Source organism: Schistocerca serialis, chromosome 11 (genome assembly GCF_023864345.2).
Source record: "Schistocerca serialis cubense isolate TAMUIC-IGC-003099 chromosome 11, iqSchSeri2.2, whole genome shotgun sequence".
Classification (NCBI taxonomy): Eukaryota; Metazoa; Arthropoda; class Insecta; order Orthoptera; family Acrididae; genus Schistocerca; species Schistocerca serialis.
The window spans coordinates 162,243,834-162,388,012 of NC_064648.1; the positions used below are offsets into that span (position 1 = coordinate 162,243,834).

General features: G+C 43.5%; 1 protein-coding gene across 1 annotated transcript; it reads left to right on the forward strand.

Moving 5' to 3' along the window:
* The first annotated feature begins 2,561 nt into the window (after positions 1 to 2,561).
* Positions 2,562 to 81,015, forward strand: LOC126426580 (ankyrin-3-like). The gene is made up of 4 exons (XM_050088477.1): positions 2,562 to 2,703; positions 57,118 to 57,691; positions 61,588 to 61,734; positions 80,628 to 81,015. Exons 2-4 carry the CDS (start codon positions 57,129 to 57,131, stop codon positions 81,013 to 81,015), a joined length of 1,098 nt encoding a protein of 365 aa, XP_049944434.1. The 5' UTR covers positions 2,562 to 2,703; positions 57,118 to 57,128.
* Positions 81,016 to 144,179: the final 63,164 nt, after the last annotated feature.

Sequence of the window (144,179 nt, forward strand, 5' to 3'; positions counted from 1 at the left end):
ACCTAAGAATCAATGTCATTTGTTCCTTGTGGCATGTACCAAGAGTACAATCAAGCATGTCAGAAAAATATTTACTGTCCTTTACAGAATTAACAATGCTGTTTTTTACTTTGTTGGCAAGCAAATTTATGAGTTCATTTTGAATGTTTTTTCCAAGAAAATGGTCATGACTTACTTGAGCCTTTAGCCACCTCTAATGTTCCTGCAAAACATGATCAAATTCTGCTGTCATTTCGATCTTGATAGAGCTTGTCGCTGCCTCCCTTTAAGGCAATATTTCTTTGAAGTAGGTACCTGATGGTGAGTATAATTCATATTAGAACCTGACGCTATTGTTCTTTCTCTCTTTCCAGTAGTTCAAGGTCAGTATGATCAATACCACTTTGTTGTTTCAAATTAGCTCGCATTCTATCCACTTTCTTGTACTGTTTATGTTGTTAAATTATTGTTCACGCTCTTGAATCTGATTTCCTAAATGAACCCAGCCACAGAGTCCATCACCTGATATCTTGTTTGAAGGAGATCTTTACAATAAAAACAAAGAACGTTGTCGGTAGGTTTCGAATAATTAAGCAATTTACGATCATTGTTTCTCTCAATTTGGTAAACTTCTTATGTTAATAATGAGTTGAAAATTTTCTTCCATTCTCGTTTAAAGGATACTCAAAACTTACAATTTTAGTAGGGCCTTTATGTAAAATTTCATTTATCATTGTGGATGTTAACCTATTAGGCCAAGTGCCTGGGTCCAAACTCGTGGCTGCCTCACAACTGCTAGCAGTAGGCCTACCCGAATGTGGGACAGCTGGGGGTCCGTGTTCCAGTGCTTGTGTTCACTTGCACCTGAAGCACCACACGATGAGAGGCTGCTGTTAACGACATGGCCTTTTAAGCACGCTTAACTCTCACTGTCTGACGTTGTTGGTCGGAGAAATTTTCCGGGAGCGCCTTTTTGTGAGTTAAAAAATTGTTCAGTTGTAGCTTTTTCTTGATCTTTTGAATACATGAATCGTATCTTTTAAATCTGTCCCTTTCATGAAAGGTTTCTCTTTTGGCTCTTTGAACTCCACAGGACAGGGAAAAACACTGTATCTTCACACACAGTGCACACACAACACGTGAAGTGGGAAAGTGCGGCAGGCATATGTTTCACCTGACGACGATAAAACAATCATTCTGTGGGAAACAACCTGCTGACGAGTGGGATGTAATGCTTCATTGTTATCCACAGCAATGAGTAGAAATGGCGCGAACAGGGACTGAGAAGCAATGAACCGAATATATGTATGGGCAACAGGCATGTGTTGACAGTAAACAGTACTGTAGCGCGTCGGTATCACAAAAACCCTGGTTCCCTCGACTCCGGTGCGGGCATAATTTTCTGACAAGGGAACCTCCCCATCGCACCCCCCTCAGATTTAGTTATAATTTGGCGCAGTGGATAGGCCTTGAAAAACTGAACACAGATCAATCGTGGAAACAGGAAGAAGTTGTGTGGAATTTAAAAAAAAATAAACAAAATATACAAACTGAGTAGTCCATGTGCAAGATAGGCAACAACAAGGAGCATCTGAGCTTAGGAGCGCCGTGGTCCCGTGGTTAGCGTGAGCAGCTGCGGATCGAGAGGTCCTTGGTTCAAGTCTTCCCTCGAGTGAAAAGTTTACTTTTTTATTTTCGCAAAGTTTTGACCTGTCCGTTCGTTCATTGAAGTTTCTGTTCACTGTAATAAGTTTAGTGTCTGTGTTTTGCGACCGCACCGCAAAACCGTGCCATTGTTATAGAAATCGCGAGCTATATTCGCTGGATTCATATTGCCCACGGAATATATCTCACGTATTTAATGCACTCTCGTCCAAAGTAGCGCACAGTCAACTGCCAGCCAGGGAGCCTCGTTAGCAGGAATAGTCTCTCCTCCGTGTGCTGAAGTCGACTGGCGTCGTGTGTTTCGATGTTTGTTTAGGTGTGGCGTCCCCGTACTACGGCGCAGTTACGTCGCATCGGACGGACAGATAATAATTGCCTGAAAATAAAAAACTAAACTTTTCACTCGAGGGAAGACTTGAACCAAGGACCTCTCAGTCCGCAGCTGGTCACGCTAACCACGGGACCACGGCGCTCCTGGGCTCCCACTCTCCTTGATGTTGCCTATCTTGCGCATGGACTACACAGTTTGTATATTTTGCTTATTTTTTTCATAGTTCCATACAACTTCTGCCTGTTTTCTCGACTGATTTGTGTTCAGTTTTTCAAGGCCTATCCACTGTGCCAACTTATAACTAAGTCTGAGGGGGGTGCGATGGGGAGGTTCCCTTGTGAGAGGTACTCAAGTGGCCACAGCAGTGTCACAGTGAGCGTAGAATTGGATTACATTACGTTAAAAGTACATTCAGAAACATGTTACTTTATTTTTTACAGCTTGTCCGCAATAACAAAATTAGGACGACAGTCTTCGTATTACATTCGCATGTTCTGCGCGGGTCCCTGGAAGCGCTGCCCCCTGTCCGAGGCCCCCGTAGCAGACTGCAATTGGTACCCGCCGGCCTCGCAGCCGTTGGCAGCACTGACTGCGTGCCACAGCCCTGCCGCTTCAGGCGTCTGTCGCATTTGTAGCGAGTCGTGTCCAGTGTGACGTTCTGCGTTGGGGTTTCGTGCTGCTGTTTCTGCGCCGAGAATTTCTTCTGCTACACCCACACCCTTAATAAGGTAAGGACGACTGTTTTCATGCGATCCTGTAGTGTTGAGTTATTTTCTTTTGGTTTGTTTTTGCAAAGTCATGGTAGCTTTTGGTGACAAGGTAGTCTGCTGGGTAGTCAGTAAGACAGATAATGTTATCGTCCATTTCGTCTTTGTTGTGTATGTGAAAGTGCCGAAATGAATGAATTCTTTCGTTGACCTAAAATTGATCCTCTTGCTGGAAATGTTGTCAAAATTCCCGGCGTTACGGGCTTAGTCTTGACTTCTGTTAATAATCGTGCATCTCCAGGCAGCGACTGTGCCGTACACTTACCAGAAAAGTAGTCGGTATTCTGATAAGGGGGTATCTGGATGTGTGAAGCAGTGCCCCACGTAAAGGACCAGTACTCAAACACTTTGGCAGTAAAACCAGCCATCCTCAGAATCTCTTCTGGTAAGTGTTTGTCAGTGCTCAGAACGATATCAAGATACAGAGTATCAGCTACAAATCTCGCTGCAGAACTCAACTATTATATATATTCTTGATGGAACAGTCCATAGCTGTACTTTCGGTTCATAGCGTGCACGCTGGACACTACGAACAGGCAGTTCACCTGTGGACTGTTCCATCAAAAAATAAGCTGGGAGAAACTGAAGATTCACATACATGTTCTTGTCAAACCAAACGGGTGCTGCTGAGTAATACTTTATTAGGACAAATAAAGAATTATTAAACTGTTGTGGCTTTAAGAAGAACGCATTGTTATATCTGTAGTTGCCTACAGTATAAAGTGTGTTGCTGTTGCGTAGAGGAAGGAATACACAGTTTATATCACAACAAGCGGATCTCTTGTCATTAATACGTTGGCAGTAATTTCATCGTCTTTTGTGTAAGTAAATGAAAAATGGCAATGCAGGTGGTTGTAGACAAACTTCCACAAAGAAGGGCTGATACCATAGCCACCTCCCTGAAATATGGGTTGTGTTGACAGATTGGTCTGCATCCATAGATACATACATACATTGATCCTTGTTGTATAGAGCATTAATACATTTCGTAATGATGTGGGATGTGTCACTTGAACATAAGTTTTCTTTACACACAATAGTAAATATTTGTATAGTTAATACTTCATGTCTAAAGATTCATCTGTTCAGTAAGGTCAAGTGATATTGTTTAGTGGTATTTGGGGAGTTTTGTAATGTCCGTTTTTTCGTCTTTTTGTGTGGTTTTGTTTGGGGGTGGGCGTCTAAATTTGTTTATATTTAGTTTGCCCCCCACCCAAAACACCCCATTTCCCGCGCTTGACCCGTTAGTGTCATTACGCTTCTTGTGGTAAGTGTCTGTGATTGTTTTTCGATGTATTTTCGTCCTCACAATGTGTACATAGCGACTTTATATGCGCCATATTGGAATCGTGGTTTATGGTCGTTTCCACCATATTTGTGACGTCATGGGTCAAAGCAGACGGGCGGGATCGGACGCTTCCGTATTCCCATAATTTTCTTTTCTTTTAAATGTTGGTTAGATATCTGCTGGATTTTTAATGCTGTTTGGCAAATGACCAAATATTTTTGTGGCAGCATAATTCACACCTTTTTGTGACAAAGTGAGATTTAATCCAGAGTAGTGAAGATCTTCGTTTCTTCTAGTGTTGTAGCTATGCACTTGGCTGTTATTTTTGAATTGGGGTGGGTCATTAATGACAAATTTCATAAATGAATATATGTATGTCGAAGGTACTGTGAATATCTCAAGTTCATTGAATAAATATCCACACGGTGTTCTTCGGTGGGCTCCAGCTGTTAGCCTGATCACACCCTTCTGTGCTATGAATACTTTTCCTCTTAGTGACGAATTGCCCAAATACGATACCATCTGTAAGCAGTGAATGAATATAGGCATAGTAGGCTAATTTAATGATGTTCATCACCAATATTTTGCAATAACCGCAGTAGGGTAAGTAGCTCAACCTAACTATTTCAGCAGATCATAGATGTTACTTCAAATTCAATTTCTCATCAGTGTACACATCCAGAAATTTTGAATAGCCTGCCTTAGCAGCAGACTTGCGTTCATAGCCTATATTTATGAGTGTTGTTATGCCATTTACTGCACAGAATTATATTCACTGTTTCTTCTCAAAATTTAATAAGTGTCCACTTGCAGAGAACCACTTAGTAATTTAGTGAAAGACATTATTTACAATTTCCTTGGGTGTGATTACTGTACTTGTATCATTAGCAAAAAGAACTAGCTTTGCATCTTCATGAATATAGAGTGGCGAGTCATTAATGTATATTAAGACCAATAAGGAAACAGACTGAACTCTGTGGGACACCGTTCTTGATACCTCCCCAGTTAAAGGACTCTGCTGGTTTTCGCAGACTATTTGTAGTGTTAATTTCAGCCTTCTGCTTTCTTCCAGTTAAATATGAATTAAACCATTTGTGCACTGTCCCACTCATGCCACAATGCTTACGCTTGTCTAGAAGAAATTCATGATTCACACCATCAGAAGCCTTCGAGAGGTCACAAAATATTCCAATGGATGAAGTTCGGTTATTCAGTGCATTTAATATTTGATCAGTGAAAGCACATATATAGCATTTTCTGTTGAAAAGTCTTTCTGAAAACCAAATTGACGTTTAATTAGTACGCCATTTTTACAGATAAGAGATTCTGCTCCTGAATACATGATTTTTTTCAAGAATTTTGGATAAAGATGTCAGAACTCAGACTGGGTGGTGGTTGTTCGCATCAGACCTATCCCCTTTTTTATGCCGTTGTTGAACAACAGCGTATTTCAGTCTATCTGGAAAAATTCATATGTGGCTGAGAATCCTACTAATTTGTTGGGAACAAGCTTTCAGTACTCTGTAGCACAGCAAGAGGTGTAGGTTGGTGTGGAATAAGAAGATACGGTTGAGAGACGGATAAGAGAATAAAAGTGAATGCGAAATAAAGGGTGGGGCTACGGGGTTCGTATGTAGCATGTACTTAAGCATAAGAGCAAACCAGATGTAAACAAACGCAAGCGCGCTGACTGGTCAGCAGCCGTGGCTCTGTTACCACTGGTGGTGCTCCGCTCTTGGAAGTAGGTCCAACTTAAGTGTTCGATACCTTATTACTATGTCAGTGCGGAAGAATCTTTCAGACATTGTGACGTATTAACAGCCATCAACGTCTATCTTAATCGTACTTTACCTACGTAACTTTTACCTTAAAAATTGTGTACAGTCACAGTCCCTGTAACCAGTACTTGTGCTCTGATTGTCTCGCTGTTCATACGTACTTCGAAAATGGACGACACTGCTTCCTGCTTCGTAGTGAAACACGAGCGTGGAACACCGTTAATGGCGAGAAACAAGTAGTTAATGTTCTTCACAAGATTACAGACAAAAATCAGCTTTTGACTTTTTTCGAGTAGGACTATGTATCGGAAATAAGGGAGGTGTTAACTGTATGCGTGGCGTGATAGACACGGTCGTAGACTGACCATCGTGTGTGCCGGCGGGCGGTGGTTCTACACTCCACGTGGTGCGTAATTTTCTTTGTTCGGTTTGAATGCCTAAAGCATATAAATATGAAACTCATCACATCTACTTATACATCTATATGGTTACTCCGCAATTCACACTTAAGTGCCTGGCAGAGGGTTCATCGACCCATTTTCATACTTCTCTACCATTCCACTCTCGAATGGCGCGTGGGAAAAAGGAACATCTATATCTTTCCGTTCGGGCTCTGATTCCTCTTATTTTATTATCATGATCGTTTCTTCCTACGTAGTTGGGTGTCGACAAAATATTTACACATTCGGGAGAGAAAGTTGGAGATTGAAATTTCGTAAATAGATCTCTCCTCAATCAAGACTGCCTTTGATTCAGTGACTCTCAGCCCAACTCGCGTATCACATCAGTTACACTCTCACCCCTGTTTCGCGATAACACGAAATGGGCTGCCCTTCCTTGAACTTTTTCGATGTCCTCCGTCAATCCTACCTGGTAAGGATCCCATACCGCGCAGCAATATTCCAGCAGAGGATGGACAAGTGTGATGTAGGATGTCTTAGTGGGTTTGTCGCATCTCCGAAGTGTTCTGCCAACAAAGCGCAGTCCTTGTTTCGCCTTCCCCACAATATTATCTATGAAGTCATTCCAATTTAAGTTGCTCTTAATTGTAATTCCTAGGTATTTAGTCGAATTGAGTGCCCTTAGATTTGTCCGATTTATCGTATACCCAAAATTACTCGGATTTCTTTTAGTACCCATGTGGATGACTTCGCAATTTTCTTTGTTTAGTGCCAAGTGCCACTTTTCGCACCATACAGAAATTCTCTCTAGATCATTTTGTAGTTGGAATTGATCGTCTAATGACTTTACTAGACTGTAAATTACAGCGTCATCTGCAAACAATCTAAGGGGACTGCTCAGATATCTCCTAGATCACGTAGGTGAATCAGGAACAGCAGAGGGCCTATGACACTACCTTGCGGAACGCCTGATATCACTTCTGTTCTACTCGATGATTTACCGTCTATCGCCACGAACTGTGACCTCTCTCGGAGAGGAAATCACGAACCCGATCACACAAATGAGACGATACTCCATATGCACGCAATTTGATTAATAGTCGCCTGTGAGGAACGGTATCAAGCCTTCTGGAAATCTAGGAATATGGAATCGATCTGACATCCCTTGTCGGCAGCACTCATTACTTCATCGGAATAAAGAGCTAGCTGTGTTGTACAAGAACGATATTTTCTGGATCCGTGTTGGTTATGTATCAATAAGTCATTTTCTTCAAGGTGATTTATAATGTTAAAGTACATTGTGTGCTCCAGAATCCTCCTGCAGATTGAGGTCAGTGATATGGGTCTGTAATTAAATGGATTACTCCTATTTCCTTCCTTGAGTATTGGTGTGACCTGTGCTACTTTCCAGTCTTTAGGAACAGACCTTTCGTCAAGTGAGCAATTGTATGTGATTGCCAAGAAAGGCGGTATTGTATCTGCATACTCTTAAAGGAACCTGATTGGTACACCATCTGGACCGGAAGAATTGCCTTTCTTAAGTGATTTGAGTTGTATCGCAACACCTAAGCTACCTACTTTTATGTCACTCATGCTAACAGCTGCTGTGGTTTTTCAGTGGCACCATCATCGGTAACTTTTCCATCGCTATCGCGGTGTCGACTGTTTTTTCCACTGGTGTACTTTACATACGACCAGAATCTCTTTGGGTTTTCTACCATATTTTGATACCATAATTCATTGTGGAAACTATTAAAAGCATCTCGCATAGACGTCCGCACTAAATTTCGAGCTTCAGTGAAACTTAGCCAGTCTTGGGGATTTTGCGTTCTTCTGAATTTGGCATGCTTTTTTCGTTGCTTCTGCAGCAGTGTTCTGATGTGTTTTGTGTACCATGATGGATCAGTCCCGTCTCTTATTAAGTTAGATGATATGAATATCTTGCTGTCGATACTGTATCTTTGAATTTGAGCCATATCTGGTCTAAACTTACATAATTAGCTTGGGAGGAATGGAGACAATCTTAGGAAGGCATCAAGCGAATTTTTATCTGCTGTTTTAAGTAGGTACATTTTGCGTTTATTTTTAGTGGTTTTGGTTGATACCGTTTTGCGGCATATATGGCAATTAACTTGCGCATCACCAATTTTAAGAAAATGCAGATCTTGTAGTTTACAATTACATATCACACGAAAATTTCTGGTTTTCATTGCAAGTATACATTCTTAATTACAGATATATTATAAAAGATTGCAATATATGGTTGAAGATAAAACATTACGTGATTTAATTTTTTGGTGAAAAATTAAAAAGTAATGTTTGAATATGCCCATTGTTTTGTAGGACAGATGTGGTCTCACATGAGCCAGAGTGATAAATGGCGCAGGAACATGGAAGACAATTTTGACGGCGTCGAGCACGCTGTACAAATAGATTATTTTTAGAGTTGTGGTCGTAACACTGCAGTCTGAACCCGACAGAATTGATATGGAGCCAAGGTAAGGGATTTGTCGCGAGAAATAACAAGACATTACGCTGTCAAACGTACTGCAACTAATGCGCGAAGCTTTGTGATACGTCGCTGCCAAACGATGGCGAACTGCAGAACAGCACGTCACGAAAGAGGAGGAGGAGGAAATGTGGACATTTTTGTGGCTTGGGGTTCTGTCTCTGATAGACTCGTTATCAACCTAGCTGTACTGAAGTGTGTTCAGCGGTGTCCGATGTGGAAGGAGTTCAGAGATTACCAGACAACTGACTCCGATACCTTCAGTGGCTTACGTATTTTACTACATTGCGCAACTACAGTGCGCTTTTACGCCACACTCAGCTCATGTAGAAAAATTACCCTCGTTAGTCACGAATTTTCATCACTCTTGCTTTTAATTAAAATACTATGTTCGCTAATAACGATGGCATGTTATATTTTCCGTCCGGTCACCTGAGGAGAAAATCACCCGAGTTTTACCATATATTATTTCCTTCTGTTTAAAATTCACATCCAAAGCTGTGTTGTCCTCTGCTCGTCTCTTTCTACGTCCGAACTGCCACTGCTCACTTCAGTGCACGTTAGCTGGACCAATTGCCCGGCCAGTGCTGTCAAAGCTAAACGCGCCGGTAAAGCTGTTGCCCCGTATTACAGCACAAGTCGATACGCACAGCATAAAACGAAACCTCATCATCGTACATGATTGCACTTGTGACCGCTTGGCATCTGCTCCACCTGAAACTAAATCCAAAGAGGTTCCAGCAAACGCGGAAGAGTGCGTAGTGTAATGTTTACATGAAGTTTAATGTGATCGACGGAGTATATTCCGATGTCCAGATTTGCAATACATTCAACGCACTTTGCCGTTTATATCATGTTTCCCAAACTAAAATCTTAAACTGCTAGGGCACAACCACGTACCGTAAAACAAGACTCCCCACCGAGTGTCCTAGCGATGCCACACACTGGCTTTGACGTGTGTCGTAGTTTCACGGGGCTCTCTCTCTACTCCCAGCACAGAGGCAGAACACAACAGCGACCTTCGTTTCCCTCCCACGTTGTTGCTTGGAAGGCGGGGTGTGCTGACACGTTTCTGCAGCTGAGACTGAAACGGGAGAGTTTGTGATTTGGTGAAGTGTATGAATGTGCTGTGATGGAAACAAACTAAATAGTCCTTCTTACTACACGTATTTTACGCATACTGCGTTTTGGTGAGTGGTTTATCCGGCGTTTTCGTCGTCGGTCAAAGAAGATGGGCAGCGGTAGCAACAGGTGCGGTATTTTCTTATTCCTAGTCTGGACACATCTTATAGAGTACTGGTCCGTATTTCCTTTCACGAAATTCGTGCAGCAAGAATCGTCATGTGCTGTTAAATGTGCATCCAGTCTGCGTCGGAAAACAATATCTTTACTATTCCCTCTTTAGGTGTTTCTTCTGATCGTGTGATCTTCTGATGCAAACCTGTAAAGTGTTATATGGAACCCAGAATTCAAATGATGGTTCACTCATCAGTATGCAAATGAACAGACAGTAATAAATTTGTCATCGGGATGGAAATTTCATTTTTAGCTACGTAATGCATACGAAGTTGCACGGAGAATTTTCCCGTCATTTACAATTAGTGGGACGTCAGTGACTTTTCCCATGACTTCAGTTGTGTCGTGTTGTGGTTGGTGGGAAACAGCAGCCGCAGTAGACGCCAGGTTATATTCAGTTTCCGCGAAGCTTAAGTGGCGCATTTCGTAGTCCTTACTAAATTGCACGCCACGAAACTCTTAGTGATACATTTTGGGGTACATTGGTATTGGAAAACGGAAACGTCCTTCGCAACTATGCAGTCCAGGCATGCAGTACGAGCATTGGACAGCGTTTCTAGTAAGTGGAGCTGGAACAACGGTTCTGCTCTTCTGATCGCTTGGTCGGCTGTGTTCCTGTGGAGACAAACAAAGGAAATGGCGGAAGACCAGACTTGATGTGGGCCGTCAAGAATGGTTAAAAAAAAGAAACTTATCATACTTTTACCCAGTGAGTTGACGAAATTTGCACGTGACCGTTATAATTGTTTATGCATCAAAAAAAGTAATCATTTGTCATGGCTGCTACTGGATATGAGGTCCTAAATTCCGTATTATGAAACAGCACCGTTTCAAGGCAACGGTACATGGAAGATTTATAAAAACACGTCACATTCTTTCTTATGTGTTATAATCAGACGTCATGTAAGGAAGTATCGGCTGCTAAAGCCTTCATTACATTCAGTTTACGGTGCGGGGGCTGATCTTCCAGCGGTTGTAAGCGTTGAGTTAAAGAGCAGAGGGTAGCTACGGAGGTGACTCGCGTCCTACCATCTCACCTTCACGTTTGTAAAGTTTCTGCGACTTTTTTATTGAGTTAATTGCAGTATGTTCTTAAATATTCGATAATGTGTACATATAGTAGTTCTCTCTCTCTCTCTCTCTCTCTCTCTCTGTGTGTGTGTGTGTGTGTGTGTGTGTGTGTGTGTGTGTGTGTGTTTTTTTTTTTCTGGGTTGTCATTGCAAACTTGCATTGCAAATGCTAATAAATATTCACATGTTGATCATCCGGCAAAGCAAATTGCGCCATTCAAAATAAAAAGCATATAACTGACACTCGTGCAACAGAACAAAAAGGTAACGTAGTCTGAGCCATACATAAAATGTAGCCAGATGTAAAGTGTAAAAAAGACAATTTACGGGCTATTTTTTTAGGCCACTTTTTTCCCGGATAAACGTTTACGATTAAAGTACATCTTCAACCACCAATATTACGCATTTCTTCATTTTATTACAACAAACGTTACCGATAGTGGCGTGTTTTCTATATGCTAGCTGTGTTGAGGGTTCGAAAAGGCTTTACTCATTGGACACAAGGTAAGTCAGCTGATGGTTTACTTGGTCTGTTAGAATGGCTGCCCGGCCTTTCTGATCACAGGCCAACTACTCACACTAGCTTTCAGAGCTTTTAAAAATAAACTTATTGTATCGAGACACTTTAATGAGCGCCTTACTGGATTCTCTGGTGACTAGCTGCAGATACTTCCGGCTTCTGAATCAGTAAGAGGTCTCACTTTTCGTGTTGATGAAGGCATATTACCAAAAAAGTTGGCACAACTTTTTCAATATGTTTCGGAGCCAATTCTTGCCAACAATTTAATCTCTCCCTTATCCACAACTCGATCTACACGAATGCAAAACTTCTGTCGTCAAAATGTCACGTTTGCAGAAACTCCTGTGAACTGTAGGTTGCCATTCACACAGCTGCAATGTCAGAGCACACCGCTAAGACGAAATATTAACAGTAACCTCAGACTTTTTTCAGATGATCCAGTTATCTATGATGTATTGTCTGAAAGAAGCTGCATAAATATTCAGTCAGATCTTGATAAGATTTCATAACGGTGGAAAGACGGCAACTTGATTTAAATGTTCATAAATGTAAAACTGTGCCTCCAGAAAACGAAAAAATAGTATTCTACGACTATATCATCGAGTCACTGTCGGAATCGGCCGACACATAAAAAGTACCTGGTATGAAATGGAATTTATGGGTAAAGCAGGTGACAGACTTCAGTTTACTGGTAAAATACTGGTGGAGAGCAGTCAGCGTGCGAAGAACTTTGCTTACAAACCACTCGTACCACCGGTTCTAGAATACTGCTCAAGTGTGTGGGACCCGCACCAAATAGCACTAACAAGGGACACTGAACGTATACAGAGAAGGGCAGCACCAATGCTCACAGGTTTCTCTCACCCGTGGGAGTGTAACTGAGATACGCAAGGAACTGAACTTGCAGACTCTCAAAGGCAGACCCAAACTGTCCCGGATAGTCTGTTAACAAAGTTTCAGAGAGCTGCTTCAGGTGGTGGTGATAGGAATGTACTACAAACCCCTACGTATCGCTCACGTAGAGATCGTGAGGATAAGATTAGAATAGTTGCTACACCTATAAAGTCATCAGTCATTCTTCCCGCGCTCCATACGTGAATGGAACAGGAAGAAACCCTGACAACTGGTGTTGTGGGACGTACTCTCTGCCACGGTGGTTTGCACAGTATGGAGGTAAATGTAGATGAAGATACTGGTGTAGAAGATGCATTGTATTGTCATAGCGTCTTTCGTAGTTTCGGGCCATTCTCGTTCTCATTTTCTTTTCTTTTTTTTATCCCAGTGCATCTTAATTTTTATTTATCACAGACGCAGGAATTCTGCTGTAGATTTCTTCTGCACTTTCTTGAGCCGCTATTCATCCACATTTGTTCCTACATGTACTTTGGTCGATTCCAAGTTGAACTCCCATTTTCTCTGTCCCAGTTATCTAATTTTGTTTCTCGTTTCAACTCGCGAATACTTTGGATTCCTAAAATTTTTAATGATTCCAGTTTAAGTGGTCTGCCTGTATGTATTTATCATTCGCCTAAGGCTTCTGTGCAGGTTCTGTGTCTAAAATACCGATCGTTTCCTTAACTGTACTTTCCACTTACAAAACTCCTGCCGTTTTTTCTCACCCAAGTGTCTCGGTAATGCCCGTACTTGGGATTACATATGTCGTCAAAGAACATTGGCATTTGTATTCATTGCGTCCACCGGATGATACTGACGTATTTACAGCTACACGTGCAAACTGAGGCAGTCTGTTAGTGGTAGATGAGTGGAACTCAGACATCTGACGATAGTGAAATGACATTCTTTGAAGCCGAGACATTGAAGTTTGGAGTCGGAAAACAGTGGAATCCTCTTTTTCACAAGTATTAGGACATTCTTCAAGTAGTTTGAATAGTTACTGGGAGTTCTTTCAGAAGCAAATGGGTTCGTTTTACCGGCGATGATCTTCTAGAGTTGACAAACTTTTTCAGAATTGCCGTTTTTATACAAAGCATCATCAGGAAGAGAAGGGTGAAGTACGAATAAAGTTTCGTAACTATATTTTCCACGTCCACTGGTAACAGGTCTGCTGAAATTTCGATAGCGTTACATCTGGCGGCTGCCGTGTAGCTCACACAGACTGTTTCTTCTCAAACTCCCTTCGGGTTGAAGAAAACGTTAAATTATCCTTCGTGATGAAGTGCGCTAACTGAAAGGTGAACCTCGCACCGATTCACGCGAAATAGTGGGACGCACTACGAGGGTAATCGTGTGGCTAACTTTCTTCAAAAATAAAAAATTCAAGTGCAGCGTTCAGAGATCTGTTTACTACAGTAGTGCGACACACTTCGAATTACACCCGAAAATATGGCCTTCAAGGGTTCGCACGCCTTTAAGTACAAAACATTGTGAGCATTTCAAATCAAAATGCCTGGATGTGAGAACGTACCGTTGTAATCTTAAACTAGTGTAAACTGTAATGCAGTTCTCGCCAGGAACATTCTGTATTATGTAGCTTATAATTTTATAATCAGTTTGGCGTTTTAATTAACGAAAATAGAAAATTTTTATTTTTGATTTCTAATCGTATGAAAACACGCGTAATCACAAGAAGTTAAAATCCGGTACAAAAAAGTGCGAGTTTTCAAATTTTAAATGAAATACAAGCTGATTGCTCGACATTGAATAGTACTGTTGGTGTACACTACAGTTTCTTCTTGAAGGTATTTTTGTTCTGTCGTTGCAACTACAAAAATGCGTGACTTTTTTTCACCAGACGCGTTTCGCTTTGTTGAGGAGAAACATTCTCAGCTGTACCTCAATAAAGCGAAACGTGTCCGGTGAAAAAACTCACGCATTTTTGTAGTTGCAACGACAGAACAAAAATACACTCGAGAATTATGAAGCAACTACGGACACTATGGCCACACAAATGAAGAATTTATAGTTTCTTCATCTGAATGTCAGTAATTTTTCAGTTTACTACAAACTTTTAATTACGGAGATCCGCATTTTGGCGTTATTAGTAAATAAAAAACCAGTATTGCTTAATGGCGCTCGGGAATCTTCAAATTCTATTTTTGTTGTTTAGAACTGAATCGTACTTGATCAGGAAACTGATTTCCGAAGACTGATTTTGAAACGGTGTGTGTGGAGAGTCAGAGAGGGCAGAGCAGAGCGGCTGGTCAGGCCGCCTGGAGGGACTCTGTGGAGCCCTGGAGAGCCGTCTGTGCCGCGAAGCGCGGCCGGACAGCCCAGCCTGGAAGTAAATGTGACGGAGAAGGCGTGGGTCCAGTTCGAATCTTTGCTCTGGGCTACGACGTCTCGTCGGACAGACGTAACATGTGGCTGTCGTCTTCTTGTAGCAAGAAAGACGACTGACTAAATTTTTCGGAAGGCTAACTGCGGGGCAGATGTGTCGCGACGAGAGAGCGGCAGCAGACAACAACATTCCATTACGAGGTACATAATATTTTAATCAAAAAAATTACGTCAGCGTAACGAATGTAAATACAACAATTTATAATAAACCTGTCACGAGTACTTACGACGGCCACTTTCACCCAGAAGCCATACTTTCCCATTCATCGCATCTTTCAGAGCGATTCTTGGCTAGGTGCCTTACCAGGATAATTTCTTCTCATACTTTTTTATTTAGTCTTATTCCTTCCAGGCCGTCATCGTAAGATTCCGATCTCGCCGTTTCTCCTCTTACAAAGATTGTTCTTCAGATATGACTCAATGGCCTTGTGAAACCTTTACATAGATATCGAAACATACGGTTGATGACAATCTTACCACCGATATACGGGTGTACAGAATATTTGTATACCAGGCGAGTGTGTTCCAGCCTTCTGACTGCCTACGCTCTTATCTTCGCTTCCAACGTTACCGGCACGTAGTGACGTTTCCCGGACCACACTTGACCTTCCCGTACTGGATCTGTGCAATACGCTTTTGCATTACACGTATCTGACGCAGATCTATCTTCCGGTGTTTACGTTAGACTTTTCATCACTCTTCTTTTTAATTATAACACTATGTTAGATAAGAACGAGAGAATCCTACGCATTCTGTTCGGTCAGCCAAGAAGCGTGCGGTATTGCTGGAATAGTGCCGAACATTACTTCATTCTCTTCAAAAGCTAAATGACGTTCTAAGCTACGTATATTGTCTGCTCGTCCCTTCTCACGATTTAACTGTAGGGTTCAAATCACGGCAGCTTAGTTGCACAAGATCCGCCGGTAAAGCTGTGGTCCCGTATTACCGCTCAGCCGACGTACGGGTAACGCACAGCGCAAAACGTATCCTTACTGCACTGCAGTCAGCTTGGCTGCTCGAGTCTCGACGCCTACTTACCAATGTACAATGTGGATTTCGTAGGCGCCGCTCTGCTGTTGACCATCTGGTTACCTTGTCGACCTTCATTATGAATAACTTCTTGCGGAAGCGCCCGACCGCGGCTGTGTTCTTTGATTTGGAGAAGGCTTACGACACCTGTTGGAAGGCGGGCATTCTCCGCACCATGCATGCATGGGGTCTTCGCGGTCGCCTCCCTCTTTTTATTCGTTCCTTTTTAATGGATCGACAGTTCAGGGTACGTGTGGGCTCTGTCCTGTCCGACACCTTTCGCCAGGAGAATGGGGTGCCACAGGGCTCAGTTTTGAGCGTCGCTCTCTTCGCCATCGCGATCAATCCAATAATGGATTGCCTCCCAGCTGATGTATCAGGCTCCCTTTTCGTGGACGATTTTACCATCTATTGCAGCGCGCAGTGTACACGTGTCCTGGAGCGCTGTCTTCAGCGTTCTCTTGACCGTCTTTACTCCTGGAGTGTCGCCAATGGCTTCCGTTTTTCTGCCGAGAAGACGGTCTGTATTAACTTCTGGCGCTACAAAGAGTTTCTCCCACCGTCCTTACGACTCGGTCCCGTTGCTCTCCCAATCGTGGAGACAACCAAATTTTTAGGCCTTACATTTGACAGGAAACTTAGCTGGTCTCCACATGTCATATTTGGCCGCCCGTTGTACCCGTTCTTTAAATGTCCTCCGTGTTCTCAGTGGTCTGTCGTGGGGAGCGGATCGAACCGTCCTACTTCGTCTATATCGGTCGATCGTCCGCTCCAAGCTGGATTATGGGAGCTTCGTATACTCCTCTGCACGGCCATCCATCTTACGCCGCCTCAACTCCATACAACATCGGGGTTTACGACTTGCGATCGGAGCATTTTATACCAGTCCCGTAGAGAGTCTTCATGCTGACGCTGGCGAATTGCCACTCACCTACCGGCGCGATATACTGCTTTGTCGGTATGCCTGTCGGCTACTGTCAATGCCCGACCATCCGTCTTATCGTTCCTTTTTTGACGACTCTCTTGACCGTCAATACGGGTTGTATGTCTCTGCCCTGCTACCCCCTGGAGTTCGCTTTCGTCGCCTCCTTCACCACCTTAATTTTTCCCTCCCTGCAACCTTTCGAGTGGGCGAGAGCCGCACGCCACCTTGGCTCCAGGCTCAGGTCCGCGTTCACCTTGACCTCAGCTCGCTCCCAAAAGAGGTCACCCCCGGTTCGGTCTACCACTCCCGTTTTTTGAAACTTCGTTCGAAGTTCATCGACATGACTTTCATTTATACAGATGGCTCTAAGACCAATGACGGGGTCGGGTGTTCCTTTATTGTCGAGGCACAAAGTTTCAAATACCGGCTCCATGGCCATTGTTCGGTCTTCACAGCTGAGCTCTTTGCCCTCTACCAGGCTGTTCTTTACATCTGCCGCCATCGACATTCTGCATATGCCATCTGCTCCGATTCCCTGAGCGCCATCCTGAGCCTCAGTGATCTGTACCCGGTTCACCCTTTCGTGCACCGGATCCAACGCTCTCTTCAGCAGCTGGTGGACGTCGGTTCTCCAGTTAGCTTTATGTGGGTTCCTGGCCATGTCGGTATCCCTGGGAACGAAGCTGCAGATGCCGCGGCCAAGGCTGCGGTCCTCCAGCCTCGGACAGCTTCTTGTTGCGTCCCCTCGTCCGACTTTAGCAGGGTGATATGTCGGCGCATCTTATCTCTGTGGCATGCCGATTGGGCTGCACTTACCGACAACAAGCTTCGGGCCTTAAAACCTCTTCCCGTGGCTTGGACGTCCTCCTCCCGCCCTTCTCGGCGGGAGGAGGTCGTTTTAGCCCGGTTAAGAATTGGACACTGCCGATTCAGCCATCGCCATCTGCTGACGGCTGCGCCGGCGCCGTTCTGCCCATGTGGGCACTTGCTGACGGTTAGACACATTTTAATGTCCTGTCCAGATCTTAACACACTGCGCCTCGATTTTAACCTGCCAAATACTTTCGATGCCATTTTAGCGGATGACCCACGAGCAGCTGCTCGTGTTCTTCGTTTTATCAATTTGACAAACCTCGCTAAGGACATTTGATGATGCTGTTATTTAGTCCTATGCCTGTCAGTCTGTCTTTTATCGTGTTTTCCCTTTTAGTTGTTGTGGTCAACTTGTGCCTCGCGGTGCATTCTTAGAGTAGTCAGGGCGCTAATGACCATTGAAGTTGTGCGCCCTAAAACCACAAAAAAAAAAAAAAAAAAAAAAAACTGCAGTCAGCTCGGCTGCCGCTCCTCGTGAAACGCAACTCGGTGAGATCCCAGCAAAAGCGGAATAATACACAGTGTAATGTTTACATCCGGTTTATTCTCATGATGGTCGTAGAATAACGGCCAGCTAATGTATTTGATACTGTAAATACCAGAGCTTCTCATGGCAGTCTGTTTCACTTAAAGAGCGAAACCGGGCAACAAAACACACTCAGTGCGACCGGTGGCTATCGTCCAAAACTTGCACAGCCGTCCTGTCCCAGACACACGGCTGGTCGCTGCTGAGCCGACGGACATGGGAGCACCGGCAGTGGGGACCCGGCGGCAGCCAGACGGCGACGCTTTGGTGTTCCCGCCAGCAGACCCAGCTGCAAGCGAGGCCGGCCGGATTTGCCGTCTGCACACACTGAACAGCTCTCGGCCTCTTTTTCGACATGACGAAACGGGGTATTTGCGGAAATTGCGATAAAAAACAGGACACTGGACAAAAAGAAAATATTCTGCATATGTGACTACATTGCTTTACTAACATACATAAAAACTAAACTTCATACACATAGAAAGACATTCTAACAATGCACTTCAAAACATGATTGTAACGTCACTGCTTCATTTCATAATTCATTGTTTTTCCAGAAAATGATTACAACTGAAAATACTGAGAAGCTGATAGAACGATTTCTGACAAATGAACGATAATGCAGACATCAAAAATAAGCAAACAGTTTAGCTACTGTACGCCGTGCACTGCTAGTAACTTGGTACTTATCAGAATACCTAACAGTTTTCGAAAGCTTTGACTAGGTTAGTAGCAGATTGCAGAAATCTTTGCAGGTGAGATCTTCATAACGAGTCTTAACTATTACAATTGCTTCAATAGTTTGTCGTAAAACGGTTTTTCTTAACAATCCAAAAGGAATTCACAGTTGAAAATACCCTTTCCACAACAGCATTTGTGCCTGGTAAAGCACGAGCAAACCTCACATGCGTCTCTATATTTTTACATGAAGTACCTGTACTTTAAAGTGTATGGAATACATCACGCCATCTCTCAAGTGTTTGCAAATTAGCTTTTTGCCATTCCTCAAGTTTCTGGGATACAATTTTGTTCAGGCATCCTGTCTCAACTGAAATGTTGCACATCAGTCTACTGTCTTAAGAATTTCAGACAATTTAAAAGTTAAGCCCAAGAAACGGAAATTTTCAGTGTTAAGCAATGGAACTATTTCAGAGGATGAAACACACAAGTTCTTCCCTTCTCTAAATAAGTCACAAAAGTGTCATAAAATAAATTGATAACTGGCTCGTACCGGACTGAAAATGCCTTCCTTTACCAAGTTAATTAAAATCGAAAAACCAACTGAAGTTTGAAGTTTACCAAATTTCCTGTCACCGATTATTTTCTTTAAGCAGCTCTACCTCTTCAGCTGAATGTGTAACTGAAATCGTGGTTCTTTCAAACTTTTGGATTGAATCTCAAAAGATTTTCATTAGCTTTGTGTGAAATGAAGCCAAAGAGGTGTCTGTGGGTTCTCACAGAATTTGCTCCAATGTGAGACACCTGTCCTGAGACAGAAAATAAGGTTTCAGAGGTTTATGCAGATCAGTAACTCTTGTGACTCCTGGCAACAATGACAACCATCTAGTGTTAATACTACCTAGAACTTGTTAGTATTCAGTACCAACGAAATCACAGAAGTATTTCAGTTTCCCCACACGCTGAGTGTAAATGTGAAAATACTGGAAAAATTTGATTCGCTGTTGTTTCTGTGTGAGTGGGGAGAATTTCTGCACTCTACCTCCGCTCTGTGCCACGTGGACAGCACAACGGATGCCTTCAGTGCTCATCTCGAGAACGCTGTTCAGTTTGCAACAAACATTGTTTGTTCCTGCCATCTTGTGGCTACCAAGGTTGAATTTACAATTATATGCACAAAATGTGACAATCTCGTAAACCATATTTTTCTTTTTAAAATACCCAGACTACGGCTAGCTAATAATGCTACCGCTTCTCCGCCGTTGTTCATAAGAGAGATTATGTTGAGCTGACCAACTTTCTGCACGAATGAATTATCCAGCTAGAATCGGTACCATCTTTCAGGTTTTGTCATTTGATGCGTCAGCCATCACAGGCAGATACTTTGCATCTTCAAATCCTGACTCAACTTAACGCACTGCGTAAGGCCATAAAACGTTCACTTAGATGGACTCGCATTTTGTTCTAGAACATGTTTCTTCTGAAACAGGTCTCTGATGACAAGAGCCATGCAGTCCTTTAACGGAAAATACGTGTAAATACGTGTAAGTACGTGTATGTTTTGCGGTAACGGTGCTTTTATCTTCGCCTGTTTGTAGTTCATTCGTACTAACAAAGCAAGTCAGTTCCCGAAGAAACTGCACACAGGTACTTCATTTTCTTCGTGTGATGCGTTATATCGGCAACCCCTCCATGTTTGTTCAGTGGAAAAAACTGAACGTCGCAGCACACATTTTACCTTCGTATAGTCGTGGTTTCCTTCAAAAAAGCGAACTCGTCTTCCATGGTTTTAGAGCAAGACGAGTTTCGTTTCCCCGTTTTAACGGGCTCAAGCTAGTTTCAGACAACGGACAACAGAGAATGGAGCGCACTGAAGCAAGTTTGCCAAATCCAGTGTTGAAACTGCCGCCTGCTTCTCATTGTTCTCTCAAACAGTCCGAAGACATCGTGTCGGTCGCATCTACTGCAAATGTATGTCATCTACCAGTGAATAGCTAGTTGGTAACTGCAAGTACAATTGCACGTTGATAGCCCTGTAACGTTCTTTAACGAAAACTTGTTACATCCGTCCGTTATTTCTGCAGTAGTAAGTGATCGATACGAATCGCGAAGCTCACGCTTAAGCCACTTTCACCGAGCGTGATGACGGGAAATCTTCTGTTCACACCTCTCCCCATCCTGTGACCAAAATACAGCTTCTGTATTCCATCTTTGAATTCTAGACATAGCAAGACTCACGAAAATGTTAAAAAAAGACATGTCTGTCATGCGAAATTGACGTAGAAATAATTAAAAACACAAAATGAAACAAAATGTCACTTCTGATTACGAAAAAGCGGGGCATTTTGCCTCCCATTGGATAGTCAACGGGACACAGAACGAAAAAATGGCCATTCCCATTAAAGACGGGGCTTCTGGTGACGCTAGCCTAGGTCCTAGTGTGTACATGCCTTAAAATGGCTTCTACATGCGACACCTCATCGGAAAGACGAAAACCGAATTTCGCAAACTGCTTTTCGGTCTCGTAGTTACATGTTAAGGGCTGAAACGTATTTGGTGCCCAGTTAAATATGGCACCAGCATAAGAGCTGTTACGGTATCTCATTTAGTCTGTGCAACTGCTGTTCCTATGCACGTAGACGAGGTGTAAATAGTTGGTCTAATATTTCTACTTGTCCTTTACTGTACAAAAAGCCACTCCGTCCATATTACCTGAAAGTTTTTAAAAATAAGAAGAAACCTCTCAGCCCAAGCATGTTTGAAAACCGGATGCGTTTACATGGAAGCGAAAATCGATTGCGGAATTGGAAAACAGGCAACTAGAAGCGGTTTCCAAAAATAGATTTTTAAGGCTTTACATAACCACCCAGAAGCGGTATCGGGAAGTCGATATAAGAACGTCGGTTTTTGGAACGCCATGCGAATGGGGTGTGTGCTGGAATTTCAGGAAGCTGTGGATGTTGTGCTGCACGCTTTTGTCTGGTTTGTCGCCTAACTCACGGCAGACCTGCTCCTAATCCATTGTCGTACTTTCATTACAAAATAGAATTGTTGCGAACAAACGAATGGCGAATGGTGTTAAATTACCCTGCCCAGTGTTTAATAATTCGCTGCTTGTTATTCGTCGTAATGCTACAGTCATCTGATAGCTGAAAGCTTGCATTAGAATAATGTGGAACGAACGGAAAATAGCGCCACATTCCGCCGGGCATTGTTTCGATGTGCCTGTAGTCCCTCGCAGGTATACGTTCTGGGTGTTGACAAATTTTTAAATTCAGATAAATGTGATAGCTCGAAATTAATGTCTGCTATCTAACAGCTATGCTCACCAACACATTCATGAGCAGCTGTCCATAATAATAGTAATAGTAATAATAATAGGCGTCACTTCTCTGCAGAAAGGAAGAAATGGTTTTGTTGATTTCGTTTTGTCCATAATTGGGTAGTTTATGGTAAGAACGGAATAATGTTTGAGCTTGCACTACCCTCCGTTTCCCGTTTTTTGTGTAACTTTTCGTGGTTTTGTATTTTTTTCGGCGAGGTTCCTAATTCATGTGTTGTTAGTTAACTATTAAACTTCTGGGCCGAAAATCGGGCGTTATTACGTTGCATCCACTTAAAAACTTACGGTTATTGTACACTTCGTTGTTGGCTTGTAGTCACGCTTGATTTAGTCACTTTCTGTGACAACGGATTTCGTCTTGAATGCCGTAAATTCTTTGCGGCCAGCTTTTCCAGGTAATTTTCTTTTCTGGCTGGTTCAAAGGGTCTGAGCACTATGGGACTCAACTGCTGAGGTCATTAGTCCCCTAGAACTAGTTCAACCTAACTAACCCAAGGACATCACAAACATCCATGCCCGAGGCAGGATTTGAACCTGCGACCGTAGCGGTCTTGCGGTTCCAGACTGCAGCGCCTTTAACCGCACGGCCACTTCGGTCGGCTTTCTTTTCTGTTAGCACTTAATACACGTTCAATAGAGTTCATGCTGCTACTCTACTAGAAAGCCTATTTCTTCACAGTAGACAGCCAACTCCAGACATAAACAGCCGTTTGCGTAAATGATTAAATTCAGTTGGTACCATCTGCCGACAAGGTGACTTAACTAGACCACAAGTGAGGCGCTAAGAGCCGTAACGACCAAGAGCACTTAGTCTTCGACCCCCTATATTTAAGTGAATATCAGAGAAACCAGTGACAGCTCTCAGTGAGTGTTCAGATATAAGTACAATGTGGCCCTACAGTACAAATAAACTGACCCAACGGATGTCTGAAGCATGAACAAATGCTACTGTCTAACAATCGACGATTAGTTGCTTCATGGTTCTCAGTCCCACAAATGTATTACTGTACGATAAATTTTAAAACATCTCGTTCAGAATGTCAGAAAATAATTTTTTTTCGCCCTCAGTATAACATACGCTGATGTCGGATCTGATTTTACTATGTATAGTGTGTGTCTGTGGTCTATGCTGCCGCTAGCGGGATTTATGGCGAACGTAGATAAATTTGCTGCCGAGTGCTTCCAAGTGGTGGCATTGACGTAGCAAGTAATTGAGTGGTAAGGGCTAGCAGTGCACGCCGCAAACCGCGCACATTGTTCATCAATCCCTATGTATTTGGCCGGTAGGGAATTATACGCCACGCCAGTTGCGCATCTGCATAAACTTGTGTAAGGCCCGTTCCCACCAAAAAAACCGCGGGGCTGGGCCTCGGTTGCCACGTGCGTCGCTCTTTGCACACGAACCGGTGCCGCGCCGCCAATCACAGAACGCGCTGAGCGTGACGTCAGTCACACAACCCTGGGCCACAAGAACTTCCCCCGAAGCGCTCTGGCGTAGACGCGGCGGCAGGTATGAAACAATTACCATCCGATTTAAAGGAAACGGTTCGGTGAAAAAATTTTATTCTGCGTCTTACGACCTGATGACTTTTGTCGATAAAGAACTGAATTTCTTTTTGTTATTCGTAGTGGTTGCGTGCTCCATCGTATTTACGTAAACCATTACACGAATTTTTAATGAGCTTTCAGAGGTGAAAAGCCATTGCGTGGGCTTTGCCTAAAGTTCATTTCAGGTAATACATTATTGCGTATGAAATATAGTCAACATGCCGAAATTGTTTTTAAAGTTGAGAGCAGAGCGGTAGCTATGACCGTTCTCGAGATATTCAGTGGTTCGTCGGCGGGTCGCCAGCCATGCGGCACACACTCCGCCCTGCTCCTCGTCAACCACGTGCTTGTTATCGGCCCCAGATTTCCTAAACTGTTCAAGATATCGAAACTTTTTTATTTTTGCGAATGATAACTTCTAATGAGTCCAATATTTGGTTGCATGATAAATATCCAAAATTTATTTACCTATCGAGATGTGAAGGTAACTACAGTTTTTCAGCATGGATCGATTTAATTTTTTAAACGGCATTTGATAACAAGCGAAATGAGAATTGCAGTGACATGGAACACTTCAATATTTACAATACTCTAAATTGACCTACAGAAGCTAAACAGAAACTAATTTGATGGTATGTCATAAGATGTAATTTGCTAAGTATCTGCAGCTGTTGATCGTTTCCTTTGGTAAAATGAATCCTTTTTTCTTGCTGCAGTGTACTTTATTTGCTAAAGACGCGTTTTGCCCTTCGCTTTAAGCCATCTTTGGTGGAATGTAGAATGATTCAGTTTGTTTCGATATATGACGCTTGTAGGTTATAAAACTTAATCGTATTTTTGTGTGAAAAGGTAATTACTTACACTTAAATAGTTTTTGGCGCAAATCTGCGTTTCTTCTCACGTGGTCAACACATTTTTGTGTTCACTCTTTTTTTCTCCTGTCAGTAGCTGTTGACATTTTACCAAAAGCTGTAATTTAAGGTCGTAACTACAGTGTGTTCAATTCATGTCTCCTCTTCTTTCGTTTATGTACATGCTGCCAACTCAACGAATTATATGCTGAAAACTGTTTGTTTACTTCTGTTCAGTGAGAGTTACAGAAAGTTGGAAGTGAATGCAATAATTGTCAGAGTGGTTGAAAAGTTTGGTGTGCAGCTGATTTCAGTTTTGGTTTAAGTGTTTTGTGGAGTTCATGTAAGAGTAATTCACTACTTACATTAACAGATACAATAGCAGAATAACATTTCAAAGGATGATGATTATCAGAATACAAACACCCAACCCCTTTGTCCCTACTCTTACATGAACCCTTTCAAAAATATTTAAACAAAAAATCGAAAATCAGCTGAACATGAAAACTATAAATACGCTCTGGCAGATACTAAAAAAATGGTTCAAATGGCTCTGAGCACTATGGGACTTAACAGCTGTGGTCATCAGTCCCCTAGAACTTAGAACTACTTAAACCTAACTAACCTAAGGACATCACACACATCCATGCCCGAGGCAGGATTCGAACCTGCGACCGTAGCGGTCGCGCGGCTCCAGACTGAAGCGCCTAGAACCGCTCGGCCACACCGGCCGGCCTGGCAGATACTACATTCACATTCAACGTCCTACAACGCACCCTAACCACACACACACACACACACACACACACACACAAAGGGAACAGACTGAAGAGTTTCAGCATATACTTCGTTAGGTTGGCAACGTGTAGATAAACAAATCAAATAAGAGACATAAATTGAACACACAGTAGTTACGACTCTGAATTAATTTTTGGTAAAATATCCACCGCTAGTAATAGAAGACTAATTGTGCTCCACACCAAATAGCGCAAAGAATATTAAAATTGTAAAGAAAAAAAATTAATGTGAATATGTGCTAATATCGCAGCTTTCACTCAGTTCATACTCTGTAGAAATCAAACCTGCATTTAGATCGGAGTTCCTTAACTCTTGTGGAGGAAGGTGTGCATTATTCTGCTGCATCCATTTTCAATAAGCTACCGCTAGAATTCAAAAATCTTAGTAGTACATCACGCGCTTTCAAATCGAAATTGAAGTGTTTCCTCATGGGTCCAGTCCTATTCGGTGCAAGATTTCCTTGAAAAATTAAGGTGATTCTTGTTGTATTGTTGATTGGCTTTATGGATTGACTTTTTCGCGTTATTTAACATTTTATTTTTGTCATCACTTTTATGTTGTAATTTCATGTACTGACAGGCTCCATGACCTTGGAGATTTGCTCCTCAATTTGGCCCTACGGAGCTTGACGTGTAAACAAAAAATAAACAATAAGGAAAAATGTCTGTGTACTGCCAGTGCATTCTAAAAGTCATGGATAATACGTAACCATTCATTGTTTGTTTCATGAAGCAATACATGTCTTATGGAAAATGCTACAAATGGCAGTGACCAAAATGGTTTTTAACCAGTGTGTGTGTATACGACCTGGGAGATTGGGAAAAATCCGGAAATTTTTTCATCCGGGAGAAAACCGGGGAAAACCCGGAAATATTTTAGAATTGCGGGAATTTTTCACAGGTTTAGTTTTCAGATAAATTTTTATAACTTCGATTGGTAAGAACCAACGCTCTAACAAAGGCTGTTGCTGTATCTCGCTACTGTAGCATAATACTGCAGCAATAAAACGTGAACGAGAGAATAGAAAACGAAAATAACACTAGTTGCGAAGGAAATGCGCCATGTACAACATAAAAACACAGTGCTCATAGAAGCGTCTGCCAGTAGCAAAATGTGTGAAAGGTTTTAGGAAGACCTCTTGACAACACGTTGCCTCCGATGAGCGTGACGTTACAACTGCTTACATTAGATTCTTTTGAGCAGTTGAGTCGCGTATGAGTAGTGTGGCAGTTAGTTGTATAAGCAATAGCAGCAAGCACCCAGATGCTACCCGGAAAAATTTCACTGACGCGCCTAAGCTGGCACATTCACGGATGCGTAACAGGCCCGGGTCTAGGGGACGAGTGGCAAACCAAGGTATCTGTCCCTGGCAGCAGTTTCAGGCGGGGGGGGGGGGGGGGGGGTAAAATTCGTATTCTTGACGAAAAAGACATCGGTTCTCAAAGCGCCTAGCATCCAGCGCACGTTGGTCTATCGAGTGTCTTCATATGATTTTGAAACGCATAACTGTAGGATTTTGAACAAATTATAAGTCGATTTCTGAATCAATCATAAGTTGAATTTTTGTATGCGTGCGTAGTGTGCGTGATGTGTATACCAGGGGAATCCCCGTCGCATCTAGAAATAAACTTTCCTGCAGACAAAAGGGGACAGGGCTACACAAGCTGAGCAGAACAAAGCCGAACGGGTGAATGCCAATCGCTGTTTATATGGTTGACTAGGATTGCGAATGATCAGCGTTGTTACAATTACTAGCGAAATCCATAGGCTGAGACTGCCAGAGTGGAAATAAACGAGTAACAGGAATAAGAGGTAAGAAAGATTACTTCTTATCTTCGCTGTGTATCCATGAAAAGGAAATTTTGACAGGAAAGTTTTGGTCAGACCGTTACACTAGTAAGGGTCAGTCGCACAGTCCCCGGATAGCAGCCGCTAAAGCTGTATTCTCGTAGTGGCACGGAAAACGCGTTGTACGAACGCGTAATAACGCCTGGCCGGAGAATAAACGTGGGATAACTAAACCGGTGATTGCGGTAGGGTTAGTGGAGTTAAACGGAGAATAAGTTTTTACACTGGCAGGAAAAGTTACAAAAAGTGATAACAAGGTTGTTTGTTCGGACGAGGAAGGAGAAGAAACGGGGACATCACTCATATTACGGAAAAATATGACGATTCCAAATTTATATCAAGTTTCGTACTACTACTTTTCGATCTCCTGCTTGAGAAGCTAGAGAGTGTGATTGAAATGTGTAACTGTTTCCTAACAGTAGAAGATTTTATTTCGCGGCCGCTCGTTTTGTAGAAATCAACTCGTGTTTTTCAGACAGAATTTGATGTGAAGACGTTGTAGGTCCTCTTCAATATTTTTCTTTGGAATGTGGTTTTCGGTATGACCACAGCTCAAGTTTTTTCATATAAGCATTAACAGCCTCTTCAAGCTATATTTCGGTTTCGGAAGTATTGGCAATTTCTTAGAGTTCTTCAGTTTCAATATTTGCTGTGTGTTCGCCAGGCAAAAAAGACGATGTTATGCCACTTCTTGTTTTAACGCCAAACATGGCTTCATAAGGACTTTGGCATATTCCTTCGTGGTATGTAGTGTTCTTGGCAAATTGAACAAAGGATAAACCATCTGACCATTTATTTGTGTCGTTACCGTTCATCTATGCAGTTAGCGTGTTGTGTATATCCTGAATGGCCCTTTCAACTTAGTCTTGTTTGACTGTGACGAGGCTTTCCATGAACTATTTTAACATCTTTCCACATAGCGCATATTTCTGATATGACTTGATTACTGAAGTCTCTACCATTATCTGACTGCAATATTGCTGGTGCACAAAATGTTAAAAATATTCAAAGAACGTGATGCGCTACTTCTTCAGCACTTCTGGTTTGTACAGGTCGTAGCTGGACAAACTTAGTTAAATGATCTTTGACACACCATTATGAACATATATTCGCCATCTCTGACTGCAGATCTATCAGATCTTGACATTTTCAGTTTAATTCAGAACTAACCATTGGCTTCACAACAATACCTTTCTTAGGTGCACTGCGTTTCATTTGACGCTGTTTGCATAAATTTAAATACAACATTACAAGTCCATACGCAATATTTTTGTATTTAACTTGCAACTCTTTAAGCATGCGTGTTCTTCCTCGGTGGCCTATTCTGATGTGAGTTTCGTATATACTAGACTATACTGTAAATTCTTCATTGGTAAGATAATACTGTACGTTCGTTTCCCCTGATTTTAATGGTACAATTAACTTCTCTTCATCATTAATTTTTAAAACATCAAAACGTTTTAATCGTCAGTAATCCAAAGGTGTGTTGCATTTAATTTTAGCGGAAACCACTTCAGAAAGCGTTTTAGAACACTTTTCTTGATGAAAAATAAAAACAGGGTGTCTTCTCCATTACCCGCAATTAATGCTTTTAACTTTACATGAAAAAGATCACGATTTACTGCAGTATCCATTTAGTATAAATTAGGGTACCGGAAAAAATTAAGAAAACGGTGCTGGCGTTATCAAAGCTTGCGTAAGACTGACAAAGCTGATTGACTCCGAGCGGAACAAAGGATTTGGCGGGAGAGAGCCAGTCGCTTGTTTTTTTCTCCTCTGTTTTGGACCTCCACCAGAACATATGTGATTGTCGACACAAACCGGAGAGGGTCCGAATGCACAACAGTATAATGAAATATTCGATCTTTCACCGACGTATTCGGTATCTGTTGACATTCACCGGAGAAAGTCGACATTCTCCAATTTCGGTCATTCACGGTAACAGTGATATTGGAAACACAATGTTTTACAAAAGGCTGAACAAAAATAAGTTAAATATACCCTGTGAATCTTGTGTTACGGGTTACTAACTACCGTATGTTTTGTATGACATGAAGCCTTCGCCATAAGACGTATTTCATGAACACCTGTAGTCGGGAGGTGCTAAATCGTGAGAGGATAGTTTTCAGTTATCGGCTGTCCGGTTGCCGAAAAATTATGGAGAAATAAAGTTGCTTATACTCGGCACCAAGGAGTCTTATCAGTAGTACATCATCCGAAAGTGATGCGAGAATGTAAGGGACGAGAACGTTTTTGCAACAGAATATCAAAATAGATTCACAAAATATTTGTACCTTTATGAACGTCACGGACAAGCGCACTGTGAAAAAAAAAAGTACATGAGACGGCCAGTGGCGAGTGTGTGAGAAACATCCACTTGCCTGGTCACGGCAACACACTCAAAGGAAGGCCTCGGCGCTTGTTGGTGACGTCACGTCAGCTAGGCACGGCGAACGCCAGGTCTGTTGCAGGCAGAAACGTAATGGTGGTGTCTCCTTCCGTGACACAGGAAAATGTGAAACTATTGGCGGTAGCTGACCAACACACATTGTTCTGAGAGATTTCTGCAATCAATTAATTGTGCAATTCATTACACTTCTTAACAAGTAGTGTACTCCTGAACTTAAATTTCCACCTGTTTTAGGGCTTGACATACAAAAACAACTTCATGGACCAGAAGCAACAGAATTCGGGCTTCTTTATCTTAGTTGCAAATCTGAGGAAGTTACGTTTGTACTGGGTTGCTTTTACAAGAAACTGAGAACATATTGGTGCTCTTCTTTAGGTATCTAGGTTGACTATGGGGTGAGGAGCACTGAATGTTAATGAAATATCTTGCGATTGTACACGCTGGAGGAGGGGGTGGGGGACAGAAGAAGAGGCAAGAGAGAGATACTTGTTTTATCAAATAATTTTTTTTATCTTATAAAGTTTCTCCTTTCAGTTGCAAGAGGGAATATTTATCTTTTCTAATGTGCATGTTTAAAAAAGTTTAAGCTCAGCAGTATTTTTGACGTATGAAGCTATTTTATTTCCTGTTTAGAATTAGTTTCGTTGAAAACAACTGTAATGTAATGACTGGCAACAGTTGGACATTTACACATGTAAATTAGTTCACATTTTCAGTGAGGATGTCAAACGAAAATAAATAAAAGAAACGAGTTCATTGTAAGGGGGTTGGGGTAAGTTTCGATAACAAGGTGGATCAACTAAATATAGTTTCTTGAATGTAAAATTTCCGAAGCTTGCAATGGGGCAAATCATCTTCTCATATTGATCTACGTTTGTTTCAACAGGATTCAGTAATTTAGAAGTATGATCTTTATTTGTAGCTGTACGATAGTACGAAAATCTTTCATCTAAATAAAACTGCAGAATCCAAAACGATACCAAACAGTTTGTCCCAAGATAAGAAATTTATAGTGATAAGCACGCCCAGGCGTTTCTGCCTGCAACAAACCTGGCGTTCGCCATGCCTAGCCGACGTGACGTCACCAACAAGCGCCGAGGCCTTGCTCTGAGTCGGTGTTGGTCGCGACTGGTCCAGACGTTTAACTGCTGGTCGTGTTTCGCGTTTCGAAAGGGCGGTTTACACGTCGCCTGGAGAAAGTGCACGACAGGGACTAAGAAACTGAAAACTGCGAGTTCTCGTGAAATGTGCCGAGTGATGCATGTTTCGGAGCAACGTTGCAGCAGTGTTCTTGCGTCCCGCCTCCTGGTGACACGGAAATACTACGTTGGGCCAGTTTCCCAGCAGAGCTCACCAGCGCAATTCGCCCAGAAGAGCTGCGTTCGCCTACGAATGGGGCACTTGTTGAAGCGGGAATGTCGTGTGCCGCGTCGCCCCACTCTGGCTGCGTCACCTCGCCACCCCACTGCGTGACCCGCCCCCGCAGTGGAGCTGACCGCGCCAGCTGCGGCGTGCAGCGGATCTCCCTCCTCCCTGCCACAGCAGGTTTCAGCGCGCGGCATGCTGGGCTGTTTCCCCCGTCGGCGGGGGAGGCCGTGCGACCGTAGCTGTGGCCGCGCAGACCACCTGTCTGCCGTGTGGAGTGGGGCAGGGCGGACGATGGCGTTACTTTGCTGCCGCTGTGTGCAGGAACTGTATGACTGCGTGAGGAAAAGAAGAGACCAAAGTTTAGGGTGAAGAAATGGCTGCAAAGGAGAGACCAGTTCTGTCACTTAAAGCTGCTACCAGTTCTTGAGAGTGACGATTTCAGGGACTATCTAAGGATGGATGAGGAAACATACCAGCCGCTTTAGCCCCATTACACCTCTGGTCGGACAGGGGTGCACGGAAACAGCCGCTGACAGGTACAGATTGTTTCTACAGCTGAAACCGGGGTCATGTCGTATTCCCAGCCCAGACTAAGCGCAGTCGAAGCTGCCGACACAGACTGCAGCATATCGAAGGGCGTATTTGTCGGTACGACATGCAGTCCGTCTTGTTGTCTGGAGTCTGTTACCTTCGTTCACAAAAAAATGATACCTGTTCTCGGTAGTGATATGCAGACATTAGTTCAAAGAGATACAAGCACAAACGAACTTCAAAATGAACTATATTTGCTGCGTTTAATCTCTAAGGAAGAAGTCGTTTTCAGATTGTGTAAGTGGTGCCAGGCAGCAGGACTGAACACGAAACTCTCCTGCTAACGCCATTTGCCAGAGCAGCTTGCTACTGAACTCAGAATAGAAACGAAAGAAAATTACAGCTTCCCTCAGAAAAGTCCTCTTGCGTAAGAAATGTTACTGCGTCTTTGCGAAACAAAACCAGAGCTAAAACTGCCATTGCCCAGCGTGGTTTGGAGTAGAGAAAAACCTTTGTCAAAGTGGGCAAGCCATAGCTCCAGTCGCGTGTTCACGCCGTGACAACAGTATTGTGGGAAATCGTACCCGAATAGTCTCCGTCAATGCACGATAATTCCAATTGCATATTCCAGTGTACCCAACGAGATTCTAAATCGAAATACAGTGGTACGTAGCTATTCTGAAATGCGTTCAACTCGAGGTGACAACGTCCGTGTTAATACCACCTCCGGGTCACACTGCAATGCCCTTCAGAGGTGCAGGCACTCTCCTCTCGCGATTATAGCTGTGGTAAACATTTCGAAATGGATTCGCATTTTACGAATCGGGATTGACCTGAGCTGTGGAGGTTTGTTCGGCATTCGGGTTAGTCCCGCACCGGCATAAATTTCAGTGTTTCGCAAACAGCGGCAGTCAAGCCAGATCCGGAAAATAAGAATACTTTTCGAAATAAATGTAAAACTGTTTCGCATCTAAATGAACTTACGAACGTTTTTACTACAGATATGTTTGTAGCGCCTACCAACTTGCGTATCGCGAGAAAATCAGAATAAATGACGATTTCGGAAGTTTTTCATTAGTGTCTCACATATTATGCTTTTAATCTTCTGTGTAAACGAGGTAACTTAACAATGAATCGTGAACACGGCAGGATTGCTTATACTGTTGTAAAACATAGCTGATATTTTAATTTCGAGAAGCACTATAGATCAAACTCGGATATCTACATTCGTTTAAGGTTGTGTCATAAGGCGTGAGCGGGTGGCTCAACCGGCTTCCACGTCGGAAGCCTCCTTCGGGATATAAACTCAAAAGCCAGAATACTCGGGTGTGGTTGCCGTTTTGCTAAAAGGCGCAGAAGCAAATACTCCGGCTGCGAGGCTGAAACACTGAGGAGACACACAGCCACTGCGAGAGAGAGAGAGAGAGAGAGAGAGAGAGAGAGAGGTCTGCCACCGGGGAGCGGCCGCCCGCCGCGGCCAGCCCAGGCTCCACAGAGGCCGGGACTTCCCCGGGCAAGTGGCGCAGTGCGGCCACACCTGCGGAAAAAAAGTACCTGTTGCTGTGGGGGAGAGGGGTGTGCGGCAGCGAGGCTGACGCGACGACGGAGCGCAGAATGGCCTTCCTGCCCCCAGATTCCAGTGAGGGAAAATGGGAACAGATGTATCGACACCGACACTTTTTAAAATAGTTTCTTTTGCGCATTTTCTTCAGAACACACTCAACACAGTGAAGAGCAGTACTTTTCAGCTGAGCGTGCAAATCTCAACACTTTCCATGAGACAATGCTGCCTTGAAATCACGGCAGCTTTCATCGTGATTGAAATAAGTGTACAATTCGTTTTTAGTAGATCAACTGAAGCTCTGTTTCGCTCATCACTCAGTGTAATGTTCGTCATGGAGAAAACCTTCATCATGAACGCATTTGAAGAAAATTTACTCTAAAGCACTACACAGTTTTGATGCGCCTATCATTTCTATAATGCAGACTCACCTCGGTGGTGTTGACAGCAGCCAACTTTGCTCTCAAGTGCTCGTTCCCTCCCCCCAAAAGAAATGGGAAACCATAGCGATCCCCGAGTACGTATTATCTACACTAAGGATATCAACAATGCCAAGTGATTCGTCTAATTTCAAAATATTTTGAAACAAAGGGTTTTTTCCAAGCGATATGCAATCCATTAAGGACAGAACGTTACTCATAAAAAACGAACTATTTATTATTTCACACAGACTTCATATATATGTCTGCATTTTTCCAGTCGCGTTTCTTTCATCCGGGATCTGGTCCTCCAATTCGTCTAGCAACTGTTGCACCTTACAGCAAAAAAAGATCATTTATCCTATGTTCTACCTCCGGTTTTATTTTCTACGTCACACGGTATATTTCACAAATTGACAGTTTTTTGTTTCTTTTTTTTCATTTCAGTTTAATAAGTCACAGCTGCAAAATACTAACGCGAATTCTTTACAGACGCGTGGAAAGGCTGGTAGAAGACGACCTAGGGGAAGATCAGTTTGCATTGCGTAGAAGTGGTGGAAGACGTGACGCAATAGTGACCTTACGACTTATCTTAGAAGAAAGATTAAGGAAAGGCAAACCTACGTTTCTAGCATTTGTAGACTTAGAGAAAGCTTTTGACACTGTTGACTGGAATACTCTTTCAAATTCTGAAGGTGGCAGGGGTAAAATACAGGGAACGAAAGGCTATTTACAATTTGTACAGAAACCAGATGGCAGTTATGAGTCGAGGGGCATGAAAGGGAAGCAGTGGTTGGGAAGGGAGTGAGACAGGGTTGTAGCCTCTCGCCAATGCTATTCAATCTGTATATTTAGCAAGCAGTAAAGGAAACAAAAGAAAAGTTCCGAGTAGGTATTAAAATTCATGGAGAAGAAATAAAAACTTTGAAGTTAGCCGATGACATTGTGATTCTGTCAGACAGCAAAGGACTTGGAAGAGCAGTTGAACGGAATGGATAGTGTCTTGAAAGCAGTATATAAGATGAACATCAACAAAAGCAAAACGAGAATAATGGAATGTAGTCGATTTAAGTCAGGTGATGCTGAGGGAATTCGATTAGAAAAAGACACTTAAAAAGTAATAAAGGAGTTTTGCTATATGGGGAGCAAAATAACTGATGACGGTCGAAGTAGAGAGGATATAAAATGTAGAGTGGCAATGGCAAGGAAAGAGTTTCTGAAGAAGAGAAATTTGTTACCATCGAGTATAGATGTGTCAGGAGGTCGTTTCCGAAAGTATTTGTGTGGAGTGTAGCCATGTATCGAAGTGAAACATGGACGATAAATATTTTAGACAAGAAGAGAATAGAAGCTTTCGAAATGTGGTGCTACAGAAGAAAGCTGAAGATTAGATGAGTAGATCACATAAATAATGAGGAGGTATTGAATAGAATAGGGGAGAAGAGGTGTTTGTGGCACAACTTGACAAGAAGGGACTGGTTGGTAGGACATGTTCTGAGACATCGAGGGATCAACAGTTCAGTATTGGAGGGCAGCGTGGAGGGTAAAAATCGTAGAGGGAGACCAAGAGATGAATACACTAAGCAGATTCAAAAGGATGAAGGCTGCAGTAGGTACTGGGAGGTGAAGGAGCTTGCACAGGATAGAGTAGCATGGAGAGCTGCATCAAACCAGTCTCACGACTGATGACCACAAGTGCAAGGAAAATTAGTTGTATTCCTGAACTACACACTCCCATCAAGTTGTTTTTGATAAAGCTGGGGCAATCTTCTACACTAGGAAAGTATGACATAATTGCAGGAAGAGTTTTCAACACTTTCTGTGGCAGGCTTTAGGCTTAACCACCTTGTAAGTACATATCTTGACAAAGCATTGTATTCTGTATCAATAAATTGAAAGAACTCTTTTTAACTTGGATAACCTTTTAGATGAATTTGAGAAATAGTTGAAAGTCTTTATTACTAACATTTCAGTATCTGTTGATATAGCGTTCGTACCACATTTAAAACAATTATAGAGTATATGTGCGCAGCAATTTGATTTCAATCTCCCACGATTTTTCTTTTTTAAATGAATGTAGAGTTCTTTTTCCCACAGTATGCGTTTGCATTGTCTACAGTAAAATTTAGAAACCTGGGACATACTCACCTTGTGTTTGGATTCCTTTTCAAGCTCTGCCCAGACATTGCAGATTGACCAGAGTCCTCATGGAAATCGAGAATTCTGTGCTTGCGCATGAAAGCATTTTACATGAATTGGATAACTTTTTTGATTAGGCTACCTTTGTTGGAAGCGTCAATTAATGCCTCACATTTTGTTTTTCCACTCGTGGTTTAACTTGCACTTGTCGAATTCGGGAATAACTTAAAGAAGATACTTTTACATTGCAGTGAGAGCTGGCATACCTATGATGTTGTTTAATTGTGTGAAATGCGAATGTAAGCTCAGACTAGTTATCTGTAAACGAAAAAGAAGCAATATTAATAGCGTTTTTGTAATTGCGTAAGCAGGTCTATTATCGCCTTGAAAATCAGAAATGTTGAAATTAGCATTCAACTACGACATACCTTGCCTGCTGTCACGGTGTCCACCTTGTAGAGACTTTCCATTAGCGGGGTTTGAACCGAAGTTAAGCGCCTTCGTTTGTGGTTGACACTTAAAATAACCGCTGGCGTCGGTTATGCCGCCGTGTGAAATCGAAAATCCCTCTCCACCTTTTGCAATACCAAAGTATCACCTTGCTTTGTATACATTTCCTGGAACTAGCCGAAATTATGGAAATTCGTCTTCCCAAACTTGAACGATACACTTTCCGTCTTCTATTCCGCAGTGTGCGGGTTTGAATATCTACGCTGGTGTTGTTACGCTCTTGGAAGTAGGTCTTACTTACTTATTAGATATCTTATTACTGTCGTTGTTGTTGTTCTTGTGGTCTTCAGTCCTGAGACTGGTCTGATGCAGCTCTCCATGCTACTATATCCTGTGCAAGTTTCTTCATCTCCTAGTACCTACTGCAGCGTACATCCATCTGAATCTGCTTAGTGTATTCATATCTTGGGTCTCCCTCCACCATTTTTACCCTCCATGCTGCCCTCCAATGCTAAATTTGTGATCCCTTGATGCCTCACATGTCCTACTAACCGGTCCCTTCTATTTGTTAAGTTGTGCCACAAACTCCTCTTCTCCCCAATTCTATCAATACTTGTAATTCTCCATGCTTTCCCGGCGATCTGTTGACCTCTTGGATGTTCGGGAATCCAGCCGGATGTTCGCGTCGTTCTCGCACGATATTTCAACAGCGTGCCTCGCTGGCTTCAGGTGCGACCTGAGACTGGTCCTTGGGTCGATCGGGTCCAGTATTTATGCCTGGGAGGAGCTGGGCGTTCCCTAATCGGTCCGCGCCGGGTCGAGTGTTTCATCTGTGGTCCGCGCCCGCCAGACTCGGCTTCAACGGACCCCTCCTGTCGCGAATGTTCTGACTGCCGTCGACGCGGCGCGGACCGATTAGGGAACGCCCAGCTCCTCCCAGGCATAAATACTGGACTCGATCGACCCAAGGACCAGTCTCAGGTCGCACCTAAAGAAGACAGCGAGGCACGCTGTTGAAATATCGTCTGAGAACGACGCGAACATCCGGCAGGATTCCCGAATATCCAAGATGTCTATTCAATACTTCATCATTAGTTATGTGATCTACCCACCTAATCTTAAGCATTCTTCTGTAGCACCACATTTCGAAAGCTTCTATTCTCTTCTTGTCCAAACTATTTATCGTCCGTGTTTCACTTCCATACATGGCTACACTCCATACAAATACTTACAGAAACGACTTCCTGACACATCTATACTCGATGTTAACAAACTTCTTTTCTTCAGAAACGCTTTCCTTGCCATTTCCGGTCTTCATTTTATATCCTCTCTACTTCGACCATCATCAGTTATTTTTCTCCCCAAATAGCAAAACTTGTTTACTACTTTAAGCGTCTCATTTCCTAATTCCCTCAGCATCACCCGACTTAATTCCACAACATTCCATTATCCTCTTTTTGCTTTTGTTGATGTTCATCTTATATCCTCCTTTCAAGACACTGTTAGTTCCGTTCAACTGCTCTTCCAAGTCCTTTGCTGTCTCTGACAGAATTACAATGTCATCAGCGAACCTCAAACTTTTTGTTTCTTCTCCATGGATTTTAATACCTACTCCGAATTTTTCTTTTGTTCCCTTTAGTGCTTGCTCAATATACAGATTGAATAACATCGGGGAGAGGCTACAACCCTGTCTCACTCCCTTCCCAACCACTGCTTCTTTTTCATGCCCTTCGACTCTTATAACTGCTATCTGCTTTCTGTACGAATTGTAAATAGCTTTTCGCTCCCGGTATTTTACCCCTGCCATCTTTAGAATTTGAAAGAGTATTCCATTCAACATTGTCAAAAGCTTTAAGTCTACAAATGCTAGAAACGTAGGTTTCTACAAATGCTAGAAACGTAGGCTTGCCTTTCCTTAATCTATTTTCTAAAATAAGTCGTAGCATCAGTATTGCCTCACGTGCTCCACCACTTCTACACAATGCAAACTGATCTTCCCCGAGATCCGCTTCTACCAGCTTTTCCATTCGTCTCTAAAGAATTCGCGTTAGTATTTTGCAACTGTGACTTATTAAACTGATAGATCGGTAATTTTCACATATGTCGACACCTGCTTTCTTTGCGATTGGAATTATTATATTCTTCTTGAAGTCTGAGGGTATTTCACCTATCTCATACATCTTGCTCACCAGATAGTAGTTTTGACAGGACTGGCTCTCCAAAGGCCGTCAGTAGTTCTAATGGAATGTTGTCTACTCCCAGGGCCTTGTTTCGAATCACGTCTTTCAGTGCTCTGTCAAACTCTTCACGCAGTATCGTATCTCCCATTTCTTCTTCATCTACAACCTCTTCCATTTCCATGATATTGTCCTCAAGTACATTGCCCTTGTATAGGCCCTCTATATGCTCCCTCCACATTTCTGTCCCTTCTTTGCTTAGAACTGGGTTTCCATCTGAGCTCTGGATATTCATAAAAGTGGCTCTTTTCTTCAAAGGTCTCTTTAATTTTCCTGTAGGCAGTATCTATCTTACCCCTAGTGAGATAAGCCTCTACATCATTACATTTGTCCTCTAGGCATCCCTGCGTAGCCATTTTGCACTTCCTGTCGATCTCATTTTCGAGACTTTTGTATTCCTTTCTGCCTGCTTCATTTACTGCATTTTTGTATTTTCTCCTTTCATCAATTAAATTCAATATTTCTTCTGTTACCCAAGGTTTTGTACTAGCCCTTGTCTTTTTACCTATTTGATCCTCTGCTGCCTTTACTACTTCATCCCTCAGAGCTACCCATTCTTCTTCTACTGTACTTATTTCCCCCATTCCTGTCAATTGTTCCCTTATGCTCTCCCTGAAACTTTGTACAACCTCTGGTTTAGTCAGTTTATCCAGGTCCCAATCTCCTTAAATTGCCACCGTTTTGCAGTTTCTTCAGTTTTAATCTACAGTTCATAACCAATAGATTGTGGTCGGAGTCCACATCTGCCCCTGGAAATGTCTAACAATTTAAAACCTAGTTCCCAAATCTCTCTTACCATTGTATAATCTGTCTGATACCTTCTAGTATGTCCAGGACTCTTCCATGTATACAACCTTATTTCATGATTCTTGAACCAAGTGTTAGCTATATGCTCTGTGCGAAACTCTACCAGGCGGCTTCCATATTCACTTATGTTTCCTTCTCTCCCTTTTCCTACTCTCGAATTCCAGTCACCCATGATTATTAAATTTTCGTCTCGCTTCACTACCTGAATAATTTCTTTTATCTCCTCATACATTTCATCAATTTCTTCATCTGCAGAGCTAGTTGGCATATAAACTTGTACTGCTGTAGTAGGTGTGGGCTTCGTGTCTATCTTGGCCACAATAATGCGTTCACTATGCTGTTTGTAGTAGCTTACCCGCACTCCTATTTTTTTTTATTCATTATTAAATCTAGTCCTGTGTTACCCCTATTTGATTTTGTATTTATAACCCTGTATTCACCTGACCAAAAGCCTTGTTCCTCCTGCCACCGAGCTTCACTATTTCCCAGTATATCTAACTTTAACCTATCCATTTCCCTTATTCAGTTTTCTAACCTACCTGCCCGATAAAGGGATCTGACATTCCACGCTGCGATCCGTAGAACGCCAGTTTTCTTTCCCCTGATAATGACGTTCACTTTATTAGTCCCCGCCCGGAGATCCGAATGGGGGACTATTTTACCTCCGGAATATTTTACCCAAGAGGACGCCATCATCATTTAACCATACAGTAAAGCTGCATGCCCCCGGGAAAAATTACGGCTGTAGTTTCCCCTTGCTTTCAGCCGTTTGCAGTACCAGCACAGCAAGGCCGTTTTGGTTAGTGTTACAAGGCCAGATCAGTCAATCATCCAGACTGTTGCCCTTGCAACTACTGCAAAGGCTGCTGCCCCTCTTCAGGAACCACACGTTTGTCTGGCCTCTCAACAGATAACCCTCCGTTGTGGTTGTACCTACGGTACGGCCATCTGTATCACTGAGGCACTCAAGCCTCCCCACCAACGGCAAGGTCCATGGTTCATGGATACGTTAAACGGAAGTTTTTAAGATATTCAAACGCATTAACAGCCACCAACGTTTCTCTTAACCACGCTTTAGCTACGTAGTTTCTATTTCAGATATCGTGTGCAGTCACGGCCCCTGCATCGTTGTCCTCCCACTGTCGCGCAGTACGGAAACGGCCGAGGCCGCTTCCTGTTGCGTGGTGAGGCGCGCGCGTGGAACACGGGTAAGAAGTGCCGATAAATTGGCTGTTCTTGCTGTTTGTCATAAATTCACAGAGATAATCGGCTTTGAAGTTTTCCGAGGGACTGTCACATATAGCTACAACGTAACTAAAAGTGAATGTATAGCGGAGTCGGTAGCGTAATGGCTTGGTGAATTATTGCAATACATGGTTCACTGGTTAAAGTACTGCCTCGGGCAGGTTTTTCTCGTTCAATTTGAATTACCTGCATCTCGTATTTGTAAAAGTCATCAATTTTTATGAATAATGCACAACTTCTTGTTTTTAATTGCATATCGCACGCAAAATTTCATTTCAATTATAAATTCTCAACTATCGATATTTTATGAAAGACAGTTAACGAATTAAGAAAACATAACAATTATTCAGTGCAAAAATGAAAAGCTAAATACTCCTTATTTGCACGGTGTCCGTTGTTCTATGCCACAGATGTGTGTCGTGGAAACATGAATAACAATCATTTTCACAGCATCGCGTACAGCATACCAATGCTGCATTTCTTACTGTGCCATTACAGTACGAACCCAACAGAACTGACCTGGAGCCGAGTGAAGTTATTTGGCCCCAGAAATGAAAAGACTGTTACGCTCCCAGACGTACTGGAACTAACGCACGCAGCTCTTTCACCGGATCGGCCCGCGCAGAGCCACCGTGAAATTGTGCCGACTTTGGTCTGTAATATCTCGGGCAATCGTTTCTGTAAAGAAATAAAATTTGGCCGGCCATCTTGTACAACTTTATGCGTTCTCCTAAGAACCATATTCAGCCAGAAAATTGTAGGTAAATCGGCCAAAAAATTAGGCACTCGAAAAAATTTCAGTTTGGCTTCTTGCATCTCCTGAACTAATGCTATGACGAACGTGAAACTTGCCATGTAGTAACCTAACAACAAAAGGTTCTTAAATACAAAGTTACATTTCCAAAGCACTTTCCAGTACTGAATGAATTAAGCACAGAATTGAGGATTTCGTAAAAACGTCAAAAATGCGGTATTTTCATTCCGATTTTGCTTAAAAAAATTGTGTTCCATAGAACATACCAAGCTGTACAACTGGAATGAAAGTTGGTCGCGAAAATCAGGCCCGAAAACAATGTAAACTTCGGGTTAGCATGTCTAGTAGTGTGAACGCATGATGAAAATGAAATTTAGAGTGCAATGGATTGACTACACAAAGATAAGGAATAAAAATTTTTATTCCCCTACTATTTTCGAATAAGCCACAAATTAGTCGAAAAGATGTTGATTTTCATGAAAAGTTGAAAGCAGGTTGTATTAGACACTCCTTTTTCAAATACCGTTTTCTATTAATGATTCAAAACCATTCTCATTCGAACAACAAATTTTAAGCCCCCCACCCTCCCCAGAACAGAGTTTAATTTTCAGTATTGACCGACAACAGAGGCAAAGTAGCAAGAAAAATCGCACTGAGAAGAGTTTTAACTTTGGCGTGTTGTTTCTTGTTGATCGAAGGCGTTTAAATCAGTTATGGAAAACATGTTTTGTACAATTAGACCGATTGTGATATACATTTGTACTGTTAAGGATGAAAGAATATAAGTGTCCATGTTACGTGTTAATAATTTAAATATACCGTATGCAGATTAATGTAGGGTTTTGTTATACTGCCGTAATGTACTCGGCGTAATTTTTCCCACAGTACAGATATTGCGCCATCTCAATCACCAAGTCCGTTCATTTGCCAGTAAACTGCTACATATGAAGTCAGGCTTCGTTAAAATAATTTTACACCTGTTTCATCTACCGGGCTTTGGCGAAGATAAAAATAGGTTTATATTTTTTACATTTTTGTCTTTTTTTTAGTGATTCATTCAGAAGTGTGAGTAAATTTTCTCAGATTTAGTTCCAAATGATGAGTAATGGTTCTTTGTATGATTAGTCTCAAACCAGCGTGCAACACGTAATGGAACGTCGCAAGTTTTGCATCGGTATCCAGTTTCCGGCGCACTTACTGTTTCGTGCAAACCACGCATCTGCGCATTAGCGTACTTACCTGCGAATGTTCACTCACAACAGCCGGGACATGTCTCCGTGCGAACCGCAGAAGATTCTCGTCATCGCAGTACCTTCCCCTACCAGCTTTCCTCCGTTCTGTAGCATATTTTTCTACAATCTCCCTTACGAGAGAAAGGTGAAACTCTGCGGGTGCCAGTTTTCGCCCTGTTACCACCGGTGGAGAGCATGAACATTTAGAATGCACAAATCCAGAATGTGAAAAAAATACATCTTATACCATTTCACAGTCTCACGCGCTGATTCCACTGAGCTCAGTTACATGTCACAACGGTCAGCTGCACCCATACTCGAATTGTTCTCTACAATACACTGCGGTTTCTCTATCTTTTCGTCAGTATTTGTCAGTCTTCTCTGTTTCAACCATTCGTGTTGTGTGACTTGTGGTCAACATGTACACCTCTCTCGTATCGCACCACTTGATAGCAAGGACCTTGTCAGTGGACCTAAACTCAGTTTCTCCTCGCTTTAATTTCGTCTGCAGTTTTGGCATGTTACGCCTGTTCTCACGAACAGTGCCACACGCGGCTGTTCCATGATGTGAAGCCAGAGGAACAGGCCCGACTGCAGTACCAGCCAGTCATTGACATACAGAATATGACCCTGGTCCAGATATGGCTCCATAAGAGTTGCCACTTCGTCGCCACTTTGTCGCAAATTGTAGAACTCAATTTCTGTTGGTGCGCCTGTATACACAATAAAATTTAAAATATACCCACTGTCACAATTACACAGTCCGAATATCTTTATTCCGAATCTACTTCGCTTCGTTGGAATAACTTGCTTAAAAGATAATCGTCCTTCCAACAGCAAGAGACTTTCATCCATACAAATCTTGTGATGTGGGCGACATGAATTAAGAAATGTCAGACGAAATTTGCCAACACTAGCCCTAATTTTAAATAGACTGTCGCTTCCAGTACTCGCAGAGTTATCACTGAAGTGTAAGCTTCTCAGAAGTAGACAAAAACGGTCTCTGGACATAATGTCGCTGAAAACTGGTGTGTTCAAAAGTGTATCTCTGGACCAATAAGCAGTTAATTTTTACCTCTTAACTTGCGCCTCCAGAAGGCAAACAGCAACAAAACGATACATTTCCATTTTGACAGTCGAGAATTCACAAAAAAATGATTCAAATGGCTCTGAGCACTTAACATCTGAGGTCATCAGTCCTCTAGTACTTGGAACTACTTAAACCTAACCAACCTCAGGACATCACACACATCCGTGCACGAGGCAGGATTCGAACCTGCGACTGTAGCGGTCACGCGGTTCCAGACTGAAGCGCCTAGAACCGCACCGGCCGGCCCAGGAGAATTCTGATTCTGTAGTATTTTCTCTGGTGTAAACGTAAAAACGAATTTGTTTCGTCTGCAATAAATTGAAAGTTCTTGAGACATAAATATCACAAAAAATGAAAGAATGTTTGGGTCAGTATCTGGTATTTGTGTCCTGAACTCGTCATCGAAGTAATGGTTTAATGGCTGGAAATCGGTCTCTTTCCAGTCAAATGTGTCACGTAAGTGCGCATTTTTCTGAACCATTTCACTGTCGCTTTCTGATTCCTCGGATTCAGAGGAACTGCTGACTGTAATTCTCGCTCTCCCCTCTGACGTAAATGGCTGAGGACTACAGCTTCGAGATTCTGTTGAAGACGCAACGTCAGATAATCCACACTCACTTTCGCTCTTAGTGCGCATATCCAGGATTTCTTTATCTGTGCAACCACGGCGACGTGACATTTCTCACCTAGAAAACAAGAAAACTGACGAAATTACAGGAATGTAAGTCGGATTCTGCAGAGAGCGAACACAGCAACATGCACTCTCGAACTCAGTCAGACCACTGAACAGCGACGAGAAGAACAGGGCGGGAAGACAGCTGTGCGTGTACGCACGTCCGTAGCGCCCAGGAAGCTGTGACTGGGCGCGCCTCAACTCTGCCGGCGGCGCGGACCGCGTCAGCACTGCCCGTGGCGCCGCAGGGAAGAGGCGGGGCCGCGCGTGTCCAGGGGAGGCGTGACGAGCTAACGAGGCTGGCGCCGATGCACACCGTCTCCACACTGACCGAAGTTCGTAACGTGGAATGTAAACACTGAACGCAATTAACGTTTACCCCCTCATGTGGAAATTAAAATGGGATTTTTAATGGTTTGTTCACTGTTGCTCTTCCCCATGTCCTCACAAATGTTTCAACGTTGTTTCATTGCCCTACCATGGCTCACTTCTCATGGGAGCTCTCTCGTGCGGTGACTGTAACTACAACCCCCCCCCGCCACACACACACACACACACACACACACACACACACACACGAAAACTTTAGCGGTTCCCAGAACTCCTGAAGATAGACGTTCACTGTGGATATCGTATCACAGACACAGTCCCTTTGACTGTTCAGAGACGTCACCGAACCCATCCAGAAATGTAAACAACGATGCATGGGCAGCGTCTATTAGACGGAGCGGTTCCGACAGCCAGTCTGTTCCAGCCATTCCACCTGGAAGGAGGTACACGACTCGTGTTCTATGTAGTTTCCATTTGTGCTGGGAAGGGCTCTCAACAAGGGAAGTGTCCAGGCGTCTCGGCCTCAACCAAAGCGACGTTGTTCGGACATGAAGGGGGGGGGGGGGGAGAGAGGGGGGGAGAGAGAGAGAGAGAGAGAGAGAGAGAGAGACAGGAACTGTCGATGACGTGCCTCGCTCAGGCCGCAGTGGATGACCGCTGCCTACGGATTATGCGTGGGAATAACTCTGACAGCAACGGCACCATGTTGAATAATGCTTTTCGTGCAGACCCAGGACGTCGTGTTACGACTCAAACTGTGCGCAATAGGCTGCATGATGCGCAACTTCACTCCCGGCGTCCATGCCGAGGTCCATCTTGGCAACCACGAGACCGTGCAGCGTGGAACATATGGGCCCGACAACATGCCGAATGGACCACTCAGGATTGGCATCACGTTCTCTTCACCGATGAGTGTCGCATATGCCTTCAATCAGACTGTCGCCTGAGACGTGTTTGGAGGCAAACCGGTCAGTCTGAACGACGTACGCCGCTGGTGGTCACGGAAGGCGCCGTAACTGCTGAGAGATACGTGAATGCCATCCTCCGACCGATAGTGCAACCATATCGGTAGCATATTGGCGAGGCATTCGTCTTGATGGACAATTCGCGCCCCCATCGTGCAGATATTGTGAATGACTTCCATCAGGATAACGACATCGCTCGACTAGTGGCGAGCACGTTCTCCAGACATGAACCCTACCAAACATGCCTGGGACAGATTGAAAAGGGCTGTTTATGGACGACGTGACCCCCCAAACACTGACGGAGCTACGCCGAATCGCCATAGAGGAGTGGGACAATCTGGGCCAACAGTGCCTTGATGAACTTGTGGATGGTATGCCACGACGAATACAGGCATGCATCAATGCAAGAGGACGTACTACTGGGTATTGGAGGTATTACAATCTGGACCACCACCTCTGAAGGTCTCGCTGTGTGGTGGTACAACACGCAATGTGTGGCTTTCATGAGCAATAAAAAGGGCGGACATGAGGTTCACGTTGCTGTCTGCTCCATTTTTCTGTACAGGTTCCGGAACTCGCGGAACCCAGGTGAGGCAAGACTACTTTTGGTGTGTGTGTGTGTGTGTGTGTGTGTGTGTGTGTGTGTGTGTGTGTGTTCATTTCAAATAACTGACATCGGCAGTTGAAAAAAGATTATTTCGTGAGATTAACGATTCTTCCCTTTGACTTTTATTGAAGTTACAATTTTGCCTCGTGTAGGTTTTTCAGAGGCATTTATTATACAGAGAAACTTAAGACACAAAAAGTCTGTGGCAAAAAAGTCAGTAGAATGGGAAAGCAGTCCAAGTAGCAAATTTTTACATTTTATTTACTAGATGACCAATTACGGACCGAGACCCATTTTCAAATCATAGCATTTACGAACATGTCAAAAATGCTCATAGTACATTTTTGAAACGTTCGGAAATCCCATTTCCGATTATGTTAGGACGATTTCAAAATTGGTCTCAGCTCGAAACTGGTCATCAAATGAATAAAAAGTAAAAATTTGCAACTTGGGCTGTTTTTTTGTGCTACTGATGAACAGTAGTTGTTGCCCTAAGGTACTGCAGCATGCTGCAAGTTCGCAAAAGAAAATGTGTTTGTAAGGTGCAGTAGCTGCTGTTAATTTTTTCCAGAGGAAATGTTTCTCACATGTATAACACTGCAAAATGATTGCAGCTTGCCATAGTTCAGACATTTGGTGGGTGATTTGGTAAATGTAATCTATACCTCTCGACTTTTCACTAGCTTTTTCCACTCAACTGATAAGTCATTCGACGGCTCTTCACTGATGAGGGATCTGACTTTCAGACACGAATAGGTTTTAAGCAGTCCTTTAAGGACTGCATGGTTTTCGGAGGTTTGTGGCTAGAGTGGGGAAGCAGAGCCACTTTGCCGGAGGACGGGAGAATCTCGCGTGCGTCTTTTTCAGCAGGAAGGCCGTCCTGGTTTTGAGCTGGGCGAAGTGTCTCACATGTTACCTACAATGCAATAGTGTTGCACAATCGCAGTTCCCCGACTAAGTGCATAATGAAACTCATCGTATGTGTCAGTATGGGCACTGACTCTGTTGTGAGTAATTCTGCCCATTGATCACTTTCCGATGTCTGCATACAGTGGGGGGGGGAAAAAAATGACGAAAACTGACGTTTGATAGACACACAGCCGTCCATTTATGTAGCCTCACAGTTGCATTTGTGTGCGCTGGTGACGTGATGACGTTCAGAGGGTGCACATGGTCGTAATAAGGACTGAAAAAGCCACACACTATGGGTTTCTTCCAGTATTTAACGACCGTTAAGTTCTAAATGTTCCTTTCAGCTCTGCAGGAAGCTTCAGTACAGTAATGCAAAGTCTATAGTTACCGCGGATGGATGATGTATTGCTCATAATTACGGACTCGTTATGTATTACCCGAGTTGTTTACGTGTGAGAGCAGCAAGGCCCTTGTATTTACTGGATAAACCAATCGGTTACAGTCTTTTAAAAGGTAGTGTGATTCTTCCTCCTCCCAAACTGAGTCTCACTTACCTACACCCTTGAAATGACTGAAGTGCATGGCAGTGGGTACATCCATCGTATCACTTACTAAGAGTTTCTCATGGACCATTCACGTTCAGGGGTGTGTGAAGAATCATTAAAGTGCCTCTGTGTGTGCAGTAATCAGTCTAAACTTGTCTTCGTGATCTGTGCGAGAGCTATATGAATGGAGTTGTGATGTATTCGCAGAGTCAGGATTTGACGTTGGCTCTACAGACCTTCTAAATGTGGTTTTATGGAATATTGTCTCCTCCAGAAATCACCTGCACTCACTGCAGTCCTTAGCTCCTCGAAAAGCATGCAGAATGGCAAAATTCTGGGCTGATTTAACAATTGCGGCATTCCAATAAACCTTGAAAACAAAAGTAAGTAAAATCACTCACCCAGACTCAGTATAGAAACATTCTTATAATGCATATAATGTCTCGTAATCAGCACGAAACACGCCGCGCAGTGTTTCTGTACGAAATAAAATGTTCACATGCGAATATCTCCTAAAATAAATCACTCACAAATCTCAAGCTTTCACAAAATATTCAGTACTGTAGTCGCTCTTTGTCAACGGCAAGAGAAGCAATAAAACGCGCAAATTTCTTTACTTTGGAATAAACATAGGCGTTTACCAGAAGATGGTTCCCGAACGACTTAATCGACTCCTAGATCGGAGGCACAAAGCCGTACTGATACGCACGGGATATGCTTAACTCCTATTGGCTAATAAATTAAACAGCCAATCAGATCATTTGGAGCACTTGTACACTTCAGGTATTTTTAATGTCAGCCAATCAGATTACTGCAGGTAATTTAGACAAGAAATCACGTAATTCCGAAACAAAATAAAATTTAATGAAGACAAAATTAGATTCCATTCCGCAACATAAATTACTTTCAAATTTAATACTCAACGCCCCTTCTGGCTGCCTTTTACAAAACCAAACAGTCGGACATACGTCACGAATTCCGCTATTGTACAAGAAATGTTCACACATAGATTTACTTAATTAACATAAAATTTCAACGTATCTCCTCAAACCCTGCAAAACACTTACATAACCATAACACAAAGAAATAATTATTTTCCAAAGTAGTTTTTATTTAGTCAGAAATATGTAGTAATGAAACGAAACAAAATTCCAGACAATTAGATCTTATGGACCTGTACTTCTGGTTGTAGTTTCAATTGATACTATAAATGAATCCATCACAGTCGTCCCTTAGGGAAAAATTTATATCTCCGAAAGTACTGAAGTTATTCACTTGAAATCAGCTGTGACAGCGTGAGAACCAAAATTCTGCTCTCCTCCCGGCTCCGTGGTAAGCTACGCTTTCGATGTAAGATGACAATTCGTAATAATTAGCTACATTGCAAACCCAAAGAGTGGTTGAAAAAGTGTTCATATAGCCGACATGGCCAGTTTCGTCTGGTTGTTCCATTAAACTGACAGAGTGAGTAAACAGTTGATCAGCCACTCACGTCTTGCTGCATCAGTGACCTGCCCGTCATCCGTGTACTGCTTGCCGTGGAGTGCATCCTTCGTTGGACCAAACAGACGGAAGTCGGAAGGTGCGAGATGCGGGTTGTTCAGCTCTGAGTGATCCACCGGTCACCTTGAATGAGAGCACGTTCCCACATCGCAGGAGTCTCAGCCGTCTGCAGCTGACCGACACGCAGGAGGTCGGCCAGATATGCACAACCTTGCTGCGACGATGACGCTGCTAGGCCAGGCGTTGATCACCAGTGAGCTCTTCTGACGCTGACAGACACCTCGCACTACGACTCAGGGTGCTTCTGTGCACTGCCAAATCTCCTCGAGACATTCTGCAAGCGGATATGAAGATCTCCGATGCTATGGTTCTCATCCGAAAGAAACTGTGACAGCTCTCTGCTTGGGTCGCACCTGCTTTGCGGACGCCATTTTGGAGGCTACATATGGTGCTGTCAGCTGTTGGAAATTCATGAAGCTGTAGGGGAAGTGGGAATATTCCACGATGTCTCACAAATTTCGCATTTTTCCAACGGAAATTGGCCGAGAAAAAAGTGTAGCGTTGCAGATCGAATGCACCTGTAATTTTATAAGTAGCTCAGTTGGACGATGATTGTGCTTACGTATTTTAATCTGGGTCCTTGATCTTGATGTGGCTAGATTCTTCACAATGCCTGTCTTCTTCTCAGCATCTGGTAGCAAGAAATGCGTGTGTTTGAGAATAGCTCTTCCTTAGATTTCTCCCCGAGCTCACTGGAAATTTGTGTAACATCGTTCTCGACCGAAAACACTAACATCTTATTGCTATCTGAGCTGCTATCAATTGCACAGTGAAGTCGTTACCACAGCCAGGACAGACACACAGCCAAACCAGTTAGAGAAGTACTGGCTTGCACGTCAACTACCGAAAATGACGAAGAGATTAAGAAAATGCTTTTTGAGAGAAAAGAAATTGGTCAGATAGTTAAGCGAGATCTAAACTTGATTATGATGGGGCACTCGAAATAGTCGGAATACGAAGAGGAAGAAAAGTTGGAGGAGAAAAGAACTGAAGTAAGGGAATGAAAGGGGAAGCTGCCTGGCAGAATTTTGCACAGAGCACAATTTAACCACTGCTAACAGTTCGTTTGAATCCTGAAAGACAATTGCGTACATGACAAGAGTCAGAATGCACCTCACTATTTGAGACATACTATATAGTCCTAATATTTACTATTACTTAACAAATGAAAATAATGTGCTCGGATCGAACCTTCTTCTCTCATAATGACTTTGGAAGTTGCTAATGTCCATTCCCATCAGCTGGAAAATTATTTCCTGAACCAGAGATTACGAGTTGCAATTTTCATTTTAATCAACAACGTGGAAAGAAGTCCCCTCTTAAGAAAAACTAAGAAAGACATTGTTACCTAACAATCTATCCGGAGTACGATATATTGTCTTAGAAATATTGGACCTTGGTTGGCTGTCTATTCAGAAAATACTGTCTGAAAAACTAGTTTCGTCGATTATTGGACTATTTCTGGACCAGTTGGTTGATAAAGACCAGATGCCATCAGACATGTGGAATTACAGTGGAAGGCCCCATCACATCAAAAACGCCTCTCAGGGGTGGAAGAAATTGATAATATATCAAAAGCTCAGCCAAATGTTTAGTCATTAATAAACCAAGAGGGCGTAGTGCTTTCGCTGACTAATTTCGAATTTGGATGAAAAAAGAATAAACAGGTCTGCAATTCATACTGATGAGGCAACTGTAAAGATTCCAAATTGATGGCACCGTGAAATCGTTTCTGACTTGTGTGACCCACACACGGAAATTACATTGAAGTAGAAAACATGACCACCACTGGAAATTATATAAATATTGAAAAGTAGTTTACTGCACATCGTACTCATTGGAAAGCTTGTAAACAACTTTAATGATGGACGAAATGAGACCACTTCCTCACGGTTTTTCTGGGAAACGACACACCGACAGGTAAATACCTGTTGCAATTTGTGGAACATTCGGTAATGAAGACTGGTAGGGCTACCTTAAAGGTCATGCCTCTTCTAGGGCACCATCACGGCACTCCTATTGAGACTCTGTGAAGAAAAACCTGTGTGGGTGGACAGCAAACTGAAAACCGGTGCAGAAGACACAAATGACAAGCAGCCACATCCACTCATTCGCCCTTCGTCTGCAGACCTGCTGCAGACAGCTGCACGGTGTGTGGTCGAACCACTGTCCTCCCGAATGTGAGTCCAGAGTGTCTCACCGCCGCACCCTGCATATCTACATCTACATCTATACTCCGCAAGCCACCTGACGGTGTGTGGCGGAGGGTACCTTGAGTACCTCTATCGGTTCTCTCTTCTATTCCAGTCTCGTATTGTTCGTGGAATGAAGGATTGTCTGTATGCTCTGTGTGGGCTCTAATCTCTCTGATTTTATCCTCACGGTCTCTTTGCGAGATATACGTAGGAGGGAGCAATATATTGCTTGACTCTTCGGTGAAGATATGTTCTCGAAACTTTAACAAAAGCCTTAACCGAGCTATTGAGCGTCTCTCCTGCAGAGTCTTCCACTGGAGTTTATCTATCATCTCCATAACGCTTTTGCGATTACTAAATGATCCTGTAACGAAGCGCGCCGCTCTCCGTTGGATCTTCTCTATCTCTTCTATCAACCCTATCTGGTACGGATCCCACACTGCTGAGCAATATTCAAGCAGTGGGCGGACAAGTGTACTGTAACCTTTGTTTTCGGATTGCATTTCCTTAGGATTCTTCCAATGAATGGCATCTGCTTTACCGACGATCAACTATATGATCATTCCATTTTAAATCACTCCTAATGTGTACTCCCAGATAATTTATGGAATTATCTGCTTCCAGTTGCTGACCTGCTATATTGTAGCTAAATGATAAGGGATCTATCTTTGTATGTATTCGCAGCACGTTACACTTGTCTACATTGAGATTCAAAATTGCCATTCCCTGCACCATGCGTCAATTCGCTGCAGATCCTCCTGCATTTCAGTACAATTTTCCATTGTTGCAACCTCTCGATACACCACAGCATCATCTGCAAAAAGCCTCAGTGAACTTCCGATGTCATCCACCAGGTCATTTACGTATATTGTGAATAGCAACGGTCCTACGACACTCCCTTGTGGCACACCTGAAAACATTCTTACTTCGGAAGGCTTCTCTCCATTGAGGATGACATGCTGCGTTCTGTTATCTAGGAACTCCTCAATCCAATCACACAATTGGTCTGATAGTCCATATGCTCTTACTTTGTTCATTAAACGACTGTGGGGAACTGTATCGAACGCCTTGCGGAAGTCAAGAAACACGGCATCTACCAGTGAACCCGTGTCTATGGCCCTCTGAGTCTCGTGGACGAATAGCACGGGCTGCGTTTCACACCGTCTTTTTCGAAACCCGTGCCGATTCCTACAGAGTAGATTTCTAGTTTCCAGAAAAGTCATTATACTCGAACAGAATACATGTTTCAAAATTCTACAACTGATCGGCGTTAGAGATAAAGGTCTATAGTTCTGCACATCTGTTAGACGTCCATTCTTGGAAAACGGGGATGACCTGTGCCCTTTTCCAATCCTTTGGAACTCTACGCTCTTCTAGAGACCTACGGTACACCGCTGCAAGAAGGAGGGCAAGTTCCTTCGCGTACTCTGTATAAAATCGAACTGGTATCCCATCATGTCCAGCGGCCTTTCCTCTTTTGAGCGATTTTGTTTCTCTATCCCTCTGTTGTCTATTTCAATATCTACCATTTTGTCACCTGTACGACACTCTAGAGAAGGAACTACAGTGCAGTCTTCCTCTGTGAAACAGCTTTGGAAAAAGTCACTTAGTATTTCGGCCTTTAGTCTGTCATCCTCTGTTTCAGTACCATTTTGGTCACAGAGTGTCTGGACATTTTGTTTTTATCCGCCTACCGCTTTGACATAGGACCAAAATTTCTTAGGATTTTCTGCCAAGCCAGTACATAGAACTTTACTTTGGAATTGATTGAACGCCTCTCGCATAGCCCTCCTCACATTACATTTCGCTTCGCGTAATTTTTGTCTGCAAGGCTTTGTCTATGTTTGTTTGCTGTGAAGTTCCCTTTGCTTCCGCAGTTTTCTAACTCGGTTGTTGTACCACGGTGGCTCTTTCCCATCTCTTACGATCTTGCTTGGCACATACTCATCTAGCGCATATTGTACGATGGTTTTGAACGTTGTCCACTGATCCTCAACACTATCTGTATGTGAGACAAAACTTTTGTGTTGAGCCGTCAGGTACTATGTAATCTGCTTTTTGTCACTTTTGCTAAACAGAAACATCTTCCTACCTTTTTTAATATTTCTATTTACGGCTGAAATCATCGATGCCGTAACCGCTTTATGATGGCCGATTCCCTGTTCTGCGTTAACTGTTTCAAATAGTTCGGGTCTGTTTGTCACCAGGTGGTCTAATATGTTATCGCCACGAGTCAGTTCTCTGTTAACTGCTCAAGGTGGTTTTCAGATAAAGCACTTAAAAAAATTTCGCTGGATTCTTTGTCCCTGCCACCCGTTATCAACGTTTCAGTCTCCCAGTCTATATCCGGCAAATTAAAATCTCCACCCAGAACTATAACATTGTGGGGAAATCTACTCGAAATATTTTCCAAATTATCCTTCAGGTGCTCAGCCACAACAGCTGCTGAGCCAGGGGGCCTATAGAGACATCAGATTACTATGTCTGAGCCTGCTTTAACCGTGACCTACACCCAAATCATTTCACATTCCGGATCTCCGTCAATTTCCTTCGATACTATTGCACTTCTTATCGCTATAAACACGCCTCCCCCCTTGACTGTCCAGCCTGTCTCTGCGGTATACATTCCAATCAAAGTTTAGGATTTAATTACTGTTTACGTCTGGTTTCAGCCAACTTTCTGTCCCTAGTACTATATGGGCGTTATGACCGTTTATTAATGAGAACAGTTCTGGGACCTCTCTATAGACGCTCTTGCAGTTTACTATTAGCACATTAATATTGTTATTCCCTGTTGCATTTTGCCTACTCCTACCTTGCCACGTCTCAGGAGGCATCCTGTCAGGCCTAGGGAGGGAATTCTCTAACCTAAAAAACCCCCATGTGCACTCCACACATACTCCGCTACCCTTGTAGCCGCTTCACGTGTAGTGCACGCCTGACCTATTCAGGGGGACTCTACGTTTCTCCACCCGATAGCGGAGGTCGAGAAATTTGCACCCCAAATCTCCGCAGAATCGTCTGAGCCTCTGGTTTAAGCCTTCCACTCGGCTCCAAACCAGAGGACCACAATCGGTTCTGGGAACGATACTACAAATAGTTAGCTCAGATTCCACCCCGCGAGCGAGGCTTTCCGCCTTCACCAATTCCGCCAACCGCCTGTATGAACTGAGTATGACCTCTGAACCCAGACGGCAGGAGTCATTGGTGCCGACACGAGCAACAATTTGCAATCGGGTGCACCCAATGCTCTCTATCGCCGCCGGCAGGGCCTCCTCCACATCTCGGATGAGACCCCCCGGCAAGCAGACAGAGTGAACACTGGCCTTCTTCCCCGACCTTTCTGCTATCCTAAGGGGCTCCATCACCCGCCTAACGTTGGAGCTCCCAATAACTAATAAACCCCTCCGCCCATGTGCCGGCTCGGACCTTGCTGAAGGAGCAGCCACATGTCCACTCACAGGCAGAGCGGGCGATGCTACACGACCAGCCTCCACATTTACCCTCCGCCTCGTGCGCCGCGAATGCCGCTGAACCCGCCACCCATTGGGGAGAGGGTGGCCCAACCGCGCCCGGTACCCGCGAAGATGTCTCGACAGCAGGGACAGTGGGTGAAGCGTGTAACACCTGGGGTGTACCTTGCGACGCACCAGACCCCCCACTGCCGCTACACTCCGAAGCAGCAGCCTGAAGACGGCTGACTGCGGCCATCAACACGTTCAGCTGTTCGCGAACAGTGGCCGGCTCCCCCTGCAGGCCACTACTTGCATTTCACACACGTTTCTCTGCCGGTTACATGGCGCAGACACGCACGAAGATTGTGTCGCCAAAATATGCTGAAGGTGATCGGGACCATGGCTCTCTGTCTACTAATAATTCAGACACGATCCCGCTCAGTATCTTGGCAAGTTTTTGATTACCTAGAAAACCGTTTGAGTGAAAGAATCTGCGAAAGCTCAGTGTAAACTAGTCGCATTGCGAGTGTCAGAATAAAGTAGAATACTACACCACTGATCTCAGGATACATCAAAGATTTATAAGACAATGATGTCTGTTTGTTAGACGAGGAACATGTCGATGCTCGAAGACTGTATGGAAATGTGAACGTCTTCACAGCTTTTACCACTTAGTTTATTGACATGCAACACCACTTGGGTGTAGGAAAATACGGTAACAACACCTTTAAACAACAGTAAAAACAAAGTTTTTTGAGCCTATAACATTGAGTGCATACTTTGTATGGGGAGGCGAAAAAACCACAAAGCGACATAAAACGGAAACAAGTGTACAATTAACTAACGAGGGATGGGAAAGGAAGACTTGAGTTGGTCGGGTGGCTTCCAGAAGCCTGCAGTGTACGTGTTGGCCTGCGACCCTGCACTGACCTCCGGTGCTACGCTCTGTACAGCACTGCCTCGGCGTCTCCATCCACGTCGAGCTGGCGTGACAGAAGCCTTGGAACGAATTCTTAGGTGCTTTGCTAGCACCGTAACAATCCGGCAGACCTCTTACGCTGGGGTAATGGAGATGCTAAGTCGGCACGTTTCGAAAAAAGTGGACGCCGTTCTCGCGAAACCCACTTGTCTGAATTTACGAAACCAGTTTACACTGTAGGGTGTGGAACTATTTCACTGACTCCGTCGTTTGCCCCCTCATACGACCAGGAGAGTCAAGAGTGATGTCGGAGCTGTGATAGAGCTTACTTTGGTTTACACATGACGTATGTGTCATCTAATAAGTATCCGGACGTTCTGTGGGGCAAAGATTCTATACAAACACGTCAACGCCAAAAGGAGATACAAATAACCATTTGTGTGAAAGTTTCACAACGCACGTTCTGGAAATGGAGCAACGAGTTTCATTTCTAAACTGCTCAACCTGGAAATACCTGGGTACACCATAGCTCGCAACAATCGGATAAAATGGCGACATGATTTATGATTGTATTATGCAGCATTCTTTACCACGGAGGTGGGCGCTGCATCTTTTCCTTAAGAAAGAAGACGCAGATATCAATCTGTTCAAAGGAGAGTTAAAGATACCAATGACAAAAGAGAGTTAAAGATACCAATGAATTTAGACTTAAAGTGGTTCAAAACAGTTCAAATGGCTCTGAGCTCTATGGGACTTAACATCGGAGGTCATCAGTCCAATAGAACTACTTAAACCTAACTAACCTAAGGACATCACACACATCAATGCCCGAGGCAGGATTCTAACCTGCGACCGTAGCAGGCGCGCGGTTCCGGATTGAAACTATTAGAACCGTTCGGCCACGATGGCCGGTCAAGTTTAATCGTGCCTACCCTGAGACATTCACCGACGAAGCTGATTTCTGCATTACATGTACCCCGCTTCTGATCAGGTGTCACGGATCTGAGGAACCTGAGATGAGGAGGAAGAAAATATTCCTCAGAGGTGCCACGAGCTTGGATTTAAATATAAGTCCTGTAACTTTAGTGCTGAAAGAAGTTTGTTGCTTTCCCATTATTTTGCTATGACATAAATAAACCATCTTTTGACTGAGAACGATAACATTTTTAGAAGGTGAAAGCAGTCTATCATAGCCCCGCACTGGTAGTTACAAACGTTAGGTGATCACGAAGCAGTACGGACCCTTGTCATTTTAAGGAAACTGGTGACGTTCCAATTGGTTTAGGGTGGACAACACTTTCACAGCTGTAGTTTCATACAGGTCTGCATGCGCCTCGTACAAGTGTTGAGGGTGCAGTGTGAGGGCTGCTAAGTGGTACTGTGTTTCAGGACCACCCACCATGTCGGCAGTTACGGAGGTTCAGAACACCACAACCGAGGCCCTGGCCGCCCTGCTAGACGGGGGTGAAGGCTCCCTGGTGACGCTGGTGGCGGGCGAGACGAGGGTGGCGGCTCACAGGGCCGTGTTGGCAGCCGCGAGCCCCGTGTTCGCAGCGATGTTCGCGCACGACATGCTGGAGGCCAGCTGCGGCCAGGTGAGCATCGACGACGTGGAGGGCCCGGTGCTGAGGCTCCTGGTCGCCTACACGTATACCCTGCAGGCCCCCCAGCTGCCCGACACGGCCGCCCAGCTGCTCTCGGTGGCCGACAAGTACGGCTTGTCGGCCCTGAAGGCTGCCTGCGAACGGCAGCTGATCTCGCAGTTGGCCGTCGAGACCGCAGCGGCGACGGCCGTCAGGGCAGTGAGGCACTCGTGCCCGGACGCCACGAGGGCTGCCGTCGCCTTCATAAAGGACCACCTGCAGGTGATGGCGACGCGGGGCTGGGCGGACGCTGTGCTCGAGTACCCGCAAGAAGTCAACGAAGTCATCCGTCTACTCCGTGAGCCACCAGCAGAAGCCAGGTAAGCGCGATTCCCTTTTTGGCAGTGCTAGTGTGAATTTGACGTCGCCCTTGCTTTGTTCGCCCTTGCTTTGTTCGTCATGGGTTTCTTTGCTGCCTACGTTGCATAACATTTTAACGTCATCTACTTACTGATCGTCGGTCACAATGCTAAGTCTCTCGCTGTTTTCACTTCTTCTGCTTCTTATCAATTTCGCCTTTCTCTGATTTACTCTGATTCCATATTCTGTACTCATTAGACTGTTCATTCCATTCAGCAAACCCTGTAATTCTTCTTCACTGTCACTGAGGGAATCAGTCATCAGCAAATCTTATATCATTTCACCCTGAATTTTAATTCCACTCTTCAATCTTTCCATTATTTCTGTCATCGCTTCTTCGGTATATAGATTGAGCAGTAGAGGCGAAAGATTACATCTGTCTTGACACCCTTTTTAACCCGAATACTTCGTTCTTGGTCTTCCACTGTTATTTTACCTTCTTGCGTCTCGTACATATTGCAAATTACTCGACTTCTCCTATGGCTTACCCGTTTTTTTCTCAGAATTTCAAACATCTTGCAACATTTGATATTGCCAAATGCTTTCGCCAGGACCACAAATCTTATGAATGTTACGCAACTTCAGTTTTCTTTTCCGTTCTCCTGTGTATTATCCTTCTTAGCAACTGGGATGCTTGAGTTGTTAAGCTGATTGTGCGATAATTCTCACGCTTCTCTGTTCTTGCAGTCTCCCAAATCGTGATGATTATATTTCTCTCAAAGTCAGATTGTATATTGCCAGACTCATACATTCTACACAACAGTGAGAATAGACCTTTTGCCACCTCCCCCAATGATTTTAGATCTTCTGATTGATTGTTGTCTATACCTTATGCCTTCTTTGATCTTAAATTTTCCAAAGCACTTTTAAAATCTGATTCTAATCACCAATATTTTCCATACCGACTCCTGCTTGTTCTTCTGTCACGCCATCGGACAAATTGCTCCAATCAGAGAGGCCTTCAGTGTACTCTATCCAACTATCTGATCTCACCTCTGTATTTAACACTGGAATTCCCATTGTGCTCTTAATGTTACCACGCTTGCTTTTAATTCCGTGGAAGATTGCTTTGACTTTTCTATATGCTGCGTCAGTTTTCCCAAGAATCATTCCTTCTTTGATTTCTTCACATTTTTCGTGCAGCCATTTCACATTAGCTTCTCTGCACTTCCTATTCATTACATCCTTAAGTGACATATTTCTCAATTACTGAATTTTCCTGAATATTTTTGAACTTCTTTCTTTGATTGATCAACTGAAGGATTTCTTATGTTTTCCATGGTTTCTTCGCAGTTAGCTTCTTTGTACCTACGTTTTTCTTTCCAACTTCTCTTACTGTCGTTTTTAAAGATAGCCATTCCTCTTCAACTGAACTACCTATTGAGCTGCTTATTATTGCAGTATCTGTAGCCTCAGAGAACATAAATCTCATCTCTTCTTTCCTTAGTACTATTGTATTCCACTTCTTTGTACATAGATTGCTACTGACGAGTCTCGTAAAATTGAGCCTACTCTTAATCAGTGCTAAATTGTTATGACTCTCTATCTACTCCTGGGTATGCTTTACAGCCCAGTATCTGATTTCAAAATGTTTGCCTGACAATAATATGGTGTGACTTTAAACCTCCCATATTTCGGTCCTTTTCCAAGTATACCTCCTCGTCTAGTGATTTTTGAACAGACTATACCAGCTATTACTACGATAAATTTACTGTAGAACTTAACTAGCCTTTCTTCTCTCCTACTCCTATTACCAAGTACATATTCTCGTGTAACCCTTTCTTCCACTATTTCCCCTACGATCGCGTTTCAGTCCCTCCATTACTATTACATAGTACTGAATTACCTGTTCAATATCCTCACTTTTTCTCTCTCTCCAACTTCTACTTGTGACGTCATCATGTATACCTGAACTATGCATGTTCTTGGTTTGCTTTTGATTCTCACGAGAACATATCTATACTCACTTTCTGCCCTGCCTTTCTATTGATACTGAATCCTACTGCTGTTGCTATTACCGTATTCTCATGTGACCAGAAATCCGTTTCTTATTTTCTGGCTCCCAACCACATTCGAACTCCTCACTTTCCATCTCCCGAATCATAGAATGTTATCCTTTCATTGGTTACTCAACCTTTTTCTCGTGGTCACCTCCCTCTTGGGCCACCTCGCCTGGAGTTTGAATGGGGGACTAGTCTTTTGCCAATGGAGAGACCGTTATAGCTCTTATTGAATCACATGCCACATGTCATGTTGATGCACGTTACGTATCTTTATGCAGTGGTTTACATTGCCTTCTGTATCCTCACGTTGTTGATCATTGCCAATTCTTCCTCATTTAGGAGCAGTTTCAGACCTCAAGGGAAAGAGAGTGCCCTGAACCTCTTTGGAAAGGCTGTTGGCTGAAGAGGGTGACACGCGATGCTGGAAGTCTTCAGACACCGATGCTGGTGATTCTTATTCAAAATTCAAGTGATGGTGAGGTTCAAACCTGGGACTGAGGATTTTCCTGATTACTAGAAAAGACACTACCCCTGGGTGACTGGCCCCAAAGAGCAGGGTATGACTTCCTGAGATATCCAGTAAAGCAGGAGCTATGAGCACTGGGGCTAGTCGTGCACACTGGGGGCAAACAAGAAGAGAACACTCCAGCCAGCACAATAACATTGTCACACTCAAGGCTGTGCCTTACAATCACATTTCCTTCTCGTCTCTGTTTAGCTATCACCTCGAATTTTTTCCGTGCATTCCCTTTTACAAAGCAGACAGGAAATCTCTGCCCCCCCCCCTGTCTTTTTTGAAGTTCCATGTGGCGTTACCAGAGGTCGTCCAGGGAATCCTATCAGGTTTCCTGCTACGGGCATACAGCAGATTATATTCGCAGTCCACCTACAGGTGTACGACATATCTCCCACAACGTCAGTATTGATATGACATTTTCATCCAGCTATCATTTGTTGCCTCTGTCTCTTGGATACATATGCTCCATACAAGTCTATTTTGTTTCTTTTTAAATTAAAAAAAAATCCTTATTCAATAGACTACAGGTTATTTCGCAAGTTGTAAACGTTGTCCATCAGATAAAATTGCATACACTGCGTAATCCGTTTTTTTCTTTTAATGGTGGCCTCTACTGCAAACTGCTCAACACGAAAATTGTTGTTTATGAAACACATCACCACTGCTGTCTTTTCAATTAATCGAATTGGGGAGACATTACATGCATATACACAGTTCTATTTGCTTTACTGAAATGCAAATTTTGAATATACTCTCGATAACTTTTATAGCATAGCTCTTGTAATTCTTGTCCATCTTCTTCATTCCCTCGGGCTTCACATCAGAGCGCCTGCATATCCATGACCATATAGTTTCAACAGTAAGTTGATACCCCAACTTATCAGTCTCTCTGTCTCTCTCTCTCTCTCTCTCTCTCTCTCTCTCTCTCTCTCTCTCTCTCTCTCTCTCTTCCTCCAGTGATATAATTCAGCATCCATATATCAGTTTTCAGATCACCTCACAACCAAACGTAGCAGCCAGTTGACTTTAACTGCTTCTAAATTGTCTGATTGGTGTTCTGTCAGGGCAGCAAAATTGTTGGCCATTATGTTTGGGATTTGCTTTGTGCTTCATTGTGAACAATTTGTTGTTTTGCATCTTAAGCTATGCCATTGGGGTATATAGCAGAAGTAGTGCAGAAAAAGACCAGTTAATTGGTGGTACAGTCACATTAAGTGACAGGCTGGTGTTGTTGGCACTGAGTGTTCTGTTGCCCCGGTGGACAGTCCCTCAGCTGCACCGCCTGCAGTGAGCCCCTGTGTGAACACGCCCACCCACACAGTGTTTCTCTGTGCAGCTCGCCGACCGCCACAGGGGGCAGGTCCACCCCCAACTCTGACAGTCAACCCCACAGCGGCCACAGCCGAACTCCTGCTGCAGCTGCACCTCCCACGTCTGCCCGACACACCCCTCCACCTGATGACGCAGCCGTCTCTCGCTTCCGGTGAGTTGTGTTGCCACACGTGCCCAAGTCTTACCCTCAGAGTACTGCTTATTTTGGCATTAACCAGCCGATACAGTAAATAAAATAAAAAACAGATTCCTTCAGTTTTTGGATAGAGGTTACAGTTGCCATTAAACATTACTTATTTCTCACTTTTTTGGCTATGATATTTTGAAGATTGAGCACATGTGCAGAAGATTTCTCGCTCTCTGTATTTGCCGTGAGAATTAAGTTCATTTCAGAGTCACTCAACTTTAGTTACGTAGGAAGTGTCACATACAAATCATACCCATTTCCAAAGATTCTTTATATATTGATGTGTTGAATCTAGATTTTGTTTTTAGTGATGATTGTGTGTCTTACAAATTGATTCTGAATTAAATGGGTATGCAAACGGGATGTTTCACACAATTCCACTCAACAAAACTTATGTGAATGGTTGTAGATATAAGTTATTGAAGACACTCGGGAAGAAATGACAAAAGAAAGGTAAACAGAAATAAAAGTAATAATTACAAAGTTAATATTTAGTACCGGTATGAGGATACAGCTTGTTTTGGGTATGTCTTAAAATGTAATTCGAATATTCCTTAAATGGTTCCCTAGTGAGTTACATCTGTAGTGACTATTGGAAATCTGTGCCGCACTGGAACAGGATCCCAGATTTTCCGCTTATTGCAGGCAGTCTCCTTGACCAGTAGGCTGCCTGAGTACACCTCCACTTCTGACTCAGTGTCTCATCGACACTTGCACTAGAGTTTATCCCGGGGGACTTGTGGGAAGAGCAGCAAAAGGGAAATCGAATTGGTGGATGTTATCCTACTTCAGCGGATGTACATGAGAACCTCTGGTGGTAGTGTTTGCAAACCATGGGTAATAAACATCATCCACAATGGTAATTCGATCTACGCCAGCAAACGCACTCAGCTGGTCTAATGGTTGAGGTATCTGCTCTCGAGAAGTGAGAAATGCTGTGGGTGTGGCTGAGTGGAGATGCGTACAGCACTGTATGGATCGTCACTTGTAAAAAAACAGATGGATGATGGAGGTCACAAGGTGTCATGAGTAGTGGGTTTGGTTCACCGAGGAGAAGTTTTGCATAATTCCATGGCATAGTTAACTTCTAGTTTCAGAAATGAGCAACTGACGTGGGCAAAGATAGTTGGTCCTACTGAAAAATATATTGACATCTCACAGTGAACTGATACATTTGCAAGATGACTTCATAGACTGTGGATTTCAGTATCAAGTATGGACCATTTTATACTTCAGTTTTATATATATCCAACAGCAGTTTCCTCAATGATGATGGTGCCACTAAACCGGAGTTACTAAATACAGTTTTCCTTAATTCCTTCACGAAAAATTATATATTTTAGGTGTTGTGAAACAACTCAAATCACTTAAGAAAGGCAAGTCTCCTCGTCCAGATGGAATACGAATCAGGTTCCTTTCAGAGTATGCAGACACAATAGTGCCTTTCTTAGCAATCATATATAACCGTTCGCTTGACGAAAGGTCTGTTCCTAAAGACTGGAAAGTAGCACAGGTTACACAAATACTCAAGAAAGGAAATAGGAGTAACCTATTGAATTACAGACACATCACATATTACTGACCTCAATTTGCAGTAGGATTTTGGAGAATATACTGTACTCGAACATTATGACTCGCCTTGAAGAAAATGACTTATTGACAGGTAACCAACACGGATTCAGAAAATATTGTTCGTGTGAAACACAGCTAGCTCTTTATTCCCATGAAGTAATGAGTGCTGTCGACAAGGGATCTAAGATCGATTCCGTATTCCTAGATTTCCAGAAGGGTTTTGATACCATTCCTAACAAGAGACTATTACATGGTGTATACGGCCCGGAAGATCCCGGAAAGACCCAGGAATTTTTTCATCCGCAAGAAAACTGGGAAAAACGGGAATTTTCTAGAATCCCGGGAGATTTTCATTGATGTAGTTTTCAGTTAATTTTTTGTCATTTTGACTGGTAATAACCGATACTCTAACAAAGGACGTTACTGTATCCCGCTACTGCAGAATAATACTGCAGCAACAAAATATGAACGAGGGAATGAAATTTAAATTGCGAAGGAAATGCTTCATATATAAACAAAAAACACACAGTGCTCATACAAGCGTCTGCCAACAGCAAAATGTGTGAAAGGCTGTAGGAAGACAATGCAGTGCTTCGTAACAACAAATTACCTCCGATGTGCGTTAAGTCACAACTGTTTACATTAGATTCATTTAAGCAGTTACGAGCGGAATCACGCGCATGAGCAGTTGAGTCGCTTCTGAGTAGTAGCTTCTCCCGCTTCTGGAAACAGAAATGTCGCTGTTGGTTGTGCACGCAGCAAACGAGAGTATCTGAACCGGGCGCCAATTTCGGAGGTGAGGGGGGGGGGGGGGGGGAGGCAAATTCGTAGTGTTGAGGAAAAATAACCTTGTTTCACAAAGCACGTAGCATCTAGCGCACATTGGTCTATCGATTATTCAAAAGAGTTTGAAGCTCATTGGTGTTGATTTTTGAACATTTTGGATCACATTCTAAGTTGATTTCTGAATGAATCGTAAGGTTATTTTTGAATGCGTGCATAGTGTACGTGATGTACCTGCCAGGGGAATCCTAGTCGCATCTGGAAATAAACTTTCCTGCAGGCAAAAGGGGACGGGGCTACACGAGCGGAGTGGAATAAAGCTGCACGGGTGAATGTAGTATGTGTATGTGACTGACTGGTATGCAGATGATGAGCGAATAGCTGCGTCCATAGATTCAGACTACCAGAGTGGAAATGAACAACTAACAAGAATAACAGATAAGAAATATTAACGTATTATCTTGTCGCTGTATCAAAGAAAATTAAAGTTGGACAGAAAGTTTTTGACCAGGTCGCTAAACTAGAGGGCAAGTTGTACATTTCCTGGTTACCAGCCGCTTAAGTTCCATTCTGGGAGTAGCGCGGAAAACGCGTTGTACGAACACGTAATAACGCCTAACCGGAGAATAATCGCTGGATAATTACTAAACCGGTGATTCTGGCAGAGTTAGTAGAGTTAACTGGAGAATGAGCTTTGACAATGATAGGAATAGTTAGAGAATTAGGGATGAGAAGTTTTTGTTAGAACGAGGAAGGAGAAGAAACGGGGCGGTTCCAAATTTATACAAAAATTTCGTACTACTACTTTTCTACTTTTCGAGCACATGCTTAAGAAACTGGAGTTTATGAATGAAAGATGAAACTTTTTCCTAACATAAAGTCTTTTGCTTGTAGTAGGCCAAACAGGCATTTAATATTGGTACTTGGCGAGTTATATTCTGCCGTATTATGAAAATGACCGTTATTACCAAAACAATCTCGCTTGTTTGGTGTTACAGTTGCTGCAATATTAGAAAGGCCTATTTTCTTTCGTCCTGCAAACAGTGACAATAGACGTAATGAGATCGAGAAACCACACCAGTCTTTGGTACTATTTGTATTAAAAGCTTTTTGAGTATTAGACAACGACATTTCGATTTTTCATGTAGCAAAACATTTGACGAATTTTGATGAGGTAACAGATTCTTTCGCAGAAAGGAAAGCACGGCATGTAAAGGTAGAGCAAGATTAGTGAGAAAAGAACGCAAGGATTGAAGAAATCTGTACTGTCTTGCTTGTCTCTTGTCTTATCTGGTTTTGTGTATCCTATATTTCATTTTGTCACCCAGAACAGAAAGTTATTAGCTATTAGGCAATAAAGAATCCAAATTTTCTGAAGAGTTCTTCGTCTTCCGGTTACAAATAATTCCATCCAGTATTAATTGCAAGGTTATTTTGTTTAAAATCAAAGGAGATTTTAATTTTCGCTGTCCTGAATGTAGTTCGATGGCATCCGTTACAAAATACTGACTTGAGTTCCACAGTGCGAAGTGCAGTGACGTGCAGTGCAGTAAGAGAACGCTGCGTGAAGAGGCGTGGCACTGCACTTCGGCACACTTAAGGCCAAATAACATGTCTTATATTTTCTCGAACACATATGTTTTTGTTTCAAATTTTTCAGAATGATGTGTTTTACAAGATGCACATAGGGTACTTTTGAAAATTCGATTTTTTTTAGTATTGACCCGGTTCGTAAATATCGTAGATCCGAGGCTGACGCGCAGAGAGGTATGAATTATAGTGGGTAGTCTCCACGTGACCCGTGTTAACGTTCAGTGATTTTCCTGTTTCTCCTTCGTTTACTCTCGCGTCACAGTGATTTTGCTGTTTCTCCTTCGTTTACTCTCGCGTCAAATGAAAGCAAAACGGATATCTTTGGCCGGGAGGTATCAAAAATGGCTCTGAGCACTATGGGACTCAACTTCTAAGGTCATTAGTCCCCTAGAACTTAGAACTAGTTAAATCTAACTAACCTAAGGACATCACACATACCAATGCCCGAGGCAGGATTCGAACCTGCGACCGTAGCGGTCTCGCGGTTCCAGACTGCAGTGCCTAGAACCGCACGGCCACTTCGGCCGGCCCGGGAGGTATCAAGTGAATGAAAATAAATTCACATAATTACTGAAGGCTGATATACATTATTAGTTTCAGACTTTATTTTATTTACAAGTTTCTGACAGTCAAGCCTAAATCGCCTTGCAGAACAATGAAGTTATTTTTGTCTGTTTGCTAAAGAAATTTGGCTTTTATTAACCTTTTCTGCAGAGGCATCCAATGTATTTGAAACGAAATTTTTAATTCCACAGTACTGGCTAGTTTCAACTGGTCGCTGCATTTCAAGTGCAAGTTTTCATCTCCTAGCAGGTATGGCATTATGCCATAATAATGAACCAAACATGAGATAATGCAGTACTGGTACTCCAAGAAAATTTACATCTGAATCTGGACATACGAATGTGCACTTTAAGTTGCAGTTTAAATGTGCACATTTTAGTATGGTTCACGAAATTCTGATCTCTTGGAGTACCCTGTGACGTCTTACTGCTTTTACAACGTAATGTAAGATCTTTTAATGTTTTACACGTATGTGCATACGGGCTTCCTACGTCATGTTAGCTGCGCAAGCGCGGGGCGCCTCTTACCTGGCGCTCTCCGGCAGCTGCTGGAACGAACCTGTTTCCAGCAGGTCGTGGAAAAATATTGCGAATGCTGGTTTGAAAAGCGTTACTTTCAAAGTAAATATCCTTTAACGTAAGTTGGACTATGCGCGAGGATGTACCATGAAATTCTTAAATCACAGTGTGTTTCACTCCATTTAAAAATCAAGTCTTTGATGACAAGCCATTTACAAGAATTTCGAACCCTGGAGATCAGACATTTATGTCATTATTAAAAATTTTACTGCCACATTTGTGTGATGTATCTTAAAGTGTAACACGCGCAAAAAATCAACATTATATCGAAAGACTAGCTTCTCTTGCAGCTTATTAACCTTTGTGCGCAATATTATATGTGGAAGCTTTGCTTTTCTTGTAGCAACACTATGTATGTTAATGTAAGCCATTAACTCGTGTGTTACCGCTGCTTAACAGGGGTGTTGCTATTGGCTGACTACGTCACGCGCCCTATGCCCTGAATACTCGCTGTCATGAGCTGGCGAGATCACGTGACATGAGCTGTGACTGCCTTACAAAAGCGCATCGCAATCTCGATTTCAGTGATTCGGAAAGTAACATGCGGTGTTTGGTGGAATTCCAGTGTGTGCTGTCGTTATACGAAAATACGCAACGTACATGTTGCTGCACATCAAAGATATTTCCAAAATGTATCTTTATCCCTGAGTTTCGTTTTCTAAAGTGTCGGGAAATTCTACGCCCATGTCCAAAACCATAACCATTCAAAGGATTGATAAGTTTTGCACTTCCGAGGGAAAATATACTGGCACTTAAGACGGAAAAAGTGTTTTCACGTGGGAGAGTGTATTTTTAAGCGGGAAATCCGGGAAAAATCCGGGAATTTTTTCCTTGTCCACGTATACATCCAGTATTAATCAGATTTGATACGTATGAAGTATCGTCTGTATTGTGTGACTGGATTCTTGATTTCTTCGCAGAGATGTCACAGTTCATAATGATAGACGGCAAATCATAGAGTAGAATAGAAGTCACATACGGCGTTCCGCAAGGTAGTGTCATAGGCCCTCTGCTGTTCCTGATTTACATAAAGGGTCTAGGTGATAATCTGAGCTGCCCCTTAGACTGTTTGCAGAAGATGCTGTAATTTCCAGTAAAATCATCAGACGATCAATTCCAATTACAAAATGTTCTAGAGAGAATTTCTTTATGATGCAAGAAGTGGCAATTGGCACCAAACAAAGAAAAGTGCAAGGTCATCGACGTGGGTACTAAGAGAAATCCGCAAAATTTTTGGTATACGATAGATCGCACTAATCTGAGGGCTGTCAATTCGACTAAATACCTAGGAATTACAATTATGAGCAACTTAAATTGGAATGACCACATAGATAATATTGTGGGAAAGGCGAAACAAAGACTGCGCTTTGTTGGCAGAAACTTAGAAGATGCGACAAACCTACCAAAGAGAGCCTACATTACACTTGTACGTCCTCTGCTGAAATATTGCTGCGCGGTGTGGGATCCTTACCAGGTACGATTGGCGGAGGACAGCGAAAAAGTGCAAAGAAGGGCAGTTCGTTTCGTGTTATCGCGCAATATGGATGAGAGTGTCACTGATATGATACGCGAGTTGGTGTGGCAGTCACTGGAACAAAGGCGGTTTTCTTTGCGACGAGATCTGTTTACGAAATTTCAATTGCCAGCTTTCTCTTCTGATAAAAAATATTTTGTTGACATCCACCTATGTAGGGCGAAATGATAAACATAATAAAATAAGAGAAATCAGAGCTCCAATGGAAAGATTGAGGTGTTCCTTTTTCCTACGCGCCATTTGAGAGTGGAATGGTAGAGAAGTAGTATGAAAATGGTTCATTGAACCCTCTGCCAGGCACTTCAGTGTGATTTGCAGAGTAACCTTGTAGATGTAGATGTTGATTCCCTCCTGTATAGAGATTCAAGTACTCTCTGCTTTGATTGACCAAGATAATCAGCTGCAGATATCGACTTTGGAATCCACTGAACATTTAAAACACTCCTGCAACTCAGGCAGGCAACAGAAGCACACCCATTTCGACTGGCAGTCATGGAAGACACAGAGAATTAGTGTTGAAACTATATCAGGAGCAGGCAACAAACATAAATTTTTCAATTTTCGTGCATACAAATCATGCGGGTAATAACGCGTAATTTGGCACAGGAAGTACATAGCTAAAAGTAAAAAATTTTTAAAAACGCTCAATATAAGATGACACACACCTACATGTGCTACATGCACACTGAAAACATCATTGATAGTGCCGAATTGTATACTTAGTGTCCAGGATAATAGTATTAATCGTGCACCACATGCTGATATCATGTGCTTCACTTGCGACTTCAACTTGCGACGTCATCAAGTATACCTGAACTATGCATGTTGTTGGTTTGCTTTTGATTCTCACGAGAACATATCTATACTCACTTTCTGCTCTGCCTTTCTATTGATACTGAATCCTACTGCTGTTGCTACTACCCTATTCTCATGTGACCAGAAATCCGTTTCTTATTTTCTGGCTCCCAACCACATTTGAACTCCTCACTTTCCAGCTCCCGAATCATTGAATGTTATCCTTTCGTTGGTTACTCAACCTTTTTCTCGTGGTCACCTCCCTCTTGGGCCTCCTCGCCTGGAGTTTGAATGGGGGACTAGTCTTTTGCCAATGGAGAGACCGTTATGGCTCTTATTGAATCACATACCACATGTCATGTTGATGCACGTTATGTATCTTTATGCAGTGGTTTACATTGCCTTCGGTATCCTCACGTTGTTGATCATTGCCAATTCTTCCTCATTTAGGAGCAGTTTCAGACCTCAAGGGAAAGAGAGTGCCCTGAACCTCTGTCGGCCCCTCCGCCCTCTTTGGAAAGGCTGTTGGCTGAAAGAGGGTGACACGCGATGCTGGAAGTCTTCAGACACCGATGCTGATGATTGTTATTCAAAATTCAAGTGATGGTGAGGTTCAAACCTGGGACTGAGGATTTTCCTGATTACTAGAAAAGACACTACCCCTGGGTGACTGGCCCCAAAGAGCAGGGTATGACTTCCTGAGATATCCAGTAAAGCAGGAGCTATGAGCACTGGGGCTAGTCATGCACACTGGGGGCAAACAAGAAAAGAACACTCCAGCCAGCACAATAACATTGTCACACTCAAGGCTGTGCCTTACAATCACATTTCCTTCTCGTCTCTGTTCAGCTATCACCCCGAATTTTTTCCGTGCATTCCCTTTTACAAAGCAGACAGGAAATCTCTGCCCCCCCCCTGTCTTTTTTGAAGTTCCATGTGGCGTTACCAGAGGTCGTCCAGGGAATCCTATCAGGTTTCCTGCTACGGGCATACAGCAGATTATATTCGCAGTCCACCTACAGGTGTACGACATATCTCCCACAACGTCAGTATTGGTATGACATTTTCATCCAGCTATCATTTGTTGCCTCTGTCTCTCGGATACATATGCTCCATACAAGTCTATTTTCTTTTTAAATTAAAAAAAAATCCATATTCAATAGACTACAGGTTACTTCGCAAGTTGTAAACGTTGTCCATCAGATAAAATTGCATACACTGCGTAATCCGTTTTTTTCTTTTAATGGTGGCCTCTACTGCAAACTGCTCAACACGAAAATTGTTGTTTATGAAACACATCACCACTGCTGTCTTTTCAATTAATCGAATTGGGGAGACATTACATGCATATATGTCTCCGAGCTGATAGTCCGTGCTGCTGGAAACGACGTCGAACTGTTCGTGCAGATGGTTGTTGTCTTGGAAACGTCCCCATCCGTTGACACAGGGATCGAGACGTGGCTGCACGATCCATTACAGCCGTGCAGATAAAATGCCTGTGATCTCGACTGCTAGTGATACGAGGCCGTTGGGATCCAGCACGGCGTTCCGTATTACCCTCCTGAACCCACCGATTCCACATTCCGGTAACAGTCATTGGATCTCGATCAACGCGAGCAGCAATGTTGCGATTCGATAAACCGCAATCGCGATAGGCTGCAATCCGACCTTTATCAAAGTCGGAAACGTGATGGTACGCATTGCTCCTCCTTATACGGGTCATCACAACGTTTCACCAGGCAACGCCAGTCAACTGCTGTTCGTGTATGAGAAATTTGTTGGAAACTTTCCTCATGTCAGCGCGTTGTAGGTGTCTCCACCGGCACCAACCTTGTGTGAATGCTCTGAAAAGCTAATCATTTGCATGTCACAGCATCTTCTTCCTGTCCGTTAAATTTGGCGTCTGTAGCACTTCATCTTCGTGGTTTAGCAATTTTAATGGCCAGTAGTGTATTATTCAGACAACATACTGCATCACTAGAAATACGTCTTCTCGCCACGCGAACTAAAGACAGTCTCTCTAATTTAGATTTTTTCACAGTTTTCGGAAAATATTGAAGTTGCTTTTTTGAATTTGTACTGAGGCATAATTTTACTTTCATTGTGTAAACGATTGTTGTCACTTTTTGAACTTTAATCAGGTGCAATGTTTAATTTTGACTGTGAGGCAAGTATATGTGGCACCCATTGCCCCGGGGGGATGGGCGGTTTGAATGGAATAAGACGATTTCAAATGTGAAGAAACAGGACACCTGTTGCGTTACACAATTTTTATCGAAACTAGTGTGCTCTTTCTTCACATCGACATTCTACAAAATCGGACGTTTAAAATGATCAAAAGTGTAAATGACAACACTGGTCGCTGCAATGAACTGAGGGAACTGCTGACGTAATCGGCGCCCCGCGCTACCAACAGAAACAGCAAACTTTTAGATTCGCCTCACAGTTTTGGCACTACAGCTGCAGGGTCGCTGGCGCAGAAACGAAAAAGCAGGGAAGTCGACGTGAAGTGTTGCGGACAAATCTGATACGTGACGATACCGAACGATGGACCCACGACATACCTTTCCGTGTGTCACCTACATGCAGTTACCGTAGCTAGCACGGTGGTTATCGGGAGGTGTGAATGCGCGTCGTTTCCCTTTCAGTTCTTGCTCTGAGGGGGATAGCTTGTTGATGTACAGAGTATTCAATAATAAATCAGTACTCCAACGTACAGCTCTAAAAACCGGCAGTGTACTTACAACGTGCAGCCCATATTTTTATAGGCAGGCACGTTGATGATTTTGTGCTGATATATCAATCCTTTTCTCGATACATCGGATACTGCACATTTTAAAAATATCAAGTCATAGGCAAGCTCTATCATTCCGCAATCGAAGTCTGTTGAAACCCATCGTGCGGCCATCAAGACGTCGGAAGCCCTTTCCCAGGAGTCACCTCAGTAGAGGTGACAGCGGCGCCAACGCGCTGCCCTTTTATACCTTGCCTACGCGACACTGCTGCCATCTGTATGTGTAGATATCGCTATCCCATGACCTTCTGTCACCTCAGCCTGTCTCTGCCTGGAAGCACCCGGGTGGTTCTACAACGCAAAAGACCTGCTGTCAGTTAGAAATTAGAAACTACTCGAAATTGTACGTAGACGGAATAGATTTTAAATAAGCTAAACATTTATTCAAAATAACTGATGCCTTGTCATCCACAAACTAAATAAATTCCTTAGTGAAGTGTGTTTTTGCAGTTTAATTAACAATATAGTCAAATTGCACACCATCGACTGCTAGGCACATTTGGAATGGCTGTTTGAGAGAGAGAGATGAACTGGACAAACTACATTGGATGATATGTCGTCGTGTGGTCTGGCGCATATAATGTGACATACTTGGTGTTCATGACACTCTTATCTTTCAGTGCTCAGGCGAAAACACTTGCTATTGGGTGGAGCGCCATGACGTCACGACGAGGACCCTGGCGCGGCGCAGCCGTATGCTTACACGGCAAATGCGCCGCATCACAGACTCGGTGCCATGTTACTCATTCATTTTACTTTTGCTTTCGTTCGATACGCATCTGTAAAAGTCAAAACCAGGGGCATGACAGGTTTTGTAAACATTAACAGTAAATAAATGATAATTAAGTTGGAAAATAACTCGCTCGTTTGATGAGGAAGCAAATACGAATGCAGTCTGTTTCTACTGCCGTTTACCAGACGGCGATGCAATTCATAACTGCTTCCTCTTTGCGGCACATTTCTTCATTGCTTCCATCTTTGCTTCTTGATTGAGATGCCTAATCGTTATAAATATTCTCGTTTTTACATAAAGAGTAATAACTGCTTCATGAACCTCAGGAAACTTTTGTTTTGTAATAGACCACAGAGACTTTACGACATTTTTTTGTTTACACAGTCCATTTCCGTGAAAAGCAGCAAATTCTTCTTCAAACAGCAACACTGTTGTTCTCCCATGCTGGCGTTGGAGTGTAAAGACCACCACGAGATGTAATTGATATCCAGTCTGCAGCATGATGTCCTTCACTTTTTGCTGCTGGAAAGCCTAGTGATTTATCAATGTTGTGGCACTTAATGCAATATAGCCTGAAATGTATTTTACCGCATCTGGAAGAACATCTGAGGTTACAGAGTCGTGCCCCATTGTTACCACATGTCACTAAATTTTCTTCCACATTCACAGTTTCTGGGATTTCTCGTAGTGGCGCTTCGTCAGCAACATACACACAGAGCTCACTGGTAATGAAACTTAGGGATGCAGGATCCGGGTCGACGTCACACTGGGAAGACTCCGTGTTCAATTCTTTAGTAACTGGTGTGTTCCCAGAGAGAGAGAGAGAGAGAGAGAGATCACTTGCATTATCTGTCAGTATAAGGAGACTTACCCTGTTCCCTACTTCAAAAGGTGTAGGATTGTTATGAAATATACCTAATCTTCGTACCCTAGGAAAAAAGCTTTCCACGCAATCTTGATTCAGCCTACAAGTCAATATATAGCTAACTTTCATACTTTTCAGACTTGCGAAAAGACCAAAGGGAGATTTTATTTAAGCTATAAAACCTTTTTGGAAAGGCAACATTCTTTCTTTGTAACCAACGCACATTGCTGGACAGATATCAAAGAATCTGTTAAGCATTTTCTCGAAGTCAGAGATTCATTCTAAAGCCTTTATGCAGGGGGAGCATTCATATTTTGGAACTCTTTAGAGTTCAAGACATCAAAGACGTTGTTAAGGATTTCAATAAAATTGCTTTCAACGTCTTCATGAAGAACATACTTCAAAGCCTGAGCTGTTTGTCGTGAAAATAGTCGCGCTGCCATCTGTACATTCTGCCTTGCTTGTCGAGTTATGTTTAAGTGCACTTCAGTAATGTGGTGTGTTATCGTTAAGTCACTCTTCTGATGTTTTAAAAGTTCCTGTAGAGCTGCCCGAGATATTTTGGACCCATCAGGTAGCGTAATGCCTGTATCCAAGAAACGATTCAGTAATAACTTTAACCGATGTGGTACATCAAAGAAAACCCATACATTCGTGGTGTCGTCTGCTTGATTTACGAAATAAGTTCTCTCTGTATCGACAGACAGTTCCTTCCAAACTTTTATATTTTTTCCGCCCATATCACACGTCACAGCAACAACACCGATTCCTGATTCCTCAACTACCTTAATGATGCTCTGAAGCAAATTACTGGTCATCAGTGTCAAAATCATAGTAAACTGGTGGTTTCCACTGCTTCCACAACCCACGTATCATGCAAACTTGTACACTGGAATGTGGTCCGACCACTACGTCTTCAGACGAATCGTAACATGTGCGGCCATCGAAATTGATTTCGTCAAATGTCAGAACTGCTTGTCTCTCTCTCGAGTAGTAAAAGTGTGTGACTTGGCTTTCAATAAATGCAGGATATCTTCAAGAATACCCGGTCTGTGTTTAAATTCCTTCGTCCGTTTCTGAAGAGTTGGCCTGCACGGCAAAGGAATTTTTCGCTTTCGCAAATAAGTGTATGCTTTAGGTGACAGAGCTCTTAAAGTTAATGCATGGGATGTGTCCTCTGAATTCCACTTTACCCTTTTATTTTCGTTTAATAGGCATGTTATTTGCGCCAGTGTAAAACAATTTGACAATACACTATTTACACTTTTGTGCAATGTTGCTTTTTCTTTCACGTCAGATGACTTTTCTGCCCGCTTCAGCGAAAGAACACGTCGGAGATCTTTCGTTTTACTTCGTAAGGCTGAATCACATTTTTTAGTGCCGCTTCTTTCTGTGCATTCAATCTCGGCCCTCAGTTCCTTAATTTCCAAATTCTTATTAAATAGTTCAGTGGGTGCATGAACGCAATCTGTACCTGTGGTTCGGTCGATACCCCCCCCCCCTCCCGCCCCCCGGTGACACAGTTTCTAAAGCCGTCAAAGCTCACTTTTGCAAACTTCTTGCTCCACAGCGTTGTGCACGACTTCTGGATCCCTAAGGAATGAATTTGATTTTAATTTTATTATTCTTCAAATTATTTACCGAGTAGGCCTACTATTCCTAAAATTTTGGACCAAGTACTATGCAACTGCATTAATTTCTCACTAAAAATCAGATCAATTGACAAAAGCGATTAAATATCACCAGCATAAGCGGCTACAATAGCCTAGTTTGATAAAATGTAAAAATACAATGTAAGAGGAAATACAGGTATACGAACCCATAACCTCCAACATGGGAGTCAGAAACCACACCACTACGCTGCAAAGTCAACTGGTCAGCATCAGCTATTGTTACACAAGTAAATGTAAACAAATTACACGAAATATGATGATTTTGTCATTTGAACTATATACTAGCTTTAAAATAGTTAACATATCGAGAATACTTAAAAAAACGGCTATTTCTAAGACAAATGTAGCTATTATATCCAGGAGGAAAAGCAAATACACTTGAGCAACATTATTTATTGCCTTTACAATATAGCGAGTCATTCACTCCCGTAAAGCAATATAGCAATGCGTGAAGAAGCATTGCATTTATGTGAATTCGTTTGTATTATGGTAATTTTTCAGTTTCAATTATGGAGTGTTATGTATGTGCAGACGTCTTACCCTTTCGTTTGCATCACCGGTTTCCACAATTTCTTGTCCACGCCAGTTCGGAATGTTTATGCAGGGGATTGCTGCTGGTGATAACTTCTTTCTTGAAGGTAACCCTAGAAACTCATTTTTCAAATCCCATTCAAAATCTTCTGGCCGATAGTGACCTGACCACACACGTGCAGTTTTCACATTCACTTTGTCCTTGCGATTGCACCGAACTATCCATTCATGTCGCAAGTGCTCATCCTTGGGAAAAACGTGATACGTAACGTCCGTCGTCGTCCGAGCACTGTTAAAGCAATGTTGCCACGGCACACTTACAGCGAGCCTTGCTCGTGGCTCTCTCAAAACTGAATGCTCGGCGCTGCAGCCTCCTCTCCTCTCCGTGACGTCAAGGAGCGCGAGGGCGTCCGAGTGTTTTTTTACTCGCTTGGGGCCGGAATGGCCTGCCTGCTTTTCCTATATGCCTCGGTTCCGAAATGCCGTGCCGGCACTTCCGCGGCGCGCGCCTTAAATCGGTGGCGACGCACTGTGCAGACCCATCCGGGCAGCGTTCATTTTTAGGTAAATGAGTTGGCACCACTGCAAGACAGCAGACGATAGCCACCTCCCGAAACACAGGAACAGAAATCAAAAGCCAGGGTTGCTGCATCTATTACAAATATACGTCATAACCGAATGCCTGTTCATCTGAATGCATTTTCATCTACAATTCCCTCCTAAATGGATGGATATATTCCGAAGTGATTATAAACGAAATGGGGTGTAATTATACTGGACAACTGAAGACTTGCTTCTATTGTGTTTCCTCTAAGAGGTAAAAGTTCCCCTTGATTGGGTGGATTGAAGCGTAACCATTCTTGTGATACGAGGAGTGCTCAGAAGTAACGGGAAACTCGCCATTTCACGCGTTTTACTCAGATTCCTACTTCCTTTTTGTCATTGTGTGTACAACGTTCTGCGTATCTATTATTTAGTGTGTTGTCAGGTGTTAGAAAGGTTACTGGTATTTTAAGAGTATCAGTGATTATTTGTTTACTGTAAAAACAGATTACCGCATTTGTATTAAATTTCGCTATGAGAACAGATTAAAATTCATCATGGTTTTAGAAATATTATATACTGCTTTTGGTGAGTATACTACGAGTGAAATAGGTGTTTACGGCCGGTATAAACATTTCGAAGAAGATGAGGATGACGAGAAGGTCATAATAGAAGACGAACTGAGAGTCAAAGCAAACGATGCGTAAACCAACAGTCAATCGTCTCGGTGACGGATGGCCGAGACCAGTGAAATGTGAATGTTACGTTTCTGACAGTAATCTTCGGTTTTAACAGTACAGTGCACCACGACTCCTCGTCCCAAGATGAAACGGCCAGTAGGCAGAACTTCTCACCAGGTCAACCCCGATGGCTTGAAGCAACGCGGAAAGAAGTCCGGCTTTCTGGCGGAACAGTTCACCGTTTCTGCACTACGATAACGCACCTGCTCACACTTCGTTGGGTGCTTGTGCATGTTTGGCTAGAAACAATACTGTAGTGATGTCCTTGGCCCCACGTACGCTCCATGTGACATTTGTTCCCAAAAATAACGACAAACCTTAAAGAGCTGTCTTTTACATAAAAGATGACATTCAAACTGCACATCTGAGAGAACTAAATGCTACCGTAAGGATTGTTCCAGAACAGTTTTAAGCATTGGACGAACCACTGGAATAAATGTATAATATGTAATGGGAAATATTTTTGTGAAGACGATATTGGTGTAGACTAATAAATAAACCAAGTATTGGTTTCACTGTTGCTTGCACTATCATATTGTCCATTTTGGTGCCAACGTCATGACCCTCTCATAGTCTTCTAAGAGAAATGTCGTTGCTTCACCACCCAAGTTTCGTCGATAGAAAAGAGTTCTGTTAATTTCCTGACTTGTATAAAGTATCTGCATCGCCAGTCAGTCATCACTTCTCTCTAGAGGGATGTTTCCTTTACTTAGAGGTCTGTTCGAAGTAAACCGCATTTCATGCAGTGTCTTACACTAAACAGCTTTCTTGCAAGGAAAATAATTTTTTTGTTTTGTTTTTACGGCAACAACTAATTTGTGTAATGTCAGCACTACTTTTTAGCCATACAAAAGTCACTATGGTTGAGCAAATTACCGATTTTGAGAAGCTGCCTGCAATGATGGGTTTATTCCCCAAATTTCTTAGTGGTGTTTCTTGGCAGTTCTGGCAAACCGTGTGGTTTATTTTCAGGTGCCTTTCTGATGCGTCCAGTAGCGGCAAGGCTGACTTTTGTGTGAACTACAATCCTTTTCTTTGAGACGGGGAACATTAGCCCCCAGTTCTTTCTGTGCCGACTCTTTAATACAATCCGTGATTGCGATAGAGGTGACTGAGCCATTTTTACCCCAAAGATCGCAATTATTTGCATTGTTCAGATTTTCCTGTGATGTGGTGCGCTTGTCGATCATCTCTGAATAACATATTCGTACATGGCCACAGAGCATTTCACACGGTGGATTACAGTCGAAAGTTGAAGGAGATAGAAACGTATGGAATCAGTTCCCATGTATGTGAGTGGACCTCAGCTCTTAAGTGACAGAACCCAGTATGTTGTCCTCAGTGGCGAGCGTTCGCCAGAGGCAGGAGTGCTCCAGAAAAGGGTGGTGGGACCGCTGTTACTGTCTGTATACATAAATGATCTGGTGGACAGGTATCTGCAGCTATTGGCTGACTGTCCCCTAGTGTACAGTAAGATGTCGTCGTTGAGTGAGTGTAGGAGGACACAAGGCGAGTTGGACAAAATTTCTAGTTGGTGTGACGAATGGCAGCCATCTGTAAATGTAGAGAAACATTAGTTGATGCAGGTGAGTAGGAAAAACAAAACAGCAGTAGAGGTGTTCCGCTAGACACAGAGGCGTCGCTTAAATGTCTGAGCGAGAGTTCGCAAAGCGATACGAAATGCAACGAGGTTGAGAGGGCTGTGGAAGGGAAGGTGGGAGGTCGACTTTAGTTTGTTGGGATAATTTTAGGAAAGTGTGGTTGGCCTGTAGATGAGGCTGCATGTAGGCTGCTGGTACGACCTATTCTCGAGTACTGCTAGAGTGTTTGGTATTGGCAACAGGTAGAATTAATGGACGACAGCTGTAGGACTGAGAGCTGAGCTCCTAGATTTGCTACCGGCAGTTTCGAGTGGCGCAGAGGTATTGCGCAGAAGCTTCAGGAACTCAAATCTGAATCACTGGAGGGGAGGCGAAATTCTTTTCGAGGAACTCTGTTGAGAAAATTTAGAGAACCGTCTTTCGAGGCTGACTGCAGAACAATTCTAGTTTCGGCAATGTACACTTGATACAAGGCGTGTGAAGATAGGGTGAGAGGCGTTGTCGCTCGTACAGAGGCATACAGGCAGTCGTTTCTCCCTCGCTCTACTTGGGAGCGGAACGGATAAAGCAGATGACTGCAGCCAGTTAGGATAACTTTTTATGTGTACCAGTTACTACTTTTGTTTCGTATGGTTGCTGCTCCACCTACATCGATTATTTTGTACTGGATGCAGCAGTTTTATTACCTCTGTAGCTTCTAGTTAGTATTTCACTTGCCTTTGGAGCTTCTTATTGGCTCTCTCGCTTGGGATTAGCCTTTGACTTGCATCAGCTGTGGGGAGAGGTTCTCGCGACATTGGTTAAAGTTCAGCAATGCCGGATCTATACAAGTATTTTGATTTTTGTAAGTGAACATGCAATAATCAATTAACACTGTCTGCTTCTATTTCTTACAGACACCTGATTTCTTTCTGGCATGATCTAAATTTATGCACAGCATTAGATACAGGAAATACAGTACTTTCTTGAGACTGGTCTAATGTTACGGTTTAAGTGTTTCTACTGCTACTGAAACAGAAATTTTACTCGAGAGCAACATAGTTGGTGTACGTTTACAGTTCCGAAGACCTTTTTAACTATAAATGTAAAGTGTTACACTGCCTGTAGCGGTGTGTAACTTGGTTTGTGTCCAGAATTTTCAAAAATTGCAAAAAGTTACACAAAGTTAACATGACTGAGTATAGTAGTGGTACAGCATACCCTCTGCCACACACCATATGGTGGGTTGCAAAGGGTGTAAGTAGATGGAAATGAATGTTCCAGTGGATGTATCTCTTGTTGCATGCATGATTATATGAGCACATGTGATGATTATTATGCAGCGGGTAGGTAGTGTGTGTGTGTGTGTGTGTGTGTGTGTGTGTGTCTCAGGGAGAGTCGAGCTGGTGCCCTTGTTGTATTTGAAATATGTCGACCAACTTCTTGTGTACGAAGCAGTGACTTTTATATCTTTTGTCGGTATGTCAGAAAATTTCCATGTTACTGGTCTGAATCACTTAGCTATCTGGTGAGGAAATTGTATTTCAGTACTTACAGATGCGTGTAGTTTGTAGTGTTTTCTTCCTAAGTGAGAGAAGGAATTGGTACCCAGAGAAAGTAGTTTTACGGGTGTGTTTGAATGTAGATGAAGGATTGGGTAGCAACTGCATGCCGAGGTGAAAGGAGGCGGATCTGTGGAGTGAATTTTGAGGAAATGTGCGAAATGAATTTGTTTCGAGATGGAGTGCACCTATTTTTAATGGCAGATGGCTGAAGTTTTTGATTATGGGCTAGTGCTGTGGATCTGTCTGTAATACGCTGGTTAACCTGTATCGCAGAAGCGAGATTTCTAGATTTGTGACCTGTCGCTCGGAAGAAGTGTATTCAGAATTGTTGGCAGTTTTGCGGCCGTGACAGTTTCTTTCATTTGGTGTGTGTGTCTCGATAGTAGAGAATAAGTGTGTCGATGTTTTGTGCAGGAGCCTTTCTGAGGAGAAGGGAGGCAGGAGGCTGATAAAGGCGGCTAAGAAAGGGGCGGTGGGGGAGGTGCGGCTGTTGCTCGCGGCTGGGGCGGACGTGGGGGCGAGGGGCTGGGGGCGGTGGACCGCCCTGCACTGGGCTGCACGGAGAGGCCACGCGGCTGTGGTGCGGCTGCTGCTCTCTGCGGCGTCCGACCCCAACGCCAGGGATCAGTGGGGGCAGACGCCGCTGCACTTCGCGGCATCGTGTGGCCACACACAAACGGCGGCAAAATTGCTGCGGGCCGGAGCCGACAGGGGGGCGACGGATGAGTGGGGGAGGACCCCCCTGGACATCACCACGCGGCAGAACGATCAGAAGTTCGTCGAGATTTTAAGACAGCATTGATACGTGCCAGTGGAGGAAATGTCATCATGTACTTCATTGTACAGCGTATTCAAATAAAAAATTGAAAAAAAAAAGATCGCTTTCTCTATTCATTTCTACCTTTCGCAGTCCACGCAATTACCCCAGTAACACCACAACTACTGCAACAACAGGAGATATCTGTAAACCGACGTGACAAACCTTCCTTTTGAGAATTCGCTATGTAAAACACTTCGCAAGCAATTTCTGCAAAAGCTCAGCAACAATTGACAAATACTCCATCATTCATAAAGTCCACTTCTCTCTCCCTCTCTCTCTTGTGTTTCTCGTCCCACATAGAATATTCAAACAGCTTACAAGAATACAGCCGACGTCTCTCACAACCGCCTGTATTTCGAAACGTAAACACCCAATGTATTCAAAGAGACAAATGCGTGAATACCGGTTGCTGTGTGACACGTCGTCCAGCCGCAGTAACGTCACTTCTTCCCACCAGTCCGCTACATTACCTAATTACTGCAAACTATTTGCTAGCAGTGTCTATGTTGCTACATTACATCACTGCAAACTGCACCATACTCATCTTACTGCCATATAAGCTGTTCAGTTAGAATGTATCTTCAGATTTCACACTGAATTCACTTCTGTGCGTGCACTGCACAAGTACTTTTCGTGCTTAATTGCAATGTCACATTGGTAGCAGTGCTCACACCACATCATCCCCCCTGCGGGTCCGGGGATTAGAATAGGCCCGCGGTATTCCTGCCTGTCGTAAGAGGCGACTAAAAGGAGTCTCAAATGTTTTGGCCTTAATGTGATGGTCCCCCTTGGGGTTTGACCTCCATTTTTCAAAATTTTACAGAAGTACGAGCCTTTTGGGGAAGGACACCTTACATGGTGTACCACTGGTCCTAAGTGCACTAAGACCTTGGCACTCAGCATTGCACCGGCGTTGTCACCATACCCATTATTCCTCAAATTGGGCCTAAACGCCTGATGGGTTGTCCACGTTACGCCCATAGTGCCTCTCCATCTGCACCAGCGATCATGATGGACTTTCCATGGCACCAGAAATCCAGCACGGTAGCCAGCCCGTTGTGGTGGGGTCGTCATGTACCCTCTAGGTTGTAGCCCCCTGACAACACAGGGATCGTACTGCCGATACCTGAGCTGCACCCTCCCCACGTTGGCCAAGGAGTAGATGCCCGTCTCCTTGGGGCATCAGGACTCCCGGCAATGGTCATCCTGCCAGGTGGCCCTTGCTGCGGCTGGGTGGCGCCCGTGGGGAGAGCCCCTGGTCGGAGTGGGTGGTATCGGGGCGGACGTTTCGCACATGAAACGTCAGCATGTATCAGGTCGCTCTGCGGCCGAGTCTTCCAAAAGAAAAGGTACGGTTTCTAGTTCTGGTTCTCCTGCCCTTTCCCCCTTGGCCACTCCATGGGAGGAGGGACAGGCCCGCCGGCTTGGGGCGAAGTACTTCCCCCGCTATTTGGTCTGTTCTCGAACAGATGGGGGGACGTTCGCCACCTCCAAGCCCATGTTCTTTGTTCAACACATTGAGGACGTCTTCGGGGAAATCGAGGCTCTCAGCAAGATGAGATCGGGGTCCGTTCTTATCAAGACCACCTCTGCCACACAATCGGCGGCACTCCAGGCGTGCGACCGCCTAGGGGACATCCCAGTCTCCATTGTCCCACATCTGGCACTCAATAGGACGCAGGGGGTCATTTTTCATCGTGACCTCCTGCTACAATCTGATGAGGAGCTCAGGGCCAACCTGGAGCGCCGCGGCGTGCATTTCGTCCGGCGAGTCCAGCGCGGCCCCAAGGACCGTCGCATCGACACTGGGGCCTTTATCCTCGCCTTCGAGGGGGACGTTCTCCCGGAGAAGGTAAAGGTGATGTGCTACCGGTGCGACGTGCGACCTTACGTCCCGCCTCCTATGCGCTGTTTTAGGTGTTTGCGCTTTGGGCACATGTCGTCCCGGTGTGAGGCTGAGCCCCTTTGTGGCGACTGTGGACGTCCTCTTCGTGAGGAACATACTTGCACCCCACCACCTCGGTGCCCTAATTGTCCTGGCGTCCACTCGCCTAGGTCCCCGGACTGCCCCGCCTATCAGAAGGAGAAAAAGATACAGGAACTCAAAACTTTGGATCGGCTCTCTTATTCTGAGGCCAGAAAGAAGTATGACCGCATTCATCCCGTGTCACTGGCCACTTCGTTTGCCTCCGTTGTGTCCACTCCTTCCGCTGTATCCTCACCTCTATCCTGTCCCCCCTCCGCCTCCTCTGCCCGTCAGGGGGCTCTGCCTCCGCCTCCCAAATCCCTCCCTTCCAAATCCTCCTCCCCCGCGGCCCCCACCCCCCCTGCCCCAGGGGCCACCCTTCCTCCTCCTCCTCCCCCCACGCCACCTGAGAAGCGATCCTCTTCTCAGGCGTCCATCGGGGAAACGTTCCGGACCCCGGCTTCCGAGGTCCGGCGTTCCAAAACGGACCCCGCGCGTGAGGACCTTCTTCGGGTCCAGCCCACCATCCCTGTACCTCCTCGGCCTTCCAAGAAGGCCTCCAAGAAGAAATCTCTATCCCCCTCTCCACCCCGGCGCGTTTCATCTGACGCTTCATCCGTGAGTCGCTGCTCCCGGCCGTCCTCAGTTTCGCCGGGACACTCTGCTGCCAGGCGTTCCGCCGGCCTTTTGTCGGCAAATGATGCGGCCCCTCCTACACAATCAGGGACAGCGGCCGCAGCTGGCGACGAGTCGATGGAACCGGATCCGCCTGCCGTCAGTTGTAGCGTTGTTGCCTCGCAACCTGGCCCTCCGCGGCCATCGAGGTGACCAGCTCTTCCCCGTCTCGTTCCCCCAACTTTTTGACTAGCAATGGCGTTGTTTCATTGGAACATAAGGGGTATTCGATCTAATCGGGAGGAATTACAACTGCTCCTCCGCCTGCACTGTCCGCTCGTCCTTGGTCTCCAGGAAACCAAGTTGCGCCCGACTGACCGTATTGCCTTTTCCCACTATACCTCGGAGCGGTATGACCTCGCCCCTGTGGACGGTATCCCAGCTCATGGTGGGGTCATGTTGCTCGTTCGGGACGATGTATATTACCATCCCATCCCATTGACCACCCCACTCCAAGCAATAGCTATCCGCATTACTCTTTCTGCTTTTACTTTTTCCGTTTGTACCGTCTACACTCCACCGTCATCTGCTGTTAGTCGGGCTGACCTGATGCACCTGATCGATCAGCTTCCCCCGCCGTTCTTATTGTTTGGCGACTTCAATGCCCATCATCCCCTTTGGGGCTCTCCTGCATCCTGTCAAAGAGGCTCACTCTTGGCGGATGTCTTCAACCATCTCAATCTTGTCTGCCTCAATACCGGCGCCCCGACTTTCCTCTCGGACTCTACTCATACCTACTCCCACTTGGACCTCTCGATCTGTTCTACCACTCTTGCCCATCGGTTCGAGTGGTATGTCCTTTCTGACACCTATTCGAGCGACCACTTCCCCTGTGTCGTTCGTCTCCTGCACCACACCCCATCCCCACGTCCTTCGCGCTGGAACATACTGAAAGCTGACTGGGGACTTTACTCCTCCCTGGCGACCTTTCCGGACCGCGATTTTTCCAGTTGTGACAGTCAGGTCGAATACCTCACGGCTGTTATCATCAATGCTGCCGAACGTTCCATACCTCGTACTACTTCTTCTTCCCGTCGCGTTTCCGTCCCCTGGTGGAACGAGGCTTGTAGGGACGCTATCCGTGCTCGACGACGTGCTTTACGCACCTTTCGCCGCCATCCTACGTTGGCGAATTGTATTGAATACAAACGACTCCGAGCGCAATGCCGTAGAGTCATCAAAGACAGCAAAAAAGCTTGCTGGGCCTCTTTCACGAGCTCCTTTACCAGTTTTACTCCCTCTTCCGTAGTTTGGGGTAGCCTGCGCCGGCTGTCGGGCATTAAGGCCCACTCCTCGGTACCTGGCCTGACCTCAGGTAATGAGGTCCTTGTTGATCCTGTGGCTGTCTCCAACGCCTTTGGCCGCTTTTTCGCGGAGGTTTCAAGCTCCGCCCATTACCATCCTGCCTTCCTTCCCAGGAAAGAGGCAGACGAGGCTCGGCGACCTTCCTTCCACTCGCTGAATCTGGAGACTTACAATGCCCCCTTTACCATGCGGGAACTCGAACGTGCGCTTGCACTGTCCCGGTCCTCTGCTCCGGGGCCAGATGCCATTCACGTTCAGATGCTGGCCCACCTTTCTCCGGCGGGCAAAAGCTTCCTTCTTCGTACCTACAATCGCGTCTGGACCGAAGGTCAGGTCCCCATGCGTTGGCGTGACGCCGTTGTTGTTCCTATACCCAAACCCGGGAAGGATAGACACCTTCCTTCTAGTTACCGCCCCATTTCTCTTACAAGCTGTGTCTGTAAGGTGATGGAGCGCATGGTTAATGCTCGGTTAGTTTGGATTCTTGAATCTCGACGACTACTTACTAATGTCCAATGCGGCTTTCGTCGCCGCCGCTCCGCTGTTGACCACCTTGTGACCTTGTCGACATTCATCATGAACAACTTTTTGCGAAGGCGCCAAACGGTCGCCGTGTTCTTCGACTTGGAGAAGGCTTATGATACCTGTTGGAGAGGAGGTATCCTCCGCACTATGCACAAGTGGGGCCTACGCGGTCGTCTGCCCCTTTTTATTGATTCCTTTTTAACGGATCGAAAGTTTAGGGTACGTGTGGGTTCCGTATTGTCCGACGTCTTCCTCCAGGAGAACGGAGTGCCTCAGGGCTCCGTCTTGAGCGTAGCCCTTTTTGCCATCGCGATCAATCCAATTATGGATTGCATTCCACCTAATGTCTCAGGCTCTCTCTTTGTCGATGACTTCGCGATCTACTGCAGTGCCCAGAGAACATGCCTCCTGGAGCGCTGCCTCCAGCGTTGTCTAGACAGCCTCTACTCATGGAGCGTGGCAAATGGCTTCCGGTTCTCTGAAGAGAAGACGGTTTGTATCAACTTTTGGCGATATAAAGTGTTCCTTCCGCCATCCTTACATCTTGGTCCCGTTGTTCTCCCATTCGTGGACACAACTAAGTTTCTAGGGCTCACGTTGGACCGGAAACTGTGTTGGTCTCCACATGTCTCTTATTTGGCGGCCCGTTGTACACGTTCCCTTAATGTCCTCAGAGTTCTTAGCGGTTCATCTTGGGGAGCGGATCGCACTGTCCTGCTTCGCTTGTATCGGTCCATAGTCCGATCGAAGCTGGATTATGGGAGCTTCGTCTACTCGTCCGCTCGGCCATCCCTCTTACGCCGGCTCAACTCCATCCACCATCGGGGGATACGTCTTGCGACCGGAGCCTTCTACACTAGTCCTGTCGAGAGTCTTTACGCTGAAGCTGCCGAGTTACCGTTGACCTACCGGCGCGACATACTGCTGTGTCGGTATGCCTGCCGGCTGTTGTCTATGCCCGACCACCCCTCTTACAAGTCCTTCTTCGCTGATTCTCTCGACCGTCAGTACGGGTTATATGTGTCTGCCCTGCTGCCCCCCGGAGTCCGCTTCCGTCGCCTGCTTCGACAATTGGATTTTGCCCTCCCTACCACCTTCAGAGAGGGTGAGAGCCCGACACCACCTTGGCTCCAGGCTCCGGTTCGTATTTATCTCGACCTCAGCTCACTCCCGAAGGAGGGTACTCCGGCTGCTGTGTATTGCTCACGGTTTGTCGAACTTCGTGCTCGACTTGCTGGTCACACCTTTATTTACACCGATGGCTCCAAAACTGACGATGGTGTCGGCTGTGCCTTTGTCGTCGGGACCGCCACCTTTAAATACCGGCTCCTTGACCAATGTTCCAGCTTTACGGCCGAGCTTTTTGCTCTCCATCAGGCCATTCAGTATGCCCGCCGCCACCGCCATTCATCGTATGTCCTCTGCACTGACTCACTCAGTGCTCTTCAGAGCCTTGGGGCTCCCTATCCGGTCCATCCCTTGATTCACCGAATACAGCAGTCCCTCCATAGTTTCGCTGATAATGGCGGTTCTGTCAGCCTTCTGTGGGTCCCCGGACATGTGGGAGTGCCTGGGAATGAGGCTGCGGATGCTGCAGCCAAGGCTGCAGTCCTCCAGCCTCGCCCAGCCTCCCATTGTGTCCCGTCATCTGACGTTTGTGGGGATGTCTGTAAGAGGCTTGTGTCCTTGTGGTGGGATGCTTGGTCATCCCTCCAAGGAAACAAGCTCCGGGCAGTAAAACCGCTCCCAACTGCTTGGACAACTTCCTCCCGACCATCTCGGCGCGAGGAGGTCCTTCTGACCAGGTTGCGGATTGGGCATTGCCGGTTTAGCCACCGCTACCTGCTCTCTGGTGACCCAGCCCCACAGTGCCCTTGTGGTCAGGCATTAACGGTGCGCCATGTTTTATTGTCGTGTCCCCGTTTTAGTCAATTTCGTGTTGTCCTGTCCCTGCCATCTACCTTACCGGATGTTTTAGCTGATGACGCTCGAGCAGCTGCTCGTCTTCTGCGTTTTATAACTTTAACTGGCTTGACCAAAGACATTTAACCTTTTACTTATTTCATCTGCATCTTTGTCCGGTCCTTTTGATGTCCCCCCATCCCCTTGAGTTTTAGCAGGTTCCTTGTGCTCTGACACCAGTGACTGGGCGCTAATGACCTCAGCAGTTGAGCGCCCTTAAACCCTACCAAAAAAAAAAAAAAAAAAAAACACCACATCATGCTCACACCATCTGCAGCCTTCTTGCCAGCTCACCTTCAAATAAAGAGAATTGAACAACCACCTAAAATCATTAGACTCCTAAACACCTCCCTTGCTGTTCTTACAGAACAAACTACCATCTCTCAGGGAATTATACTCAATCATGTGAGACATATAGCGATCACTGGAATTATACGGCAGTTTCCCAAAGTACACTTTTGCATCTCTATAGCTGTTTTGGAAGCAGACCACGTTTGGAACATTCATTCCCCTGTCTGCTGTGATACAATTAGACTTGGCGTCCCCATGCGTGCATGTGTGACCAAAGCGGCAGACTGCATTCTGAACAAGAGCCTCTGTGGCCCTCATGTGGCGGCGTTACACACGGGAGCTCCTCAACATTCTCTGTGAGGAAGCAGCGGCGCCAGGAGACAGTACTGACTTGGTGAGTGACCTCCACGGCATTGATGAATACTTCAGGCTCTGCCAGTTGATCCTCAACATAAATAAATGTAATATACTGTGCATACACAGGAAAAGAAATCCACTACTCTACAATTACACTGCTGATCACAAATTGCTGGAAACAGTAAGTTACCTACCGTGAAATATCTAGCAGTAACTATCCAGAGCCACCCTGCGTGCAATGACCAAAAAATACCAATTGGTAAGAAACTGCGGTAGATCTTTTCTCAGCGATTCCACAATCACATGTTTTGGGCTCCTAAATCCAAATTTCGTGCTTCCTGCCCTGTAGTATGTCGGCTTCACAACGAAAGCCTCAAAATTTTCCGACTTTTCTGAGATTTTCCTTTGTTTGACAAAGACTACGTGTTTGTCAAAGATGAAAACCCAACACAAAATTAAATTGGACAAACTCCTCTACAACATGCAGCAATCAGGCGTGATTTTCTCACGACGAGCGGTGACGGCGCTACATCCTGCTGAAAAACGGCGACTTCCCAAAATTCGGAACGCGCCTAACGCCATTCATCTGTTGCACTCTATTACGACACTTTGGAATGGTATGGCAGTCTTCAGCACAGGGAAAACAGTCCAGAACTCCATCTGCATTCTTCGCATTATCAAACACAGCGGCATATATTTGAAACGTGTTCGTATTTATTTAAACTCGTTGTTTTAACTGTGTGGTTGGTATCTGAGAAATTTCTAAAATTTATTTTGATATCGAAATACGTAAATCTGAGTCCAGTGTGACAACTGTGTAAAAATTAAATTTTGAACGGAAGTATGCGAAGTACACGCTACACGATGCGAAATCCAGGCTAGCCAGTACATCAAACAATTCGCCTGCGAGAGAGCAGGCCGTTTTCAATGTAATTTATACATACCATTTGCGTGCAAAACAGATACAATTTAAAATATTGGTGCTGAATACTGTAAATCCTTATGTTCAAACTTGTAAACAATAACTGCACCAGATCTGCTGTCGTGTCTATTGTGCAAATGAAGATAAAATGTAACGCATCCCGCATTGTGTCAAAACTGCTTGAAAATTCACAAGATAACGCCTTTCTGAAATAACTTACCGATTTGGAAAGTCTGAAAAGATAATTTCTCAGATACATTCTGGTGTGTGGCGGAGGATAGTTTGAGTACCACAGCTGTTTTGGCCTTTTCCTGTTGCAGTCGCGGTGTGAATCACTGCTGGTAAGCCACCGTGTGACCTCCGTTCTCCATAATTATCTCTGTAGCAGAACTGACCTCTGTTCTCCTTAATTTTTACTTTCACATTCCCTCCTTAATTTTTATTTTCACTCTCCTTCTCCCGAGACGTGCGTAGCAGGTAGCAATATATCGGTTGAGTCAGGTGTAGAGAAACTGAAATAGAGCTCAAGTCTTCTTCATGTCCCTGTTGTGCTCTCATAAAAATGTTTGCAATCGACTGAAAAATTTCACGTCGACAAGAATAGAGAGTTTTGATCTGTCTTTGCTCAACTTATCGGTTCCCGTTAAGACTAGCAGAAGGGCCGAGTACGTCTTTCAGACACTGATTGTGAAATTGCATTGCCCTGCTTTTCCTAAAAGCTGCCTCAGAACAGTGGCAGACAGGGTCCCTTCGCACACTAGGCTTACTGTAACTCAGCCACCAATCAAGAACCGAGCCGAAATTTTGCCATTCGAATTGACATGCTTCCCAGATATCAGTGATTTCCGAATGGAGGATTGTAGAATATTAAGTAAAAGACCGTCTCAGGTTGGTCCTCACTGACGATGCGAGAAATATCGTCTATGAAGAGCTGTGAATAGAAAGTAAGAACATCTGGCGTGCATTTCCTCGCCATGTTACAGTTTTAGGTGGAACCTTTAACCTGCCACCTCTGCAGAGTTTGGCAGCCCTGCAGCCAAGCGACTAGCGCGAGGTTTGGTGTTCTCGTAAAGATAAGTTATTTTAGATTATAAAACACATAGATTAGTACTGATTACGTGGTAAATAAGTGTATTAGTGTGCCGTTTAAGTGTACCATCAAAGGTTTCATTTCTCATTACGTAATATAGCAGAAAACGCGAAAAGACCGTACAGTCGTATTTTCTGTTTACGTTCTGCTGCAGCAAATCTATAGAATTTCGTTTAGTTGTTCCTTGCTCTCTCCAGCAATTTAACTTAGCGTACCTCTTCATTATTTAACTAGCATTTCCGGAAAGTAGCGTAAAGTTTAACTTGTTGTTTCAGAAACTTTGCACTTTTGTTTTTGTTTACACACAGTTGCGTATAGGCCAAATTTGTGTAACCATATTTTCGTGTTTATCTGTAATTTAACTGACTTATTCTTAATAAATTATTACGTTTATCATGAGTGAAAAGTGCTTGACTTGCCGTAGAATTGTTAGGTCGGGGCTTTGGTGTGATGGGTGCTGTAGTTTTTTCCATGTGGGTGACTGTAGTGGCGTGGGAATAGGGGAAGTAAATGAGACTCATCAGTGGTTTTGTAGGATCTGTAGTAGAGATAGGAAGATACTGGAACAGGAGGGGAAAATTGCTGCCCTTCAGGCTGAGTTAGACAAGGCCAGGGGAGATCTTGACAGGTTAAGGAGGGAGAAGGGTAAAGAGAGGTGGGAAGTGGCAACAGGCAACAGGAGGAACAGGCCTAGAACTTTGTCTGACAGCTTTATGGTGAATGTGGAAAATAGATTTGACCTGTTGCTTCAGTTAGAAGCTGGTGAGCCTCAAGCAGTTACAGGTGTAGACAGGGCACAACAAACTTTCAGCAGCAAATTGAAAAGTAAGAATGTAGGGAAATCAGTAAAGAGAAAGAAAGTGTTGTTGTTAGGTAGTTCCCATGAAAGAGGTGTTGGCCAACTCTTGCAGGATGAACTAGGATCAGAATACCAGGTCACCAATTTTTTTAAACCTAGTGCTGGTCTGGAGCAGGTGACAGAGGATTTAGGATCACTTTGCAAAGATTTCACTAAGGAAGACACCGTGGTTATAGTGGGTGGGGCAGGTAACAGTATTGACAGAGATCCTGGGTACAGCATAGAGTGTGACCTGGCGAAGATTGCATCAGCATCGAGGCATACCAGTGTTGAGTTTGTATCTGTTCTTGGGCGCCATGACCGACCTCATTTGAACTCTTCTGTCAAGAGAGTTAATTTGGAGCTGGAACGGCTGCTCATGTCGGGTGCTGGGTCACACATTGGTGTGGTTCATGTTGATTCTGTCAGTAGGTGGGATTATACTAGGCATGGCCTTCACCTCAACAGGAAGGGGAAGGGTAAATTGGCTGGGGAAATAGCAGGAAAGTTAAAGGGGGGAGGCACTGTCATGAGTGGTAAAATACCAGTGGTTATAGGATTCAGAAAAGACCCTTTTTTAGGGTAGGGAGGACAGAAAGAAAACAAATTTTAAGAGAGGTTAGAACTGAGACAAACCTTCAGTTTGAGAAAGAAATCAAAAAACATAATTCCAGCTTATTACATCAACATAAACAGCCATTGGTTAAGAATTTTCAACTGTCAGCAGATATTTTAACTCCATCCAATTTTAAGTCAGTCAATGTGAAATGTCAGCTATCTTTATTGCATCAAAATATTCGAGGACTGAGAAATAAAATTAATGAATTAACTATCTGCATAGATGTATTAGAGTCTTCAAACCCAGCTGACATAATCTGCCTCTCCGAACATCATGTGACCACTGGTATAGAACTTTTAAGTGTTACAGGGTTTAGGTTAGCATCTCACTATTGTAGATCAGAAATGGAGAAAGGAGGAGTTGCCACATTCATCAGGAACTGTCATAAATTTAAGAACATAGACATTCATAAATTTTGCCTAGAACAGCATATGGAAGCATGTGCAACAGAATTAGATTTTCACAAAAAATCTTTCATAATATTAAGTGTATATCGAGCACCTGCAGGTAACTTTAATCTGTTTGTAAACCACCTTGAAGCTGTACTGGCCCATTTAACAACCAAAAACAAAGAAATAGTGGTTGCTGGTGATTTCAATGTAGATTTCCTTAAAGACTCTCCCAATAAGAACCTATTTGAGTTAGTAACACTATCATTCAACTTAATTCCCACAGTAAAGTTCCCCACTAGGATAACCACTTGCTCACAAACAGCCATTGATAATATCTTTATAGAAAAGTCAAATGAACAAAATTATATTACAAAACCAATAGTCAATGGCCTCTCAGACCATGACGTGCAGTTCCTTCTGTTAAATGTTAATACTGAACAGGATATAAAATCTGTTAAATCTGAGCTCAAGAGGGTAATCAGTAAGCCAAAAATTGATTATTTTAGGACACTCCTCAGAGACATTCACCGGACTGATGTTTACAGTGCTCATGGCATGAATGAAAAATATAACATTTTTGCTAATAAAGTGCTTACCTTATTTGAACACTGCTTTCCCCCAAAACTTACCAAGGTTAGAGCAAAGTCTACAAAGAAGCCATGGATTACTCGAGGAATAGGGGTATCTTGTAAAACAAAAAGAAAACTGTATCTGTCAATCCGAAACATTTCCAATGTTGATGCTATAGCACATTATAAGAAATACTGCAAAATATTAAAGACTGTAATACGGATGTCAAAGCAAATATATTACAAGGAAAAGATAGTCATATCAGATAACAAAATAAAGACAATATGGGATATAGTGAAGGAGGAGACCGGTAGAACCAGACATGAAGAGGAACAAATAGCATTAAGAGTAAATGATGCATTGGTGACAGATGTGTATAGTGTTGCAGAACTTTTTAACAAACATTTTATAACTGTTACTGAAAAGATGGGGTTGTCAGGTTCGGTAGATGCTGCTATGGATTACCTTAGACCAGACATTTCAAGTAACTTCCATAATATGAATTTGACCCTCACTACCCCAACAGAAATAATGTCCATCATAAAATCTTTAAAATCAAAAACATCTAGTGGGTATGATGAAATATCAACAAAGTTAATTAAAGAATGTGATTCTGAGCTAAGTAACATATTAAGCTATCTGTGTAACCAGTCGTTTATCAGTGGAATATTTCCCGAATGGCTGAAATATGCTGAAGTCAAGCCACTGTTTAAGAAGGGAGATAAAGAAATAGCATCAAATTTCCGTCCAATTTCACTGTTGCCAGCATTCTCAAAAATTTTCGAAAAAGTAATGTACAGTCGTCTTTATAACCATCTTATCTCAAATAACATACTGTCAAAGTCACAGTTTGGATTTCTAAAAGGTTCTGATATTGAGAAGGCTATCTACACTTACAGTGAAAATGTACTTAATTCATTAGACAAAAAATTGCAGGCAACTGGTATATTTTGTGATCTGTCAAAGGCATTTGACTGTGTAAATCACAATATCCTTTTAAGTAAACTAGAATATTATAGTGTAACAGGAAATGCTGCAAAATGGTTCAAATCTTATATCTCTGGCAGGAAACAAAGGGTGTTATTAGGAAAGAGACATGTATCAAGCTATCAGGCATCATCCAACTGGGAACTAATTACATGTGGGGTCCCACAAGGTTCCATTTTGGGGCCCTTACTTTTTCTTGTGTATATCAATGACCTTTCATCAGTAACATTACCAGATGCCAAGTTTGTTTTGTTTGCTGATGATACAAACATTGCAATAAATAGCAAATCAAGTGTAGTCTTAGAAAGATCAGCCAATAAAATATTTGTAGACATTAATCACTGGTTCCTAGCCAATTCTTTGTCACTAAACTTTGAAAAAACACACTACATGCAGTTCAGAACTTGTAAGGGGTGTCCCAAGAGTATATGTCTAACATATGATGACAAGAAGATAGAAGAAGTGGACGGTGTTAAATTCTTGGGATTACAGCTTGATAATAAATTCAACTGGGAGGAGCACACCACAGAACTGCTGAAGCGTCTTAACAAATCTCTGTTTGCAATGCGAATTTTGTCAGACATAGGGGATATAAAAATGAAAAAGCTGGCATACTATGCTTACTTTCATTCCATAATGTCATATGGGATTATTTTCTGGGGTAATTCATCAAGCCAAGCTAAAGTTTTCCGGGCACAAAAACGTGCAGTAAGAATTATATGTGGTGTGAACTCAAGAACATCCTGCAGAAGCCTGTTTAGGGAACTAGGGATACTAACTACAGCTTCCCAATATATTTATTCCTTAATGAAATTTGTCATTAAAAATATATCACTTTTTCAAACCAACAGCTCAATTCATGGAATCAATACTAGAAATAAGAATAATCTTCACAAGGATTTAAAGTCACTTAGTCTTGTACAAAAAGGTGTGCATTATTCAGGAACACACATTTTCAATAACTTGCCAGCAGCCATAAAAAGCTTAACAACCAATGAAATTCAGTTTAAGAGAAGCCTAAAGGATTTATTGGTGGCCAACTCCTTCTACTCCATTGATGAATTTCTGAGGAAAACCAACTGATTTGTATATAAGTACAACATAACTTCTGCACAATTTCAGTGCAGTAATGTGTTCACTGAAAATTTGTGTGTGTGTGTGTGTGTGTGTGTGTGTGTGTGTGTGTGTGTGTGTGTGTGTGTGTGTGTAAGTATAATCTAACTTCTGCACCATTTCAGTGCAGTAATGTGTTCATTGTAAATAAGTATTACAGTAGTTGTATTACATGTTTCTTACCTTATAAATAAATATAAAACTTTTTCATTTTAAACTCAGTGCAATAGTATTTGTAAAATGACTCTTAGTGTTCATTAAAAAATGACGATCATTCCACTTGGGACCTGTGGAATGGTACATTAGCTTATTTGTTTTAGTTTAAATATTTGTCATGTATTGTTGTTTTTCTGACATGTTCCACATCCTGGAGGACCTCCTCACTACGGATCAATTGGAATGAAAGTAAATCTAATCTAATCTAATCAGTGGGCGACATAGGTGGCTGTTGGCAGGACCAGGGAATCGTGAGAAACTGATCCAAGTGCTTCACTCAAAAACTACCTCGGGCCATTAATCTGAGAAACGGGTCGTGAAGATAACATCTTAGGCCTGCTGCTAACAGACCGGAACTTTTTGAATCTGTTAGGGCAGAAGAGGGAATCAGCGATAAGACTGTTATTCTCACTGAATACGAGCTTTAACAGAAATAGAAAGTAAGTTGGGAGTGTTACTGTGCGTAACAAGAGAGACTATAAACAGTCTTCAGATTACCTTTCCTCTGTAGCACTAACAGCGTGTGTGTCAGTGGAAGGAGTTCAAGAGCACTGCAGAATACCAGGGTGTAAACGACCCGGGAGAACCGGGAAAAACCTGGAAATGTTTTCATCAAGGAGAAACCCGGGAATTTTTTAAAATTACGGGAAGTTTTCATTGTTTTAGTTTTCAGTTAAATTTTTGTACTTTGACTGATAAGAACCAATACTATAACGAAGAATAGTACTGTATATCGCTACTGCAGAATAATACTGCAGCAATAAAACACGAATGAGAGGAGAAAACGAATATAAAACTTAAGTTGCAAAGGAAATGCGCCATATACAACAACAAAAGACAGTGCTCATACAAGCGTCTGCCAACAGCAAGATGTGTCAAAGGCTTTACGAAGACTATGCCATACTTCATAACAACAAAATGCCTCCGATGAGCGTGACGTCACAACTTTTTACCTTAGATTCGTTTGAGGGGTTGGAGCGAGCTTATGCGCATGTGCAGTTGAGTCGCGTATGAGTAGTACCTTCTCCCGCTTCTGGCTGCAGAAGTGTGGCAGTTAGCCGCATAAGCAGCAAGCAGGCAGTGCTATCAGCAAAAATTTTACTGGTGCGCCTACGCTGCCACATTCACGTATGCGCAACAGGCCCGGAACTAGGGGTAGGGAGCGAGGACAAACCGGGTATGTACCCCGGGCGGCAGTTTCAAGGGGGGGAGGTGCAAATTCATATTATTGAGGAAAAAGACTGTTTCACAAAGCTCCTAGCATGCAGCACACGTTGGTCAATCGATTACTCATATGGTTTTCAACGCATCCCTGTTGGTTCTTTTAACATTTTTGATCAAATTTTAAGTTGATTTCTGAATGCATGCATAGTGTACGTGATGTGTCTGCCAGGGGAATCCCCGCCGCACCTACAAATAAACTTCCCTGCAGACAAAAGAGGATGGGGCTATACGAGCTGAGCGAATAGAGCCGAACGGGTGAATGCCTATAGCTGTTGTGTGGTTCAGTGGATTTACAAATGATCAGCATTGTTATAATTACTAGCGAATTCCCTAGATTGAGACTACCAGAGTGGAAATAAATGACTGACAGGATTAACAGGCAACAAAGATTATGTATTGTCTTCTCCGAGTATCCAAGAATATGAAATTTCGACAGAAAATTTTTGGCCAGACCGCTACACTACTAAGGGCCAGTTATACAGTCCCCAGCTAGCAGCCGCTAAAGTTCTGTTCTGGGTGTCACGCGGAAAACGCGTTGTACGAACACGCAATACCGCCTGACCGGAGAATAAAAGCAGGATAACTAAACCGGTGATTGTGGCAGGGTTGGTGAAGTTAACCAGAGAATAAGCTTTGACACTGGCAGGAATAGTTACAGAGTTAGTGATGACAAGATGGTTTGTTAGAACATGGAAGGAGAAGAAAAGGGGACTCGCACAAATTGCGGAAGAATAAGACGATTCAAAATGTATATAAAGATTTCGTACTATTACTTTTCGATCCTTCCCCCGTGAACCATGGACCTTGCCGTTGGTGGGGAGGCTTGCGTACCTCAGCGATACAGATGGCCGTACCGTAGGTGCAACCACAACGGAGGGGTATCTGTTGAGAGGCCAGACAATCATGTGGTTCCTGAAGAGGGGCAGCAGTCTTTTCAGTAGTTGCAGGGGCAACAGTCTGGATGATTGACTGATCTGGCCTTGCAACATTAACCAAAACGGCCTTGCTGTGCTGGTACTGCGAACGGCTGAAAGCAAGGGGAAACTACGGCCGTAATTTTTCCCGAGGACATGCAGCTTTACTGTATGATTAAATGATGATGGCGTCCTCTTGGGTAAAATATTCCGGAGGTAAAGTAGCCCCCCATTCCGATCTCCGGGCGGGGACTACTCAAGAGGACGTCGTTATCAGGAGAAAGAAAACTGGCGTTCTACGGATCGGAGCGTGGAATGTCAGATCCCTTAATCGGGCAGGTAGGTTAGAAAATTTAGAAAGGGAAATGGATAGGTTAAAGTTAGATATAGTGGGAATTTGTGAAGTTCGGTGGCAGGACGAACAAGACTTTTGGTCAGGTGATTACAGGGTTATAAATACAAAATCAAATAGGGGTAATGCAGGAGTAGGTTTAATAATGAATAAAAAAATGAGTGCGGGTTAGCTACTACAAACAGCATAGTGAACGCATTATTGTGGCCAAGATAGACACAAAGCCCATGCCTACTACAGTAGTACAAGTTTTTATGCCAACTAGCTCTGCAGATGATGAAGAAATTGATGAAATGTATGACGAGATAAAAGAAATTATTCAGGTAGTGAAGGGAGACGAAAATTTAATAGTCATGGGTGACTGGAATTCATCAGTAGGAAAAGCGAGAGAAGGAAACATAGTAGGTGAATATGGATTGGGGGAAAGAAATGAAAGAGGAAGCCGCCTTGTAGAATTTTGCACAGAGCACAACTTAATCATAGCTAACACTTGGTTCAAGAATCATAAAAGAAGGTTGTATACCTGGAAGAATCCCGGAGATACTAAAAGGTATCAGATAGATTATATAATGGTAAGACAGAGATTTAGGGACCAGGTTTTAAATTGTAAGACATTTCCAGGGGCAGATGTGGATTCTGACCACAATCTATTGGTTATGAACTGCAGATTGAAACTGAAGAAACTGCAAAAAGGTGGGAATTTAAGGAGATGGGACCTGGATAAACTGAAAGAACCAGAGGTTGTAGAGTGTTTCAGGGAGAGCATAAGGGGACAATTGACAGAAATGGGGGAAAGAAATACAGTAGAAGAAGAATGGGTAACTTTACAGACGAATGGAAAAACTGGTAGAAGCGGACCTCGGGGAAGATCAGTTTGGATTCCGTAGAAATATTGGAACACGTGAGGCAATACTAACCTTAAGTCTTATCTTAGAAGAAAGATTAAGAAAAGGCAAACCTACGTTTCTAGCATTTGTAGACTTAGAGAAAGCTTTTGAAAACGTTAACTGGAATACTCTCTTTCATATTCTGAAGGTGGTAGGGGTAAAATACCGGGAGCGAAAGGCTATTTAAATTTGTACAGAAACCAGATGGCAGTTATGAGTCGAGGGGCATGAAAGGCAAGCAGTGGTTGGGAAAGGAGTGAGACAGGGTTGTAGCCTCTCCCCGATGTTATTCAGTCTGTATATTGAGCAAGCAGTAAAGGAAACAAAAGAAAAATTCGGAGTAGGTATTAAAATTCATGGAGAAGAAGTAAAAACTTTGAGGTTCGCCAATGACATTGTAATTCTGTCAGAGACAGCAAAGGACTTGGAAGAGCAGTTGAACGGAATGAACAGTGTCTTGAAAGGAGGACATAAGATGAACATCAACAAAAGCAAAATGAGGATAATGGAATGTAGTCAAATTAAATCGGGTGATGCTGAGGGGATTAGATTAGGAAATGAGACACTTAAAGTAGTAAAGGAGTTTTGCTATTTAGGGAGTAAAATAACTGATGATGGTCGAAGTAGAGAGGATATAAAATGTAGACTGGGAATGGCAAGGAAAGCGTTTCTGAAGAAGAGAAATTTGTTAACATCGAGTATAGATATAAGTGTCAGGAAGTCGTTTCTGAAAGTATTTGTATGGAGTGTAGCCATGTATGAAAGTGAAACATGGACGATAACCGGTTTGGACAAGAAGAGAATAGAAGCTTTCGAAATGTGGTGCTACAGAAGAATGCTGAAGATTAGATGGGTAGATCACATAACTGATGAGGAGGTATTGTATAGAATTGGGGAGAAGAGGAGTTTGTGGCATAACTTGACGAGAAGAAGGGACCGGTTGGTAGGACATGTTCTGAGGCATCAGGGGATCACAAATTTAGTATTGGAGGGCAGTGTGGAGGGTAAAAATAGTAGAGGGAGACCAAGAGATGAATACACTGAGCAGATTCAGAAGGATGTAGGTTTCAGTAGGTACTGGGAGATGAAGAAGCTTGCACAGGATAGAGTAGCATGGAGAGCTGCATCAAACCAGTTTCACGACTGAAGACCACAACAACAATCTTAAAGTGTAACTCGCGCAAAAAAATATAAACTTTATGTGTGACAGCTTAGCTTCTCTTGCAGCTTATTAATCTGAGAGACCAATATTATTCGTGAAAGCTTTCCTTTTCTAGTAGCAGCACTATGTATATTTAAAGCATTACCTTTTCCTGTTCGCGGTTGTTGGCAGTACTGATGCTATTGGGTGACTACGTCACATGTTCTGTGCTCTGAATATCCTCAGTCATCGGCTGGCGAGATCGCTTGACATGAGCCATGACTGGCTTACAAAAGCGCATAGCAGTCTCGATTTCAATCCTTCGGAAAGTAACATGCGGTGTTCGCTGGAATTCGAATTTATACTTTCGTAATACGAAAACATGCAGTGTACATGTTGCTGCACATCAGGCATCTTTCCAAAACGTGTTTTTTCCCTAAGTTCCTTTTTTTAAAGTGCCGGGAAATTCTATGCCGGTGTATAGAACCACTACCATTGAAAGGATTGATAAGTTTATCAGTTCCGAGGAAATGTATACTGTTACTTAAGAGGGAAAAAATGTATTTTCATCTGGAAGAAAGTGTATTTTTAACCGGGAAATCCGGGAAAAATGCGGGAATTTTTTTTCCTCGTCCAGGTATGCACCCGGAATACGCTTCAGACAGGTGTGTACCGACCAAATGCGTCTCAGGCCTGGTTCGACAGACATGAGTTTACAGCGCTGCTTTTCATTTGAGTGCGCGTCTCCGCACGCCAGATCACGAGATAACAAAGGAATTTCCGAGATCCGAATTTCATCGATGAAAATCACGCCAAAGAAACAGTTATTTCCGGAAATAGCAACGTATCTGTAACATGTCGCATTACGCTCTATGTAACGAAAGCCTGTGTAAACATTGTCTTGTCTCTTAGGCAAAAACGCTTGGAACACTTTTATTCAAATGCAAACAGCAACAGGTGGCGTCAGACTGGCCGCGCAAACGGCCGGCGCAGTCGCCGAGGGGAAGCTCGCAGGTGGGGGCGCGACGCAGAATGCGGGCAGCGAATCCGGCAGAGGGCCGCGCATGCGCAGAAGCAGCGGCGGGGCGGGAGCAGGCGGCAGGGGCGGTCCGACCACGGCGGCGGAGAAAAGACCGGCCACACGACAGGGGGGCCGAAACTAAATCAGGACGATCACTTCCCACATAAAATGTGTAATACTGTTTAGCGATTACTGCTCCAGTTGTACTCAAGAATTTCAAAGTCGGTGATGATCGCAGACACCGGTGTCCGGCTGCCATTTAATGTCCCAGTATTACAAAGACAATTTCTCCCACTCTCGCAGCAATTTCGCAGTTACGTCACAGCACGCTACATCTGTCTAATGGCAGTCCACGATGTACTAACACTAAACATTACTTCGATAACAACCTCTGTTAAAATTAGTGCTCTGGATGATTTAATACATGTAATGTTTTATTTTTGCAGCAAGTCTCAATGACAGGTATAGGTACATCAGCTGACTTTCAAGCTGTCATTATTATCCATGCAGAAGTAAACAACGCTACGGCAGTTCTTTTAAGGGATGGGTTTACACCTGAAAACGTCCAACTTTATCCCAGCAGACGTGCAATTGCATGTTGTGCCGCTGAGACATTCCGCTTAAATATTTACGCGCCATGCGGGACTGACGTTACACATGCACGATCGGACTATTTCTTATCAGTACGTCCCACGTCTTTTGGTAAATGTGTGTATGCGAAGCACACGCTACACGATATCGAATTAGAGGCTAGTCAGTACATCGAACAATTCGCCTGCGAGAGAGAGCAGGCCGATTTCAGTGTAATTTGTATATGTCATTTGTCTGCAGAACAAATGACTGTGATTAAAATGTTGGCCCTGAATATTGTTCATCTTCATGTTTAGACTTCATTTACGTGTTTGAAACATCTAAAATGATATATTTTCACAGATACATTGTGACAGTCACTGTACCTTACAGTGGACATGAACATTGATGTTAATTAAATTTGTTGGCCTAGCTGTCCGAACGGAACGCTCCTCTGTTCTGGAACCAGTTACTATTAAGAGAGTGACGGAGCTGTCAAAAACGTACGGTGCAGGTCCAGCGCGACAGCCGTCTGGAGGCAGAAAGGGTGCCAGCATCACAGAACCAGCAGACGGATTCGCTACGCCCGCGCATGCGCAGAAGTACCCGTTGTGCTTTTCGCTCGTGTGGCCACCGGCCAAGTGCAGAGTTTTGTAATGCAGATTTTGCGCCTTTTTCAGGGAGTGACTCTTCACGAACACAGTAACTAAAGGATGTAGAAAAAGAGCCGGGAGGACGCCTTGTGACAGGCGTTGTGAATGTGGTCGCCTCTCTAAACTTCTGCACTCCCTCCGCATCAAACAAGAGAGCTGCTAGGGAAAGATTTTTCAGCGATCGAGTCCCGTATTTTCTGAGACAGGCAAGAGGCGACATTGTCACCGCAGGACATTTTAATTGTATTTTAAGGGCGATAGATTCAGAAGCCGTGACACACTTCCGTGGTGCCCTGCAAAATATGACTGCAGGTCTGGACTAGAGATGGGAAAAGCTGTTCTTTTCAGAGATCGGATCAGAACTGTTCACTCCCTGAAATGAACTAGCTCTTTTTCATGACTCACCACTCATTCACAATAGAAAATAAATGGAAGGCACATTGCCCTTTAAACTTGGTTTATTCCAGTGCTATACCTGTATTTTGATCTTATTTGATCCTATTTTGAAGTAACACAGATAATGAGTAAGAATTTTGTATTGTTGATTGTAATTTCCACGATATGACAAAGTTTTTGATTATTGATTTATTTTGCACTATCGTGGTTTTTTGGGTGATTGGAAAACGTTGCAACTTGTGATTTACATTAACAATATATTTGGCTATAATGTATTAAAATTTCATTAACCTCGTACAAATACATCGCAAGCCATATATTTTTAAAGTGAACGTTTGCTTCCGAAGACGCCTAAAATCGCAAAATCCGTACTACAATAAGAAAAAAATATATAAATTTGACTGTAAGACCAAAGTGCTGCATATAGCCTTCCGCAGAATAAAACAAGGAAAATATTGTTGTATCACTTTTGCTATACGTTTATCGGTTCGCTCGTAATTAAAGCGTAAATTCGAGTGACCATAATAAAAAATGCTATAGTAAGAGGAACCGTCAGGAACCCAATCTGATCAGTTTAAACAAATAAAAATAAAATAAAAACAAATGATGTATACATAATTATGTAATATACATAACGGTATTACTACGAAGAACAATATCCAGTAGAGACGAACTCCGACGCAGAGGCGCTGAGTCAAGCAGGTCGAGCCGTGAGCTGTATTACTGCGTGAGCTGAGACCGCAGAGAGCAGAGTGACACCTGAGTTGCTTTGCTCAACACTCTGGCTAGAGTCGAGACAGTGGGGTGAGCGTTGAGCGGGCGAGTTCCGAGGGTGGGGGGAGCAGTGAACTGCCACCACTCACCCGCTCAGAGACAAATCGTCCGTTCCCTTGTGAGCAGGTTGTTGCAAGCAGTTCTTATGTTCTCCGCTAGGAGGCTCTCTGTCCTGTTGCTCGCATCAACTGCCCAGAGGGCAGGACGTGCGACTGAAACGATCGCCGACAGAGTGCGATGCTAAGTTAAGCTGCGCCAGACACTGCGCACGGCAGACGACGCACAGAGACGGCACGGCATATGTGAAACACAAAATCCAATGGGGCACTGCTCAATGCAGGCAGCCAAGGTAGAAGCAGGGCAGAGGCCGGCGCTGGCTGTGTTGTGTGTTGTGTGGTGTGCAGTGTGCTCTGACCAGCAGAGGCCCCACTGGTCTGCTCAGACTCTCTCTCTCTCTCTCTCTCTCTCTCTCTCTCTGCCGTGAGAAACGTTTGGAGCTACCGTTCTTTTTTTCTGAATCACTGATTGTTCACTCCTTTGAAAGATTCAACTCTATGAATTAGTTCAGGAGCGGATCCCCCATCTCTAGTCTGGACACGGAAGACGTAGCTGAAGCTGAGCGGCGCGCCGCCACACGCACTCACTGCACGCACGCCTCGCCAGTGTCAGCTTCGAGGCCTGACAGACTCCACACCACAGCGGGCTGTGAGTAACTGTGCAGGATTACTACGCAGCCCCTGTCAGCTTTTTCGACCACCACCATGTAATTGTTATTGCAAAATGTCTACACAGTCCCAAAATAATTCGCAGAGGATACTGGAAATTAAATTCTAACCTGCTGCACATAATGTGGATGAATATGGATTTCATTGCTCTCTACAAATTGTGGGTTAACTGGAAACGTTTCTTCCGTAAAGCAACTGAGTGGTGGGTGAATCTCGTAAAACCCGGTGTTCGGAAATTAGTTACAAATTTCACCTACAGGATTGAGGTAAAGCGTGAATTTCATTTCGAATTATTTGAAACTTGTAAGAATAATTAGTAATTCTCACTACATCATTGAAAGAAATAATTCGTTCACGTGACATACCAGACTGTAAATAATACAAAACATGTTGGCAAGTCCTAGATACGACTTATTTATTTACCGAATTTTCGTTCGGGGGCTAGTAAGCAGTTATATTATGTATAAAATGCTGCACAGGCAACCATGTCCTCCAGATAAACTCATGTGTGTTAACTGGAGAAACACTGGCCACAGTGGCTGGAAAGGAACAAGTAGGGGCGAAGCCTTCGACTGCAGGCGACAGACTAACTGGGCGACATTTTGGAAGAAAATTTCCTCCAACTGAGAGCAAAGCGCGGCCGTGAAGATTGTGTAAAGCGTGTGGTGACAGTTAAAAAAGAAACTGGAGAGTGGAAAAGGGAAGAATCAACACGCTGTTGTCCAGTGTGTGATGTTGCGCTCTGCATGCCAGAATGATTTGCGCCATTTCACACGAAAGCCAATTAAGTATGCAAATTATTTATAAAAAATTGTAATTTAATTTAGTTGTGTATTAAGATATTTTTTAGTAAATGCCTTTCAGTTTGTTTGTTTCCAGACTTCAAAGTGTTGATTTGTTGCTCCGGTGAGAGGCAATAAGTCCAGGCTCACTCGGTTACGGGGCCAGCGTGTGTGGGCGGTGGTGTTGTGACGTCACCACAGTGTGTCAGCAAGAGGCGCCTGCCGCGGCCTGCAGTTGATGACAGACTGAGGCAAAGAAACTGCAGGGACACTCACTGAGGTCTTGGTGACGCGACACAAAATAGCAACTTTTTTCTTTTCCATTATTGTCACGACAATTGTAACATTTTCAATATATAGAACGTAATATGGACATTCTAAACCAGATGTAATCACTTACAAAATGAAAGGAGGTGGTACTGGTTTCTGTACGTTTAAAAGCGTGCTTTTGGGCAGGGCATCTCCACTTTGCAAATAAAACACAGTTGTTGACGGAGAAAATGGTGGCAGCCAGAACACATTCATAACGTGCTGGAAAAGAACAGTGCTATTACTACAATTCATGTGGGGCTCTAGAAAACATCTGAGGCAGCAGAATGTAATGTTTAAAACGTTAACCAGATGTAATTTGTTATAAAAAAGATGTTCTCAAAAAGAGTGTTCGAGTAGGGCATCTTCCATTTGCAGATAAAATGCAGTCATCGGCAGATTAGACTAAAAGGCGTCCGTTAAATGCTGATAAAGAACAGGAGAATACCCCCTGTTACCACATTCCAAGTAGGAAGCTGTAGATAATAGCCTATGACGTTGCAGAGAGTAATATCAAAAATTGTTAACCACATGTAATTACTTACCCAGTGCTACAAGGAAGTACTAATTTCTCTTCTTGTAAAAGCCTCCTTTCGAGCAGGGCAGGGCATCTTTCCTTGGGAAAAAAAATAATAAAAAATGCAGTCGATATCAGAATAAATGGCGGCAGCGACGTGGCGCTCATTAACCTGCTGGTAAGGAACAGGAGACAGCATTTGAGGCAGCAGGGTCCCATATGAACAGTGTCTAACCAGGTCTGTTTACCTGCCAAGCGGAAGAAGGGAGGAGCAGCTGTGTCGCTGGAGGGTGTCCACGTGTTTGTCGTCACTGCTGGGGAGAGAGAGAGGGGCGCTGCAGTTCCAGCGTCAGGGGGGTAGTTGTGAGTTGAGACGCCGAGCAGGGGGCTCTGGGCAGTGCAGGCGTAAAGTTAAGAGCACCTGCGTTTAAGTAAAGTGCTTTGTGTTTGAATGCTGTGAAACAGAGGAGAGAGATACGATTAACGGTTCAGAATGAAATGAGGTGTAAGGACATCAGATAAGAGTATGAAGAGGAATGAAGGTAACTTTTTTTTTATTTAGTGGCACTGCAGTCGCGCTAGTTACATTAGTTGCATTTTTGAATTAGACAGCAACATCAAGGAAATTGAGATTTTTGATTGAAGATTGTTTAATTTTCACTGTGAGGGTTTTTTCATGTCTGTCAATTATTTCACTGACGTTTGTGAGAGTAAGATTTTGGTATCGGTGTCTTCCTTTGACAATGTTAATAAATGTTGTAATATGAAGTGCATAGAGGTAATAATATATCTGATAATGTAAAAACATTTTGCTAAAGGCATATGTCACCACATCCTCGGTCCAAGCCATTTTCATTCAAAGCAGTGTCTCACTCAGTGGTGTGTATAAAACAGTTTCCTCGCTGTCTGGAGCATTGCACTGGGCCCTCAGCAACTGGAGTCAGAAATTTGCAACTGGAGCGCAGAGAGCAGCCAAGCACTGTGTTTCCAAGCAATTACATTACAAGGTGAGATGTTTCCATTTCAGGATCTGTTTGCTACGAAAATTATCAACGGACAGGGAACATTTCACGAACAGCATTACTTGCAGACCGTTAACACACGGGGACCACTTTGTTTTTATTAAAGAGATTAATAGTAAAGTTAAGGATTTAATCAGTTTACAGTTTTTACGGTATCAGTACAGTAAGACAACATATCATCATGTCGGAAGACATAAGAGTCACGTTATTGCAGGGAAAAGAACAGCCACAAAAGAATGTGCATCATGCGATTAGAAGCATACCAACTGACTTACATAATTTCACCGCACTGACTGACTACGGATCTCCAGTTACATCGTATAGTGATGCAGCGGGCAATAAACGCAATGCGAATAATTCTTGCTCTACAATCCCATTACAAAAGACGAAAGTTAGAGGAGCAGTTTCAGCAAAAAGAATAGATGTAAAAACCACACACACACACACTTAAAATTTGTTGTTCACAGCCAGACAATTTATGCAAATTTTTGGATGCTTCCACTTTTAAGAAATGAAGTTATGCTGGGTATGGATTTCTTGACAGAACGTGAAGCGATTTGGGACTATGAAGATGGATTACACTTTCAGCAGAGCATTTCAATACACGAATAGGAAATTAACAGATTAGAACTTTTTTCATACACTAAGAATAATCAGTGGGTCACATCATTTTTCACTGACACGTCTTTTGCCACCGACAATGCAGATGCAGAATTAAATTTCGACGTTTCGCAGACAATCAAAGCCAAGGAAGACAGTCTTGAAGCAGCAACAGACGAACCAAACAACACACTCCATTGGACAGATTTTTCAGATCACCACTAATTCTGTCCCTGCTGATGCAACTTCGCTCTCGCCACGTTTTGTTTCGAAGGATAAAAATCAGCCAGACAAAATAAAAGAACTTGTCTTTCCCCAAGTCACAGCGTCTACGTCATCGTAAACTGACACACTGCAACAGTTAATACAAAAGAGGCAGCTGAGAAGAGGAAAACCTTACAACAGAAGGTAAGTCACACTAAAAAATTTCAAGTTGGACAAAAGGTTTTAGTTCAAACACGCCCACTATCTTGTAAAGCAAAGAACAGGTGTCAGAAATTTGCATTGCTTTATAACGAACCGTTTCGGAATCGACGAATCCCACTTCGGAACGTAGGACTTCTTGAAACACTCGCAACGAAAGCTTCGAGAGGTCTTCATCACATCACCAATACAAAACCGTTCACTGTGCAATTGTTTGATTTTGTACTCCTCATGAAGACAAAACCATACCGATATACTACACTTCGTTTCCTTATAACGCCAATCGTTCGTACGTAGTAGTTAAACTTTTTCTACAAATTTTGTTTCATTGACATGTATGAGTACATGACAATAACATTTTTATTTCATACAGCACAAGCCATTTCGGATGTTTATTTTCACTGTGTCATGATTGTTACAGAGTATATACCATTCCGTGTTCTAACATAACTGACCCCGATCTCTACAATACATCATTTTAAAAGCAAAAGTTACGTAAAAGAAGACAGTAACGACTCCTTCGCCAAAGACAAACGCATCACAAAAGATAAAAGCAACATGTGAAACAATAACATAGAATTCCGCCCGAGCTAATACATTTTCTATTACAGGTTAAGGTACAGAAGTATGCAATAACGGATTCCAGATAGTACTGATAAAACAGGTAGACAATGTATATTTGCACAGGTATGACACGTACTGTCAACTATCGGAGAAGATATTTAATTTCTTCGTCTTCCACTGGGATACTCTAACCTTGAGCTATAACTAGGGTTTCTTCATTGACTGTAAGAATTTTACTCTGTGTCGTATGTGAAGACTTAAGGATTAATTTTAGATGGAGCATGTGCAGCAATGACTTATGGGTTTTTACAACAAAGATATGGCGAGACAACAGGAAGTGAGGATAGCGAACTTTTCATGATTATTATGCAGACGTTTATGATTTATAATATGAAGTTTGGCACACTGATGTTTGGGAATGTTAGGTACTGCGAGATGATTTAACCTTTGGAGCATGCTTTGTTGATTGTGTTTTGGTGTGTTTCTCTGATGAATAGAATTCCTAATGAAAGTTCCGAGCAGATAAAAACTGTGTGCCTGACCGAGACTCGAACTCGGGACCTTTGCCTTTCGCAGGAGAGCTTCTGTGAACTTCGGAAACTAGGAGACGATGTACTGACGGAAGTGAAGCTGTGAGGACGGGGCGTGAGTCGTGCTTGGGCAGCTCAGATGATAGAGCACTTGCACGCGAAAGGCAGAGGTCCCGAGTTGGAGTCTCGGTCCGGCACACAGTTTTACTCTGCCAGGAAGTTTGATATCGGCGCACACTCCGCTGCAGAGTGAAACGCTCATTCTAGAACTTCTAATGGTTTGCGATAAGGTGTTACAAAGCGGTAAGACAAAACTATGAGTTTACTTAAAGATAAACACTTTCCTTCAAACATATGCCTTTTTTCTGTGGGAATAACAACCTGAAGGTTTGAAGACGCTTATTACGATTTACATGCTTTGATGAAATTTGTGACTTTGCTTCCACTAATCGATTTTCTTCTCATTCACAGAATAATATCATTTATCATTGTTTTTCGCCCACATTTAATCGACTTCATCGGAAAAAGAATTTCTTAATTATTTCCATTCTGCAAGTTGACTTTAGTTGTTCATAGATATTAAGTACTCTTCTTGATAACACTTAAATTTTGCATTTGGGGTAATTATAAGTAACTGGCATGTGCATAGGTTAAGGTTCTGTGGACACATTTTCATTTGCTTTATCTTTTTTTTTTGTGAGTGACAGGCCTTTTTTGTGACTGACACGCAGCAGAGAAATGTAATAATTTATTTTTTTCCTCTACAGCAGCAAAATATTGTTCACATTCCATTCCATTCCATTCCTTTCCTTTAGCCTGTGTACTTATGCGCATTTACTCGAGTACATAGAAACACACACTGTCCAGAAATCACTATTGTACTGTTGCATAACAACACAATGTTTACCTATTGATATTTTCAGAATGCATTATACATGTAATGATTACTGTATTTTAATGTTTCTTTTCTAGCACAGTGAAAACAAATTTCGATTATGATTTTTCTGTTTGACATGTTACTACGGACAAATCTGTCTAAATTGTAATGTCGATATTCGTGAGACATGTTTGTTAGTCTTTGTCATTTAATCCGAGAATCTACCATACGTAGTTTTAGATAAACGTCTTAGCTTTATTTTCTTTCACTGTATTGTAACAGAATATACGTACTTTGTAAAACCAGCACATTCGTGGACTCCAGTATAGTTATTCTCTGGACTGTGAGAAAGTTGGAGGTATTATTAACGTTTTCTTTACCACGACATGCCGCATCGATTATCGTGATTTTTGGCGACTTCACAGATATTTTGTTAAAAGTGACATGGAGGTACCTTCTGCGAGCGGTCTGGCTCTGAGTTGTCACTGGGTTTGTCGCTGACACGTACGGAGTGCACCAAGTCTGCCCTCAGCCGCCTCCCAGACAGTCACGATACGACGCTCTCACCTGGTGAGGCGTTACAACGTCGCGAGTGCTGGAAGACACTCCAACATGTGATGCATAGCGTGCTGGGTACACCAACAGTATCGTGTATGAAAAGCAGAAAAAGACATTGCTTCGATACACATTTGCTACGACTAAAAGACGACGTATTCACAATTAGTCTCACGAGATTTTGTGCAGAATAACGATAAAAAATGAAGCCATGAATGTAATTTTTTCCCTCAATTGATGACTTTATAGCTAATGCACAATAATGGAGTAGACCATTTTCTTAACTTGCGCACACTTCTTTCAAACGAAATGTAACGTATTCTGAGTACACCTGAGCACCAATGTAAACAACATTTGTAACTTGACTTGGCGTTCACCTGAGCACGAAGTGGACGAAGCTTTCTGCAAAATGATGTATGAGCGAGTAGGCGCCTCTACTTACCAAACAATTACATTACGCGGTAAGATATTTCCATTTCAGGATCTGTTTACTACGAAAATTATTAACGGACAGGGACCATTTCACGAACAGTAGTATTTCCAGAGCATTAAGGCACGGGGACCACTTTGTTTTTATTAAAGAGATTAATTATAAACAGGATTTAATCAGTTTGCACATTTTTACAATGTGAACACAGTAACAGAACGTATTATCACACTGGAAGATATAATAAACACGTTATTGCAGGGAAAAGAACACCCACAAAAGAATGTGTATCATGCGATTATCAACATATCAATTGACTCACATAATTTCGCCGCGGTAATTGACTATGGATGTCCAGTTACTTTGATTAGTTATGCAGCATGTAACAAACACAATCCGAATAATTCTTGCCCTACAGTCCCATTAGAAAAGAATAAAGATAGAGGAGCAGTTTCAGGAAAAGGAGTAGATGTAAACCTAAAGATACTCTTAAAATTTGCTGTTCAAGTCGACATATTTTATGCAGAAGTGCCGCAACACGACGTGGCGTGGACTCGCCTAACATCTGAAGTAGTGCTGGAGGGAACTGACACCATGAATCCTGCAGGGCTGTACGTAAATCCGTAAGAGTAGGAGGGGGTGGAGATCTCCTCTGAACAGTATGCTGCAAGTTTGACAGCCGGCCGAAGAGTGTTCCTGGAGCCACTTCATAGCATCTCTGGACGAGCGGGATGTCGCATTGTCCTGCTGGAATTCCCAAAGTCCGTCGTTGCGCACAACGGACGTGAATGGATGCAGGTGATCAGACAGTGTGGTTACGTACTTGTCACCTGTCAGGGTCGTACCTATACGTGTCACGTGTCCCATATCACTCCAGCTACACCAGTACAGCGCCTCCACTAGCTTGAACAGTCCCCTGCTGAAATTCAGGGTCCATAGATTCATGTGGTTGTATCCACACCCGTACACGTCCATCCACTCGATACAATGTGGAAGGAGATTCGTCCGACCAGGCAAAGGGTTTCCAATCATCAACAGTCCAGTGATGGTGTTGACGGGCGTAAAGCTTTGTGTCGTGCAGTCATCAAGGGTACACGAGTGGACCTTCGGATCCGAAACCCCTTTTCGATGATTTTTCGATGAGTGGTTGGCACGCCGACAGTTGTCGATGGCCCAGCACTGCAATCTGCAGAAATTTGCGGAAGGGTTGCACTTCTGTCACGTTGAGCGATTCTCTTCAGTCGTTGATGCTCCTGTTCTTGCAGGATGTTTTTCAGGCCGCAGCGATGTCGGAGATTTGATGTTTTCCTGTATCCTGATATTGTAGGTACACCAATGCAATGGTCGTCCCGGAAAATCCCCACTTCATCGCTACCTCGGAGTTGCTGTGTCCCATCGCTGGTGCGCCGACTATAACACCGCGTTAAGACTCACTTAAATCTTGATAAGCTGCCATCGTAGCAGCAGTAACCCATCTGTGTAGATGAACAACATTTCGTATAGGAATCTGTAGATATCATTTTTATCAAATTAAAGAAATAAAGACAGATCCCTACATCTCAAAGGCAGCTTTCGAGCAGGGCATGTTCTGTTTGCAGATGGAAGGCAGTCGACGGCAGAGTTGATGGTGGCAGACAGGCGGTACTCGTCACGCTGCTGATGAACAACAGGAGAATAAGCGTATTACTACATGGCGTGTATGAATCTGTAATGAGCGTGTGAGATAATGGCATTTAATTTCTAAAAAATTAGCCAGATGTAATTACCTACCAAGTAACAGAAAGTGGTTTTCAGTTATCCACATGTTAAAGACAACGTAGGTGTAGTTTATCTTCTCTTCGCAGAATAGTAGTAGCGAGGTCTCTAGAGTTGTGGTACCCGTTGTGGATGTCCTGCAGTGTAAGGCGGTGGGTGAACACACGGCATGGGTTCTCGACCATCTGAGTACAGACCTAAGTGAAGGAGACACGATGAGTGTGGAATTACTTGTAGAAGCACAGGCTGCTCCTGCAGGGGGACCGGAGGTAGAAATTAAATGTTGACCTTCCGCTTGTAAGGAAAAATTCGAAAAAAATGTTCGACCTAAAATGAGAGGAAGTGCTGAAGACGTTCGGTCGTATTACCGTATATCGAATCACTCCCGTCTCCGTTAAGTATTCAGTTTCCCCTGAAAGTATTCCATCGTTTGCTCTGAATATGGGCAAAAGTAGCGCACTGAAATTCCATAAAACACAGAGTTGTTTTAAAAGCTTCACGGTTTTATGGCCATTGCCATTCAGCTGCACCCGCAGTACAACTGATCGAGGAGAAAGTGTGCCTCTGACTCTAAATTAAGTGGTTTATAGGTCGCTGCTGTGTTTCACTAGGGCAAGAACCTTTTCTCTAGCATTATAGAAGCAGTAAATATTTTGAGTACTATTCCACGGAAACGGTGGCTATGGAACGATCCTTCAATACTCTACGAACAGCAAAGACTTGGCTTAGAACCGAATCGAGACAGAGGAGGGAGACTGGCTGCGTTGTTCCTGCTGAGCGAACACCGAAACTACGTGAAAGAATACGGCGAAATTTAAGAAAAGGAAGTATCAGAAACGTCTGAGTCCACTCCAAGAACTTAAATTATTGTATTCTTTCGGGAGTGCATTCTTATGTTGAAAATGTTTATTGAAAGCAGTTTGTCACCAATTTTCTGTTTTCTCTATCAAGAAATAATGCCTGGTTTGCCTACTCCCAGTTCTTTGCGAATAGTATGGCCTGCCCCCTCCCGCCACAATTGCTCTAGTTTGTGTCGTGGGTACGCCCTTCGATCTCGCATTCATGGGGAGAAATCGTGAGGATTAGCAGTCGTATACATAAAAAGACATCTTTCTCCGGAGAAGATTCTCAGAGCAAAAGAATATTGTCTCAGAAAGTTTTCAGTTTCGCATGAATGAAAAATCGGAAGCGTATTCTGTGGCGAGAGTTTCTTCCCCACCTCCCTGAGAAGGTTCTCTGTGTGTGTCGTATGCCGTGTCACGCACAGAATGCACGCGTAACGTCAGACTTCATTCAGCTCGCTCAAACAGGCAAACCGTTCAGTGTAGAAGATGGAACTGGGATCATTGTGTTATGTAAAGAGTTGCACTACGTTTAGATTTCACTTTTATGTGGCAACAAATACACTCCTGGAAATGGAAAAAAGAACACATTGACACCGGTGTGTCAGACCCACCATACTTGCTCCGGACACAGCGAGAGGGCTGTACAAGCAATGATCACACGCACGGCACAGCGGACACACCAGGAACCGCGGTGTTGGCCGTCGAATGGCGCTAGCTGCGCAGCATTTGTGCACCGCCGCCGTCAGTGTCAGCCAGTTTGCCGTGGCATACGGAGCTCCATCGCAGTCTTTAACACTGGTAGCATGCCGCGACAGCGTGGACGTGAACCGTATGTGCAGTTGACAGACTGAGCGAGGGCGTATAGTGGGCATGCGGGAGGCCGGGTGGACGTACCGCCGAATTGCTCAACACGTGGGGCGTGAGGTCTCCACAGTACATCGATGTTGTCGCCAGTGGTCGGCGGAAGGTGCACGTGCCCGTCGACCTGGGACCGGACCGCAGCGACGCACGGATGCACGCCAAGACCGTAGGATCCTACGCAGTGCCGTTGGGGACCGCACCGCCACTTCCCAGCAAATTTGGGACACTGTTGCTCCTGGGGTATCGGCGAGGACCATTCGCAACCGTCTCCATGAAGCTGGGCTACGGTCCCGCACACCGTTAGGCCGTCTTCCGCTCACGCCCCAACATCGTGCAGCCCGCCTCCAGTGGTGTCGCGACAGGCGTGAATGGAGGGACGAATGGAGACGTGTCGTCTTCAGCGATGAGAGTCGCTTCTGCCTTGGTGCCAATTATGGTCGTATGCGTGTTTGGCGCCGTGCAGGTGAGCGCCACAATCAGGACTGCATACGACCGAGGCACACAGGGCCAACACCCGGCATCATGGTGTGGGGAGCGATCTCCGACACTGGCCGTACACCACTGGTGATCGTCGAGGGGACACTGAATAGTGCACGGTACATCCAAACCGTCATCGAACCCATCGTTCTACCATTCCTAGACCGGCAAGGGAACTTGCTGTTCCAACAGGACAATGACGTCCGCATGTATCCCGTGCCACCCAACGTGCTCTAGAAGGTGTAAGTCAACTACCCTGGCCAGCAAGATCTCCGGATCTGTCCCCCATTGAGCATGTTTGGGACTGGATGAAGCGTCGTCTCACGCGGTCTGCACGTCCAGCACGAACGCTGGTCCAACTGAGGCGCCAGGTGGAAATGGCATGGCAAACCGTTCCACAGGACTACATCCAGCATCTCTACGATCGTCTCCATGGGAGAATAGCAGCCTGCATTGCTGCGAAAGGTGGATATACACTGTACTAGTGCCGACATTGTGCATGCTCTGTTGCCTGTGTCTATGTGCCTGTGGTTCTGTCAGTGTGATCATGTGATGTATCTGACCCCCGGAATGTGTCAATAAAGTTTCCCCTTCCTGGGACAATGAATTCACGGTGTTCTTATTTCAATTTCCAGGAGTGTAGTTAAGACGATTAAAGGCAATTTGGAAAAACGCATTTTCTGCGATCGTATTGAATATACGACTTGTACAAACATTTTCTGGTACTGAAGTTAGGTCAGCACATTATGTGAATGTAATCTTAAAATTACATCATTTTTCATCTACTCCAAACCGGAACTGTGGGAGAGTTTTCTAAGACGAGATAATTTTGTTTAAATACGAATGGTGTGCTCGCGTGTCAAGGACGCAAGCGATCGCCCGTGGGGTTCGTTACGAGAAACCGATCGCTAGCTTTGTAATCAACCAGCTGTTAAGTTTTCTGATTGGCCTATATTTCTAACGTAACAAAATGAAAGATTTACGGTGTGAGAAGAGATGATGATGAATATCCGGAAATGTCAGTTACACACTTGTTCTGTGTATACCAAAGTTTTCTCGTACATCAGTGTAAAAACTTGAGTCTCTTAAGTAGCAAAAAAAAAAAAAAAAAAAAAATTTAATTTTCTCTTCTTTTGAAAGGTCGCTCATCTCTTCTTTCATGACTTTTTGGAAGGAAATTCGCCATGCAAATAATGTTTTTATTGTAAAACTCGTAGAAGTTTCTGCAGTTCCTCTCTTCTGTATTTCTTCGGGTACGTATACCTTCTTGCCGTCCAGGCAATATAAACTCTGCCTTTAATACCAAAAAGTGTGCAAAAGCTAACGTCATCAAAACTTAATCAGTTCGATGTATGCTACAGAGCACACTTCAAAAAACGGAGAATGTTCTCAGTTCGTGATTCGCCCCTCTAGTTTTATTCATACGAAACAGGAGCATGTTCTTTGTTTTTAGTGGCTTCTTCCACTCATTTACTCAAGCTGAGAAATTTCTCCGGTGAAGTAGATTTTCCGATTCGCTTCATTCGCGCGAACCTGGGAATGTTCTCCACAATTTCGAGTATAAACTACATTCTCCGTTTTATTCATACAACCGAAGGTCGCGATTCTGTAAGTTGCACCAAACCATGATGACGCACGCTTAGAGAGGTAATTCGGCTCAGAAAGTTTTCGCTCTGGTAGGCGGCAAGTACTGGGCGTCCAGCAGGTTGTTTCAGAAACTGTTACATTATTCAATCTGAAGCTGCAAATCGAAATGTACAAGTGTATCGCAAACACAGCAATACTACTTGTGGGGAACGTTTACCCCACCGGAAGCAATGTACTGTTTTTCTACGACGTTAATTTCTGTGGGTTTTCGGCAGAATCGGGTGGGGCCAAGAATTATTTAGGTCCTTTCCAATTAATGGCGTCCAACACTGCGTTGCCAATCGCCAGAAACGTTGTATTAGATAGTGTTCCCGTGTTTATTCCTCTTTCCTTTCTCTTTAATCTTCACTCCTTCCACTTTGGGATTCCGAGATCGACCCCTTTTCCTCTCCCGTTTTCCTCATCAGCGACGGCCCTGCAACAGTGCCGCTCTCACTCCAGCCTGGAGAACTGAAGTCGGCGTCTGAACGAGATCTCTGTCACGGCTGGAGTTTAGCGTGGAATACGACTGAGTAAGTGTTGCCAAGCTTAGCCCAAATTATGCACAACTTTTCTCCTGTTTTTTAATTTACGATTTCCCAAGACAATTTGAAATTTAATATTCAAGGTTACTGCGACCCCATGTGGTGATTAAAGCACTTTAAAGAGAAAGCATGTAATCCATTTGGAGTTGTGGATGATAACAAATCGAACCTCACATTGCATTCGAGCACTGCAGATGGGGGGCGCCATGAACTTGTAAGTCATTTTCAGCCAGGTATCGCGATACTTTTGACCACACAGTGTATGTGAAGGCATCGTCAAGATCTAAAATGGATGTTTGAGCATCAAGAAAGTGCTTAATGGTCCAAGTCAACGACAGACAGGTAGCAAATATGGTTTCCAGTCATTAAACAGTCGAGCCACAGAATGAACATCAGTACAGTAGTTACATGTGTAGTGAATCTGATCTGAAATTATACTATGGAAGATACTGGTTGACATGGCCAAAGATGAATAACATGTCTATGTTGGACAATCCATGTTCACAGGAAGATCATACGTACATAAAATCAAGCATCTTTGGAAGAACTATGTTATCTGTGAATACATTTATAAATACATCTGTGGAAGGGCAGTGTTGTCTGCGAGCACAAGGTGTAAAAAGTATGTTTGTAGCACAAAAATATGACATCATGCCGAAAGAAATACCCACATTTTTACTGGTTTAAATGAGAAAAATGTCCATGTTTCATACATACCATGGTACAGAAAATTGCGAAAGTTTGCCATCAAAATACTTTACGTTGTAAGCGATATGTCGCAGACCACTACAGTGTAATGCCTATGGCCTGAATGCCAAAGTTGACAGCGACATGAATCAACATACCGGCAGCTCAAATTCGCGCTGTCTCTACTAATTTAGTTCTAGGGAGATGAGGAGCCAAGATAACTTCACAGTACTGCACTGGTGTTTTAAGGATGAGAATTACATTGGCACAAGGATGATAAGGACGCCTCATTTAATGATAAAAAAACAAAAAAAAAAACAATGAACATATTCTAGTGCGCCGGCCGGTGTAGCCGTGCGGTCTGGGCGCTTCAGTCTGGAACCGCGTGACCGCTCTGGTCACAGGTTCGAATCCTGCCTCGGGCATGGTTGTGTGTGATGTCCTTAGGTTAGTTAGGTTCAAGTAGTTCTAAGTTCTAGGGGACTGATGACCACAGAAGTTAAGTCCCATAGTGCTCAGAGCCATTTGAACCATATTCAAGTGCCCGATTCCACCCTCCGCTTTGACCATAGAGTGAGGATTCACATGCACAGAATTTATTTTCTGTTGTCGACACACATTGCCACAGTGGTTGTGTATTCTTGGGTTGGCATAGGTTTGTGCGTCAAACGTCCTATAAATTTTGAATGACGCCAAATCGTTAGTTCAGATAGATTCCAATCGTATGTGCTGTGTATTAGGGACAGGTGTTTTGTAGAGACCATAACAACTTGCATTTGATACCTGCAATAAATTGATCTCACAGTTCTGATGAGCAAAATGAGCAGACATCACGTCGCAGCACCGCCACGTCAGCGTGTATTCACACTGTCTGTCACGTCATGTAACGTCAATTCTCTTAGTCCGTGTCAGAGTACAGTATTTCAATTGAGGAACTAAGGTTATGAATGGCCAAAGCAAACCTCATAACTTGTGTTCTTGATCAGTCTTGTTTGCTGAAGTGCTGAGGCGTGAAGCAACACCTCAAAACATCGACATTTCTATGTTATGGGTGAGTGGGCGTCTCTTCTGTTATTGCCAAACCTAAATAATTTTTCGCTTTCAGATATCTCACAAAGCTTGTGTGAGAACATCCAGTGCAAAAAACCTCCAAGTCGGCATCGAACATTTACAATTTGCCACGGAATCAAAGCACAATAAGAAAATGAACAGTAAGAAGTTACAAAAGCACAATATCCACTACTCTACAACGAGTTAACTTACGCTGGCAGCAGATGATGATACAGTCGACACTTCATTTCCTGGAAACCTTGACCTGCCGTGACGTGACGTGACGTGAGGTGACGTGACGTGACGGTCTGTTGACGACTTGTCTGAATGCCGCCATTTGAAATGCATTGTGGAATGTTTTCACATGACGAGACTTGACGGCATCCCGAGATCATGCGACAGTTTCTCCTTAATGCTAGCAGCATGCACAGCACGCAATGCTCACACCAGAGATTTTTCTACTCTATGGCTCTGATCGACGTCATATCTGAGTCACAGATGCTACTTAGAGGCGACATCTAAAGGCAATGAGGTTCAATCCTAAACCAAAGAATGTATCACAAAAAAGACAGATAATATACATACATACAATAAAATTCGATTGCAGCTCATGCGATTAATTACATAGCTATAAGCTATATTGCAAATAAATTGAGCTAACAAAAAAGAAAGTAACAACATAAAAAACCATACATGCATGAAACAAATTATCACAGTTCACGTGTGCAAGTGAAAGAACGAAGCATGTCCTTTAAAGTCCGCTACAATATCGCTCGTAGTAAACTCGTAATTTACATCTACATGGACAGTTTGCAAATCACACTTACGTGCTTGGCAAAGTGTTCATCGAACCATTTTTCACAATAATCCTCTATTATTCCAGTCTGAAACAGAATGCGGAAGAAACGAACAGACGTATCTTTCCGAGCGAGACCTGATTTCCTTATTTTATGATGATGATCGTTTCTCCCTGTGGATGTCGGTGAAAAAAAATGCTTTCGCATTCGGAGGAGAAAGTTAGTAATCGAAATTTCGTGGTAAGGTTCTGCCGCAACGAAACATGCCTTTGTTTTAAATATGGCCGCCCCAAATTCTGTATCATGTCAGTGACACTGCCTCGCCTATTTCTCGATAATACAAAATGTGCTGCTTTTCCCTGAACATTCTCGATGAAGTCCGTTAATTCTACCTGGTAATGATCCCACACTGCACAGCAGTATGCTAGAAGAGGACGGACAACCCACAGTGTAGGCAGTCTCTCTAGTAGATCTGTTGCATCTTCAGGCAATAAAACGCAGTCTTTGGTTCTCCTCCCCCACAATATTTCCTATGCGTTCTTTCCAATTTATGTTGTTCGTAACGGTGATTCCTAGGTATTTAGTTCAATTTCCGGCCTTTAGATTTGACTGATTTATCGTCTAACCGAAGTCTAACCGACTGCGTTTAGCACTCATGTGGATGACCTCACACTTTTCATTATTTAGGATCAATTGCCAATTAATACGAATTGTGAACTCTGTGACAGGAAATCACGAATCAAGTCACTGGCCAGCCTGTGACGATATTCCATAACCACGCAATTTGACTACAAGCCGCTTGTGACATACAGTGTCAGATGTCTTCTGGAACTCTAGAAAGACGAAATCAATCGGAAATCCCTTGTCAATACCACTCAATACTTCGTGTGAATAAAAGCTAGTTGTGTTGACTGTGTGTTAATAGACCGTTCTCTTAGAGGTAATTCATAATGTTCGAACACAATATATGTTCCAAAATCCTGCTGCAAATAGACGTTGGTAATATGGCCCTGTAAACTGATGGATTACTCCTACTGCGTTTCTTAAGTCTTGGTGTGACCTGTGCAAGTTTCCAGTCTTTGGGTTACGAATCTTTCGTCAGGGAGTTTCAACTCTCAGTTTCGCCACGACAATCCTGTGTTCACTAATCTCAGTATATGTTTTGGTGCTCGTTATGCGAAAGTGGGTGTTTCTGGCAGGGACAATTTAAAATCAAACACAACAATGGCAAAATGACATAATTAGGAACATATGGGAAACGTATACATACAGACTCCAGACAGAACAACACAAGGAATTCTAAAAAGCTCTAAAAGCAGTAATAACAGGGTACAAGCAGTTGTACTTGAAAGATTCAAAAGCAAAATGACTACCAACAACAAACACAACTCTGTACTACTAGCAAAATGCTTCAACAACCTTCTAAACTGCGAGGAACCAACACAAAGACAATCTTTCAGACAGCCTCAAAAGGAAATCCCACCTTGAGAGCCATATAACTGCATTAGACTCAACAATACAGTGGCCAGCCGAGAAACAACAGGGCGCCAGGAGAAGACGGGATATTGGCTGAGAGGTGAAAACTAGGAGGGAGCGGGCAGCTGAAACCTTTTACGAGGTTACGAAATACTGCTGGGAGAAAGGAGGAGTACCGGACCACTGGAAGCAAGCCACAATCCATCTGCCACGTAAGAAGGGAGACAGGACAGGCACACACATATGTTGTTCAAATGTGTGTGAAATCTTATGGGACTTAACTGCTAAGGTCATCAGTCCCTAAGTTTACATACTACTTAACCTAAATTATCCTAAGGACAAACACACACGCCCGTGCCCGAGGGAGGACTCGAACCTCCGCCGCGACCAGCCGCACAGTCCATGATTGTAGCGCCTGAGACCACTCTGCTAATCCCGCGCGGCTCCCACATCTACCTACTGAGTAAGACAGAAGACCAAGGAGAACGCACAACTGGCGAGTACTAAGCGGGGTTGAGGAAAAATAGTTTTTCCCCAGTGCAAATTCTTAACTTGAAAACAATTATCAGGATGAGAACAACGAAGAACCTCAACACAGTCGTTACATTCACTGATTTCAAAAAATCTTACAGTTCTGTAAATAGACAGAGTACCCTTAACACTGGAAGAAGCAGGTGCTGACAAAATCAGCAGACAGTCAGTCAAACAGACACTTACAGACACAACTTCACAAGTTAAATTCCTAAGGAAATTTCTGAAGCCTTCAAAAATAGCACAGGAGTTCGGCAGGGCGACGGCGTCTCACAGATCCTCTTCAGTATGATCTCAGACAATGACACGAGAGAGAGGAATAAAGAACTACAAGAGAAAAACATCGACCGAATCCATCTAGTAGAAAGGGCAAGAACTGACGTGGAATGTAATTGCTATGATTTCTAAGGATAAAACAGATGCAAAGATAATGATAGGAACACTGTACAAAATTGCATCTCCAACCTGACTACAAATACCGAAAACGAAAACAGAATGCATTGAACATAAACACAATAGAGAAAAATATATACAAACACAAGATGGAAACGTCCAAAGAGTTGATAAGTTTAAGTACCGAAGAGAATGGATACAATCAAATGGGTTAGATAACACTAGAAGCAAAGAAAGATCGAGGAAAATTGAATTAGCAAACAAACTCACCCAAAACCGATTTAATAAAAAATCAGTATCATTCCAGGCAAAAATTTAACACCACGCAACAGTAACTACACCGGATGCACCATGCAGATCTAAATGCCTAACACTGAGTACAAGAGGTGAAGGAGAAGAACTGGAAATGCAGAAAGACTTCAGGGCCACAAAAGAACTAAACTAATAAATAGCTTGACGAAGAGGATAAATGAAGAGCTATAGAGAAATATAGGAACAATCGCAGACTCAATAAGAAAGAGGAGATGAAACTTTTACGGTCATTGTACGAATGACTACTGGCTATTGGATAAAAATTTTAATCTCGTATTTCCAAATTAAAAAACATCACGAGGTGACTGGAACAGCCAAGAAAGGACATGACAAAACCGAACGTCACAGAAGACACCAAGACAGGGAAAATTTCAGGCTACAGGTCAGTAGTGCAAAATTTCATGTCCGACAACAAAACTCACAACCTAGGAGGCTGATGTCAAATGAACAGAGCCAGGCCGCCAGCCAATGCATAAAGAGATTCTGGGAAGAAGAGAAACGACGTACCATTGTCTTAGGTTCTAAGCTATCTATAGTTGATCAAATTCAATTATAAAAAGAGGTCATAAGCAGGAAATAAGGAGAAGTAAACACAGAATTCCAAAAAGAAACACTGCAGAGGTAAGGAAAATTCACAAAAAGTGACAAATGTTCGAACCGGTCACGAGAATTGAGCTACATATTTCAGTTCAACATATCGAGTCCAAGTGTCATTATTTTCAGCGTTTTTGCAATTGGTTAGTGCTGTTCTGTGTCACTGTATTTCTGTTGCTACTGTCGCATTCTGTAGTAATCCGACAAATAAGAAATTCTGGAATCCATAGCTAAACTTGATCTAGACAACTCAAGTACAAAGACAAAAACAAAACAAAAAATCCTAAAATGTAATAACAGTAGATACGTAATGAAATGTCAGCAAAAATAACGCACCGTGCAGCAGAGACCTACAATTTACCTGTATAGGCCTGGCTGTCCTCTTATAGTCTCCTGCCTAACCTCATCCTCACAAATCGTGCAGTTTGCGGAAAAATACAGCCAAATATTCGTGGGAATCAAGATTATAAATATGACTGCTAACCGTTCCATTCGCACCAGTCATGCTGTTCTTTCGATTCCTGCTCGATCTCACCTTCGGAAATGATATATCTTATTGGGAAAGAAGTTGCTAAATATTTTATGGGAACGAAGATTAAAAATACGATTGCTGCTTGATTCACTGGCATCAGTTTAAGCTGCGCGCTTAGGTTGCGGTGCTGCCTAACCATACTCTCGGAAATCGCGACATATTTACAATAATCGGCACAGTTTACTTCAGGCACTGAGACAACCGCAGATAACATTTAATGACGGGACACTTTCATCTTTCGCATCGAAGACCGATGACGTCACGACGTCGCTAGTCAAAGTTGACGGGTGGAATAGGACACTAGAATTGAACCAAAGTAGTACTTAATGCCCGAAACTCATATCTAGGCTGGTGGAAAATCTTGTAAAAATAAATTATGCCTTACGATAGGTCCATGGAGAACGCGTGTTTCAAGAAACCATGGCGGTGTGCTAACGTTGTCGAACATTATCCAAAAGATCGAACGAAGAAAGCACTTGGCATGGTAGCTTTGTAGGAATACTTATAATCTGCAGACGCCCGATCTTCCTGTAATTAAAAGATACGTAAAATTAATCTTTCTCCTACAGAGACTGCCTTAGATAGATTCGTATGAATAATCCGCTCGACTGATTTGTAAAATTACATTATTCTTAATATATAAGTGCTGTGTCTAAGATCTCCATATTTATTAAACATGCAGGAGTCGAGAATTAATGTTACGCATGCGCAGGAAGGTGCAGTCATTTCGGTGGCCGTGCTTTGGCAGACATCAGACGCTGGTCGGTGACTCGGCACAGACCGCTGCCGCTGCTCCGTGCTGTTGCCGCATTTCTCTGTCTCTGCAGACTCTGCTGGCAACGGGGACAGCAACAGCCGCCTTGCTCGCCTTTCGACTCAAAAAACCGTTGCTGGGATACGGCGAGGGCCGATGACGAGAGCCGTGTATTGTTGACAACTGCGTCACGTCTTCATTTGTCTTGTTTACTGCAATGGGGTACAGTTGACTGAAGAATCATTTTTGAAAGGGCCTTAGTCCAAATTTTGACAAAATGAGTTAAGAGCGGTAACGGATCCAACACACATAGATACATAACTTTTTTTTTTTTTTTTTTTTTTTTTTGTATTGCCGATACCTCAAATGTGTTACTGCGACTCAGTTACAGTGGCATCATTTATGAAAGGGCTTTACTCCTGGAATAGTGCCCTTTCAATGGTGATTGTATTAGCATGCCATCTACCGAATACTTAATGCACTTAATCTTTAAGTTTCTCTTTCCGTAGTTGAACCGTTGCTATTTCTGAAGAAGTGTTGTGAAACGTAAAATGACTCCAAGCATTGTGTTGGAGAGTAGTGACAGTACCAAGAAAGAAATAAAGAAAGAAACAAAAACGTATTGTTGGAAAACATGAGCAGAACGCTATAAGAACAGCCACAGTAGTTTTTCATGAGTACACTAACCCTTTCAGCCATGTTCCTTTATACATTTTGAACACAGTAGTTACAATCAGATGTGGCTTCTAAACACACACATTCACGTCCGATTCCAAAGTTGAGGAATTTTTGAAGGCTGTCGCCCTGTTTCCTGTATCTTTTTGTTTTTGTACTCTACGTTAATTCATCATTACTTGGGCACGAATCAGGGTTGCACAGTCTCCTCAGACATGTAGATAGCGGTTGCACAGAATGTATTGTTACAGTAGAGCAATGCAGGGCAGATGGGAGTCGACTACTTAAGTCGCATACGTGACGGAGCAGTAATAAATGCGCCGTGAGTGGCAGCGTTAGGCAAAGTGAGACGCGTGTCACGTGACCCGACACTACAGCGCGACACGCACGGGTCGCGCGGGTGTCCAGCGCGTATTGCGACGCGTACACCACACCTCGCACGCGCCGGCTGGCGACGCTCTGCGCCGACAGAACCGAAGCGCGCGCAACCTGTTATCTTCCTCAAACGATTTTACAGAAACTATTCACCGAAAATATTTGATTTTTGCCTTACTTGTATCGTTATGTATCATGTTCGTGTCGAAGTGCCCATCATCTCGCTAATGACCATTCTTATTGTGATGTACACGGCCGGCCGGTGTGGCCGTGCGGTTCTAGGCGCTTCAGTTTGGAACCGCGTGACCGCTACGGTCGCAGGTTCCAATCCTGCCTCGGGCATGGATGTGTATGATGTCCTTAGGTTAGTTAGGTTTAAGTAGTTCTAAGTTCTAGGGGACTGATGACCACAGATGTTAAGTCCGATAGTGCTCAGAGCCATTTGAACCATTTGTGATGTACACGTTTTAGTAAGACACTACGCAAAACTCAAAAAGTTTGCAACGAAAATTAGGGGTCGCTGTGATTTTGCGTTTGGTACGTATTACACCATATGTTGCTGCGTATGAAATTTAGCTAACATGCTGAATTTTTGTTTACACTTGGGAGGAAGTCTCTATCTGCCTCCGATCTCGAGAAAATGAATCCCATGTAGCGCGCTCACTTCCGATCTCACGCCCGCGAGAATGAAATACTCGCAACATCTCTCATATCTCCTAAACCGCTCCAGACATCGAAACGAAAGTTTGGCGAATGACAGCACACAAGGAGGAGAGTGTTTTTTTCAATTCCTAAACACACGGAACTTTCTTATCTATGGCGATATATCAGTACTTATACTTCCCTTTCTATTTATTTCACTCCAGTGACTGTAATTTTTTAAGAGTTATTGACAGTTAGCGAAACAAGAGCTTCCTAGTATGAAAATAAACATGAAATTTCTTCTTGTATGTTACTGCAAACCGACACTATGAGGTTTTTCGTAAGCTATTGTTGCTCTGTGATTGCCAATTACTTGTTTAATGAGGCCTACGTTTCGGAATTCTGTCGCAATAGCTGCTATGAGGTGAGTTTAGCAAATTGCACTGTGACAAAGGACGTACAATTAAACCAGTCACCAAGAGAAATGTGGCCGTTACTCACAAACGGTAATGCTTCTTCGAATGAGAAAAGGTTTACAATTAACACAAAAATAGGTTGCCAATTCTTTTGGAATTTTGGTGGATTTCCAGTAACCCATCGTATTTTTAACACTGAGCCACTGGAATGGAAACTTACCAAAGGATTTTATTCCTTCTCTTCATCGGAGTTGTATTAAGATAATGACGAGTGTTCCTTCAGGCGGAATGATAGGCACATGCCACATATTGGTTACTTACGTACGGCTTACCAAACTGAACTTGAAACACCCACAAAGAATAAGAACAAACAAAGGAGATGAAAAGAGACGACACAGGACAAGAAAGACACAGACAGAGACCAGAAAACAGGAATTACACTACTGGCCATTAAAATTGCTACACCACGAAGATGACGTGCTACAGACGCAAAATTTAACCGACAGGAAGAATATGCCGTGATATGCAGATGATTAGCTTTTCAGAGCATTCACACACGGTTGGCGCCGGTCGCGACACCTACAACGAGCTGACATGAGGAAAGTTTCCAACCGATTTCTCATACACAAACAGCAGTTGACCGGCGTTGCCTGGTGAAACGTTATTGTGCCTCATGTAAGGAGGACTTTGATAAAGGTCGGATTGTAGCCTATCGAGATTGCACTGTCTCGTATCGCGACATTGCTGCTCGCGTTGGTAGAGATCCAATGACTGTTGGCACAATATGGAATCGGTGGGTTCAGGAGGGTAATACGGAACGCCGTGCAGGATCCTAACGGCCTCGTATCACTAGCAGTCGAGATGACAGGCATCTTATCCGCACGGCTGTAACGGATCGTGGAGCCACGTCTCGATCCCTGAGTCAACAGGTGGGGACGTCTCCAAGACAGCAACCATCTGCACGAACAGTTCGACGACGTTTGCAGCAGCCCGGACTATCAGGTCGGAGACCGTGGCTGCGGTTACCCTTGACGCTGCTTCACAGTGCTGGTGTTCTCGACGACAAACTTGGGTGCACGAATGGCAAAACGTCATTTTTTCGGATGAATCCAGGTTCTGTTTACAGCATGGTCACATCGTGTTTGGCGACATCGCGGTGAACGCACATTGGAGGCGTGTATTCGTCATCGCCATACTGGCGTATCACCTGGCGTAATGGTACGGGGTGCCATTGGTTACACGTCTCAGTCACCTCTTTTTCGCATTGACGGCACTTTGAACAGTGGACGTTACATTTCAGATGTGTTACGACCCGTGGCTCTACCCTTCATTCGATCCCTGCCAAACCCTACATTTCAGCAGGATAATGCACGACCGCATGTTGCAGGTCCTGTACAGGCCTTTCTGGATACAGAAAATGTTCGACTGCTGCCCTGGCCAGCACATTCTGCAGATCTCTCACCAATTGAAAACATCTGGTCAATGGTGGCCGAGCAACTGGCTCGTCACAATATTCCAGTCACTACTCTTGATGAACTGTGGTATCGTGTTGAAGCTGCATGGGCAGCTGTACCTGTACACGCCATCCAAACACTGTTTGACTCAATGCCCAGGCGTACCAGGGCCGCTTATTACGGCCAGAGGTGGTTCTTCTGGGTACTGGTTTCACAGGATCTATGCAACCAAATTGCGTGAAAATGTAATCACATGTCAGTTGTACTATAATATATTTGTCCAATGAATAGCCGTTTATCATCTGCATTTCTTCTTGGTGTAGCAATTCTAATAGCCAGTAGTGTAAAATTACACCGAGTGTAACATTGGACGGAAAGAAAAAGCCAACCACCAAGTAACGCACTAAAAAACCCAGTCTTAAACCGTAGGCCAAAGGCCAGACTCCACACAAAAAAAAGGGACAAACGCTTAGATCGAGCGATAAAAAAACCCTGCACGAATAAAACTCAAAACTAAATCTGCCATTGCAACACCGTCCGATAAAAGTGCAGGAAGCGCACCCGGCAGCGCAAACGTCAGCCCGAGCGGAGTTAAAAGCGGGCAGTCCGACAAGATGTGGACCACCGCCGAAGCAGACCCGCAGAGACATAAAGGTGGATCCTCGCGGTTCAATAAATAGCTGTGTGTCATCCTGGTGTGGCCCATGCACAGCCGGCAGAGGACAACAGAGTCCTCACTAGAGACCCGCGAGGAGAAGCGCCACGCACCGGTAGCCTCCTCGGTGGCCGGAAGTTTGTCGGGTGAAGGAAGGGCGCGCCATTCTTCACCCCAGGTGTGAAGTACCTTCTGCCGCAAAACTGACCCGAGGTCACTCTCCGAAAGGCCCATCTCCGAGGCCGGTGCACCGACAGCCCGTTTGTACAGCGCGTCGACACGTCCGTTTCAAGGGATGCCGACACGACCCGGGGTCCACGCAGAGACCACACAGTGGCAGCAATGGACAAGAGTGTGGAGGGTCTCCTGGACAGGCATCACCAGTTGATAATGGCGTCGTTCTCGCCTTAAAGGCACTCTCGACTAACATCAACTCGTCACGTCCAGTCTCAAAGGTAACGAACGCTCACGACCGTTACAGCGCGTATTTAGAGCAAACCTGATTTGCTGTCTCGTAGCGGCGCAGCTGTCGCCACTCCTATGCGACTGGCAAGAAATTGGAACATACATCATTTTTCAGATGTATGAGACAGGCGAAATACCCTCAGCCTTCAAGAAGAATATAATAATTCCAGTCCCAAAGAAAGCACGTGTTGACAGATGTGAAAATTACCGAACTATCAGTTTAATAAGCCACGGCTGCAAAATACTAACGCGAATTCTTTACAGACGAATGGAAAAGCTGGAAGAAGCCGACCTCGGGGAAGATCAGTTTGGATTCCGTAGAAATGTTGGAACACGTGAGGCAATACTGACCCTACGACTTATATTAGAGAATAGATTAAGGAAAGGCAAGCCTACGTTTCTAGCATTTCTAGACTTAGAGAAAGCTTTTGACAATGTCGACTGGAATACTCTCTTTCATACTCTGAAGGTGGCAGGTGTAAAATATAGGGAGCGAAAGGCTATTTACAATTTGTATAGAAACCAGATGGCAGTTATAAGAGTCGAGGGACATGAAAGGGAAGCAGTGGTTGGGAAGGAAGCGAGACAGGGTTGAAGCCTGTCCCCAATGTTGTTCAATCTGTATATTGAGCAAGCAGTAAAGGAAACAAAAAAAAAATTGGAGTAGGAATTAAAATCCATGGACAAGAAGTAAAAACTTTGAGGTTCGCCAATGTCATTGTAATTCTGTCAGAGACAGCAAAGGACCTGGAAGAGCAGTTGAACAGAATGGACAGTGTATTGAAAAGAGGATACAAGATTAACATCAACAAAAGCAAAACGAGAATAATGCAATGTAGTAGAATTAAATCGGGGGATGCTGAGGGTATTAGGCTCGGAAATGAGACGCTTAAAGAAGTAAAGGAGTTTTGGTATTTGGGGAACCAAAAAACTGAGGATTGTCGAAGTAGAGAGGAAATAAAATGTAGACTGGCAATGGCAAGAAAAGCGTTTCTGAAGAAGAGAAATTTGTTAACATCGAGTATAGATTTAAGTGTCAGGAAGTCGTTTCTGAAAGTATTTGTATGGAGTGCAGCCAGGTATGGAAGTGAAACGTGGACGATAAATAGTTTAGAAAAGAAGAGAATAGAAGCTTTAGAGATGTGGTGGTACAGAAGAATGCTGAAGATTAGGTGGGATATCACATAACTAATGACGAGGTATTGAATAGAATTGGGGAGAAGAGGAGTTTGTGGCACAACTTGACTAGAAGAAGGGATCAGTTGGTAGGACATATTCTGAGCATCAAGGGATCACCAATTTAGTATTGGAGGGTAGCGTGGAGGGTAAAAATCGTAGAGGGAGACCAAGATATGAATACATTAAGCAGATTCAGAAGGATTTAGGTTGCAGTAGGTACTGGGAGATGAAGAAGCTAGCACAGGATACAGTAGCATGGAGAGCTGCATCAAACCAGTCTCTGGATTGAAGATCACAACAACAACAACCTTTTTTCAGATGTAGTGCGATTTTTTTTCGTCAGTATGTTTAGCTAGTTGAAGTTTGTGATATCGTAACTCTGTAATTTCGATAACGTATTCGTTGATTACGCAGACATTGAGTTAAGCGCCTTGGCTGCACAGAAAAGAAAAAGATGGTCTATGACCTTATCTGATGTATGTATGATCAACACAGAAACTGTGTTGCAATATTATTGCTGAATTATATTGGTGGATTAAATTGATAAATATGTCTCACTTTCGTATGAAATGCTGTCGTTTAAGGTTAATTAGTCCCAGTCATAAATTTTCCCTTTCTCAGTAGAACGATGACCATAGTTAGTGATGCTGACATTACTCGTATTAAATGATCCTGACAGACTGCCCAAAATCTGCGTGAATTCTGGCACTCAGACTTCTGGGCTGCCTTAGTCGAGGAGAAAACAAGTATATGATGTTTGTGCACGAATTCAGCAATTTTGTGACTTGGAATGCACGCACATACGCTATGTCATCAAAAATATACGGACATACCCAAAACATACGTTTTTCATATTAGATGCATTGTACTGCACTCTACTTCCAGCTACCCCGTATCAGCGACCTCAGTAGTCATTAGACATAGTGAGAGACCAGAAAGGGGTGCTCTGCGGAACTCACTGACTTCGAACATGGTCAGGTGATTGGGTGTCATTTGTGTCCTAAGTCTGTACGCGAGATCACCACACTCCTAAACATCCCTAAGTCCACTGATTCCGATGTGATAGTGAAGTGGAAATGCGAAGGGACACGTACAGCATAAAAGCGTACAGGCCGACCTCGTCTGTTGACTGACAGACGCTGCCGACAGTCCAACAGTGTCGTAATGTGTAATAGGCAGACATCTATTCAGACCATCACACAGGAATTCCAAACTCCATCAGGATCCACTGCAAGCGCTATGACAGTTAGGCGCGAGGTGAGAAAACTTGGATTTCATGGTCGACCAGCTGCTTGTAAGCCACACTTCATGCCGGTAAATGCTAAACAAAGCCTCGCTTGGTGTAAGGAGTGTAAACATTGATGGATCAAACAGTGGAAAAACTTTGTGTGGAGTGACGAATCACGGTACACAATGTGGCGATCTGAATGGCAGGGTGTGGGTATGGAGAATGCCCGGTGAATGACATCTGCCAGCGTGTTTAGTGCCAACAGTAAAATTCGGAGGCAGTGGTGTTGTGGTGTGTCGTGTTTTTCACGGAGGGGGTTGGCACCCTTTGTGGTTACGCGTGGCACTATCACAGCACAGGCCTACATTGATGTTTTAAGCACCTTCTAGCTTCCCACTGTCGAAGAGAAATTTGGGGATGGTGACTGTATCTTTCAACAGGATCGAACTTCTGTTCATAATGCACGCCATGTGGCGGAGTGGTTACACGACAATAACATCCCTGTAATGGACTGGCCTGCGTAGAGTCCTGACCTGAATCCTACAGAACGCCTTTGGGATGTTTTGGAACGCCGACTTCGTGTCAGGTCTTTCCAAATGACATCGATACCTCTCCTCAGTACAGCACTCCGTGAAGAATGGGCTGCCATTCCCCAAGAAACCTTCCAGCACCTGATTGCACGTGTGCCTGCGAGAGTGGAAGCTGTCATCAGGGCTAAGGGTGGGCCAACACCATACTGAATTCCAGCGTTACTGATGGAGGGTGCCACGTACTTGTAAGTCATTTTCAGCCAGGTACCCGGATACTTTTGATCACATAGTGTAAATGGTGTGGAGACGTTTCGCCCCATGGGTACTTGTAGCACAAAGACAAAATAGGGCGGGTATTCCGTGATGACCTACACGAGACAGACGTTAGATAATCAAACGAAGATCACTCACCGAATGCGTCGCACACCCGCCTCCTCAAAAGTGGTTGGAGGCCGTCGAGCATCGGGTCCTCCCTATTTGGAACAGCTGCCACAATCCTGTTTCAAACAATTATCCCTCGCACAGTAAACTAGATTTGCAATTGTAGATGTTTACACAATGGCGTAAGTTCTTTGACTGTACTTCCAAGAGGACGTCGTATTCCTACCTGAAAGATCGCTGGTTCTTTCGCGCCTGGTTTCTATACGCCCCTGCTGCGTTTGCTGTAAATACGGGAGCTCCTAAGGTTTCTGATAACCTGTAGTTTAGAATTATCAAGAAGAAACTCTTCTACGTTCATCAGGTCACGTAAAGAAGATTTCGCTGCGACTGTGATCAGCAATTACTGCAGAGGGACGCTTTGCGTTGTGCAGTTAACAGTGAGCGTATAGGCGCGCTCTGCACTTCTTGCCGAGATACGAACTCTGCTGTATCTGTATTGAAAGATTCCATCTGACCAACATAGATCGGGTGTATTTGAATATCCGTTCAGAATGGTTATACGCTTCAGCAGACAACTGCTGAGAAAAAACGGTCACTAAATCAGAATGATTAGAGTAGACAGTCTGGATGGAGATAAAGCAGAATTTTTGTCCCAATAGTTCTCATGATGTAATTTACAACTCGACAGAAAAACCTCAATTGCTGCCACACATTAACAAATACCTTCTCAGAAATGATCACGAAACGTAAGACATCTACCATTTATTATATTATGACAAGAGACTACGTAACTGATAGAAACCCGCGTTATATTTGTGACCTGAAACTTGTAACAGAGGAATACGAATTTTTCATTAAAATGCCGTTGAAGTTGCATCTAATGTTACTCCGTGAAGAGGGGGCTGTGACTGTTTGTGTGGTGGGGAGGGGGGGGGGGGGGGTGCGCAAAATTCCCATCTTGAGAGACACACACACACACACACGTCCGTGCGCGCACATGAGAGCGTGTAGGTGTGCGCATGCGCGAGTTTGCGCGCTCAAATACACTGTCAAAAATGAACTCATGAAACTTTTACGCAACCTGCTAACAAATAATTTACATTATTGCACATAGTGCCAAGACTGACTAAACGAATTCTGGAGAAAACGCCTCACGGAACTATAGCACCACCTGAGTGGTACTAAACGTACAAGGCAGTCATTGCCATCAACAGAATGTTTGTAAGTTTTGAAAAAAAATGGTTCAAATGGCTCTGAGCACTATGCGACTTAACTTCTGAGGTCATCAGTCGCCTACAACTTAGAACTTATTAAACCTGACTAACCTAAGGACATCAGACACATCCATGCCCGAGACAGGATTCGAACCTGCGACCGTAGTGGTCGCTCGGCTCCAGAGTGTAGCGCCTAGAACCGCACGGCCACTCCGGCCGGCTGTAAGTTTTGAACATTAACTCGACAGGCAGTAGATCATGAACGTAAAACTGACCAGGAACCTACTACGGAGCAGCGACAGTTAAAGACACATGCAGCTAGTTTTTTACTATTCCAAGCCACTGACAACCAAAAGAAACACCATTTCACTTATCGTAGCGATTTTGCTTATGGGTGATCACGAAGGAAATGACTGTCCCAGAAGCTGCAGAACACGAGAAACTTCATGCAGTTAGACGACGTATGTTTTTCATATATGTTGACATGTCTAATAAAGGCACAAAAACCTTAACATCCTAGAAGAACACCAACATCACACATTTTCGCAACTACCTATGAGCACGATCGCTATTGATTACGCGTCAGCCACATCTTGCGCTACAAAAGTCGAGTATCTCTTACCTTTTCGCCGAGAGAATTTTCTGCTGGACGCTGGAAACCGAAAATAAAAGCTTCTGTTACAGAACTCTTTTATAGAATTCTGCAAGCTTCGAATTCGCGTCGTATGTAAGTCTCGAGGGCAGTGCAACAAGACAGCTGCTCGTATAAATACGCCATTCAGAGAGCAATTATTCGTCGCGGGAAAACGCTCAGAGAGTAAATAATACGTGGCGGGAAAAACAATCTCGCAGCGAATATTACTGAAAGATGCGCATCAGTCGTACAGAATTTTGGCATGAGCTAAAAATAAAATATATTAACTGAAGTAATGTATAGTTTTGTAAATAGCACCGCCGATTGCACTAGCCCTCTGTCAACCTGTATGTTTACAGAAATAATCCTCCAAATTTTTCCAGCCACTGATATGACGCAATTTATACACGTCAAAAAAACTTTTGCATCACCTCGGTTCCGAGAGTTCCGGAACCTGTACAGAAAACTGGAATAGAGTTCAACATAAACACCATTTCCGCCCCTTTTTATTGCTCATGAAAACCACACATTGCATGTTGTACCACCATACAGCGAGACCTTCAGAGGTGGTGGTCCAGATTGCTGTACACACTGGTACCCAGTAGCACGTGCTCTTGCATTGGTGCATGCCTGTATTCGTTGTGGCGAACTATCCACATGTTCATCAAGCCACTGCCGGTCCAGATTGTCCCACTCCTCAACGGTGATTCGGCGTCCATAAACAGCCCTTTTCAATGTACCCCAGGCATGTTCGATAGAGTTCATATGTGGAGAACATGCTGGCCACTCTAGTCAAATGATGTAGTCATCCTGAAGGGAGTTATTCACAAGATGTGCACGACGGGGGCGCGAATTGTCGCACGTGAAGACGAATGCCTCGCCAATATGCTGCCGATATGGTTGCACTATCGGTCTGAGGACGGCATTCACGTATCGTACAGCCGTTACGGCGCCTTCCGTGACCACCAGTGGCGTACGTCGGCCGCATATAATGCCACCCCAAAACATCAGGGAACCTCCACCTTGCTGCACTCGCTGAACAGTGTGTCTAATTCGTTCAGCCTGACCGGGTTGCCTCCAAACACGTCTCCGACAATTGTGTGCTTGAAGGCATATGCGACACTCATCAGTGCAGAGAACGTGATACCAAACCTGAGCGGTCCATTCGGCATGTTGTTGGGCCCATCCCTACCGCACTGCACGGTGTCGTGGTTGCAAAGATGGATCTCGCCGTGGACATCGCGAGTGAAGTTGCGCATCATGCAGCCTATTGCGTACAGTTTGAGTCGTAACACGACGTCCTGTGACTGCACGAAAAGCATTGTTCAACATGGTGGCGTTGCTGTCAGGGTTCCTCCGAGCCACAATCCGTAGGTAGCGGTCATCCACTGCAGTAGTAGCCCTTGGCCGGAGTGAGCGAGGCCTGTCATCGACAGTTCCTGTCTCTCTGTATCTCCTCCATGTCCGAACAACATCGCTTTGGTTCACTCCGAGACACGTGGACACTTCCCTTGTTGGGAGCGCTTCCTGGCACAAAGTAACAATGCGGACGCGATCGAACCGCGGTGTTTACCGTCTAGGCATGGCTGAACTACATAGAACACGAGCCGTGTACCCCCTTCCAGGTGGAATGTCTGGAACTGATTGGCTGTCGGCCCCCCGACGTCTAATAGGCATGGTTGTTTACACCTTTGGGCGGGCTTAGTCAAAAGGACTGTTCAAATGGTTCAAATGGCTCTGAGCACTATGGGACTCAACATCTTATGTCATAAGTCCCCTAGAACTTAGAACTACTTAAACCTAACGAACCTAAGGACATCACACACACACCCATGCCCGAGGCAGGATTCGAACCTGCGACCGTAGCAGTCCCGCGGTTCCGGACTGCAGCGCCAGAACCGCACGGCCACCGCGGCCGGCCAAAACGACTGTGTCTGTGATACAATATCCACAGACAACGTCTATCTTCAGGAGTTCTGGGGATCGGGGCATGAGTTAGCAAAAACACATATTTTGCATGAAGAGGTTTGATTTGTCGTGAGCACTTCGTTCCGGCAGTTTTGAGCAAAATTAACTAATGGCAATCATCGCAGCACAGCATAAAATTCGTTGTACGACATATAAGTTGACAGAATTAATTAATCCTGCCACCTTATATCATTAACAGATTAATATACTGACCCTGTGAAGATATAGGGCACAGGACAGGAGACAGAAGAGTAAATAACTTAAATTTGAATACCATCATAGTTGATATTTTACGGTTTCCAACCGGAGACATTCCAAAGCATGTCTAACCGACTTTTTTTCCATCATGCGGGGCCACAGTCATAATATATTTCCTTAAAGTCAGTACCGCCATTAGACTGTCGTTTATTTGCAAAATGGTATACTCAGTGATGAAACAAAGCAGTAGGCTTTACCAGAAATATCGACCCTTAGACAATGTGTCTAATAGTGTATTTTAAATACGAGAGCATGCCATCTTAGGCACTGTGTAACACTTAAAACACTTGATAATGGCACTTTGAAGCCAAAATTTATCGTGTAAGTGTAAATGTAACACCAGATAAACAAGCAATGACGACTATGGCGTTTGGCACATGGCGCACAGTACGACCTGAATGCGAGATGAATCACTTATCAGCAGCTGGAATTTGAGTGCACGCTACAACTTCATTACAAAGGAGACGAGAAGCCAAGGAAATGTGGGAGCACTAAACTATTATTAACGATGCGAACTGCACTAACACAAAGGCGATAAAGCACCCCCACCTTAGTTGACGACACTTAAAGGGACCATACCGTGGTTCAGGTCGAAAAAAGTCGATTTTCGGTTTTCATCATATTTCGATGGATTTAGGTTTTATTTAAAAAATCTGAAAAGGATTGTGCTGAAAAAAATTTTTTTGTTCATGCGCAACGCCCACTTTTCTGTCACCCATTTTTCTGCATTTATTTAAGATTTTTATATCCCCTACATTGCACGTTAGGATTTTTTTTTACTTTCGAGTGTGTTGGCTATCCTTGGAATGCAACGGTAGGTGTTCTTTTGTTTCTGCTGTTTGTAAACAACACACTTTCAAAAACGTGGTTAATTTTGTTAAGTGTGATTGCGAGTAGTTGTTATAGAAAACTTGCAGGTATACTATGGGCAGGCAATTAGGAGAAATAAAGAAAATCTGTAGGCAATGAAGACAGATGTTTGGGCCACATTCTTCCGTAAGTCCCCTACTGATGATAGGCCACGTCATGGATTGTGTCCATCAGGAGAAAATTTGTGGTGCAAATACAACAGGGCTGAGGCAACTGGAGAATCTTATTCTCACCAGCATTTTCTTCCTGCTGCTGTTATTACAGCAATTTAACCTATTTTCAGAGACTTGGCTCATCCTGACCCTCTAACGAAATGTCTGCAGGGGCAGACACAGAACCCAAATAAATGTTTCAACAGCATAATTTGAAACTGCCTTCCTAAAACTGTATTTGTAGGCATACATACAATGAAACTAGGAGTTCATGATGCTGTTATTACATTCAGTTGTGGTAATATTGGAAAGTGTTGAGTACTGAAAAAGCTGGCAATTAATCCTGGTGAAAATATGATCACTGGGCTGCAACACTGCGATAAAATGAGGATACCCGATGCAGACAGGTCTGCATCTAATATGGCCAAGAAAGCTAGACAGACGTCCAGGAAGGAGAAAAAGGAGCTGGAAGACCTGCTAGAGGGCAAAGAAGGGCCATCACATGCGGCAGGACAGTTTTAATTAACTGTAAGTAACAAGTTTCAAAAGTTTTTTCTTTAAGGTGAGTTTCCCACACACTAAAATTTTCAGCACATATACCGCATTATATCAGAAACTATCATGGATAAATGAATGAAATTTTCAGAGACTTTGCATAACATGAAAAGCCACCTCTGATACTACATTCATTAATATTTCCCCATTAGAAAGTTAACAAAAAAATATTTTCTGCTGAAAAAACTTAATATTTTTTGTTAATAAATTTAAAAAGTATATCTTGAAGACTATAAAATGGATAAAGTAGATTTTAGTACAGCTGACTCTCATGTAAGATACAGTAAAAATATTAACGTCTTGCATCAAATAATTTATTTCAGAAATGAGTCAAATACTTGCCTAAATTAACATGGGTTAGATAGGCAGGGTGTGGTCCCCTTGAACAGGAAAACAATTTCGAAAGGCATTTCGTTCCGTGAACTAGACAGCTATGATTGAAATGGCAAATAAGCGTTCTGTCGAAAATAGAGGATAAATTCTCGGTTCCGTTTGCAACTGCCGGCTTCCACCAATGACGTCATACCTAAGTCACGTTCGCTACTTACAACGTTAACTCCCCATCGCACCCCCGTCATATTTAGTGGTAAGATGACCCAGAGGATAGGATAGCCCGTCAAAAACTGAACACAGACCAAGCATGAAAACAGGAAGACGCTGTACTGGACTGTGGAAAAAAAAGCAAAATAGAAAGAGTGAACGGTTGAAGAACAAGAAGTGCAATATAGGGCAGCCTGAAACATTAGCGGCGCCGTGCTAAGTGGTCATGGTGTATGACTGTGTTGTGCAAAAACTGGCAATTGACCCTGAATAGCGAAAAGTGTGACGTCATCCACATGAGTGCTAAAGGAAAACCGTTAAACTTCGGTTACACGATAGATCAGTCGAATCCAAGGGCCGTAAATTCAACAAAATACCTGGGAATTACAATTACAAACAACTTAAATTGCTAGGAATACACACAAAATGTTGTGGGGAAGGCTAACCGAAGACTGCGTTTTATTGACAGGACACAAAATGTAACAGATCTACTAAAGAGACTGCCTACACTACGCTTGTCCGCCGTCTTTCAGAATAGTGTTGCCCGGTGTGGGATCCTTACCAGAGAGAATTGACGGAGTACAGGTAAGTCCTAAAAAAACTAGGGACTCACGCCTCCTGAAAATGACGTAATAAAGGAACGTGGAGTCAATAATTAGAGCGACACCAACTTGAAAATTCTAAGAGAGTCCATAGCGGGAGTGTGCAATGGTTTGTTATACGATACCAGTCTCTGGACTGTAGACCACAACAACATCTGTTTTGGTGTTGTTTTCGGTACAACTATTGTTACTGTAGCTGTGTACTGCCCATTCTTTGAGTATTGCCATGTATGGTATCACTTCATTTGTTGATTCCACGTTCTGTTATTATTCATGATTTTTATTAATTATTTTGTCAAGGGTTTAACTTTTTCGTATCGCTTGCTATGCTCTTGGAAGCACTAAAAACATTACTAACGTTGGAATCGACAACTACAGTTAACCTAGTGTATATCAGACAATAAATAAGTAAATAATCCTAGAAGAAACAACAGACACTTTTGAAAAACCACTAAAAATAACGAACCGAGGGATGGAGAACTAGAATTGACCTATGTAACTCGTCTTTGGTTGCTGCCACACCTCACCCTCGGCAATTGTGGCATATTCGGAAAAAAACGGCCAAATATTTGTGAGAAGCGAGATTGTAGATACAACTGAGGATCGCATCACACGCAGCAATTTCAGCTACACTCTTTAAGTTCCTGTCTAACCCCGCCTTCGGAAATCATGCCGTATTAGGAAAAAATAGCCATATATATTTACGAGAATACGATTATAAATACGATTGCTACTTGGTTGACACGCAGCAACTTAAGCTGTGCACCTAGGTTCTTGACTAACCGCAACCTGGTAAATCGAGATATGTTTATAATAAACAGCGTAGTTCACGTCAGACACTAAGACAACCACAGATAAAATTTAATAACAAGCCACTCGAACATCGTAAACTCATGGCGTCCTTCACTCGGGATGTCATTGGTCAAAGCTGACAGGTAGAAACGGACACTAGATTTGTTTTAACATAGAACTTAATGCCTGAAATTCATTTAAAATAAGTTCGAAAGTGTTTAAAATACGTTACTTCTTACGATATTGCCATGGAAAATGTGTGTTTCACGGCAGCACGGTGATGTACTGAACACGTCACGTTGTCTACGCGAGCGAATACAGCAAGCACTTCGGATGGGCGTCTTCGTAGCACCATGTATAATTTGTAGTATTCCCAGCTTACTCTGATTACAAGATTTATGAAGTTAACGGTTCTCCAACACAAACTGCTTTAGACGAACCGTAATAAACAGTCCGGACGCTTGTTTTGCAAAACTAAATTACCTCGAATATAATTCCTGTGTCGAAGACCGTATTCACCCAACATACGTGATGTGAGAATTAATGTTATGCGCCCGCGGAATCGTGCTGCGATTTAACGCCTGTGCTTTGGCTGCCAAGGATTGGCGGAAAACAGATGCTGGTTCAAGACTTACCAGAGACGGCTATTGGCGCTGCCCGTGCCGCTACAGCATTTCACGGTTTTTTAAGGTTTTGCTGAACGCGGACAGAACAATTCGTGATGCTCGCCATTCGACTCGTCTCAGACTGTTGCTAAGACACGACACGGGACGTCGAAGAGATTCCTGTATTGTTGAAAACTGCATCACGTCGCGATTGCTGTTGTTTACTCTAACAGGGTATGAGGACAATTATCGCCATATAATTACAGGAGGCGTATATGGGCTGTGGTGTCCGGGGCAATTTCGCCGTAAACAGCCTTACTTCCTGCCCCGTCTAACACTTTCCGAACATCACAGAGGCTCTGCTGCGAAACATGCAAGACCGGCAGTCCTGAAAGGAAGGATATTGCGGAGACACGGCATAGCTCCAGGCTGAAGCCAAGCAACGCCTCCGCAAGTTTCTTTCTTCCAGGAGCGCCGGTCTTGCACGATTCGCAGGAGAGCTTCTGTGAAGTTTGGAAGGTAGGAGACGAGGTACTGGCGGAAGTAAGGCTGTGAGGGCGGGGCGTGAGTCCTACTTGGCTAGCTCAACTGGTAGACCACCCCCCCCCCCCCCCCCCGCAAACGGGAAAGGTGCCGAGTTCGATTCTCGGTCCAGCACACAGTTTTCATCTGCCAGGAATTTCACATCAACGCTCGCTCTGCTCAGAGTGAAAATTTCATTCTGGCAAGTAGGTTATTATTATTTTTTTTTTATTTTACACGTCTAGTTCATTAGGACCAAATTTACGAGGAAATGTCCGTGGTCATGGAACGAGACAGTACATGAAATTAACATCAGAAACGTTGACAACAGATAACATCTACACGATCATGAACAAAAACTAGCATAATCAACAATATAACACACTAATTTTCTTTCTTTTATCCGGGAACTCGCTGACACACTAGAAGGAGTGAGCTTCGTGGCAACTTACTGAAAATGGATGCACCGGAGTACGACATGCCTTTCTGCACAGTAGTAAATGAGGTGCGGGCCAAGTGCAGACTGGATCCCTGCCTGGTATTAACCGAGCGGAAAGCTGCTGCTTCTCGGGAGTTGGCTCATGTTGTTAACAGCGAACGGAACTGAAGAAAATGCCTGTTGAGAGGCCAGTGACAGAATACCAGGGGTCCACAAGAGGTTCGCGATCGTGTACCACGTTTTGCTCGAACTGCCCATTTCTGAACCAAAAATACGCTTTGAGAACGGGTGGAGTTACCCCAGAGAAAGTAATGACATATGGCATAAATGAATGAAAATAAACAAAGTAGACTAATTTCCACGTTCGACTACCACTTACTGCAGATACTGTACTAATAGTAAATACAGCAACACCACGTTTTTGAAGACGGGCTTTCCATGACAACTTATCTCTTAGGATTTTGGAGTGTTCAGATTCCCTAATCATTTGCCCATTCTGTGTAAATCAGAACGACAGTTTTGATTAAACTGAGTGATATAAACTGTTAAACTTGAGTTTTAATGTAATTCAGCATAAATTTTATTTCTACAAGTCTTGAACTGCACCATTTGATACTTTGCTTATGTTGCACTCAACAAACTTCTCTATGAAGTTAGTGTCATCAGTAAACAGAAATATCTCATAATCACCTGTCACATATAAACATATATCATTCACATATATAAGAAACGGGAACGGTCCCAGCACCGCCCTCAGACTCCCCCCCCCCCCCCCCCGCTCCACCCCCGCTTTACATAACCGTCTCCCAGTCAGAGTCCGTGTTATGCCCGTTCTAATTTACTACCGACACATCATCTTTCGCTGTATGTTCTTAAGATATGAGTGAACCAGTTGGGTTTTATTCATATTATTTCATAATGGCCCAACTTTTGTAATAACATTTTGTGACCGTCCGCCCCCGGTAGCTGAGTGGTCAGCGCGACGAAATGTCATACCTAACGGCCTGGGTTCGGTTCCCGGCTAGGTCGGAGATTTCCTCCGCTCAGGGACTGGGTGTTGTCTTGTCCTTATCATCATCATTTCATCCCCATCGACGCGCAAGTCGCCGGAGTGACGTCCACTGGGAAGACCTGCACCAGGCGAGCGGTCTACCCGACGGGAGGCTCTAGCCACAAGGCATTTCTATTTTTTTTTTCCATTTTGTGACCAACGCAATCAAACACCTTATTTAAATCAAAAAACATCCCCGGTGTTCGCCTATTTTTGTTCAGTGCTTCGAATGAGTCAGAGAAAAAAGAATACAGCATTTTCAGTTGTTAAAGCACATGAAGCTGATGGCTTGACTGCAAATTTTGTGAACTAAAATGATCAATTAAGCTTATATGTACAGTCTTTTCGATAACTTCAGCATAAATCGATGGCATAGAAAAGGTCTAAAATTGTCGACATTACCCCTTTCTCCTTTTTTATAAAGTGGTCTCACTTCTGAGTACTTAAATCGTTCAGGAAACCGACCATTTTTAAAGGAAAAATTACTAGTATAACATACGCATCACAGTGCTTTAGTATTCCGCTACGTACCACGTCATATCTACGAGAGCCCTTTGTCTGCAGCGATCTAAGTATTGACTCAGTCCCCCCTCTGTCAGTATCACTGAAGCGTGTTTCAGAAAGCAGTCTCGAAAAGCCGTTTTCTGTGAAAGTTATGTGATTCCCTTTTCAAACTAAATTTTATTTAATTCACCTGCTATATTGCTCATATGGTTTTAATTTTATCCAGAGAATTCGGCATTGTATTTGCATATCACGCTTTTTGCCTCCCTAATAACACTTTAAAGCAGTTCACAGTTCTGTCTGTAATGGGCTACTGCAACTCGATTGTGGCTGTTTCTAACATTATAAATTCCCACTAGTCAGCCACCTAGATTGCCTGTTAGTGCTAGTATCCTGTTTTCAGTGTTCTAATGGAAAGCGACTTCCAAACTCCATGAGAAATGTGATAAGGAAAGCGTTTATTTGTCAGTCGTCTGTGTTACCAGCAGTATAAACGTCCTGCCACTCTTCTTCTTTAATGAGGTTCGAAAAAACGTCTGTTGGCGCTGGATTAACTTTTCTAAATAGTTTGCAATTATATTTAACATTAGTGTACGCACAGATTCTTTTACCATTAACATTTGCGTGTCATCTTTTGAAGGCAATTCACCCTTTCACAAGCAGAATGCCTCTCTAGCAATGAAGAATGAACCAGAATGTTGTCTTTGGTTGTGCTACCGTTCCCCTGCACTCTTGTCGCAAAGAATATAATCGGCAATAGATTATGTGAATGTAGGATATCTTTCAGCGTTCTTTTAGTTGCACAGTCACTTGTAAAATTAATATTAAAGTCACCACGTAAACTACAAGGTGTACAACTTTTTTTTCCGCCGTCTTTTTCCCCAACATTTGAGGCATTCATGAAACAAATTGGGCACGCGTGTATCATTCAAAGTATTTTCCATCGGTGGCCACTACTTTCTCCCATCTTTCGGGCAGTGTACGAATCCTGCGTCGAAAAAATTGTTCATCTTTAGAAGCGATCCACGAACCGATCCAGTTTGTGACCTCTTCATGACACCGGAAGTGTTGGTCAGCCAGGCCGTGCGCCATTGATCTAAACAGGTGATAGTCAGAGGGAGCAATGTCTGGAGAACACGGCGGCTGGGGTAGGACTTCCCATTTTAACGTTTCCAAGTACGTTTTCACTTCTTTTGCAACGTGGGGTCGAGCGTTGCCGTACTGCAAAATCACCTTATCGTGCCTCTCGCTGTATTGCGGCCGTTTGTCTTTTAATGTTCTGCTCAAACGCATTGATTGCGTTCGATATCGAGCACCTGTCATTGTTTCACTTGGTTTTAAAACCTCACAGTACACGACGCCGAGCTGGTGCCACCAAATGCAGGGCATGGTCTTGGAGCCGTGAATATTAGGTTTGGCCGTCGACGTGGAAGCATCCCCGTGATTGTTTGCCTTTGGTGTATCGTAATGAACCCATTTTTCGTCCCCGGTCACAATGGGATGCAAAAATCCCTTCCGTTTTTGCCTCTGAAGCAACTGCTCACAAAGACACAAACGTCGTTCAACGTCTCTTGGTTTCAGCTCACATGGGACCAAACTTCCATCTTTCTGAATCATGTCCATAGCTTTGAGACGTTTTGAAATGGCTTGCTGTGTCACTCCCACTGTGCCAATTCTTCTTGAGTTTGACGTGAGTCTTCACTCAGTAATGTTCCCAATTCTGCGTCTTCGAAAACATTCTCTCTTCCACCACTATGCCGGTCTACGACGTTAAAATCGCCCTTCTTGAACCGTTGAAACCACTCACGACACTTTCTTTCACTAATAGCGTCTCTCCCAGACGTACTTGAGACCAGTCGATGAGACTCAGGCGCTGTTTTCTTCATACTGAAACAAAACAGTAACGCCTCTCGCAAATGACGATGATTAGGCTCGTAAACTGACATTTTCAATCGAGAACAACTTTATGATGCAGACACAAATCGGCTAATGTTTGAGTGAGGTTATGCTGACCGAGGTCCAAGCTAACTGCCTGACGTCTGCGATCTGTTTGTTTCGACCGCTACTTACCGTTGTCGCCACCTATCGGCAAACTGCGGAAGCAAAGTTGTACA

Coding starts and splice junctions, on each gene's coding strand:
- LOC126426580 (XM_050088477.1), top strand. CDS start 57,129: ATGTCGGCAGTTACGGAGGTTCAGAACACCACAACCGAGGCCCTGGCC. Junction 57,692..61,587: donor GAGCCACCAGCAGAAGCCAG/GTAAGCGCGATT, acceptor TTCTCTGTGCAG/CTCGCCGACCGCCACAGGGG. Junction 61,735..80,627: donor GCAGCCGTCTCTCGCTTCCG/GTGAGTTGTGTT, acceptor TGTTTTGTGCAG/GAGCCTTTCTGAGGAGAAGG.